General features: G+C 50.4%; 2 protein-coding genes and 3 pseudogenes across 2 annotated transcripts; 2 read left to right on the top strand and 3 right to left on the bottom strand.

The window, feature by feature from the left end:
- Positions 1 to 9,663: 9,663 nt before the first annotated feature.
- Positions 9,664 to 46,417, bottom strand: LOC144102186 (uncharacterized). Its single transcript, XM_077635502.1, has 5 exons — positions 46,307 to 46,417; positions 26,779 to 27,062; positions 22,928 to 23,290; positions 10,804 to 10,956; positions 9,664 to 10,227 (listed from the first exon to the last, which is right to left on the bottom strand). The coding sequence occupies exons 1-5, from the start codon at positions 46,371 to 46,373 to the stop codon at positions 9,886 to 9,888; spliced, it is 1,209 nt and encodes a 402-aa protein (XP_077491628.1). The 5' UTR covers positions 46,374 to 46,417; the 3' UTR covers positions 9,664 to 9,885.
- Positions 27,998 to 30,416, bottom strand: LOC144102175 (protein GVQW3-like; annotated as a pseudogene).
- Positions 46,418 to 74,462: 28,045 nt separating the features above from the next.
- Positions 74,463 to 76,908, top strand: LOC144116495 (protein GVQW3-like; annotated as a pseudogene).
- A 4,797-nt stretch (positions 76,909 to 81,705) lies between these two features.
- LOC144102164 (uncharacterized) lies at positions 81,706 to 95,740 on the top strand. The gene is made up of 4 exons (XM_077635482.1): positions 81,706 to 81,954; positions 92,787 to 92,939; positions 93,515 to 93,871; positions 95,118 to 95,740. The coding sequence occupies exons 1-3, from the start codon at positions 81,706 to 81,708 to the stop codon at positions 93,854 to 93,856; spliced, it is 744 nt and encodes a 247-aa protein (XP_077491608.1). The 3' UTR covers positions 93,857 to 93,871; positions 95,118 to 95,740.
- LOC144116494 (uncharacterized) lies at positions 83,786 to 88,381 on the bottom strand (annotated as a pseudogene).
- Positions 95,741 to 110,797: the final 15,057 nt, after the last annotated feature.

Below are 110,797 nucleotides of genomic sequence, written 5' to 3'. Positions count from 1 at the left end.
CCGTACCTCCATCCGTCACTGCCCTGCCTAGCTTTTCCGCAAGTACAACATCAAGGGGAAAAAAAAAATTGGTTTTTGGGGAAAGGAAATGGCGCAGTATTTGTTTCACTTATCTCGGCGGACACCTGAACCGCGCCCTAAGGGAAGGGATAAAGGAGGGACTGACAGAAGAAAGGAAGAAAGAGGTGCCATAGTGGAGGGCTCCAGAATAATTTCCACCACTCCTGGGGGTCTTTAACATACATTGACATCGCACAACACACGGGCACCTTTGCGTTTGACCTCCATTGAAACGCGGCTGCCACGGTCGGGTTCGAACCCGGGTACTCCGGATCAGTAGCCGAGCTCCCGGCCTAACCACTGAGCCACCGTGACCCCCAAGGCAATTGTTAAAGGTTTGGCTTCTTCTAGCGGCTGAAAAGCCTAGTGGCGAAGGACGCCTTAACTACCTTCTAACAGCTAGCATTTACAGATAGCTAACAAAGATAGCACGAGATGCATTTTGAAGTATTCTTTAATATTTACTGCAGAATAATGTCAGTGCAGGTTAAAGATCAACAGGTGGTCGAAATTATTATGGAGCCCTCCACTACGGCACCTCTTTCTTCCTTTCTTCTCTTAGTCCCTCCTTTATAATTTCTTCCCTTACGGCGCGGTTCAGGTGTCCACCGATATATGTGAGACAGATACTGGGTTATTTCCCTAAAACGAGTTGTAATAATAGTAATTTTTTTTTGGAAAGGAAATGGCGCAGTATCTGTCTCGTATATCGTTGGACACCTGAACTGCGCCGTAAGGGAAGGGATAAAGGAGGGACTGAAAGAAGAAAGGAAGTGGCGCCGTAGTGGAGGACTCCGGAATAATTTCGACCACCTGGGGATGTTTAACGTGCACTGACATCGCACAGCCGCCGCGGTCGGGTTCAAACCCGGGAACTCCGGATCAGTAGTCGAGCACACTAACCACTGAGCCACCGTGCCGGGCTTTCATTTTCGCCTTCGGCCAATGCGACTGCAGTTTTGAGGTCCTACGGCACGCATTACAACCTGCTCTTCTCGCCGTACGTATTTGTAGTGGCTGCGTTTCGGAGGCGGCGCAACGCAGAGAGTCAGTGCACGTTGAAACCCATGTTGTTTAAATTATTCCAAAACCTTCCACTGCGCCATTAACAGTGTCGCCCACATCCTGGGCAGCATCTCGAAATGTGCACGCACAAAACGTGCTTCAGTCCAGCTATGCAATGCAAACTGGGCTTGTGAAGCACATATTTCACAGGAATAATGATGCGAGTTGATGAAACACCATTTTATGATAAAGATCCATTCTTTGACACTAGCAGAAAACGCGCGATAATAATAATAATAATTGGTTTTTGGTGGAAAGGAAATGGCGCATTATCTGTCTCATATATAGTTGGACACCTGAACCGCGCCGTAAGAGAAGGGATAAAGGAGGGAGTGAAAGAAGAGAAGAGCAAATAGGTCCGTAGTGGAGGGCTCCGGAATAATTTCGACCACCTAGGGATCTTTAACGTGCACTGACATCGCACAGCACACGGGCGCCTTAGCGTTTTTCCTCCATAAAAACGCAGCCGCCGCGCGATAAGCGAAACGGGCTCATTTTCGCTTCAGTGGTTAAATATAGCCTACGCGATGCGCTCATTTCGGCTGCGCGCCTCTGCCGTCAGCGCCGCCACACGGCAATGGCGCGCTGCGGTTCCATGTTTCCCCGGCCGGTTTTCACACCTTTCCAATCTAGCCACCTTAGCTCCATGGTCTACAAGCAAACGGAATAGTGCGCTTGGGACCGCGGACCGAGTGAAAAAGCCGAGAACCTTTTTCAGTCCGTGGGCTTGCCGGCGGACCGGTATTGTTTTTGCTCTTTTTTTGCTTCTAGGTCAGTCAACGTTCGTTCGAGCGCTCGTCTGGCCAGCTATCCGTAAACTGTACCGTAATGATAGGGTCCCTAGAAATACTTGCTAGTCTGCCGTTCGCGCGGAGCTCTCTACGGAACCGGTTGGCCGCGCCTCGGATGAATGCGCAGGGGGCGCTGTGCAGATTCGGAACGTCGTGCCAGCAGGAGCGGTCGTGCCGTGGCTGCGGTAGTGGTGCGCGCTACTTCTTGGTCGCGAGCCCATAATAGTGGTATTTTTTTGCGAAATCCATGAACGCTGACTCGCGTGTGTGTTGGTGTGTGTGTTCTTATGTATGTGTGATCGCGTCATGCCTAGACAAGGTGACAAGCGCCACATCTTGCCAGCTCTATTCGCCATCTGACTTTCCTTCAGATTTCCACCACCTAGTTAAAAATGTGCGAAATGCATTTGCAGGCAAATGGTTTAACGCACCTAAGGCTCGGGTGCACGCTCAAACCGATCCGAGAAGCTTGGAAAATGGACAGCCAGAGTGTTTCGCTTAAAGCCATGCCGAAGATCACCAGCATGCACCTGAATCCCAATTCTTTTGCGAAAACGAGAGTTGCTCCAGCATTCCAGCTTTTTGGTGATCATATAATTAAAGGTCTTTTTATTTGTTGCACCCCGTTAGGACGCTCTTATGATTTCGTGGAAGGCACTGAATTTTTTGCAAAAGAATAAATAAGCTTATCAGGATAATGACTGCGCGTATGCCAAAAGCAGCGTTATACCCGCAGTCAACAAACTTTTTATTTTAAAGGAGTTCCTTGAACACCTCACAAAGTCGGAAATTCATGCAAAGGCCACAATCGGCGGGTTTTTGAGCAACAGCATAGCAGAGGGACTTCGTGTTTCAATTCAGAGCACACTTAGTCGCAGATGCAGATCTCAGCACACATCGTTTTAAGTATGTGATGACTGCAAACTTGAGCCAAGACAGACTTGAAAGCGTATTTAGCATCGTTCGGCAATCATCAGGATATTTGACCATCGGAATGCCGCTCAGTATTTGGTTACTGTTAATGTACTCACACTCTACAATCTTGCGAACCTACCGCCATCGGGAAACTGCTCCAGAAGTGGTCACTTCCTTAGTTTCGGTGGCGAAGAAACAGCCGTGCAGCGAGAATATGCTGCCTAGACTCGAAAGACTAATCGATAAAGGAGCGCTCATGATGTAAAAACTGCATTGGTTTCTTGTGCGCCACATACAAGTATTACATCTGACGACAGTGCCTGTGTGACAGGAAAAAGCCACGAGATGTTAATTTATGGTACCTCGGGCTAGAAAAGCACTGAAAAAAAGCCAGTGCATAGACTGTGCTTCAGCCTTGACGACTTAAAAGCAGTGGCTATACAGAAAATGATCGGGTTGCAGCTTTCACTGCAAAATTTGATAATGGTGGCTTACTGTATCCGTCTGGCCCCTTGAATAACTTAATTGTCACCGTCCTTGAAGACAACTTCACCACTTATTTTAGTCTGAACAAGTCGCACGAGAAGAGCATTGTTGACTTCGCAGATATTCTGACACATGTACATTTTCCGCCTCTGGGCTGTGTGAAACATGGACGTGAAATTGTTAACGCCATAATCAAGTTCTATATTCTGCTTCGCCTGCGCTTCTACATGAAGTCAATGTTGAGAGGGCTGCCAAAAAAGAGCAGCCGAAGCTGTTAAAGATGAGATGCCAGGAGGTGGTGCAAACAAAAATGTGGGCAGCCTGAGTGCAAAGTGATGGAAATAAATGTGTTTAACAATGATTTTTATTTTGTGCTATACATCACTGATCCTTGGGTATCTTTTCCCTGACAGGTCGTGTGACCTACATAGCATGGGCTAATAATGCTATTTTACCAAGCACGGGATTCTAAGAACTGCTTAGAATGCATGCTTGTGTTCATTACTTCTGTAACTTGGTTGCCTAAGCACTAAGGAATGCGTTCCTGCAGTTTGCCTAAAGCACATGATTTACAGGACTCAGGTTCTCATCTTACATGTTTTAATTGTGCGCGCATCTAGAACTTTCTAGTCTTCAGTCTTTTTTAGCTTCAGAGTCCGTAGAAGTTGAGATCGGATCAATGGCATGAATGAAAATGCCGCTGTCAATAGCGCTCTGTTGCGCGCACACACGGTCATGTGGTTTAGAATCGTGGGTAACGTTCTTGATGCAAGGATATTTTTATTTAAATTCCTCAGAAGACGGTATATAATACGGCATGGAAGCAGTATTCAGAAAGGGGAATAGGGTGTAAAAATAAGTGGGTTCGTTTCGCCTTCGACTCTGGAGTACGAGCACAAAATTTATAAATTTATTCGCAAAAAAAAAATCGTTTGCGTCGCTACGCCGATGAATGAACTGCGCATTGAAAAACCACGGCTAAGCTGAAATAAAAAAAAAATTGGTGCAATCGCATGCGCAAGTCACCTGAAAACACGCAGGGAATTCGTTTCGCAGGACGAAACACGCGCGCCTACCGCAGACGCCGTGACTGTCAAGGCACTCCGATTGCTCGCAGCGCCACTGCGGCCGTCATTCAGCAGCAGACCCCGCCGCAGCCGGCGCACGCCAGACTAGCAAGTATTTCTAGGGGCCCTAGTAATGAAGTCAGCTTTGCTTCATGCTGGCGCCTTTCTTTTTGGCGCGCTTTTTGCCGTAGCTTTGTTCGATTCAGAAGTGGTTCTCTGCACCGCCGGCACCGGTTCACGGTGCGCTGCACCAAAACCCTTAGGGTGCCTCGATGCCAGCGCTACGGCGGCGCTGGCATCGAGGCACCCTAAAGCCCTCGATTCACAGCGCCCCCTGCACCGCTATCCGCGATTGATTTGCGTGCAGCCATGGTGTCGTTGTGGTGCAAGGAACCTTGGCACCGTCCGCGAAGGAGGTGCAGGAAAGTTGTGCACATGCAGACAGCTTTATTCGATCCAGAACTGGTTCACGGCACCAGTACTGAAAAAGTGTCGCTGGTGCCAGCGCAGTGCAGAACCAGTTTTGTGGTGCAGGTGCAGCGCGTCAGCAGCGCCGCACCTTATGTGCGACAATTTTCAATCGAGCGCGTGCAGGCAGCTCTTGTCTGCTCGTCGTTCAGGTGTTCAGTGGTGCAGTTCTCGCGTGTGTTTTTTGTGTGCGGTCGCTTTCGTGCATAACGAGACTTGCGTCGTCCATGGAGTTGGCCATGGTCGACGACGGGGACATCACACAGTTCCTTTTTATGGAGTAGCTCTACTCTTGTGACAGTGAATACCTGGAAACCGAACCCGTGCTGTCCTTGCCGCAACTCACTTGCTTGGACCGATTGCAGCCGAATTCCGAAGTACTGTAAAAGCGTGGTTGCAATTGCTACTTGAATTTCGAATTCATGAGGCTCTTCAGACTATCTAGAGAGCCGTTCGAAGAACTTTCGGCGCGCTTCAAGGCCCTGCATATTTTCCGACGCCTGTTGGCGGGCGCCCACAAATTACCGTCGAGAGCCCGCCTCGCTCATTTAGCTCTTTATAAGCAGTTTAAAAGCAACCACGCTGCTTTGCGTGAGCCCCGGCATCCCCGTAGCCGCTGCAGAATTAATGTCCAGGCAGCGGCGAACCAGCAGCATCTGCCTGCATGCTATAGCGCAGCAGGTAGAGGTACCGGAGCCCGCAAAACACGCCCGCGATTTGCCCTGCGCATATTTTTCCAACAGCCCACACACCATTGTTGCGTCGTCTGAAAAAAAAAACCTTTTGTGTGAACTCGCACGCACACGGACGGCTTAGCTATCGGTTACAAGTAGCAGGTAGAACAACAAAAAACAGAAACTTATCTGCTGTCGCGTATATTTCAGCGTCATTTTCTCCCAAAATGACATCGGACCCGTCGACGACAGCGAAGGCCTCCCTCAATTCACCTTCAATACTTACGAGCATGTCAGCTTCGGGAGCCAACAGCCACCGAAACCAAGGTGCACAGGGGAATGTTAAATTTTTTTTATATGTAGTGCTGATCAGTGGGATAAAAGTACTTCGATTAATCTATCGCGTAAAGAAAATTACTTATAAAGCAGCAGAAAGTTTAGCTTACACCCAATAAACATAAATACCCACGAGAGCAGCAGATTGGACAGTCGTCGCCGTAGCTCAGTTGGTAGAGCACCGGACGCGATATACGGAGGTCGTGCGTTCGGATCCCACCGGCGGCATGGTTGTTTTTTCTACTGCTTTATATATTTTCTTTACGCGATAGATTAATCGAAGTATTATATCCCACTGATCAGCAGTACATATTGAAAAAAATTTAACATTAGCCCATGCACCTTGGTTTCGGTGACTGTTGGCTCCCTTCATAAGTTTGTCAAACGAGCCCCTCATTCCCCCCCTCTCTCTCTTTATATCTCTCTCTCTCTCTCTCTATATATATATATATATATATATATATATATATATATATATATATATATATATATATATACATACACACAATTGTACAGCATTCAGCATTTACCGCACGGGTACGTAACTCCGCCAGGAATGCGCCCATGACGACGACTGCATCTCGGCGCTACTTTTGTTTACGTATATGCATCTGTACGTATATATATATATATATATATATATATATATATATATATATATATATATATATATATATATATATATATATATATATATATATATATATATATATATATATATATATATATATATATATATATATATATATATATATATACGTACAGATGATATACGTACAGATGCATATACGTAAACAAAAGTAGCGCCGAGATGCAGTCGTCGTCACGGGCGCATTCCTGGCGGAGTTACGTACCCGTGCGGTAAATGCTGAATGCTGTACAATTGTCTGGAAGCATTCATTTAGCGAATACATAGGCTGTTTGCCAAACCAGCAGCAGATGTCGCTGTCAGCAGCCACGGGACCCTCAGCAGTCTCGCAGCGCGGCTGCGCGGGCGGCGCGAAGTGCAGACTGAGACGGGTGTTGGCCGGCAGCAAAAGTTAGACATCGTGTCACTGTAATGTGACCAGGGTCAGCTACGGGCCACCGACACAGACGTCCGCCGAGCATCGGCGTCGGCGTGGCAAAGCGAAATACAACCCTGAAGTCGCGTTGGCATACGCGGTATGGCGATTGAGATCGGCCGAAGCGAGCCGCTTGGTTTCAGGACTCAGTGTCGTTCTTCGCTCGCTTAACTGGCTTTTCTCAGCATATCGCAGTACCGACCAAGTTTGTCGGCACATCATTTCGAAAGACGCTGCTATGCACAGCATGTGTACGAGAGCAGACGACGCAGCAATACGTGCGTCACAACTTTTGGGGCCCACGGGACCAGGGTTGCTGCTCTTCCCTGAACTTGACATCGCAGCGCAACCCGCCGCTCAAAAACCGAAACCGAAATCACTCAGTATAAATAATGAAATAAAAATTATTTACCGCACATATATGAATTGCGCAGCGTGTATCACGCGTCCTGGGGCAATACGCAACGTCGGAAACAAAGAAAAGTTTGCTGCACAAGTCGATGGGAAGCTTTTGATGACGTCACAGCGTAACGTGACCAAGGTGGCCCACGTACTAGAAGCAGGCTTCGGACAGACAGACAACCACTTTTCGTTGGATTGGAAGCAAGAGGGCACTAAAATGGCAACCACAGGAATCGTTCACTCCAGACTTGGGGAGTTAGCGATTACTATTATTCAGCCCAAATGCTGCTTTTTTAGAGAGCCGTTTGATTTTCAAGTGGCCGCAATAATGTCTTATTTTAAGCGACCGCATAAGAGCCTCACTGCAGCGGAAAGCCGGCACCGCACCGGGGGAGACACTAAAGAAATAAATTTCAAAGCTGGGGGAGCGGGATCCGAACTCGCGCAGGCACTAAAAAATCAGTTCCGCTGGCCGCTACTTCAGACCACTACGCCGTCGCCACAACTTTTCTTTAAGTTTGACATTTATAAGATTGAAAATATATTATATTTACATTAGGTAAATTATTTAAAAATCTTTCAGGATACGCCACGAAACACATCGCAAAAAGACAGCAACAGAGCAGTAGACGCGAGGTAAGGCTGAGCGCATCACCAAGGAGGAGTGCCACACCGGTTTTAGGTCGGTCGGTTCATACACTTCCCCAATTTGAACAATCAGTTGGGAGAAATCCTAACATCCTGCCTGTACGAACTGCCAAGCACTCGTGCTGTGCTTGCAATGTCATTGTCTTCATCACGTAGCCGCGTTCACGAGAGTTGTTGTTGAAAGTGCCAGTCTCTCACGCTGTAGCTTGAAAGCGTTCTCTTTATCATCTTCAATCCGTGCGCGTGGAAGCATTATCAGACGAGCATGTAGCAAACCGCACGAAATGGCGGAAGATTAGAAGCAGTGAAATTGAAAAGACCCAGTGCAATCGCAGTGTCATCGGGTGATGGCAATTAGGCGACCTACAAAATTTCCTCGTTCTGAGTCCATTATGTGCTTAGCACTTATTGTAATTATCGTGGGAAATGCTACTGAATTGTTTTCTAACTACTATTGGCGCACATTAGACTTTGTACACATACACAACAACGCGCTGACTGATTTTAGCACAGTGTGCATGGCAGCAGCAAACGAGGCAGTATGCTAAGCAATCCTTTTTGCTTTTCCATCCAGGTTAATGATTCCAAATCTATACACATTGCTGCAGGAGTGGCGATCGCTTTCTAGTGCTGCTGCCCTGCCCACTGTGTGTTCACCGTTTCCTTTCTTGTGTGATCGCATTATAAAAAGATATGTTGTCCTGTGGCGGTGTTGAAACAATAACTGTACAAACGTTATGAGCACATATCCCTCAAATAAGCGCTCCCTGGACTGTCGCGTGCAACAGAGGCAAGTGGTCTGAACAGTCGAAAGAGAATGTTTTGACATCTGTATGTGCACGATAGAAAAGTCTGATGGTGATGAGTTTTTATGGCGCAAGGGCAGCTTCAAGGCCAGTGAGCGCCAAGACACAAGGTATTTTTTTTTCATTCTATACAAAGAGGGGTCACACCGAAGAGAAGCCGGGCAACAGGTCATGGGAAAGTTTGTACACCCATTGTATTGCCGGTGTGTACCCGGCGGCACAGTGGACTGGACGCCGGAGTTCCCGTATACGAGGCGGATCTTATACCACTATGTACAGCGGCTGACGTGTGTGGACACGTAAGCGTCAAATGAAACAAACGCGATAAATGAAACCGAAAATCAAAAATACAAAATATTGGTCGCCAGACAAGAATAGAGATGGCGTGCATTAAAACTTCCACGTAGGAGTTTAACTCAGGAGCGCTACCATAGGAGTTTAACTCAGGAGCGCTAGAGTTCATTTTCGATCAGCTAAGATCTTGCAATTTTGCTATTCCCTCTGCAATGGTCGCCTCTGCGTTTCATTTGACGCTAATAGTACCTAAGTTGAACTGTGAAGCACGCTGTATTCAGACTTTCTAAATGTAGAGTGCAATTTATAGATGTCCATACATTTTTCTGGAGAGCTAGAGCGGCGCGTCGCGTTTTTAGCACTAAACCAGAGACGACTACCGTGAGCGAAAAGTTCGTGACAGCTTTCTGAGCGCGTAGTGAACGCGCTGACTTTAATCGCTAACCATTAAGAGAAAGGCCAACACATTAAGTATGACTGACGACAGCTTACATCTGGTCTATGATAGTTCCTTAGTAACATTACCAACTTTACTCAGCGCCATAAACACCTACAGCGTGCATTTGGGAGCCGTAATGCTCCCTAAACATAAGTTCATCTCATGGTAACTGTCCAGTGCAGTGGCCTCTGAATTTCATCCACTCAACTGTCTGTCCTCATCACACGTTATATTGTCAAATATCAAATCAGGGGTTTTTCTATGAAAGAAAGGCAATGTAACGCCGCCTCCAAGAGCTTTCCGTAAGTCCTCAAACCATAGCTATGCTACCTCCTAACAAAATAGGATAGAGCACCTCTGGGCTGTGGCCCTATGGCGCTGCGGACGGGGTAGCGGCGGGCTCGCCCGCTTCGCCGCCGTCTACGATGTGCTCGTCGCCGTCAGCCGTCGGTGGCGCTGGGACGTCCTTGGGCGGCGCGCTGAGCCCCATGCGCTTGATATCAGATATCTTGGCGAACACCGCCTCCTCGTATAGGTCGCGGGGCACGCCCTTGTACTGGAGCCAGTTGGCGTCCTCGAGCACGGCCAGCGCGTACGCGGCCGCCACATGCAGGCCCAAGTGCTTGCGCAGCGTGGTCGCCGCCTCGGCCAGGTTGAGCAGCTTCATGTACGGCCCGTCCGCGCCCAGCCGCTGGTACGCACACAGGAACGCCTGCGCATAGCGGACAGTGCAGGGAGAGATGGAAGGGGTGCAATTAAAGGCGAGTCAATGATATCCCAGCTGAGATCCAGGGGTTGGAAAGACAACCGAAGGTCTGTTGCGGTAACAGATGGGATAGCAAGGGACGGGTACATAAAACCGTGGACAGCAAATATTCAAGCGTGCATAGACGAGGGCATTTGATGGGATAAGGTAGCCATAGCAGATGAGGGACAAAGCTCAGTGCTAGTGCCGAAAGGCCTTGCTTGCATCTGTTGCCAGTGATGGCGTGTACTGCACGGTTGGATAGCAGTGAGATCTCTCATCCTTGCGAGAGAAAAAAACAGTGGATACTGCCGTTAAATATACCTGTAGCAGATCTTGCAAGCTTGCATGCACAGGGGCCCAAAGGTTGATTGTAGCAACGTCTATTCCATTGAATCTGTTACTAAGAACTCTCAGGGAGGAACGGAGGTCACCAGGACAGATCAGTGCCCTGCCGCCCGTCACGTGCCATGCACCCAGCCAGAATTGCACACACCGCTTTTGAGCACCGCCGCCAATGGTACTGACAAAGCGGGCACGCACCTGCAGGCGACCGCGTCTGGCGCGCAGCTCGGGGATTACGTCGAGCACCCAGGAGTTGCGTCCTCCCAGGAACTCGAGGATGAGGTAAACGTGCTTCATGCCCGCGAAGCGCCAGCCCACAGACACGTACTCCTGCACCTGCTGCATCGGACCCTGCGACCGGGACCATACGCAGGAGGGACATATCACTCAACAGAACACACCAGTTCGCCTATAGTGGTAGATACATACAGGAACTATACTATAATTACTATAATAAATTAAAGTATGGATCCATCCATGGATCCATATAAGATCAATACATACAGATCTCTACACCTCTATGTGCACTTTGTAGCGCAGGCGTAACAGTACACTGCATCCGGCCGGAAAAGAAATAACAAAGAACGAATGAGAGAAAAAGCTCCCAGAAAAAGACGCCGACATGAGAAGCGCCTTTCTCGCCAGCGATGGCACGACTCGCGAGCGTCTCTTGGCTCATAGTCAATGACTGCATCATTATGGCGCACCTTTCGTCTCATGGAAATTGGCAAGCGTTCAAAAAGCCCTGCAAGTTCAGCATGTCTTGCTTCGGGACAGACGCCAAGTCAGTTCACTTCAGAGGTCGTCAGGACTTTATTTCTATCTAGCTTTCGATCAAGCACCAGCGCCGTTCATCGGTTCATCTACCCGAATACTCTTCCTTGAGAAGCGGGCTCGCCTCCGAGCAAAGATGACCTTGAAGGTATGCAGAAGCAGTTCACCATGGCTAAGTTTCTTACAGCTATAGATCAAATGAATGTGCTTAAAGCTCCTGGGCCGGATGGACTTACATATGAAGTTTTCAAAAATATGGAAGGTCCGGCATTGTATCCCTGAACACAATTCGGACATCTGCAGACATCCCAACATCGTGGAAATATGCTGAAGGGGTGCCGATCCGTGTGTTGTAACGTTGTGTTTGGTTTTATGGCACATAGGCAACTGAGGCCATCATGCACCAAGCACAAGGTATTGGAAAAGTTTTTTGTTGAATATTATAGAAATGTAAAAAATAATCCCTGGTGTAGAGGCCCTCAAACGTTAATACTACCTAGTGAACACATACACAAATTTTAGAAATGGCTACTAGTGAAAGCTTTAATGAGGGCTGGGTAACCTCAGTAGCTATCCTTGGCTGGGAAAAGATATCGAGGCTCCCAGCCAATCAAAATAAAAAAGTTGGCGGTGGTTAAACTCTTTTAAAGCTGGAATGACGCGATAGCTAAAGCTGGCCGGGTGGCACTTGCACAGTTGAATTGCAAAGTCAGTCTTTCGCCACTCCGTTTAACTGGGCGTTCCTTCTTTATCTTCGTCCCACTTGACATGGCGCATGCGCACAGCTGTTGCAGCTCGGTTTAGCCGGCGCGCCGCCAGCAGCAACTGCTCCGCACCAAGTGGCTGGTCACGTGAGTGCCGCCACGCTGAAGGCCCGAAATGCTACCGTAGCGTAGCTATCGCTAAAAAATCTCAGCCTTCTTCTGAGGCGTGAGAAAGTGGCTGAGGTGTATTAGAACTCTTACAGACCAGCGGGTAAAAAAATTAGAGCCTCTTGAGATACCCCATTTCTTTAAAAAAGATGAAAATACATGACACATCAAATATTGCATCACCTCCTAAAAGCAGTGTAGGATGAAAAGGAATGTATTCGTTATAAAATCGGGGTGCCGATATCTAAGCCCGGAAATAATCCTAGAAGGTTAAGCAACCTTCGCCCTATCGATAGTGATTACGTCCACTCTACGTAAGTTCCTAAAACGGATGATAGCTACGTGGCTCTAATGGTGGCTGGAACGGTATCAATAGTACCATCCGGCTCAGATTGGCTTTCGCCGCCACTAGGCCCCTGAGGACGGACTGCACCACCTATCAAGCATGGTGGTGCTCGAAGGCAGATCTCGCAAAATCCGCACGCTTCCTACCATGTACGTTCACAAGGCGTATGACAACGTCAGCCGCTCAAGGATCTTGGCCATTCTACGTTAGATTCATCTCCCTTTTACCCTCTTCGGGTACGCAACTTTGTGGCTTCGTTCTTGGAAGACCGTTCCATCGCTATACGCATCGGCAAGGAACGTGTTGGCCACTTCACCGTAAAAAGGGGTGTACCTCAAGGATCCGTGCTGGCCTCAGTATAATTTAAAATCGCCCTGCTTACTTTGGCATGGTAACTGGCTATTCCGGATATATTTAATTTGCTGTATGCGGATGATGTAACGGTTTGGTCAGTGCACACAGACCTTACCCACCAAGAAGTAGGCCTTCAGAACGCTCTGGACAAGACCTCTGAGTGGTGCCACAAGATTGGCCTGGCGCTGTCGGTTGAAAAGACAAAATGTATGGCTACCACCAACCGATGGGGTAGACGGCGCCTTTTGCTCACACCTATACAGCTGTCCTTGAACAGCCAACTCCTTACTACAGCGTCGTCGATGCGGGCGCTAGGTGTCGACCTGGGAAGCTCTATATCTGCAGCATCGTGGATTCAACTTGCCCGACAGAAGACCGCCAGTAGGCTGCACCTGTTTCGCCGAATTGCCCAAAAAACAGGTGGTGCATGTTTTAATATGCTTCTAACGTTAGCCCGCTGTGTGTTGCAGCCTCGGCGCCGATTAGAAACAGCCCACAGAGAGATCGTGCGAGTTATCACTGGCCTTCCTCGCTTCCCCCCTATTCACACACTACGAGCGGAAGCTCAGCTGAATACCATTGATGAGCTCGTGGAGCAGCGCCGTAATGCGCGCCACCAGAGAATATCAGCAATCGCTGCGCGGCATCTGCCCTAGCAAATTACTTTGATCCCACTCAGCTGCTTCTTCACGCAACACCTTTGGAACCTCCTCCTTGGCAGCATCCCCAGGTCACCGACAACCGACCACTACGTGTCATGCGCAACACTCACCGTTCAGTGAGAGAAACAAAGCCTCCTCTCTCAGCAGACTCCGTAGGTGCACTTCAAGCTTATGTGGACGCAAGCACCAAAGATAACATGCTCCACACCAGTCTTCTCTGTCCAGCTCAACCCACTGCACGCCAGGCATGTTCCTACATCACAGAGGCGCCGCTTCCCTCTGTGATAGCAGAGCCCATTGCCATTTGTTACTGCTTGTCCATTTTAAAGGACCTCCTCTGTACTCCACCAAATTATATTCTCCTATATAACGACTGAACACAAGCAGTAGGGGCTCTATGGCGCGTAGCCTGTCCCCTGGGTTTGTTGTCGATCAGTGCTCCATCGTGGAAACGTATCCATGCCCTGTCCGAGTTCTATGGGCTCGGCGCAGTACGCACTATCTTAGGGAAGCGGACAGTGCATCCCATCTACTGCAAGTCCCGTAGACGCTTCCTCTGCTGAAATTATCCGCTGGAGACGCTGTACTACCTGAAAAGGAATTTCTCCGCCGCTCCACGCGTGCTTTAATTCCACCGCGTGGATCCAACCTTCCCGGCGGTTTAACTCATCGTGAGGTGGTGGCGTTGTATAGGATCAGGGTGAATGCTGCGCTGACGCCTGCGGTCAAGGCCTCCTGGACATCAAAAACCCCGCTTTTGAACAGCCCCTTCTGCCCTGCTTCTGCTACAGAGGCAACGTTACATCACTTTCTGCTGACTTGCCCTGGAAAACGGGAGCCACGCAGGCGACACCACAACATTCAGGCTGACCACCCCAACCGACCACAGGACACTCGAATCTGGCCCATGGGTCCCAATACCGGGCCTTGTTGGCACTCATAGCCGACACCGGACTGCACAAGTGCATATAACCCTCTTATATAACCCTCTTATGCGCATATTTGAGCAACTAAATAAAACAACTTCGACATACAAAACCTTGGCTCCCTAATTACAATGTTCCCGTGCCCGATGCCCGCGATCTCTCACCGCATACTGTAAGAAAGAGCCATTTATTACACACATGTTTCTTCTTTCCGCAAGTGTCGTTCTGTGCAGTGAGCGTGCTTTTGTGCCCACACGTGTGCTTTCTATACGGGGAGCGTCTTTGGCGCCACCCACCGTTCTGCGAACGGACCGATGGTCGCCCGCTTCGTTACCAATTGGTGTGGTCGTTAGGGTCGCGGGCAATGCCCCCGCCACCCGAAGTACGAACTGGAGAGCCGCGCGGCGTCTGCTTTCAAGTGGGCCCGTGCACATGTGCGCGTGAGTGTGTGTGCGCTTCCGGTGCATTGTAAGTGTGCGGTAGCCTGCGGCGCTGGGAGGGGACACAGCGAAGAGATGGACGACAAGGAACGAGTGTGTCTCAGAGAGTGTGTGTGTGCGATGCTCGACGGTGCGGGTGCGCGAGCGGGTGCGAATTCGCGAGTAACTATTTTGGCATGTAAATAAGTTTTTGTAAATATATCCTTTTGCATTTCCTTCACATGAGTGCTTAATCGTCTCATTTCTTCAGCGCGTATTTGCTAACATTAATTTAATCTTAAGGGTCATCTCTAACATTAATCAGAAGTGGGATTGTAACTGCGCGAACCGGACTGGAGACTGCGAATTCCAGAGAGCGAACTGTAGTTAATCACGACCATGAGCGAGACACCTTCAGGAGCGACAGCGGGCACCACCGACGGTCAAGATGAAGGGAAAGTGAGTGACAGCATTTCAGTGAGCGACGTCCTGAGCGCGATGCGGGAAAAGACCGTCTGTTGGCCAGTCTGCTGGAAAGGCTCGCTCTATCTTGTCATCAGGAGCGCCAGGCGTGGCAGCAGCAACAACAACCTATCAGGCGATGCCTGACCTCAGCAAGAACATTTCTGACTTCGATGGCAGCGGCGATGCGGCGTCGGCGAAAGAGTGGCTGGGAAACCTGCAGACCACCGCTACACTGCACAGATGGCCTGAACCATTCAAGTTGGAGACTGCTAAGTGCCACCTTGTGGGACCTGCCAAGGACTGGCTGCGTTCTCGCAAAGAAGTGAATACGTCGTGGGAAAATTTTGACTACCACTTCCGCCGCACCTTCTGCGGCCAGACACAAGCGGCAGAACGATGGAGGAAGATGCCTGCAGGAGCGAGTACAGCAGCGCAACAAAAGCACAACAGCCTACTTCCATTCAAAGGTGCGTCTTTGTCGAGAGGCCAACCTCGATTTTTGTGACACCCGGGAGCAGGTGCTGACTGGTCTCCGCTCAAGGCAGCTCTGTACTATGCTACTTGGACGCACCCACGAGGACGACGACAATCTTCTCCACGATATTATGGAATTTGAGCGTATCGACCGAGAGCGGGAGCAAAGGTTTGGCGGCACGCGTGAGAAGAGGCAATTCACGGCGGCCACCGAAAGGGTTGCAGAAACACCACCTGCGCGGAAGACTACGTACGATCGATTTGGCAAGGACAGGAGACCACCCCTGACCAACGAAAGAGGCCAGTTCAAATGCTACAACTGTGGGCGATTCGGACACATCTCCCGCGATTGTCCAGAAGAAAGGCATGAGATGAAATGCTTACGCTGTGGGAAGAGCGGCCACACGCAGCGTCATTGTTCGATGAGCCAGCGCAACGAGACCAGCACAGTGACCGACACCGAACAGAAAATCTCACCTGGAGCGCTACTGAAGCAGGCCATGCTGAACGGGACGACGACCCTAGTCGGCATGATCGACAACGGCAGCTCTGGATGCCTCCTGCGTGCCTCTGCGGCTGCACGCTGCAGTGCGAGGCTGACGAAGGATGCCACGGCCCTCTACGGTTTCGGCAGCCGAGGCACTCCTTCAGCCAGGGCGATCGGCAAGTGCTACACAGACCTCGAGATCGACGGTGTCAAAGGCGAGAACGTTCCTTTTCTTGTAGTGCCAGACGATACTTTGACAGTTGACTTGCTTGTCGGGAGAACGTGCACAGAACTACCTTACGTGGCCTACGCCAGGCTGGGTGGTTGTTTGCGCTTCTGGCACAAAAGTGTATGTCCGTTCTCTCACCTGGAGCCGTTTAATGAGCCCAGACTGCGTGTGAAAGCGACTAGAGAGACCGTCATTCACTCTAACTCCATTAATTGGATAACCTTATCATCAGATTCCGATTTGTCAGGCCCTGTTTTGTTCAGTACACTTGGAAGCGAAATTCTTGTCGACATGAGAGAAGGGGAGATTAGTGTGCCGATTTTCACGAGCGGAGACAAAGACTTGCTTGTGAAAAGGGGACGGCGACTCGGGCGCGTCATGGAGGTTGACGTTGTGGAGATACCTGACAGCCAAAACCAACCTGCCCGCGTGAGCGAGAGCGATGCAACTGAGCCCAAGGTTTTCTGCGTTGCGACAGAGCGCAGACCAATCGAGGATCAGCCGCTTGAAGTAGGGCCCTCAGTAACGAAGCAGCAAGAGGCTGAACTTCTTGGCCTTCTAAATGAATATCGCGACTGCTTCGCCAACAACGTTAGCGAGCTGGGATGCACTCCTGTGCTTAAGATGGACATCACGGAGACACCTGGAAGTTCGCCTGTTGCGGTTAGGCCGTACCGAACAAATGCCGCGGAGAGAGAGACAATTCGTGAGATTGTTGGAGAGTGGAAAAGAGAGGGTATCGTAAGCGAGACCTCGTCGCCTTACGCGAGCCCAGTGATCCTAGTGCAAAAAAAGAACGGCGAGAAGCGTTTAGTCGTCAATTACCGCCGCCTGAACGCGCAGACATTGAAGGAAAAGTACCCGCTCCCTAGCATGGACGAACAGCTTGAGAAACTGTCTGGGGCGAAGCTGTACACTGTGCTGGACCTTGCTCACGGCTATCTGCAGGTGCCACTCAGCGACGAAGCAAAGAGCAAAACAGCTTTCATAACACCTGATGAGACAGGGCAGTTCGAAAGGATGACATTTGGGCTCACAAACGCTCCATCGGTGTTCCAGCGCCTGATGAATCGAGTCTTGGGGCCTTTGAGGGGCACGATTCCAATGTGCTATTTGGATGACGTGCTCATTCCGGCACGGAACTGGAACGAGTTACTCGTGCGGCTGCGCCAGGTTCTCGAGGCTTTCAAAAGGGCGAATCTAACCCTGAGACTTAGCAAGTGCGCCTTCGCTAAGGACAGCGTTGAATTTCTGGGTTTTCGCCTCAAGGAGGGAACGGTGCAGCCCGGAGAAGCTAAGGTGCAGGCAATAGAGCTTTTCCCTGTACCGAAAAACGCTCATGACGTCAGGCGGTTCTTGGGGCTGACGAGCTTCTTTCGGCGTTTCATCGCGAAATAGCTCTGATTGCCGAACCTCTCACCAGGCTCACCAAGAAAGAAGAAAAATTTGTATGGGGCTCTGAACAAGAGGAAAGTTCCCAGGAGCTCAAATCAGGGCTCATGTGTGAACCTGTGCTCCAGCTGTATGACCCGAAAGCGGAGACTGAGTTACATACCGATGCATGTGCGAAAGGCCTAGCAGCAATGCTGCTCCAAAAGAAGGGCGACAAATGGCATCTCGTCTATTGTGTTAGTAAAAAGACGACGGACGCGGAAAAGAATTACCACTCGTCTAAGCTCGAGTTAATGGCAATTGTTTGGGCAGTGGATCGCCTGAGACCGCTGCTGCTGGGAATACACGTTACAATTGTTACCGACTGCCAGGCTTTGGTTTACCTCAACGCGCAGCGAACCCAAAAGCCGCAAATCGCAAGGTGGTATGATTTGATCCAGGAGTTCGAGTTCACAATCAAGCACCGCCCGGGAACACGAATGCTCCACGTCGACTCTCTCAGCCGTGGTCCCGTTGAAGCTCCTCAAGACACGATGAACACCCTGCTAGAAGAAAGGTTCGAGGTGTGCGTGGCGTGTGACCTTGCCGAACAAGTAGTGGTTCTTCAGAGAGGCGATGAAGAGCTGCGAGAGCTTCTAACCATTCTAGAGAAACCGGAGAGCGATCGTACGAAGGAAGAGAAGGCAAGAGCGAAGGGTTACAACGTGAGGAAGGGAAGACTCGTGAGAGAGATAGAAGAGGAAGGAAACGTGAAGTTCAAATTCGTACTGCCAAAATGCATGCGAAAGGCAGTTGTGGTGCAATCGCATGATTTGATGGGACACTTCGCACTGGAAAAGACAGTTTCCAAAATCCAAGAGAGCTTTTGGTTCCCACGAATGAGGAACTACGTCCGGAAGCACATTTCGCAGTGTTTCGAATACATTTACAACAAAGTACCTGCTGGCAGACGAGAAGGTCTTTTACACCCAATTCCACCGGGCAAACGACCGTTCGAGGTGATACATATGGACCACATGGGGCCATTCGTCCTAAGCAAGAAGCGCAACCAGTACCTTCTTGTGTTCATCGACAACCTCATCAGATTTGTGAGACTGATCTCTACACGCGACACATCAACCAAGCATATGCTCCGTGCGCTAGAGGAGTTCGTTCTCGAAAGAGGTCTGCCAAGGACAGTTATTAGCGATAGAGGCAGTTGCTTCACGTCGCGCGCCTTTGCTGAATTCTGCACTGCGCGATGCATACGTCATGTGCTTAACTCGACGCGCCACCCGCAAGCAAACGGCCTTGTGGAGAGAGTAAACCGGACAGTTCTGCCCGTCATCGCAACTTCAATGAGCGACTTAAAGCAGCGCGTTTGGGACGAAAAACTTTCAAAGACAGAACGTGACATCAACAATGCCGTAAACAAGACATCAGGCAAGACACCCTTCGAAATGCTGTACGGGTACCAGCCGGAGTTCCACAGCACCGCCTTGAGAAGAATTGTCGGCAGCGACGAAGCCCAATGGGAAAACCCCGAGGAATTGCGAACACGAGTTCGACAGCGCATCATCGCCGAGCAAGAGAAAAGCAAGGCAGCGTATGATCGAAGACACTTTCCGGCACGTCTCTACGATGTCGACGACATCGTGTTCATGACTAAGGCTCCTGAGCAGACCGGAAAACCGACGAAGGCCCAGCGTAAGTACAGAGGACCGTTGGTAGTAACCCAGGCTCTACCCTCTGATACATATCGAGTGACAGAGCTCGATCAGTGCAAGAATACTCGTTTTGCGACTACAGCTCACGTGTCACAGCTTAAGGGGTGGACGTCAACGCACCCGCAAGACCGCTTAGAAGACGACGAGTCATCCACCGAAGAGGAAGACACTGCGAGAGAAGTGGAGAGTGTCCCGCAGCCACTCAGGCGTTCGGAACGCAAACGCGCAGTGCCGAGCTGAACTATTTTTCAGGCCACATCCAAGGATGCGTGCTACTAATTTTACCCACTTGTCTACTGCCCGCATCCGTTCTATTCTAGTTGTATTCATACGTCTGTATATGTTTCTTGACTGTTTGCGAAGTGTTTGTGTGTTGTACAGTTTTGTTCACTTCTATTAACGAGGCCGTTAAGTTTTGTCAGAATGCCCGAGCGTAAGAAAGAGCCATTTATTACACACATGTTTCTTCTTTCCGCAAGTGTCGTTCTGTGCAGCGAGCGTGCTTTTGTGCCCACACGTGTGCTTTCTGTACGGGGAGCGTCTTTGGCGCCACCCACCGTTCTGCGAACGGACCGATGGTCGCCCGCTTCGTTACCAATTGGTGTGGTCGTTAGGGTCGCGGGCAATGCCCCCGCCACCCGAAGTACGAACTGGAGAGACGCGCGGCGTCTGCTTTCAAGTGGGCCCATGCACATGTGCGCGTGAGTGTGTGCGTGTGTGTGCGCTTCCGGTGCATTGTAAGTGTGCGGTAGCCTGCGGCGCTGGGAGGGGACACAGCGAAGAGACGGATGACAAGGAACGAGTGTGTCTCAGAGAGTGTGTGTGCGATGCTCGACGGTGCGGGTGCGCGAGCGGGTGCGAATTCGCGAGTAACTATTTTGGCATGTAAATACGTTTTTGTAAATATATCCTTTTGCATTTCCTTCACATGAGTGCTTAATCGTCTCATTTCTTCAGCGCGTATTTGCTAACATTAATTTAATCTTAAGGGTCATCTCTAATAATACTGACAGCTCTTTCTGCCTGCTCTTAACCCAACCGCTGCGCCACACGCCGCACAGGGTGACTAAGTCCTGACATGCAACGAGAATTTAAAGATGAACGAAAGCATGGAAGTTGAACATTTCACTCCGAATGGTAACAGACGTGCTAGTAGTGCTATAAGAAAAATGAAAATTGGTTTTTCGGGAAAGGAAATGGCGCAGTATCTCATCTCGGCGGACACCTGAACCGCGTCGCAAGGGAAGGAATAAAGGAGGGACTGAGAGAAGAAAGGAAGAAAGAGGTGCTGTAGTGGAGGGCTCCGGAATAATTTAGACCACCTGCGTATCTTTAACGTGCATTGGCATCGAACAGCACACGGTCGCTTTTGCGTTTCGCCTCCATCGAAACGCGGCCTCCGCGGTTGGGTTCTAACCCGGGTACTCCGGATCAGTAGCCGGGCGCCTTAACCACTGAGCCACCGCGGCGGGTCCGTAAGAAAAAATACAAAACTCGTCCAGCTCTCCTAAGAAAGAGAAGTCCTCTTGCGAAGAAATGCTCATCCCTCAGTGAGCCTTTCTCATGTACTGTCCCGCCATTTTCCGGTGCGTAAGTGGAAGCATCAGCTAGGGCCAGAAAATCGATGGGCGAACTATCGAAGCCAACATATGGGCTCGTTGGTTGTACATCACATGACAGAGTGTAGAGCAGCACGGACAGGATCAAGAAAGGAGACAACAGAGGCACAGTGTTGTCTCGCTGTCCCCACTGCGCTGCTACACACAGTCATACCTAAACGGCAAGCCCAAATTGTCCCTACCTTGGTGAACAACACTTTTCGTACCTCGGGCGCAGCTATTTGTTCAAAATACCAGATAGGATACGCCATCTGCTTTACGCTCTGTCAGCTGTTGTGTACTCTGCAGGCATGTATCAACTAGGCTGCACATCACTATTTGTACCCCGGGCCCTCCTAGTTCACAGGTCACAGTGTGTTTTTGTTGTTTGGTATAAGGGCGCATAGCGTCTAAGGCTATCATGCGCCAAGCTCAACGTGCAGTAAAATCATTTCCTGCTGAATTTTACAAATGTGAAAAATAATCAGTGGTGTGAGGGCATAAAAATTTGATTCGTACTTGTTGGTAATGAAAACGGAAATTAACTTTGAGGCTTTCTCTAATAGCCATTTTTAAAAAAAGGACAGGTAACCTCAGCAACCATCCTTGCCCGGGGCAAGGATCTCGAGGCTCCCAACCCATAAAATAAAAAATAGCCTCAATCTGCTTCCCTTAAAAAGCTACAACCATCTGTAATACCAATAAAAGCATTACCTAAAATCATTGCTGGGTGAACCGGAATGTGTTCATTGTAGCATGGGGTAATAATAATAATTGGTTTTTGGGGAAAGGAAATGGCGCGGTATCTGTCTCATATATCGTTGGACACCTGAACCGCGCCGTAAGGAAAGGGAGAAGGGAGGGAGTGAAAGAAGGAAGAAGGAGGTGCCGTAGTGGAGGGCGCCGGAATAATTTCGACCACCTGGGGATCTTTAACGTGCACTGACATCGCACAGCACACGGGCGCCTTAGTGTTTTTCCTCCAGAAAAACGCAGCCGCCGCGGTCGGGTTCGAACCCAGGAACTCCGGATCAGTGGTCGAGCGCCCGAACCACTGAGCGGTATACCTTTTCCTCCGTGATTCAAGTTTTGTTCATGAGAATGAGATGTGGTGTACATCTCCGCATTTTTCACAAATAGGTTTGTCTTTCGGCATAAAATTTTTTCTATGAAACGTTCCGGTGACTACAGGCTTTCCATTCACTCAGTAAGGGCTAGAGGTTACAGTGCATCTGTTGTTACCTACTCAAGTCAAACTTTAATCGCACTCTGAAGGAAAGAGGGTGGGGGGGGGGGGTGAAAGCCGCTTGAGTACAGCCTGGAGAAGCCTGGCCCCCTTCATGCCCTGTTCGACAGTAGGAAGGTACACGTTCGAGAGACTACAAGACTGCATTTGAAGCAAAAAGTGCAGCGTAAAATCAAGAAAACGAACAACTTGCAGAACTATGTGCTTCAGTCTGAACCACTTATATAAATGGAAGGTGTTTCCTGCAAATAAAGGCACAGCATAATACAAAGTACAGAGGCGACAGAAAATCAGATGCACCATGTTGTAGCATCCAGCAGGTGTTCAGCAACTGACGACGAGCTGCGTCTGCGGCGCATATATATGCAATACCTGGAAGCGCGTCTTGAGCAGAGTGCTGCACAGCGCCGCCCTGGTGTGGGGCCACTGCTCGCAGAAGCGCGAGATGGCGTCCGCCTGCTCCTCGCTGTAGAGCGGCACGCGCGGCGGCTCCGAGACGTTCGGGAAGAACTCAAGCAGGTCGTTGACGCGGTTCTGGAACCAGTCGGTGCCCAGCTTGGAGCCCCGCCCCCGCGGCAGGTTGCAAAGCATCAGGCTCAGCAGCAGGTAGAAGTCGTCCATGGTGGCCTCGGGCGCGCCGTCTGCCCCCAGGGAGCGCAACTGGCGCCGCACGAAAGCCGAGCTCACGTGCACCTCGTCCAGCCACATGCCGTCCAAGCCGCTGGCGAGCAACACCTGGGCGTGGAAGCCAGGCTCCTCCATCATAAGCATGATTTGCCACTAGTCTCACATAACGCAATGCAATATGGCTGATCGTGCTATGCTAACAATCACAACGCAAATGCACTGTTTTTGTTTGATCCTTCATAAATAATTTTACAACTCGTTTCAGGACAAGCGCCACACCCATGCTGTTCATCCTGCAGCCCTCGCTAAAAGAGTTTTGTTCCCCATTTTAATGCGGTAGTTTAGGAGGATCACGAAGGCAGAAACTCTACGGCGGCGCGTCTGCGTCCGTATAAAGCCTCAACTCAATTTTCAAAATTTCGTGGATATGCCACCCTAATTTCAGGGGTGGGCCAAGCCCATTTTTGGAGATGGGCCAAATCCATTTCGAGACTAGGCCAGCTTGTCTGCCACCCGTGCACGTTTACATTTAGCGCCAGTCAAATTCTACCAAGGTCGAAGGTCAAATTTCGGGTGGTCAGTGGCATATTTGAGCATGGGCCACAATGGGGACGTGCCGTACTAGTTTTCAGGAACCCACTACTCAATTTTCGTCTATTTCGGCAAAGGTTACTTCAAGGTCAACTTTGGGGTGGTTCAATCTATATTTGGGCGTGGACCAAGTTGGGGATGCGCCATACTACCTCTCAGGAACCCACCATTCAATTTTCGTTGATTACGTTCGAGGTCACTTCAAGGTCAAATTTCGGGTGGTCCATGCCATATTTGGCCATAGACCCCGTCAGGGCACGTCATAATCACATGCCCAACCTTTTAGGCCATAGCCAAATCTTTTCATATCTGTTCTTTACAGCCGCTGCAAATTGAGTCACGTGACCCGCCAGGAGGCTTCATTCATCCAATGGCTTTCGCCGAGAACGCAGCTAGAAGTGCTCTGGCAATAAAAACAAGCTCGACGCTCTCACGCAAGTGTTTCCGTTATTAACGTAGCACGATTACTATCTCTTGCGTTCGCATTTTTAACAAAAGCCCAACGGGCCAAGGTCCTAGTTAGCGATCCGCCGTTACCGAACCAGTTCTGATCGAACGTCGCAGTACGTTTATCTTCGTGCTCGCGATATGCCCTCCATCGTCGTTCCTGTGGAAATGAATGCTTCTAGGTGTTTTCCATTGACGCAAAGAAAAGAACGCAGCGTACTCAAAATGAAAATGTTTCCCAAGGTAAGAAGAAGAGCAGCAAATATCGCACTCTCAGTGGACACACAAACCACCCATGAAGAATGGCATGAAAGGTGCAGGCGAAAATTGCAAATTGTGGGGCTAAACGTCCGGGTGCTTCATGTGGGCTAAAAAGGATCTCGCAGCAGATGGCTCCGAAATAATTTTTAGCAACCTATGGTTATTTAACGTGCGCTGATATTGCGCAGCACAAAGGCACTTTCCTCCTCCATCGAAATGTGGGCACCGCGGCTGCGATTTGATGTCGCTACCTCGAGCAGAGAGCACAGCGTAACCACAGACCGCTCGAGTTCATCATCAGCCTGACTACGCCTACAGCAGGACAAAATCCTCTCCCATATCTCTGCAATTAACCCTGTCCTGTGCCAGCTGCAGCCACCCTAACCCCGCAAACTTGTTAGCCTGGTTCGCCTAACGAGCACAATCACAGAAGAGAACCCGACCGCTGTGGCCGCGTTTAGATGAAGACGAAAAGCAAAAGGCGCCCTGTGCTGTGCGACGTCAGTAAAGATCCCCGGGTGGTCGAAATTATTCCGGCGGCCTCCACTACGGCACCTATTTCTCTATGTTTTCGCTTTCTTCTCATCCCGTCCCTCGCTGCGGCGGCCACCATCCCCGCCCTGCGACTGCACAGCCAGCAACACGCAACCTTCCTGGGCTCCTCCACCACGGCGGAGTTGATGGGGATCCGGCTCGGGCTGGACCTGCTGCTCACCCTCGGCCCTCCGCCGCCCAGGAGTGCTCTGCTGTGCGACTCCCGCGCCGCCCTCAGCCGCCTGCAATCTAACGGCCGCGGTACCCCACTAGTGCGGGAAATTCGCTCGCGCATCGAGCGCCTCGCGCAAAGAGGTTGTGCCGTGCGTGCACAGTGGGTGCCCGGTCATTGCGGCATCGCCGGCAACGAAGAAGCTGACGACCTCGCGACCGCTGCACACCAACTACCTGCCAGCGATCTGCCCCTTGCGCTGGAGGACGTGCGTGCGGCCATTCACGACCATCTCCGAAAGCAGCACCCCGACCCACGCATCGCGGGAGGTGAGCGCATCGACAGTGTCACCGGCTGTCGCGCACTTACACGGTCGCAACGTGCAATGATCCTCCGCGCGCGCATTGGCTGCGTGTGGCCCGGGGAACGACGGGTGCGTCACGGAATCGCGACGAGTGATGTGTGTGACGGATGCGGTGCAGTGGAAACACTAGAACATCTGCTCCTTCGCTGCTCCGCGTTCGCCGATGCTCGTCGCGATATGCTCGCGGCCTATAGGGCGCAGGGCATACTACCAGACTCCATCAAGACGCTATTGTGGCCGCAGGGCAGTGCGCGCACTCGTGAGCGAACTTTGGTGAGCCTCTGTGCATTCCTTGAACACACGGGCTTGACGTCCCGTCTGTTCTCCGTCAGGTAGTTACACGCAGTGACCGAACGCTCCGCGAGTTCTACCTTGAACGATTAATAACTGGACGCCCCACTCCAGTTGTAACCTACACAGTGCTGCGCGTGTGTGATTTAATTCCTCTTAAATGAGCTAATCACGCGCACAACCTGGACACATTACTTACTGTGTAAATAGTTTGTACATATTACTTCTCCCCCTGTCCTCTATTCCTGTCCCCTCAACTCTTTCATTTCATTTCTCCATTCTGCCTGCTGTCCTTTATTTCCGCTGCCCCAGCTCAGGTGCTTCAGTATCGATGGCAGATGCCGGGGTTAGCAAAAATCTTTTCCTTCCTTTTTACTATTATTTTTAATAAAACCACTACCACCACTACCACCACCCTCACGGCGTGGTTGAGGTGTCCACCGAGATGCGAGACAGTTACTGTGCTATTTGCTTTCCTGAAAAAACACTAATTTTCGGCGCATTTAACCCCATAATTTAAAATTTTTAGAAGGGAATACAGATGTGCTAGCGTGTGTATGGTATGGCATGGCATGGAATGACGTATATATCTTGCATATTGTGGTATGGTAAGGCATGACACGGTAAGGTAGGTGTGGTTTGGTGTGGTTAGGCATGGTATGGTAGGTTTGGAATAGTATGGTGTGGCATAGTGTAAGGTTTCACGCCTCAATGTTGCACTTAGGCTATGCGAGACACCGTAGTAGGAGCCCACGGATTAATCCGACCCCAGGCACTGACGTCGTGCAGTATACGGGCCTCTAGAATTTCGCCTCGATCGAAATTCGGCCGCCACGGCCGGGATCAAACCCGCGTCTTTCGGGCCAGCAGCCGAGCACCATAACCACTGAGCCATCGCGGCAGCTTGAAAAAACAGGATCGGCTTATAGTACATACATGTCGGTAGCCGGCCTCGCAGACCACCTTGAAGAATCCGAGCAGGCAGGCGATCGCCGTCGCCGGGTCCTGGTCCTGTGTGATTAGACGCACGCAGCGTGGGTCGAACTGGCCCAGCGTCGGGAACACGTACACCATCTGACGCGGCAGCGTGGTCGCCAGCACGTCGGCCGCCACCACGCCCATGGGACCCGGCATCATGGCGGCGTCCACTCCTTGTCTGCCGGCGAGGCGATCCTCCGGTACAAGATACCCGCACCACCCGGGGAAGCCGAGGACACGCCCTGCGACACGCAGCGCGCCTACGCTTCAGCGAGATCGTCGTCGTCCGGCTGGGACTTCACCCTCAATGTCTACGCCTTAGAGGTCACCGAGGAACAACCGCAAAGCGAGAAGCCTCAAAGAGCAGAGCGCTGCCGGCCCCGTCCGCTGACCAAGCCTCAAAGAAGCGTCGCAACTGGCGCTGTCGCGAGACAAGTCGCATTTCTAGCGTTCGTCCAGCCTTGCGCTCGTAACACGAGACGCCGAGAGCATCTTCAGTCATCGTAGGGCATGCGAGTGCTAAAAGTGAGATTTTTCGCGTTAAAATATACGAGGTCTGTTAGAAAAGTATCCGACCTTTGGCGGAAGAAAAAAAAAGTGGCGTAACTGGAGCGCTGGAAACCTAATCACCCTCAAAGTAGTCTCCTTGGGCCACACACTTCTTCCAGCGGTGCTGCCATTGTTGGAAGCATTCCGAGAAGGCCTCTTTCGGAATGGAGCTTAGCTCAGCTGTCGTTGCAGCCATAATTCCCTCTCTTGTCTGAAATCGCGCTTCTTTCAATGGCCTCTTGATTTTGCGAAACAACCGGAAGTCGCAGGGGGCCATATCAGGAGAGTATAAGGAGCCTGATTTTTCACCAAAAAAGTCAATCAAGTGCGAGGAATGTGCAGGAGCATTGTCGTGATGGATGCACCGATTTACTGTTGACCACAACTCCGGTCTCTTGCGCCGCACAGCATCACGTAGGCGACGGACGACATCGCTGTAGTACTCTTTGGTGACTGACCCTGTGGTGCGTGCTCATGGTGTACCCCACCGCGGAAGTCAAACAAAGCAGTCAGCCTCACTTTAACGTTGCTGTACACTTGGCGGGTGGCGGGCCTTCTTTGGTCTTGGTGACGTGGAATGCTTCCACTGTGACGACTGGGATTAGGATTCCGGGTCGCACCCGTACCCTCAAGACTCGTTACCAGTGATTATGGTGTTCATGAAATCGGGGTCACTATTTGTGGAATCCAGCATGTCCTGTGAGACCAACACGAAGTTGCTTTTGCTCCACCGTGAGCAGCTTCGGCATGAATTTCGCCGCAACTCTCTTTATGGCCAAAATCTTCGGTGATAATTGAATGTGCAAAAAAAGTTCCGATGCCCACCTCTTCCGCCATTTCTCGGATAGTCACACGACGGTCCCGCATCGCCACAGCGTTCACTTCGGCAATGACCTGGTCATTTCGGCATGTTGATGGCTGACCAGAGGGTGAGAGAGAGAGAAAAACTTTATTTGGCCCATTAAGTGTTTAACGTTCTGTCTTCGTCTGCATCGCTGCAGACTCTTGACCTTCAAAGCAGGGTTGGGCCCTAGTCCAGGGCTCCACTGAGTCGCGCTGCTTCGCTTGCGTGCTGCACCATTGCCCTTTGGGCGGCGAGCTCGCAGCTGGTGAGCCGGCTCTCCCATTGCTCCGCACTCGTGGTTTTGTGTTGGTGGAACGTGTAGTTTCGCTTATACTCCCAGGTTATATGGTAAAGCGTGGGGGTTGCCCCGCACCACGGGCATGTGTTCCTATACTGTGTAGGATACATCTTGCTAAGTATATGTAGGTTAAAGAATGTTCCCGTTTGCAGCCTCCGCCAACTAGCTGCTTCTTGTTGGGCTAGGCCCTTATGTGGCGGGGAGTATCCAATTCTCCTGCCTCTTTGATAGTTTAGGTATTTTGAAAATCTGATCTCCCCGGTGAAGTGCTGTCCCTGGGCGTATAGCCGCTCAGTTCGGTACGTGATATCTCAAGCCAAGCTGTCTGCCATTTCGTTTCCTTCTATCCCCGTGTGCCGGAATCCAGATTAATTTGTGGGTTGCTGTTTTTCTGAGGTGTACTGCTTCGCGGAGGATAGCTAAGGCAGCCCTGCAGATTCTATCTATCGTATAGTTTCTGCATGTCCCTTTTGAGTCCGTTAGGATGACCAATGATTCGTCTTTTCGATAGCCCTCAGCCGCTGCCAGCGCAACATCAACCTCCTCCGCTTCCACTATCCTGACGCTACGTGTAGTTGCGCAGGTGATTAGATTGCCTGCGTTATCAACTACCACCGAAGCTGTCTTGTAGTAGCTTTCGCGTCTATTCCATGGATACATGGTTGCATCCGTGAAGACTGTGTTTTCTAATTTGGCTAAGTACCTCTCCACATAATCTGCCCGCACCTGTCTCCTGGCCGCGTGGAGATTTGGGTCCATGTTTTTCGGAATGGGATTGACCTGCAGGGTTTTAAGGATCTCGTCGGGTGTATCGGCGATCCGATCGAGATGCCCCTTTGGGTCGTTACCCAACCTTGTCAAGAGCGCTCTTCCTGTAGCCGTGTTTCTGAGTCGTTGCAGCTGTGCTTCGTGCTGTGCTTCTGCAAGCTCCACAAAGGTGTCTGATTCCTAGCTGTAGCAGCTTCTCATTCGCTGTGTTTCTTGGTAGGTGCAGTGCCGTCTTGTATGCCTTCCTTAGTATTGTCTCTGCCTCTTCCGTTTCGCTTTCGATCATGGGGTGGTATGGCAGCGAGTAGATGACCCTACTGACTACGAGGCTTCGTGCTAGTTTTAGCGTGTCTTCTTTCATTCCATGTCTTCGGTTGGAGACTCTGGTTATCATTCTGCCTACGTGCGAGCAGCCGCAGGCGCTGCGAGCAGCCGAGGCGAGCGGACGTGCGTTGCATGAGGTCCGCAAATTTTCGACTTTTCGACCCTTCAAACCCTACTGGACCACCGAAATCTTGGTTGGAACCAACATTGGAACCGAAGAGGACCACGAGGATACCGCTTTCAAGCCGGTCAGTCCAATATTTTGGATTTTATCGGTATTTGAAGTTTCAACGTGGTCGGCCGCCCAGCTAAGCCTAACGCGAGTACGGGGTTCCGCGGCATCCCCGGCCTCGGACCGAGGAGTACGTAGCCCGGAACGATGTCCCGCCACACCAACCATATCGCAGACCAAGCCTTAGCTAGAGGACCAGCCAGGAATTCAGCAGAAATTCAAGAAACCATGGAAGAAGACTATTGACGCCGCCGAGCCGACCACGTGCAAGACCGAGGCAGGTTCGAGGCAGGCAACCAAGACCCGAGAGGCAGCACCCCGCATACGAGATTACAGACCGAAAAAGAAAGCCAGGACTGGGAAATCGCCATGTCTAGAAGGCAAAAAAGGTGACCAGAGGGTGGCTCGCTCTCCACCGATGTACGGCCGTCTTTAAACCGGTTTTACCACTGCTTAATCTGTGTGCTGCCCATAGCATCGTCACTGAAGGCAGTCTGAATCTTCCGAATGGTTTCCACTTGGCTGTCGCCCAGCTTCTGGCAAAATTTGATGCAGTAGCACTGCTCCAGTCGCTCCGCCATTATGCTTGCAATAAAAAATCGACGAGAGCACTGCGCACTATGCCTCACTCAAACGCTGCGTCCCTGCGACTGACGCTATCGGCAGACGGGAAAAAAATCGCGCATGCTCACGAAGGTTCAAAGTCGGCTGATGCAAACGCGCTTGTTTCATATCTATCAGGTGTTCGCAAAAAAAAAATAAGGTCGGATACTTTAATAACAGACCTCGTACAAAGAAGAAAGGCGACATATACATTCAGCGAGCGTTCAAAGCGGCAACGGTTTACGTTTCGCGTGAGTGTCAAGTCGTTAGCGCCCCAACCCGCCCAAAACAAACCACCCTGGGACACTGCAGCGGTGGATTCCACAGATGCCTGCCACATGTAAACCGCTGCCTCCACAGAAGCCAGCTTAATACACCGTTCCCCCTACAGCCAGCACTCGCAAAACTGGCCTGTACGACTACCCGCCTAACCGACTCGCCCTAAAATTCAACGGAGTCAATAAAGAATCACATGAGACTGTGCGTACGTTTCACTACAAAGCCCTCACCTCCACCACTCGGTAGTCCTTAAACATACCAACTGAAAAGAAAACATTTGACAGAACTCTATGTAGTTGGGAAATTTAGTTTAGTAAAAAGATGACTGACGCCAACCAAGTTAATTTTTGTGAAACACTACGTTTCGGGATCGGCTCGGTCCCTTCTTCATGGTGCAACTATACAGGCGAGGTGCAGCTTGGCTTTTTAAAGGGGCCCCAAAACACATTTTCAGTGCATTGTTTTGCCTGTTGGTTGCACAGACTGAGTTATGGTGATGCTATTAGCATCGGTCGTACCGCGTATACTGCGGTTTTTAATATCTTAATTAGCTCGCAAAAACAAATTCATGGTGCTGACGGTGTCACCATAGAGTGGCGATTTTTAGCAGCGGATATGACATCACTTAGTGGGAGCATGATGATTGGACAAAGAGCAAATATTCTGCAAATTGTGTTAATAACTAGAGATGTGTTTTGTCAAGTTTTGTGTTTTATATTACATTAACAAAACTAACTTATTTGCCCTAGATAAAAGCAAAGTAAAGCAATTAAAACAAAAATACACCACCAGAGGCTCTGGCTACTTTTTGCATCGAAGGACTTTGCGCCTTTCTGTAAACATCTTAAGACCCAGCATTCAACACTTTTGGCTACTCGCTATGTATCAGAGAGCGGCTTTGAGGAATCGATCCGATATAGCAGTTGCAATCTGTAAGCGTTCGTTTCGGTTCCAAAGAAGGATGCGTTCGTTTCACATTTAGCAGGCAGTGCGCATCGTCAGCTTGTGGAGGATCACCGGGCGGCGGCGCCAGATGACGCCACGTTCCTGTCAACAGCGCACGCTCCTTGCTCGCCGTGACCAACCAGAGCGCTAGGAGCGACGGGCGATGGTTGGCGGTAAGCAGTAGCTGTACGCGCTATGCTAATGGTGTCTTCGACTGGCCGCTCCCGCGATCCGGTCAGGATATGGCAGAGTGGGAGCCGCTCTCCCTCTGAGCGCATAGCGAGACTAGTCAAGCCGAATGGTCAGCGAGTTTTTAGAGCGGAAACGCAGGAGGCAGAAGTGGGACGTAACTTCCGGAACCACTACGCGGCACCGCTGCTGATGTCAACAGTAGCCGCACGCAAGGTCCCTTGATTACCTTTAGCTGCACGCGGCCGCACACAGTTTGCATCGCGGTCGCCGCTTAGCCTGTCGATCGCTACCCCGGCTTTCCGTCCCACGGGACGCTCATTTTTCGAAGATCGCCTTGTGGATAGCACTGTCGGTCCTCGTCTGAGCTGCTGCTGGAATCGCTGTTGTCATGCGGCAGCAACACAGACCGCGTTCCTAGCGCAGATATCCGGTGTTTCTTGGACATCTTGCCTCACACAGCGCGGCACCCACAAAACACAACACAGCAAGGACGCTACTACTGCGTCAAAAGCCTACACTTCCTTCTGCCTACGCGCAGGGGATGCCGAGGCCTCACACCGCTTTCGCGAAATGGCGGAAGTGGCTCTGTCACGTGGACTCATCTCGGAGCCGCTCCGCCTTTTTTCTCGGAGCGCGTCAGAGCGCTCTGAGCTGGAGGCGAGCGCTCAGAAAGAACCAGCCGAATGTAGTCAGAGCGGCCGGCTACGACCAGCCGAATGTGCGGTCGCCTCTCAGAGCGATCTAAAGCGACCAGTCGAAGACACCATAAATGTGTCTGATATCTTGCGCAGGATGTCAAACCGTCGCAGTATCTCGCGCTCGAGTTCGGATCCATAAGTAAGGTAACATCACTGATCAGTGTTTCCTTATACGCCGTCGACGTGATGATGAAGCATCGCTGGGTCAGCTGGGCGTTCACATGGTTTTTGTAACCATGCAAACGGCGCTGCCAGCCTTGGCATGAACGAGTTACAGAGAACAGGCAACCATGAAGTGCAAACTTCCGCCACGTGCTCAGTTATGCTGTTCTGATTCGTCGCACCAAGTGTCGTCAATGGAAGACTCAAATGAGAATGGGAAGGTGCGCGAAAATAGAGTTGAGGGCAGCATTTTGTTGTCTTGTATTTTGAAATTTCTTCATTGAATAACTTCCGTTTCTATGCATCGATTCTCGTAATTCTTTTTGAGTCAGCCTCTGTGTGACATAATCAATCTGAAGTGTAACCGGCATCCGTTCAAGCGGTGTTTCGCAGCCCTTTTAAGGCCTCGTGTTGAAGACTTCTGGGTCAGTGGACGCAAAACATGGATGTAAGAAGAGGGAAGTGCCCCCAGGGAGCGATTAGCATTCTTCTGTGTCTATTGGATGTGCCACGACTCGAGAAGCCTCCAGTACAGTAGTGCCGTCAAAGTAAATTCGGTGGTCCCATGCCTCGCAGTAATCGGCAACAGCGCTGCGCTGACGGTACATTTATCGGACGTCCGCTTTGTGTTGCCTCATTCTTTCCGCGAAGTTAGTTTCCCCTATGCATGAGGCCGGGCAAACAAATCAGGGGATTTTGTATACAACGCCTTGGGCCCTTTCTTCAGGGGGACTGTCTTTCGGGCGAGAAGGCGTCCGATGGTGGTAGTCGGTTTGTGCGTTGTTAGCACCCCTTCTTTGCCGAGAATGCGAGCCAGCGTCTCGCTCACGCCTTTCACGTATGGGATGCACACGCGTCCCCACTTCTGGCTTGTGCTTGGGGAAGGAATAGAGCTGTTTTTTGTTTTCTTATTTTTGATTTTGGCTGACGCGTCGGATGAACTGGGGCACCCATTTTTTGGAGATCGGAGACTACTCGGTTCTCTTCGTTTCTGTTTTCTTCATGTTAAGGACATATGGTGTCGGCTCTATTCAATAAAGATGCAATGACAGATGCCTTGTGGGGAGTGGGATGGTTCGAGTTATTAGCCCACACGCTGACGCGACGCCGAAGAAACGCTGCCTTGTGCTTCGGCCAATATGGAGAACGATGAGTCGGCTAGGCTGAAAGAAGCCAGACTTCGGCGTTGGAGCGAACCAAGGACAAGAGACCTTGCCGAAGAAGAGCGTGTCAAACGTCTCGATAAGCGTCGTAATGACGACGCGGCTAGACGAGCTCGCTTCGCCTCCGACAGTGAATCCGCGACGATTGAAGACTACGTGCCGAGTTTGGCGTCTCTGAAGAAGCCAGACTTCAGCCTTGGAACGAAACAAGCATACACAGAGATTAGCTAAGTAAATAATCAGTAGCATTACATCGCTTAACCACAGCGAAACTTAAACGTAGCCATGGCCTGTAGCTATCGCTACCTACCAGGTTTAACGAGAGCTAAACCACAGCCATTTTTTTTCTAACACGACACACTTTAAATTGGATTGTAAGGACCACTAATGTTTAAATATATACGAGAAACTGAAATAATGTCTTTAGTATTTGGCAATTTTAGCACAGTAGCAGCAAGCGCGATTCATATTCGTTTCAGCGTAACTCTGCTTTTCACCAATAGGTGGGGCTCAACAGCGCTCCGCGCTAGTGTTCCTGTATATGCTCCCGCAGGGAGCAGAGTTGCGCGACTGTTTTCCTCGCGCCGCTCTTGACGCCATTCGCTGAGCGGCTGTCACGTGATGCTGCTGACGACGTTTGTTCCATTTTGGAGTGGAGGAGCCGACTTTCCAGGCGCAACGCCGGTTCCTCGCCAGCCCCAGTACCCTCTCGATTGCCATCGTGATCGTACGCGTCCGGTGCGGTCGGCTGCGGTGTGATCCCGCCTTTTACGTGCGCTCCAGTTGTATACATTTTGATAGTGTGCAGTGACTGCAGCCTCCAACTATGACGGGGTGCAGTGCGCCAAACTGCAAGAACCGTACTGAAAGCGGCAAAGCTTTTTACGCAGTGAACAAGCTTTGTCTAGGCTATTTAACTATTTTATTTGTTAAGAATACCCTTAAGGTTCTACTGACAAGGATGTCAACACTGGAGGAGAGGGGAACAAAAATGGCATGAAATACATGAAAGCAAAACTGGATATTAAGATAATTATTTTTCCTGGAGTAAAAGCATGGAGCAGTCCAAAACAAAGATATTTCAGAATGCAGTGAAGGTACATATAATTCAAGTAGGTCAAGAGAAAACGCAATAGTGCTTAGGGAAAAACGAGCAAATAACAGCACCAGAAAGTGGTACACATCACTTTTCGAGATCATTGGAAACTCGTATGCCACAATTCAGCTACAGTGACTTAAGGCAGGCTTTTCTAATTTTTGGATATTAAAGAAGTACGGCACGTGATGAGTTTGGCTTGAAAAGATGACCATGGCATAGGAAAAATGCAATGGAGGGCTATAAGTCAGAGCAACAAATGATACGTATATTTTGTGAAAGATAAGCGCGCGAGTTTGCGATATCCGTGCCTTTGGTTGGTTAGATATACTTGCGTGCAAAATGAATCGCTTTAAACGGCCCGCATTCACATCGTATGCAGCGTGGTTTCACAAGCTTCGTGCAACATTGGCGGTTGCATCCCTATAGAATAATGTATTTCAATGTGGTCCTGCAGGGAGATGCAATACCGCACTTCTCTTCATCGCAAAACTCACGCGGGTTTTTCATTTCCAAGCATTTCTGCCCCATTATGTCCGTACTGCGAGCTATCGCTGTCATTCCGCGATCTTTCTGTCATGCATTTTCGGCAAATCAGATTATTTTCCGACATTTTTTTCAACGAAGTATGATGGGCTTAGCATCGATCTCTGAGCACTGATACAGTAAAGGGAAATAAGGATGCCCGCAATCAAGCGCAGTTTTTAAGCTTTTCAAAAAAAAAGCGAACGGCTCTACAACGCCAGCCCCGTCATGATCCCAGCGCCTGTGCGCTCGAGGAGCTGCTTTCCCGCACAGCTTGGAACAAAATGGCGGACCTTCGCGCAACTGTGCTCCCTGCGGGAGCATATACAGGAACACTACTCCGCGCTACTACGCTCATACGGGCGTTTTAGACGCTGCGCTAAAACTCTTCACTCGCGCTATGTTCAGCTGGTGCTCCGCTCGGGAACTACCAGCGGAGCGGTACGTAAATGCGCTCAGCTAAAAGAATGGCGTACGCGTAACGTTGCAACGTGAGCTCCCATTTTGCGCATCTGCCTGCGGGGTGAGCCTCTTTAATCACGAGTCCACGACAGCACCTGGTGATCTATCTGCACGGTGAAGACCGCTCCGTCTAGGTTGTGGGACCTGCCCTGCATTCCCCTGTGTTTGCTTTCCCGCGAGGCACTGTGCAGCAGCAGCCTCGCCTCGAGGAGGATCGCATTCCCTTGTTATTTACCTTAACTAACGAGACAGGGTGCCAGCGTCCCAGCGCGAGAGACTGCTCGAACGCGGGAGAGGGCATTAGAAGGAATGAGGCACTTCGGCTGGGATCGTCGGCGCGAGCGGACGGGTCGCTCGCGGGTCCGCGCTTCGCCAGCGGGGCGAGGATGCGACGGGGAGACCCGCTCCCGTATCTCGTCCCGTCCAGACTTTGGAGTATCCCTTGCCCTAGCGTGGGCGAACACTCGCTCGGAACCTTGCTGGTGAGTTGGACGACCTCGATTCATTAGCATACCTTGTTGCTAGCTGGCGTTACTGCTGTAGCAATAAATGCATGTTTGTGTCAGCCAATGTGTCGTTCCTTTGTTCCCTCAGAGCAAGGCCCGCCGTGGTTGGCGTGCGCTCGGTAGCCTACTCGATCACGGGGTGGGGCCTGGCGGATTTAACTGTGGCAGCCGCGGTTAAAATGCGGAGAATGTATTTATCTCCCCAAATAAACCACGCATCTGCCTCCCAACGTGGGACCTGCTCTTGGAACATTGGATGATTGTTTGTTCGGTTCAAAGAGCGCTCTTTGTCCAGACTTGACAACTGCTAAGCCTAGAGTGAATTTTGATCGCTAGGCCCTGCGGCATGCCTTCATGAGTGCGAGGTGTTTTGCGCTGCAGCATGTTTGAACTTTTCGACATGCTCAGCACATTTTTGATCATGTTTTCTTTGGAATTCTTTCACGAGAATCACTTGGTCCGCATCGAGGGAGCGCAAGGTCTATCGCCCGCTGAGTTGCCGAGCCTGAAGCGAGTGAGTACGGAAGCCGCGTGGGTGGTCCGAGTTTCTGTATATATTTTTCTCTACAGTCTCTTTTTCGACCCTGGGAGTCGCGGCTCCGGGAGCCGGGTGGCCTGGGGCCACGGGTGCCGCTACGAGCTCGCTGGTATTGCATCTCGGCACCGGGCGCTCCGACACCGTCCGATACGGTAGGCGCCGGCCGCTCAGAAGCTGCTACGGGAAGTGAGCGGGGTAGGACCACACCACAACCCTTGTCGGGTCTCTGTTGTGGTCGCGGTCGTTGTCAGCGGTTGTCAGGCCTAATGCTTTTCGGAACTACCTGCACCACGTCAGAAGAGGCACGACCACCGGACCGTGGTGTTGAGAGGGGGCGCACTTTGCTGTCCGCCCGTTTTTTTGTAACCTCGCACGAACTGAGCAGTCTCCTTGAACTCAAGAAAGGGCTTTGTTAACTCGAACTTTGCGTTTTGCACAGCCGCTCGACACGTTTTGCTAGCGAGTTAGGTATTGTGCCAGGGGGCCTTTGCGGATGCCGTTTACCCGTCCGTGACCTACGTTAAAGGCACGCGGAGAGCGTTTCGGCAATTGTGCAGATCCGGTGAAGCCACCATGCTTGCTGTCCGGTGCACATCTCGCTGCCACCTACTGCGACGGAGCAGCCTGTATCCTGTTCGCCGCATCCATCCGGGGCAGCTTTTGCGAGACCAGTCAGCAGTCACCTCCGGATGCTGCTGCCCTGGCGACTACTGCAGAATCCTGGCCTGCAGTTTTTCCACCGGCCTTCTATTTGCGGTCCTGCGGACACGGTAGCCCGCGAGCCATGCGAGTCGTCCCAGCGGAGACCTTCACGCCGCCTTCGGAACACCGCGGAAGTCTGCGTGGGTGCTGACGGCGTGACCTCCGCTGCAAGACCTGCCTCAAGTGCATGAAGAACAGGAGACTCCTTCATATCATGTGCTTTCAGGCGCGTGGGTCTATGTAAGGTTGGGGGGATGTGGGGACCTGCCCTGCAGTCCCCCGTGTTTGCTTTCCCGCGAGGAAACCGTGCAGCAGCAACCTCGCCTCGAGGAGGAACACAATCCCTTGTTAGTTACCTTAACTAACGAGAGAGGCTGCCAGCGTCGCAGCGCGAGAGACTGCTCGCACGCGGGAGAGGGCATGAGAAGGCATGAGGCGCTTCGGCTGGGATCGTCGGCGCGAGCGGACGGGTCGCTCGCGGGTCCGCTCTTCGCCAGCGGGGCGAGGAAGCGACAGGGAGACCCGCTCTCTTATTTTGTCCCGTCCAGCCTTCGCAGTATCCCTTGCCCTAGCGTGGGCGAACATTTGCTCGGAACCTTGCTGGTGAGTTGGACGAACTCGATTCATTAGCATATCTTGTTGCTAGCTGGCGTTATTGTTGTTGTAGCAATAAATGCATGTTTGTGTCAGTCAATGTGTCGTTCCGTTGTTCCCTCAGAGCAAGGCCCGCCGTGGTTGGCGTGCGCTCGGTAGCATACGCGATCGCGAGGTGGGGTCTGGCGGTTTTGAACTGTCAGCCGCGGTTTAAGTGCGGAGAACGTATATATCTTCCCAATTAAACCCACAATGTACAGAGTCGATCACACTTGTCTAGAGTGCTCGAGTGGTGTGCTGCGGAGTAAATTAAGTTAAATCTTATTGCAGCTGCTTTCCTGGGGGTAAGGTGCTGGTGCCTGTGCAGTTCACATGTATGTAGCATCTGTCTGCAAGACAAACTGCTTGTTCAGGTTGGCGAGGCGCAGACTAGCGGTATTGGCTATCGCGCGAGCCAAGGCCACAAATGCGTCAGTCTGTTCCTTGCCCCAGACACACTTCGAGCCTTTGCGCAACAGCAGATTCAGCGGCCTTGCATGCTCCGAGCAGCGCGGGATGAATTACCTGTAGAATGCAAACAGCCCCAAAACCTCTGCAGGCTTTTCACATCCATCGGGCAGGGGTAGTTCAGAATTGCCTGCAGTTTGTCGTCATTCGGTCTCAATGTGCCATCATCCACGACAAATCCGAAGAGGTTCACTCTTTTCGATGCCAACTGCACTTTGTTTGGATTGATGGTTAGACCAGCATTCCTCATGCTTTCGAGAACGGAATTCAGTGAATGAGATGCTCATTGAACGACTGTGAGAATATCACAACCTCGTCGAATTACGCCATGGCGTAGTTGAACCTTGCATCGTCCAGCACGGTGTCCATCAGTCGCATGAACGTGCTCGGGACGTTAGACAAACCAAACGGGAGCCGAGTAAATTCGAAGAGCCCGCGGTGGCAGGTGAATGCGGTTTTCTGAATGTCACCTCCGGCCACCTCAATCTTCAGGTACCCTCTGCTTGCATCTAGGACTGTGAAGAACCTCGCGTTCCTTAACGCGTACATCACAGCCTGGATCTACTGGAAAGGGTACGCAACCATAGGCGTCACCGAGTTGAGCTTTCGGTAATCAACACACAGCCTGCCTTATCCATCTTCATTCGGTGCTAGAGCCACTGGTGACGCCTAGGGACTTTGCGAGGGTCTCACCGCACCGGTAGCAATCGTCTCGTCAAGGGAACAGTAGAGAAGCTGTCTCTTAGGCTCACTTAACAGCCTCGGGTTGCACCTGAAAGGGAGCGCATCACCCGTTTCAATCTCGCGCTGAAGCAAGCCGGGTCTGCCCGGTTTCTCCGTGAAGCAATCCGAAAACGGGAGTAAAGTTACCGCAAGCCTTCAGCGCTGATTACTGTGTCGCCCAGAAAGACGCGATGATTGCTTCAAACGGGCCACCGCCTTTCCGCATCTCGAGGGAGCCCCCCTGCCTTTTTGTCGCACAGGCGTGAACACCCGCCTGTTGTGCATGGCAGTCGGGCAGGGGTCGCTTTCGAAGAGAATGAGGAGGGCGAGTGAGCTGCAACGACACAAGAGGATTCTGGTGCGGGATAGTTGGTTCATACTTTCTACGACACAGATTGACACTGCGTAGCGGAACGAAGACGAGAAGAAGAAAACACAAAAAACAGGACGGGCGCTGTGTCCAGTGTTTTCTTCTCGTCCTCGTTCCGTTGCGCTGTGTCAATCTGTGCTGTAATGATAGCCGCTCTCCCCCATGTCGAGCATAATGCCTTCGCTCCAGATTAAATTTGAGTGGTCGGCCCGCGAGCGGGCCCTACACAAGCCACCATCTAAAATATTCGTACAGATAAGGTTACCACACAACACTATACGGCATCTTTTTCTTCTTTCGCTCCTTTCCGTCACAGCGCCGTATAGCGGCGTCCATTAAGAAGCGTGACGGTTACGGAGCATTTCCTACGAAAAACAATTATGGCGTGCAGGCTTTAACGCCCTAAACCTGCTTATGGACTGACTCGCTGAGTTGCACACAACGCGTTTTAAGTAATTCATTACCTGAATTAATGGAATTAAACGCGATAGCGAGGCCCCGTTGAGCAGCAAATCCGGCGTCGGCGCTGTCAGAGCGGTGAGCGATAAATAGGGCGGAGTATAGGTGGCCTAGACAGCCATCTCGCAACCTACCCATTGGATTGTCAGAAAACTAATCAAACCGGCAGGTGGCAGTTAAATTAATGGTTGATTGCGAGAGCTTCTTCGGGAAGAGCAACTTGGGTCGCTGAGTGGAGTAGAGTGAGAAAACTTTATTTCGCCAAAAGCGCGTGTAGATGGTTCCGTACTAGATGGTCATCAGTCCTCAATTGACGGCGACCCGGGCGGCCCACTCCACGGCCCTGGACGGCCGGGTCTGAACTGCCCAACACGTACGGCCTCCCATTGCTCAAGAGAAGGATATTGGAGTAGAGCCACAGGGAGCTGCTATTTATTGCATTCCCACAGAATATGATCATATGTCGCCAGGTCCCTGCACCATTTACACTCCGGCTTCACCTCTTACGGACATATTTTGCTGAGTATACAAGAACTGAGGAAATATCTCGTTTGAAGTCTTCTCCTCCACGCAGACTCCTGCTCATTGACCAATGTCATCCTCCGGCGGGAAAACTCTCTTAATTGCTCAACTTGTAGTGATTTGTAACGTCATGGAAGGACACCAGCCCATCTCTTGTGAACCCCCACGAAACAGCCGACCCACCTGCTCGGTTTAAGAAATCTCGAGCTTTTGCGTGAGCCGCCTCGTTCCCTGGATTTCTGGAGTGCGCTGGTACCCATACCACCTCAGCCCTTTTAATACCTCCACGTTTGACTCGGCTCAAATGCCGAGCCGCCGCAGCACATATCTTTCACCTCGCAAAATTGCATATGGCTGTTTTCGAGTCACTGAAAATCAGATAAGCCTTAGTACTAGCTATTGCTAGAGCGATAGCCGTCTCGGAGGACCTGGTTCTGACCATCCCGGAAGCGGTCTAGCGTCCCCGCGCGTCCACTGCCGTTATCGCAAATGCTTAATTATATTAATAATTGGCTTCTGGGGAAAGAAAATGGCGCAGTATCTGTCTCATATATCGTTGGACACCTGAACCGCGCCGTAAGGGAAGGGATAAAGGAGGGAGTGAAAGGAGATAATAACTATAATTGGTTTTGGGGGAAAAGAAATGGCGCAGTATCTGTCTCATATCGTTGGACACCTGAACCGCGCCGTAAGGGAAGGTATAAAGGAGGGAGTGAAAGAAGAAAGGAAGAAAGAGGTGCCGTAGTGGAGGGCTCCGGAATAATTGCGACCACCTGGGGATTTTTAGTGTGCACCGACATCGCAAAGCACACGGGCGCCTTAGCGTTTTGCCCCCATAAAAACGCAGCCGCCGGGGTCGGATTCGAACCGGGGTACTCCGGATCAGTAGACGAGCGCCCTAACCACTGAGCCACCGCGGCGGGTGCAAATGCTTGCCTGTCTTCACAATCAGCATTCGAATTTCCCATACTTAATAATAATAATAATAATTGGTTTTTGGCGGAAAGGAAATGGCGCAGTATCTGTCTCATATATCGTTGGACACCTGAACCGCGCCGTAAGGGAAGGGATAAAGGAGGGAGTGAAAGAAGAAAGAGAGAAATAGGTGCCGTAGAGGAGGGCTCCGGAATAATTTCGACCACCTGGGGATCTTTAACGTGCACTGACATCGCACAGCACACGGGCGCCTTAGCGTTTTTCCTCCATAAAAACGCAGCCGCCGCGTTCGGGATCGAACCCGGGAACTCCGGATCAGTAGTCGAGCGCCCTAACCACTGAGCCACCACGGCGGGTTCCCATACTTTGCAGAGAGCGCTTTCGCCCTCGCCTTTTTTGTGTCTTGATAATGCACCGGAGGCATGTTTTTGAAGCGAAAAGCTACACTACGCTAGATAAAGCTGTCGTCGCGTAGGCCGCGGAATGACCTTGAACGACCTTCAGCCCAACCAGTTTTATTTCTTCCTTACGGCGCTGCTCGGGTGTCCACGGATATATGTGAGGCAGTTACTTCGCCATTCCCTTTCCTCAAAACCAATCTTCAAATTTCTTCGAAAGAAAAGGCATGGCGCATAACCTTCCCCTCTGGGACTGTGGACACCTGTCGCGCTTTAACCTATATGGCTGGCGGTAGTGACAGGTGTGCTCTGCATGCGTTGGCATTCACAAAGTTGTAGCAGAAACGCGGCACTGAAGCTATAGACCGTCGGCGTTCATTGTGTTCATTGGCGTTGGCATTGACATTGACAACGTTCTAGACTCCGATGATTTTGAGGAAAGGAAGGGCGCATAACTCGATCCCTAGGTTAGTGGACGCCTCAATCGTGCTTTGAGGTATACGTGGCGGTGGTGAGAGAGAGATTTGGGCTGCATGCATTAGCGCTGACAACGTTGTGGAAGACACGAGGCACTGCAGCAATAGGCCGCAGCGTTCATTGCGTGACCAACCTCTCGCGGTAAACCATTAATTTAACTGCCACCTGTCAGGGTGGCAGGGCGGGCGCACTGCGTATCCAGTGTGCGGAACGCACTCAACGTTACAGACACCAAGGAGCGTCTATTTGCCCGATACACAACAGCTTTCGCTCTCTAATCAGGTTCAGCAGTAGTTGAACCGCAGCTAATTTTCTGGAAATGGTTTGATGTACAACCCCTTGCGTACCGCCTTCATGAGCTGTATTTTCCTATCTCCCCCTGGTGGTTCCACCTCTATGTCAATCTTGTCTGGAATGTTTCGCCCAGCCCCTGTTTTCGAGAGCCTAGCCATCTGCATCTTATAGATGCGCCGCCTTTAACTCATCCAATGTGTTGTGCACCCCCGACCCATTAAACGTTCCGTCGATGCATTGTTCGGTAGGCCCACAGCAGCCTTGTACGCTTTCCTGATCGTAGCTTCAGCCTTATACCTCTCTCCGGGACATCCAGCTTATGAAAAAGAAGCGCATACACCACCCTGCTTACAATGAACGCCTGCATCAGCTTGCACTGGATCTTCGGGACTTCAGCGACCGGCATCCCCCCTCACTTCCAGTGGAGGCGGCGGGACGCAGCGCCTCGCGTGTATTCCTCTGGGTCTGTCCCGCACCACAAGCAACTCCGACTTGGGTTGCGAGCAAGATAGTCCAGCCTCCCAGCAAGCTCCTCTTTAACATTTACTGCCCGCTGCAGCGTCTCTTTCAGCTGGCCATCACTGCCCCCGGTAATCCATAACGCAATATCGTCCGCGTGCATAAAACATGTGTTTTGGCCACGGAATCTCCTCCAGCCTCGGCGGCAACGTATTTAAAGCAAGATTAAACAGGAACGGCGACAGCACAGAACCCTGCGGCGCCCCTCCCCCCCCCCCCCTCCAGAGGGAAGGAATCGGACCTAATTTCCCCCACCGAAATTTCCGCAGTTCTACCGTTAAGGAAATATTTAATATATCGGAAGGTCCAGCCTCCGGGTTTATGTCCTAAAGGTTGTTTAAAACCGGCTCGTGGGCCTCATTATCGAAAGCCTTATTCAGGTCGAGTCCCAAAATGGTTTTAGTTCCCGTATTGTACCCTGGGTCCACAATGTCCCTCTTAAGCTGTATCATAACGTCTCGCGCTGACAAGTTGGCCCTAAATGAAATCACTGTGGGTGGGAGCAGCTCACCATATTCTACATAGTCCCGAAGCCTGGTGACAACCACATGGTCCATCAGCTGCCAAACACAAGAGGTCTGCGATATGGGGCGCATATTCTCTATGCACGGCTTCTTACGGGGCTTGAGAATAAAAGTGATTCTAGCATGTTTCCACTCTGGCAGTATACCTCTCCTTCACACCAGCATGTATTCATGAAGTCTGTGAGTGCTTCTTTCACTCCCTCCTTTATCCCTTCCCTTACGGCGCGGTTCAGGTGTCCAACGATATATGAGACAGATACTGCGCCATTTCCTTTCCACCAAAAACCAATTATTATTATTCAACCGACTCGTAATCAAATTTTCTCAAAACCTTATTCGCCACTCCGTCTGGTCCGGCCCCTGACGTGGTGCGGAGCTGCCTCATGGCAAATTTTACTTCCGAAAGCGCAAAATCCGCTGCCATTTCAAGGCAGTGGTGCATCCCTTAACCGCTGAAAGGAATGGAATGAGAACTCCCAGGGACATAAGAATGTAAAGTTGAAGATGACCACTTGCCCACATACGGGCATTAACCCACTAACACTATCGCATCCATTCCTTAAGGAAGAGTTTAAGTGCCCCAACCAATTGTTCTTCGGATTTTGAAATGCACTGATTACATTTTGCAAGGGTAACGTTCTCGGTAATCCAATTATGATAATGGAGCACGAGGGCGTTTTTACATTTAGCCTCCATTGAAATGTGCCGTCCAGGCCAGTATTCAATCAGGCGTTCGTGCTCTCAGCAGCCGGGCGCACACAGTTTCACCAAATTACAGAAACGCTGCTACTCGTCGACGAACAGGACAGCTGTATGCGAGAACAGAGCATCATTGACTTCCCTCTGATGATGTAAGCAGTTTTCACACCACACGCACATGGCCAGAACCCATCGCAGCAGGGTACCGACTGCAAACACTGCGCCAAATCTAATGGGCTTTTTTAAAGCGAAACCTTTACTGGCGTAGTGAAACTAAGGTTATCGGCGCCGCAATTTGACCCTCAGGTATGGGAGTGGTGAAGGTGTGGCAGCCACGTGACATGCGACGTCACTCGCCACCGCCGAACGTTGGTGCCGATCGCTGCCTTGGCACCTGTGGCCCCGTGACTAACTACATGACTCGCCGTTTGCTGGAAAAATGAGCTGGCGGCGCTCTCGCGGCATTCGCAATAATAATAATAATTGGTTTTGGGGGAAAGGAAATGGCGCATTATCTTCCTCATATATCGTTGGGCACCTGAACCGCGTCGTAAGGGAAGGGATCAAGGAGGGAGTGAAAGAAGAAAGGAAGAGAAAGGTGCCGTAGTGGAGGGCTCCGGAATAATTTAGACCACCTGGGAATCTTTAACGGGCACTGATATCGCACAGCACTCAGGTGCCTTAGCGTTTTGCCTCCATAAAAACGCAGCCGCCGCGGTCGGGTTCAAACTCGGAAACTCCGGCTCAGTAGCCGAGCACCTAACCACTGAGCCACCGCAGCTAGGCTGCAGTTGGCACCGCGGCGCATTGCAGTTTGCAGTTCTCGCTACGGATGGAGCGAGTCGGCCGGAGCCGTCTACGTCGTCGGGACGATTTCGCTGAACAACGCTAAACAGCCGCACATGCAAATGAATCTTCGCACTGATCATGCCTGACCATGGATCTGAAATAGACTCGAGACGTGTTTATTTCAAGACCACTGAGGTGACTGAAGCCGCAAAGCAGTACGCCACACACAACCGCCAGACAAGGCTTCGCATGAACGTTTACAGCAAAAGCGGATCGAAGTTATCGCAACACCGATACAACTAATCGCATAACACCAGGAGTTTAGCGTAGACGCAACGTTGAGCAGGTTGTGCACTCCGCGTCAGTCGCCGCACTCCCAACATGCACGCACAACGTTGTAGTACATAGTCTCGCGTAAAAGCTCCCAACTAGTGAAAACTTGCCAGTGGGAACTTGTTACAGCACAGGCGGCTACAGGTAGAATTACCGAAAATCTACGATATTACGATATGTCCATTTTGTGTCGCTTTTTGCGGGAAACATGATGGGAAATCAAAAACGGTTTTACAGAACCGGAAACACCGTCCACATAAGTTGTCACCAGCTCTCATAGATAGCAGAAGATCATCTAACAACGCTAACTCTTCCAGCATTTCCAATTATGGTCTTTTATGGCTCACCGCGATGTTAAGAGCTCGAGCCTCGTAGAGCGCGGTGTCATTGCACGCCAAACCTAAATGTCAGGCGGCCTAAGCCAGCACTGCGGTCGAGCAAGCGTTCAATCCTTACCTTGTACGGACGCCGTGACGCTGTGCCTCGCCCGAGAACTTCTCCTGAACATTCGACGACGGAACATTGACTCAATAGCACAGTCGTGCCTAAGCCAACCACTGGCTCTTAATGAACGGGCCCTGTTCCTTGCGCGAGCTGCGTGCCGAGTGAGTGATGACGATGATGTCCTCACGCTTCATGGCAACAACAACATACCCACGGCGTGGGATATTGGCCTGGGTGCATTGCGGAAACAAACGCACTCGTGGACAAGGAGTAGAACATTTGGTCAATTTTGTGTGAAGACTAGAATTTGTACAAAAAAATGAAAAAAGAAACGGAAAAGAAAAAGCAGTGAATTTTCTGTCTAGCAGAGGAATCTAGTTGATGGAATCATGCAGTCGTGAATGCAATCGCGCACTGGTTTCAGGTCATATCTGGTGCTTGCCACGAAGGAGAGGAGAATAGGAATAGATAGTGGAAGCCCTAGTCGAGCGAGAGGGATCACCAAGTAAATTCTACGGAGAGAAGCAAACCGCCGGCAGAAGAGGAAAAAGAAATGTATGGACTCAATTTCGCCACAAGACTCGCAAAGGTTGGTCATAGATAGCTCCGATCGACGTAAATAAGGATTTAGTCGCGGTATTCTGCAGCGCAAGCGAGTAATGGACACCTCACATTCCCTTGAACAGCACATCCTCACATTCCAAGCAAATTTCAGGTGTTGAAAATCCGCTGCAACAAGGCTAATCGCTCAAGTAGTGGAGACGCTGGCATTGTTGACAGCGTGCTATCTGTAGTCAAGTTCACAATATTTAGGACGAACGTGACAATAGGTGCGCCAAGGGCGCACTTTGCTACAAAATCAGCCCTCTCATTAGAAGCGATGGCCATATTCGATTTTCCAGTCCCGGACTTCTTGCTGACATGTCTCGGCTTCCGCTGTGACAAAAAACTCCGTCTTGGTCACATGACCTACTTGGGAGGGACTGCTTGCGGGCTCGCCGCCGCAGCCTGGCTCCTTACCGTAGTCTGCTAGCAGATGACGCGACGCAGGGGCGAACGCAGTTCTTTCGCAGCGACGCCGCCCGTATGTTTGTCTCCTGACGTCCATGTGATATTTAATATTGGCACCAGAGGCGCGAATTATTCACTCCTACTTGCCAATGAAGCATGGGAATCCACTAGCTCCCTGTATATATTTTGAAAATAAAGTTTTTCAGTCAGTGGAATGCCTGAATGCCAAGCGTAGCGATAGCGTGAGGCGGACCACCCGCCGCCAGCATGGCCAAGTAGACGCCTGCGTTACACTGAACTAGAATATTCTAGTTCACTATACCTGCGTGGTCCCAGCCTACGGAGGCGTTGTCACAGCCCACGAGCAAATAGCCCTGGACTAGGTGCATTGTAAATAAAGGTTGTTTACCACCACCACCACAAGAACAGCTTCCCTACCCCGAAAAGACAATCTACAGATTGTTCCGCAATTAAACACGAGCCGTAGAATGCTCCTCTCAGCTAAGCCAGTAAATTGTTCGAGCTCTAACCTCGGAGATAAATGGCATTTGGCGGGCAGAATTGTTTTACACCGCATTTCTTTGGAGAGGAGAACGAGGAAAAAACTTTTATTGCTATATTAAGCAGAGGTGTTAGCGGCTTCCGGATGTCTTCATCCCTTGGGCTGAAGTCCCGGTTGATGCGGCGGTTGGTTCCCTTGTTCCAGGGCCCCACTGAGCCGTGCCACCTCGTGCTGCACTAGTCCTCTTTGGACCGACAGCTCGCTGCTGGTGAGCAGGCCCTCCCACTGTTCCGCATTGGGCTCTTTTAACTTATGGAAGGAGAAGTTGTTCTTCCATTCCTATGTGATGTGGTATAACGTGGGAGTTGCCCCGCACCACGTGCATGTGTCCGCGTATTGGTTCGGATACATTTTGTGGAGTGTGTGTAAGTTGTGGAAGGTTCCTGTCTGCAGTCCTCGCCAGGCGACTGCTTCGTGTTGTGTTAAGAGTGGGTGTGGCGGGGGATACGTTATTCTCCTGCCTCTGTGATAATTCAGTATCTCCGCGAACGTTGGCTCCACCGTCGTGGTGGGTTCCGATTCCGTTGATGTATCCGCTCGGTTATTAAGCTCGCGAGCTTGATCATCGGCCCTCTGGTTCCCCTTCACTCCGGCGTGTCCCGGTACCCAGGAAATCTTATGTTGTATTGGTGTGCTCGGGGGCCCTGCTTGGAGGATTATGCGCAGCGCCCCTTTGCTGACTCTACCTGCGGTGTAGTGTCTGCATGCCGTTTTTGAGTTTGTGAGAATTGTGAGCGACTCGTTCATACGGTACCCTTCCGCTACCGTTAGAGCTACGGCGGCTTCTTCCCCCTCGGATACCCTACAGCCTCTCAGTGTTGCGCAGGTGATCATGTCACCTTTGTGGCTCACCTCCACTGACGCAACTCTGTGTTCTTTAGAGTTTCTGTTCCACGGATGTAGGGCCGCATCCGTATATACTACGTTCTTGTCATTCGCGAAGTGCTTTTCTACATATTCTGCCCTTGCGGCTCGCCTTGCCGCGTGCAAGTTTGGGTCCATGTTCCCAGGTAGGGGCCACACCCTGATGGTTTGGCGAATGTAATCAGATGCTCGCTTCCCTATCCTCTGTTTCGTTACTGGTGTATCCCAACCTTAGGAGGAGCGCTCGGCCGGTGGTCGACTGCTGGAGCCTATACAGCTGTGCATCGCGCTGCGCTTCTTTCAGTTCTTCGGAGGTGTTGTGGATTCCCAGCTTTAGCAGTTTTTCGTTCGACGTATTCCTTGGCAGCTTCAACACCGTCTTGAATGCCTTTCCGATTAGTGTGTCTGCTTGTTCTTTTTCATGTTGTGGTAGGGAAGCGAGTATGTGGTGCGGCTGACCACTAGGCTCTTGACCGGCTTGATTGTGTCGCTTTCCTTCATGCCGTGCCTTCTCTGCGATACACTGGTAATCATTCTGCTGACTTGCTGCGTTCATTGTTGGAGGAGGCGTAGGGTGTGGCTGCACCTTTTGCCGCACTGGATACACATTCCTAGGACCCTTATCATGCTGCGTTCTGGGAGAACTTGCCCTTCTAGCCGTATTTCGATCTTCTCATTGGATGGCTTTTTGCCGACGCGCAGACCTCCGATTTTTCGGTACAGCATGCGAGTCCTCTCTCTCTCTCTGACATATCGTTCGACGCATGTCGCCGCTTGCTGGATTAGTTCTTTCTGGCCTAGCGATCCGTGGTTGATCCAAATCGTGATATCATCCGCATACATAGCATGCTGGATTCCCTCGATTCGGCTCAGCTCGCGGGCTAGTCCGATCATGGCTATGTTGAAAAGGACAGGTGAGATTACGGATCCCTGCGGGGTGCCTTTGGCGTTTCAAAGACATCGCTCCGCAGGTCTCCCAGTCCCACCATTGCCGTGCGGTTCGTCAGGAATGCCCTCACGTAGTCGTGTACTCTTTTGCCGCAGTGGGTGATGGTTAGTCCCTCCATGATGGCGCTGTGGCTGACGTTATCGAACGCGCCCTTGATGTCTAGCGCCATTATGGTGTTCTCTCCTGTCTTGGGGATGGTGTCGATTACCTCCTCCTTGATTTGCAGGAGGATATCCTGCGTCGACAGGTTCGCTCTGAAGCCGAACATGCTGTGCGGGTACAGATCTTTGTATTCGAGGTGCTGTTGTATTCTACTCGTGATTATCTTTTCGTAGAGCTTGCCCAGGAACGGCGTTAGTGAGATGGGCCGCAAGTTCTCTATTTGTAGCTTCTCGCCGGGTTTGGGTATCATTACCACCTCCGCGTGTTTCCGTGCTTTAGGCACCGGTCCCACTAGCCACTGCGCGTTGAGGTAGTCCGTGAGTCGGACTACCGCTTCGTCGCTGAGGTTGCGAATTAGGGAGTTTTTAATCTTGTCTCCTCCGGCTGCCGTGTTTTTAGTCACGACCCTGATCGCTGCGTATACCTCTTCCTTCGTTATTTTTCTGTCGAGGTGCGGGTTTTCCTTCCCTTTATACTCTTATTTATATCCCTGTGGCTTGTCAGTGCCGTAGCACTTCTTGACCGCCGCGAGGATCTCTTCGTCCGTTACATCGAATTTGTGAATTAATCTTTGTATGGCTTTGCCGCTTTCTGCTTTTGTCTTGGTTGGGTCCATGAGGGCCTTGAGCATCTGCCATGTTTTGGCAGTGCTGAGCGTGCCGTTCAGCGAGCTGCTGAATTGCTCCCACCCTTGCCTGGCCAGCTGTGTCGCGTACTCCTCCGCATTTTGTGTAATCTCCACGATCTTCTTTTGCAGCTTCCTGTTTAGTTTCTGCTGCTTCCACCTTTTCGTGAGTCTGCGTCTTGCCTCCCATAGCCTGAGTAGCTGTGGGTTCACTTCCGGTGTAGCTTCTGTTCTGTCACTTTCCTGCGTATGTTGCTACTGTATTTGTCTGAGTCTCCACTCCTCTATTGAGGTAGTTTCGCCCTGGAGCTGTCTGCTATTGCTTCTGAAGGCGTCCCAGTCCGTGATGTGGGCTGTTCCTATCTTCCACTTTATGTTTTCTGCCTCCAGCGTTACTTTTAGCACGTAGTGGTCGCTTCCTATGTTTTCCAGCAGGTTCTCCCACTCGGCCTGCCACGCTCCCCTAACAAAGGTTAGGTCTGGACAGGTGTCGCGGCTAACGCTGTTGCCTAGTCGCGTTGGCTGATTTTGGTCCGTTAGCAGGGTGCAGTTTGTATTTTCTGCTGCAACGCATATTAGTTGCCTCTTTTTCTCGTCTTTCTTGTGGCCCCAGCTAGGGTCCCTCGCATTGAAGCCCCCAGCAATGAGGAGTGTGTTTGACTTTGCTAGGTTGCCCGCTTCAGCGAAAAGGTTGCTAAAATTTCCACTTTTCTGCTTGGGTGGACTATATATGTTTACTAGGAAGGTGTTTTTCGCTTTGTGTTTCCTTTTGGGTATGATTTCCGTAATTACGCGCTCAATTCCCGTGTCTGCAATTTCATCATGTGCTATGGTAACTAGGTTTTTGTTAATTAGGGTCGCTGTGCGTCCACTTTCCTGACATTGATATCCTTCTTGATCTAGAAATGTTCTTTTGCGCAAATAAAACGACACACGAGAAAGGCGACACACACACACAAGCGCAAACTGTCAACTGGCTTTATTGGCGGAAGGCCACACCTTATAAAGGCCGAAGGGTGGGGTGATATTCCATGAAAAAAAAAGAAAGAAAGAATGAGATAACAAAACAAGGTGCGAGAAAGCCACTAAAGCAGAACGCATGCGCGGGCAGACATGCGTAAGACATGAAAAGAAACATTTGTGAAAAATTAACAGTAACTGTGAAGAATGTGTGGCCCGGTTTGAAGAGACGAAGGTTCTTGGCAAGAGTAGAGATAAGACGGCACGGATTAGCCTAGAAGCCTATCATATAAAGAAACTTGGTGGCGAGTGCATCAGCGAACCCTCTTTATCTCTGTTCGCGGCTGAGATCGCCTTTTTTAAAGCGGCTAACTGTTAATTTTTCACAAATGTTTCTTTTCATGTCTTACGCATGTCTGCCCGCGCATGCGTTCTGCTTTAGTGGCTTTTTCGCACCTTGTTTTGTTATCTCATTCTTTCTTTTTTTTTCATGGAATATCACCCCACCCTTCGGCCTTTATAAGGTGTGGCCTTCCGCCAATAAAGCCAGTTGACAGTTTGCGCTTGTGTGTGTGTGTCGCCTTTCTCGTGTGTCGTTTTATTTGCGCAAAAGAACATTTCTAGATCAAGAAGGATATCAATGTCAGGAAAGTGGACGCACAGCGACCCTAATTAACAAAAACCTAGTTACCATAGCACATGATGAAATTGCAGACACGGGAATTGAGCTCGTAATTACGGAAATCATACCCAAAAGGAAACACAAAGCGAAAAGCACCTTCCTAGTAAACATATATAGTCCACCCAAGCAGAAAAGTGGAAATTTTAGCAAACTTTTCGCTGAAGCGGGCAACCTAGCAAAGTCAAACACACTCCTCATTGCCGGGGGCTTCAATGCGAGGGACCCTAGCTGGGGCTACCAGAAAGACGAGAAAAAGAGGCAACTAATATGCGTTGCAGCAGAAAATACAAACTGCACCTTGCTAACGGACCAAAATCAGCCAACGCGACTAGGCAACAGCGTTAGCCGCGACACCTGTCCAGACCTAACCTTTGTTAGGGGAGCGTGGCAGGCCGAGTGGGAGAACCTGCTGGAAAACCTAGGAAGCGACCACTACGTGCTAAAAGTAACGCTGGAGGCAGAAAACATAAAGTGGAAGATAGGAACAGCCCACATCACGGACTGGGACGCCTTCAGAAGCAATAGCAGACAGCTCCAGGGCGAAACTACCTCAATAGAGGAGTGGAGACTCAGACAAATACAGTAGCAACATACGCAGGAAATTGACAGAACAGAAGCTACACCGGAAGTGAACCCACAGCTACTCAGGCTATGGGAGGCAAGACGCAGACTCACGAAAAGGTGGAAGCAGCAGAAACTAAACAGGAAGCTGCAAAAGAAGATCGTGGAGATTACACAAAAAGCGGAGGAGTACGCGACACAGCTGGCCAGGCAAGGGTGGGAGCAATTCAGCAGCTCGCTGAACGGCACGCTCAGCACTGCCAAAACATGGCAGATGCTCAAGGCCCTCATGGACCCAACCAAGACAAAAGCAGAAAGTGGCAAAGCCATACAAAGATTAATTCACAAATTCGATGGAACGGACGAAGAGATCCTCGCGGCGGTCAAGAAGTGCTACGGCACTGACAAGCCACAGGGATATAAATAAGAGTATAAAGGGAAGGAAAACCCGCACCTCGACAGAAAAATAACGAAGGAAGAGGTATACGCAGCGATCAGGGTCGTGACTAAAAACACGGCAGCCGGAGGAGACAAGATTAAAAACTCCCTAATTCGCAACCTCAGCGACGAAGCGGTAGTCCGACTCACGGACTACCTCAACGCGCAGTGGCTAGTGGGAACGGTGCCTAAAGCACGGAAACACGCGGAGGTGGTAATGATATCCAAACCCGGCGAGAAGCTACAAATAGAGAACTTGCGGCCCATCTCACTAACGCCGTTCCTGAAAAGCTCTACGAAAAGATAATCACGAGTAGAATACAACAGCACCTCGAATACGAAGATCTGTACCCGCACAGCATGTTCGGCTTCAGAGCGAACCTGTCGACGCAGGATATCCTCCTGCAAATCAAGGAGGAGGTAATCGACACCATCCCCAAGACAGGAGAGAACACCATAATGGCGCTAGACATCAAGGGCGCGTTCGATAACGTCAGCCACAGCGCCATCATGGAGGGACTAACCATCACCCACTGCGGCAAAAGAGTACACGACTACGTGAGGGAATTCCTGTCGAACCGCACGGCAATGGTGGGACTGGGAGACCTGCGGAGCGATGTCTTTGAAACGCCAAAGGCACCCCGCAGGGATCCGTAATCTCACCTGTCCTTTTCAACATAGCCATGATCGGACTAGCCCGCGAGCTGAGCCGAATCGAGGGAATCCAGCATGCTATGTATGCGGATGATATCACGATTTGGATCAACCACGGATCGCTAGGCCAGAAAGAACTAATCCAGCAAGCGGCGACATGCGTCGAATGATATGTCAGAGAGAGAGAGAGAGGACTCGCATGCTGTACCGAAAAATCGGAGGTCCTGCGCGTCGGCAAAAAGCCATCCAAAGAGAAGATCGAAATACGGCTAGAAGGGCAAGTTCTCCCAGAACGCAGCATGATAAGGGTCCTAGGAATGTGTATCCAGTGCGGCAGAAGGTGCTGCCACACCCTACGCCTCCTCCAACAATCAACGCAGCAAGTCAGCAGAATGATTACCAGTGTATCGCAGAGAAGGCACGGCATGAAGGAAAGCGACACAATCAAGCCGGTCAAGAGCCTAGTGGTCAGCCGCACCACATACTCGCTTCCCTACCACAACATGAAAAAGAACAAGCAGACACACTAATCGGAAAGGCATTCAAGACGGTGTTGAAGCTGCCAAGGAATACGTCGAACGAAAAACTGCTAAAGCTGGGAATCCACAACACCTCCGAAGAACTGAAAGAAGCGCAGCGCGATGCACAGCTGTATAGGCTCCAGCAGTCGACCACCGGCCGAGCGCTCCTCCTAAGGTTGGGATACACCAGTAACGAAACAGAGGATAGGGAAGCGAGCATCTGATTACATTCGCCAAACCATCAGGGTGTGGCCCCTACCTGGGAACATGGACCCAAACTTGCACGCGGCAAGGCGAGCCGCAAGGGCAGAATATGTAGAAAAGCACCTCGCGAATGACAAGAACGTAGTATATACGGATGCGGCCCTACATCAGTGGAACAGAAACTCTAAAGAACACAGAGTTGCGTCAGTGGAGGTGAGCCACAAAGGTGACATGATCACCTGCGCAACACTGAGAGGCTGTAGGGTATCCGAGGGGGAAGAAGCCGCCGTAGCTCTAACGGTAGCGGAAGGGTACCGTATGAACGAGTCGCTCACAATTCTCACAAACTCAAAAACGGCATGCAGACACTACACCGCAGGTAGAGTCAGCAAAGGGGCGCTGCGCATAATCCTCCAAGCAGGGCCCCCGAGCACACCAATACAACATAAGATTTCCTGGGTACCGGGACACGCCGGAGTGAAGGGGAACCAGAGGGACGATGATCTAGCTCGCGAGCTTACTAACCGAGCGGATACATCAACGGAATCGGAACCCACCACGACGGTGGAGCCAACGTTCGCGGAGATACTGAATTATCACAGAGGCAGGAGAATAACGTATCCCCCGCCACACCCACTCTTAACACAACACGAAGCAGTCGCCTGGCGAGGACTGCAGACAGGAACCTTCCACAACTTACACACACTCCACAAAATGTATCCGAAGCAATACGCGGACACATGCACGTGGTGCGGGGCAACTCCCACGTTATACCACATCACATAGGAATGGAAGAACAACTTCTCCTTCCATAAGTTAAAAGAGCCCAATGCGGAACAGTGGGAGGGCCTGCTCACCAGCAGCGAGCTGTCGGTCCAAAGAGGACTAGTGCAGCACGAGGTGGCACGGCTCAGTGGGGCCCTGGAACAAGGGAACCAACCGCCGCATCAACCGGGACTTCAGCCCAAGGGATGAAGACATCCGGAAGCCGCTAACACCTCTGCTTAATATAGCAATAAAAGTTTTTTCCTCGTTCTCCTCTCCAAAGAAATGCGGTGTAAAACAATTCTGCCCGCCAAATGCCATTTATCTCCGAGGTTAGAGCTCGAACAATTTACTGGCTTAGCTGAGAGGAGCATTCTACGGCTCGTGTTTAATTGCGGAACAATCTGTAGATTGTCTTTTCGGGGTAGGGAAGCTGTTCTTGTGGTGGTGGTGGTAAACAACCTTTATTTACAATGCACCTAGTCCAGGGCTATTTGCTCGTGGGCTGTGACAACGCCTCCGTAGGCTGGGACCACGCAGGTATAGTGAACTAGAATATTCTAGTTCAGTGTAACGCAGGCGTCTACTTGGCCATGCTGGCGGCGGGTGGTCCGCCTCACGCTATCGCTACGCTTGGCATTCAGGCATTCCACTGACTGAAAAACTTTATTTTCAAAATATATACAGGGAGCTAGTGGATTCCCATGCTTCATTGGCAAGTAGGAGTGAATAATTCGCGCCTCTGGTGCCAATATTAAATATCACATGGACGTCAGGAGACAAACATACGGGCGGCGTCGCTGCGAAAGAACTGCGTTCGCCCCTGCGTCGCGTCATCTGCTAGCAGACTACGGTAAGGAGCCAGGCTGCGGCGGCGAGCCCGCAAGCAGTCCCTCCCAAGTAGGTCATGTGACCAAGACGGAGTTTTTTGTCACAGCGGAAGCCGAGACATGTCAGCAAGAAGTCCGGGACTGGAAAATCGAATATGGCCATCGCTTCTAATGAGAGGGCTGATTTTGTAGCAAAGTGCGCCCTTGGCGCACCTATTGTCACGTTCGTCCTAAATATTGTGAACTTGACTACAGATAGCACGCTGTCAACAATGCCAGCGTCTCCACTACTTGAGCGATTAGCCTTGTTGCAGCGGATTTTCAACACCTGAAATTTGCTTGGAATGTGAGGATGTGCAGTTCATGGGAATGTGAGGTGTCCATGACTGGCTTGCGCTGCAGAATACCGCGACTAAATCTTTATTTACGTCGGTCGGAGCTATCTATGACCAACCTTTGCGAGTCTTGTGGCGAAATTGAGCCCATACATTTCTTTTTCCTCTTCTGCCGGCGGCTTGCTTCTCTCCGTAGAATTTACTTGGTGATCCCTCTCGCTCGACTAGGGCTTCCACTATCTATTCCTATTCTCCTCTCCTTCGTGGCAAGCACCAGATATGACCTGAAACCAGTGCGCGATTGCATTCACGACTGCATGATTCCATCAACTAGATTCCTCTGCTAGACAGAAAATTCACTGCTTTTTCTTTTCCGTTTCTTTCTTTCATTTTTTTTGTACAAATTCTAGTGTTCACACAAAATTGACCAAATGTTCTACTCCTTGTCCACGAGTGCGTTTGTTTCCGCAATGCACCCTGGCCAATATCCCACGCTGTGGGTATGTTGTTGTTGCCATGAAGCGTGAGGACATCATCGTCATCACTCACTCGGCACGCAGCTCGCGCAAGGAACAGGGCCCGTTCATTAAGAGCCAGTGGTTGGCTTAGACACGACTGTGCTGTTGAGTCAATGTTCCGTCGTCGAATGTTCAGGAGAAGTTCTCGGGCGAGGCACAGCGTCACGGCGTCCGTACAAGGTAAGGATTGAACGCTTGCTCGACCGCGGTGCTGGCTTAGGCCGCCTGACATTTAGGTTTGGCGTGCAATGACACCACGCTCTACGAGGCTCGACCTCTTAACATCGCGGTGAGCCATAAAAGACCATAATTGGAAATGCTGGAAGAGTTAGCGTTGTTAGATGATCTTCTGCTATCTATGAGAGCTGGTGACAACTTATGTGGACGGTGTTTCCGGTTCTGTAAAACCGTTTTTGATTTCCCATCATGTTTCCCGCAAAAAGCGACACAAAATCGACATATCGTAATATCGTAGATTTTCGGTAATTCTACCTGTAGCCGCCTGTGCTGTAACAAGTTCCCACTGGCAAGTTTTCACTAGTTGGGAGCTTTTACGCGAGACTATGTACTACAACGTTGTGCGTGCATGTTGGGAGGGCGGCGACTGACGCGGAGTGCACAACCTGCTCAACGTTGCGTCTACGCTAAACTCCTGGTGTTATGCGATTAGTTGTACCGGTGTTGCGATAACTTCGATCCGCTTTTGCTGTAAACGTTCAGGCGAAGCCTTGTCTGGCGGTTGTGTGTGGCGTACTGCTTTGCGGCTTCAGTCACCTCAGTGGTCCTGAAATAAACACGTCTCGAGTCTATTTCAGATCCATGGTCAGGCATGATCAGTGCGAAGATTCATTTGCATGTGCGGCTGTTTAGCGTTGTTCAGCGAAATCGTCCCGACGACGTAGACGGCTCCGGCCGACTCGCTCCATCCGTAGCGAGAACTGCAAACTGCAATGCGCCGCGGTGCAAACTGCAGCCCAGCTGCGGTGGCTCAGTGGTTAGGTGCTCGGCTACTGAGCCGGAGTTTCCGAGTTTGAACCCGACCGCGGCGGCTGCATTTTTATGGAGGCAAAACGCTAAGGCACCTGAGTGCTGTGCGATGTCAGTGCCCGTTAAAGATTCCCAGGTGGTCGAAATTATTCCGGAGCCCTCCACTACGGCACCTTTCTCTTCCTTTCTTCTTTCACTCCCTCCTTGATCCCTTCCCTTACGACGCGGTTCAGGTGCCCAACGATATATGAGGAAGATAATGCGGCATTTCCTTTCCCCCAAAACCAATTATTATTATTAATGCGAATGCCGCGAGAGCGCCGCCAGCTCATTTTTCCAGCAAACGGCGAGTCATGTAGTTAGTCACGGGGCCACAGGTGCCAAGGCAGCGATCGGCACCAACGTTCGGCGGTGGTGAGTGACGTCGCATGTCACGTGGCTGCCACACCTTCACCACTCCCATACCTGAGGGTCAAATTGCCGCGTCGATAACCTTAGTTTCACTACGCCAGTAAAGGTTTCGCTTTAAAAAAAGCCCATTAGATTTAGCGCAGTGTTTGCAGTCGGTACCCTGCTGCGATGGGTTCTGGCCATGTGCGTGTGGTGTGAAAACTGCTTACATCATCAGAGGGAAGTCAATGATGCTCTGTTCTCGCATACAGCTGTCCTGTTCGTCGACGAGTAGCGGCGTTTCTGTAATTTGGTGAAACTGTGTGCGCCCGGCTGCTGAGAGCACGAACGCCTGATTGAATACTGGCCTCGACGGCACATTTCAATGGAGGCTAAATGTAAAAACGCCCTTGTGCTCCATTATCATAATTGGATTACCGAGAAAGTTACCCTTGCAAAAAGTAATCAGTGCATTTCAAAATCCGAAGAACAATTGGTTGGGGCACTTAAACTCTTCCTTAAGGAATGGATGCGATAGTGTTAGTGGGTTAATGCCCGTATGTGGGCAAGTGGTCATCTTCAACTTTACATTCTTATGTCCCTGGGAGTTCTCATTCCATTCATTTCAGCGGTTAAGGGATGCACCACTGCCTTGAAATGGCAGCGGATTTTGCGCTTTCGGAAGTAAAATTTGCCATGAGGCAGCTCCGCACCACGTCAGGGGCCGGACCAGACGGAGTGGCGAATAAGGTTTTGAGGAAATTTGATTACGAGTCGGTTCGGGCACTCACAGACTTCATGAATACATGCTGGTGTGAAGGAGAGGTATACTGCCAGAGTGGAAACATGCTAGAATCACTTTTATTCTCAAGCCCCGTAAGAAGCCGTGCATAGAGAATATGCGCCCCATATCGCAGACCTCTTGTGTTTGGCAGCTGATGGACCATGTGGTTGTCACCAGGCTTCGGGACTATGTAGAATATGGTGAGCTGCTCCCACCCACAGTGATTTCATTTAGGGCCAACTTGTCAGCGCGAGACGTTATGATACAGCTTAAGAGGGACATTGTGGACCCAGGGTACAATACGGGAACTAAAACCATTTTGGGACTCGACCTGAATAAGGCTTTCGATAATGAGGCCCACGAGCCGGTTTTAAACAACCTTTAGGACATAAACCCGGAGGCTGGACCTTCCGATATATTAAATATTTCCTTAACGGTAGAACTGCGGAAATTTCGGTGGGGGAAATTAGGTCCGATTCCTTCCCCCTGGAGGGGGGGGGGGGGGGGGGAGGGGCGCCGCAGGGTTCTGTGCTGTCGCCGTTCCTGTTTAATCTTGCTTTAAATACGTTGCCGCCGAGGCTGGAGGAGATTCCGTGGCCAAAACACATGTTTTATGCACGCGGACGATATTGCGTTATGGATTACCGGGGGCAGTGATGGCCAGCTGAAAGAGACGCTGCAGCGGGCAGTAAATGTTAAAGAGGAGCTTGCTGGGAGGCTGGACTATCTTGCTCGCAACCCAAGTCGGAGTTGCTTGTGGTGCGGGACAGACCCAGAGGAATACACGCGAGGCGCTGCGTCCCGCCGCCTCCACTGGAAGTGAGGGGGGATGCCGGTCGCTGAAGTCCCGAAGATCCAGTGCAAGCTGATGCAGGCGTTCATTGTAAGCAGGGTGGTGTATGCGCTTCTTTTTCATAAGCTGGATGTCCCGGAGAGAGGTATAAGGCTGAAGCTACGATCAGGAAAGCGTACAAGGCTGCTTTGGGCCTACCGAACAATGCATCGACGGAACGTTTAATGGGTCGGGGGTGCACAACACATTGGATGAGTTAAAGGCGGCGCATCTATAAGATGCAGATGGCTAGGCTCTCGAAAACAGGGGCTGGGCGAAACATTCCAGACAAGATTGACATAGAGGTGGAACCACCAGGGGGAGATAGGAAAATACAGCTCATGAAGGCGGTACGCAAGGGGTTGTACATCAAACCATTTCCAGAAAATTAGCTGCGGTTCAACTACTGCTGAACCTGATTAGAGAGCGAAAGCTGTTGTGTATCGGGCAAATAGACGCTCCTTGGTGTCTGTAACGTTGAGTGCGTTCCGCACACTGGATACGCAGTGCGCCCGCCCTGCCACCCTGACAGGTGGCAGTTAAATTAATGGTTTACCGCGAGAGGTTGGTCACGCAATGAACGCTGCGGCCTATTGCTGCAGTGCCTCGTGTCTTCCACAACGTTGTCAGCGCTAATGCATGCAGCCCAAATCTCTCTCTCACCACCGCCACGTATACCTCAAAGCACGATTGAGGCGTCCACTAACCTAGGGATCGAGTTATGCGCCCTTCCTTTCCTCAAAATCATCGGAGTCTAGAACGTTGTCAATGTCAATGCCAACGCCAATGAACACAATGAACGCCGACGGTCTATAGCTTCAGTGCCGCGTTTCTGCTACAACTTTGTGAATGCCAACGCATGCAGAGCACACCTGTCACTACCGCCAGCCATATAGGTTAAAGCGCGACAGGTGTCCACAGTCCCAGAGGGGAAGGTTATGCGCCATGCCTTTTCTTTCGAAGAAATTTGAAGATTGGTTTTGAGGAAAGGGAATGGCGAAGTAACTGCCTCACATATATCCGTGGACACCCGAGCAGCGCCGTAAGGAAGAAATAAAACTGGTTGGGCTGAAGGTCGTTCAAGGTCATTCCGCGGCCTACGCGACGACAGCTTTATCTAGCGTAGTGTAGCTTTTCGCTTCAAAAACATGCCTCCGATGCATTATCAAGACACAAAAAAGGCGAGGGCGAAAGCGCTCTCTGCAAAGTATGGGAACCCGCCGTGGTGGCTCAGTGGTTAGGGCGCTCGACTACTGATCCGGAGTTCCCGGGTTCGATCCCGAACGCGGCGGCTGCGTTTTTATGGAGGAAAAACGCTAAGGCGCCCGTGTGCTGTGCGATGTCAGTGCACGTTAAAGATCCCCAGGTGGTCGAAATTATTCCGGAGCCCTCCTCTACGGCACCTATTTCTCTCTTTCTTCTTTCACTCCCTCCTTTATCCCTTCCCTTACGGCGCGGTTCAGGTGTCCAACGATATATGAGACAGATACTGCGCCATTTCCTTTCCGCCAAAAACCAATTATTATTATTATTATTAAGTATGGGAAATTCGAATGCTGATTGTGAAGACAGGCAAGCATTTGCACCCGCCGCGGTGGCTCAGTGGTTAGGGCGCTCGTCTACTGATCCGGAGTACCCCGGTTCGAATCCGACCCCGGCGGCTGCGTTTTTATGGGGGCAAAACGCTAAGGCGCCCGTGTGCTTTGCGATGTCGGTGCACACTAAAAATCCCCAGGTGGTCGCAATTATTCCGGAGCCCTCCACTACGGCACCTCTTTCTTCCTTTCTTCTTTCACTCCCTCCTTTATACCTTCCCTTACGGCGCGGTTCAGGTGTCCAACGATATGAGACAGATACTGCGCCATTTCTTTTCCCCCAAAACCAATTATAGTTATTATCTCCTTTCACTCCCTCCTTTATCCCTTCCCTTACGGCGCGGTTCAGGTGTCCAACGATATATGAGACAGATACTGCGCCATTTTCTTTCCCCAGAAGCCAATTATTAATATAATTAAGCATTTGCGATAACGGCAGTGGACGCGCGGGGACGCTAGACCGCTTCCGGGATGGTCAGAACCAGGTCCTCCGAGACGGCTATCGCTCTAGCAATAGCTAGTACTAAGGCTTATCTGATTTTCAGTGACTCGAAAACAGCCATATGCAATTTTGCGAGGTGAAAGATATGTGCTGCGGCGGCTCGGCATTTGAGCCGAGTCAAACGTGGAGGTATTAAAAGGGCTGAGGTGGTATGGGTACCAGCGCACTCCAGAAATCCAGGGAACGAGGCGGCTCACGAAAAAGCTCGAGATTTCTTAAACCGAGCAGGTGGGTCGGCTGTTTCGTGGGGGTTCACAAGAGATGGGCTGGTGTCCTTCCATGACGTTACAAATCACTACAAGTTGAGCAATTAAGAGAGTTTTCCCGCCGGAGGATGACATTGGTCAATGAGCAGGAGTCTGCGTGGAGGAGAAGACTTCAAACGAGATATTTCCTCAGTTCTTGTATACTCAGCAAAATATGTCCGTAAGAGGTGAAGCCGGAGTGTAAATGGTGCAGGGACCTGGCGACATATGATCATATTCTGTGGGAATGCAATAAATAGCAGCTCCCTGTGGCTCTACTCCAATATCCTTCTCTTGAGCAATGGGAGGCCGTACGTGTTGGGCAGTTCAGACCCGGCCGTCCAGGGCCGTGGAGTGGGCCGCCCGGGTCGCCGTCAATTGAGGACTGATGACCATCTAGTACGGAACCATCTACACGCGCTTTTGGCGAAATAAAGTTTTCTCACTCTACTCCACTCAGCGACCCAAGTTGCTCTTCCCGAAGAAGCTCTCGCAATCAACCATTAATTTAACTGCCACCTGCCGGTTTGATTAGTTTTCTGACAATCCAATGGGTAGGTTGCGAGATGGCTGTCTAGGCCACCTATACTCCGCCCTATTTATCGCTCACCGCTCTGACAGCGCCGACGCCGGATTTGCTGCTCAACGGGGCCTCGCTATCGCGTTTAATTCCATTAATTCAGGTAATGAATTACTTAAAACGCGTTGTGTGCAACTCAGCGAGTCAGTCCATAAGCAGGTTTAGGGCGTTAAAGCCTGCACGCCATAATTGTTTTTCGTAGGAAATGCTCCGTAACCGTCACGCTTCTTAATGGACGCCGCTATACGGCGCTGTGACGGAAAGGAGCGAAAGAAGAAAAAGATGCCGTATAGTGTTGTGTGGTAACCTTATCTGTACGAATATTTTAGATGGTGGCTTGTGTAGGGCCCGCTCGCGGGCCGACCACTCAAATTTAATCTGGAGCGAAGGCATTATGCTCGACATGGGGGAGAGCGGCTATCATTACAGCACAGATTGACACAGCGCAACGGAACGAGGACGAGAAGAAAACACTGGACACAGCGCCCGTCCTGTTTTTTGTGTTTTCTTCTTCTCGTCTTCGTTCCGCTACGCAGTGTCAATCTGTGTCGTAGAAAGTATGAACCAACTATCCCGCACCAGAATCCTCTTGTGTCGTTGCAGCTCACTCGCCCTCCTCATTCTCTTCGAAAGCGACCCCTGCCCGACTGCCATGCACAACAGGCGGGTGTTCACGCCTGTGCGACAAAAAGGCAGGGGGGCTCCCTCGAGATGCGGAAAGGCGGTGGCCCGTTTGAAGCAATCATCGCGTCTTTCTGGGCGACACAGTAATCAGCGCTGAAGGCTTGCGGTAACTTTACTCCCATTTTCGGATTGCTTCACGGAGAAACCGGGCAGACCCGGCTTGCTTCAGCGCGAGATTGAAACGGGTGATGCGCTCCCTTTCAGGTGCAACCCGAGGCTGTTAAGTGAGCCTAAGAGACAGCTTCTCTACTGTTCCCTTGACGAGACGATTGCTACCGGTGCGGTGAGACCCTCGCAAAGTCCCTAGGCGTCACCAGTGGCTCTAGCACCGAATGAAGATGGATAAGGCAGGCTGTGTGTTGATTACCGAAAGCTCAACTCGGTGACGCCTATGGTTGCGTACCCTTTCCAGTAGATCCAGGCTGTGATGTACGCGTTAAGGAACGCGAGGTTCTTCACAGTCCTAGATGCAAGCAGAGGGTACCTGAAGATTGAGGTGGCCGGAGGTGACATTCAGAAAACCGCATTCACCTGCCACCGCGGGCTCTTCGAATTTACTCGGCTCCCGTTTGGTTTGTCTAACGTCCCGAGCACGTTCATGCGACTGATGGACACCGTGCTGGACGATGCAAGGTTCAACTACGCCATGGCGTAATTCGACGAGGTTGTGATATTCTCACAGTCGTTCAATGAGCATCTCATTCACTGAATTCCGTTCTCGAAAGCATGAGGAATGCTGGTCTAACCATCAATCCAAACAAAGTGCAGTTGGCATCGAAAAGAGTGAACCTCTTCGGATTTGTCGTGGATGATGGCACATTGAGACCGAATGACGACAAACTGCAGGCAATTCTGAACTACCCCTGCCCGATGGATGTGAAAAGCCTGCAGAGGTTTTGGGGCTGTTTGCATTCTACAGGTAATTCATCCCGCGCTGCTCGGAGCATGCAAGGCCGCTGAATCTGCTGTTGCGCAAAGGCTCGAAGTGTGTCTGGGGCAAGGAACAGACTGACGCATTTGTGGCCTTGGCTCGCGCGATAGCCAATACCGCTAGTCTGCGCCTCGCCAACCTGAACAAGCAGTTTGTCTTGCAGACAGATGCTACATACATGTGAACTGCACAGGCACCAGCACCTTACCCCCAGGAAAGCAGCTGCAATAAGATTTAACTTAATTTACTCCGCAGCACACCACTCGAGCACTCTAGACAAGTGTGATCGACTCTGTACATTGTGGGTTTAATTGGGAAGGTATATACGTTCTCCGCACTTAAACCGCGGCTGACAGTTCAAAACCGCCAGACCCCACCTCGCGATCGCGTATGCTACCGAGCGCACGCCAACCACGGCGGGCCTTGCTCTGAGGGAACAACGGAACGACACATTGACTGACACAAACATGCATTTATTGCTACAACAACAATAACGCCAGCTAGCAACAAGATATGCTAATGAATCGAGTTCGTCCAACTCACCAGCAAGGTTCCGAGCAAATGTTCGCCCACGCTAGGGCAAGGGATACTGCGAAGGCTGGACGGGACAAAATAAGAGAGCGGGTCTCCCTGTCGCTTCCTCGCCCCGCTGGCGAAGAGCGGACCCGCGAGCGACCCGTCCGCTCGCGCCGACGATCCCAGCCGAAGCGCCTCATGCCTTCTCATGCCCTCTCCCGCGTGCGAGCAGTCTCTCGCGCTGCGACGCTGGCAGCCTCTCTCGTTAGTTAAGGTAACTAACAAGGGATTGTGTTCCTCCTCGAGGCGAGGTTGCTGCTGCACGGTTTCCTCGCGGGAAAGCAAACACGGGGGACTGCAGGGCAGGTCCCCACATCCCCCCAACCTTACATAGACCCACGCGCCTGAAAGCACATGATATGAAGGAGTCTCCTGTTCTTCATGCACTTGAGGCAGGTCTTGCAGCGGAGGTCACGCCGTCAGCACCCACGCAGACTTCCGCGGTGTTCCGAAGGCGGCGTGAAGGTCTCCGCTGGGACGACTCGCATGGCTCGCGGGCTACCGTGTCCGCAGGACCGCAAATAGAAGGCCGGTGGAAAAACTGCAGGCCAGGATTCTGCAGTAGTCGCCAGGGCAGCAGCATCCGGAGGTGACTGCTGACTGGTCTCGCAAAAGCTGCCCCGGATGGATGCGGCGAACAGGATACAGGCTGCTCCGTCGCAGTAGGTGGCAGCGAGATGTGCACCGGACAGCAAGCATGGTGGCTTCACCGGATCTGCACAATTGCCGAAACGCTCTCCGCGTGCCTTTAACGTAGGTCACGGACGGGTAAACGGCATCCGCAAAGGCCCCCTGGCACAATACCTAACTCGCTAGCAAAACGTGTCGAGCGGCTGTGCAAAACGCAAAGTTCGAGTTAACAAAGCCCTTTCTTGAGTTCAAGGAGACTGCTCAGTTCGTGCGAGGTTACAAAAAAACGGGCGGACAGCAAAGTGCGCCCCCTCTCAACACCACGGTCCGGTGGTCGTGCCTCTTCTGACGTGGTGCAGGTAGTTCCGAAAAGCATTAGGCCTGACAACCGCTGACAACGACCGCGACCACAACAGAGACCCGACAAGGGTTGTGGTGTGGTCCTACCCCGCTCACTTCCCGTAGCAGCTTCTGAGCGGCCGGCGCCTACCGTATCGGACGGTGTCGGAGCGCCCGGTGCCGAGATGCAATACCAGCGAGCTCGTAGCGGCACCCGTGGCCCCAGGCCACCCGGCTCCCGGAGCCGCGACTCCCAGGGTCGAAAAAGAGACTGTAGAGAAAAATATATACAGAAACTCGGACCACCCACGCGGCTTCCGTACTCACTCGCTTCAGGCTCGGCAACTCAGCGGGCGATAGACCTTGCGCTCCCTCGATGCGGACCAAGTGATTCTCGTGAAAGAATTCCAAAGAAAACATGATCAAAAATGTGCTGAGCATGTCGAAAAGTTCAAACATGCTGCAGCGCAAAACACCTCGCACTCATGAAGGCATGCCGCAGGGCCTAGCGATCAAAATTCACTCTAGGCTTAGCAGTTGTCAAGTCTGGACAAAGAGCGCTCTTTGAACCGAACAAACAATCATCCAATGTTCCAAGAGCAGGTCCCACGTTGGGAGGCAGATGCGTGGTTTATTTGGGGAGATAAATACATTCTCCGCATTTTAACCGCGGCTGCCACAGTTAAATCCGCCAGGCCCCACCCCGTGATCGAGTAGGCTACCGAGCGCACGCCAACCACGGCGGGCCTTGCTCTGAGGGAACAAAGGAACGACACATTGGCTGACACAAACATGCATTTATTGCTACAGCAGTAACGCCAGCTAGCAACAAGGTATGCTAATGAATCGAGGTCGTCCAACTCACCAGCAAGGTTCCGAGCGAGTGTTCGCCCACGCTAGGGCAAGGGATACTCCAAAGTCTGGACGGGACGAGATACGGGAGCGGGTCTCCCCGTCGCATCCTCGCCCCGCTGGCGAAGCGCGGACCCGCGAGCGACCCGTCCGCTCGCGCCGACGATCCCAGCCGAAGTGCCTCATTCCTTCTAATGCCCTCTCCCGCGTTCGAGCAGTCTCTCGCGCTGGGACGCTGGCACCCTGTCTCGTTAGTTAAGGTAAATAACAAGGGAATGCGATCCTCCTCGAGGCGAGGCTGCTGCTGCACAGTGCCTCGCGGGAAAGCAAACACAGGGGAATGCAGGGCAGGTCCCACAACCTAGACGGAGCGGTCTTCACCGTGCAGATAGATCACCAGGTGCTGTCGTGGACTCGTGATTAAAGAGGCTCACCCCGCAGGCAGATGCGCAAAATGGGAGCTCACGTTGCAACGTTACGCGTACGCCATTCTTTTAGCTGAGCGCATTTACGTACCGCTCCGCTGGTAGTTCCCGAGCGGAGCACCAGCTGAACATAGCGCGAGTGAAGAGTTTTAGCGCAGCGTCTAAAACGCCCGTATGAGCGTAGTAGCGCGGAGTAGTGTTCCTGTATATGCTCCCGCAGGGAGCACAGTTGCGCGAAGGTCCGCCATTTTGTTCCAAGCTGTGCGGGAAAGCAGCTCCTCGAGCGCACAGGCGCTGGGATCATGACGGGGCTGGCGTTGTAGAGCCGTTCGCTTTTTTTTTGAAAAGCTTAAAAACTGCGCTTGATTGCGGGCATCCTTATTTCCCTTTACTGTATCAGTGCTCAGAGATCGATGCTAAGCCCATCATACTTCGTTGAAAAAAATGTCGGAAAATAATCTGATTTGCCGAAAATGCATGACAGAAAGATCGCGGAATGACAGCGATAGCTCGCAGTACGGACATAATGGGGCAGAAATGCTTGGAAATGAAAAACCCGCGTGAGTTTTGCGATGAAGAGAAGTGCGGTATTGCATCTCCCTGCAGGACCACATTGAAATACATTATTCTATAGGGATGCAACCGCCAATGTTGCACGAAGCTTGTGAAACCACGCTGCATACGATGTGAATGCGGGCCGTTTAAAGCGATTCATTTTGCACGCAAGTATATCTAACCAACCAAAGGCACGGATATCGCAAACTCGCGCGCTTATCTTTCACAAAATATACGTATCATTTGTTGCTCTGACTTGTAGCCCTCCATTGCATTTTTCCTATGCCATGGTCATCTTTTCAAGCCAAACTCATCACGTGCCGTACTTCTTTAATATCCAAAAATTAGAAAAGCCTGCCTTAAGTCACTGTAGCTGAATTGTGGCATACGAGTTTCCAATGATCTCGAAAAGTGATGTGTACCACTTTCTGGTGCTGTTATTTGCTCGTTTTTCCCTAAGCACTATTGCGTTTTCTCTTGACCTACTTGAATTATATGTACCTTCACTGCATTCTGAAATATCTTTGTTTTGGACTGCTCCATGCTTTTACTCCAGGAAAAATAATTATCTTAATATCCAGTTTTGCTTTCATGTATTTCATGCCATTTTTGTTCCCCTCTCCTCCAGTGTTGACATCCTTGTCAGTAGAACCTTAAGGGTATTCTTAACAAATAAAATAGTTAAATAGCCTAGACAAAGCTTGTTCACTGCGTAAAAAGCTTTGCCGCTTTCAGTACGGTTCTTGCAGTTTGGCGCACTGCACCCCGTCATAGTTGGAGGCTGCAGTCACTGCACACTATCAAAATGTATACAACTGGAGCGCACGTAAAAGGCGGGATCACACCGCAGCCGACCGCACCGGACGCGTACGATCACGATGGCAATCGACAGGGTACTGGGGCTGGCGAGGAACCGGCGTTGCGCCTGGAAAGTCGGCTCCTCCACTCCAAAATGGAACAAACGTCGTCAGCAGCATCACGTGACAGCCGCTCAGCGAATGGCGTCAAGAGCGGCGCGAGGAAAACAGTCGCGCAACTCTGCTCCCTGCGGGAGCATATACAGGAACACTAGCGCGGAGCGCTGTTGAGCCCCACCTATTGGTGAAAAGCAGAGTTAAGCTGAAACGAATATGAATCGCGCTTGCTGCTACTGTGCTAAAATTGCCAAATACTAAAGACATTATTTCAGTTTCTCGTATATATTTAAACATTAGTGGTCCTTACAATCCAATTTAAAGTGTGTCGTGTTAGAAAAAAAATGGCTGTGGTTTAGCTCTCGTTAAACCTGGTAGGTAGCGATAGCTACAGGCCATGGCTACGTTTAAGTTTCGCTGTGGTTAAGCGATGTAATGCTACTGATTATTTACTTAGCTAATCTCTGTGTATGCTTGTTTCGTTCCAAGGCTGAAGTCTGGCTTCTTCAGAGACGCCAAACTCGGCACGTAGTCTTCAATCGTCGCGGATTCACTGTCGGAGGCGAAGCGAGCTCGTCTAGCCGCGTCGTCATTACGACGCTTATCGAGACGTTTGACACGCTCTTCTTCGGCAAGGTCTCTTGTCCTTGGTTCGCTCCAACGCCGAAGTCTGGCTTCTTTCAGCCTAGCCGACTCATCGTTCTCCATAATGGCCGAAGCACAAGGCAGCGTTTCTTCGGCGTCGCGTCAGCGTGTGGGCTAATAACTCGAACCATCCCACTCCCCACAAGGCATCTGTCATTGCATCTTTATTGAATAGAGCCGACACCATATGTCCTTAACATGAAGAAAACAGAAACGAAGAGAACCGAGTAGTCTCCGATCTCCAAAAAATGGGTGCCCCAGTTCATCCGACGCGTCAGCCAAAATCAAAAATAAGAAAACAAAAAACAGCTCTATTCCTTCCCCAAGCACAAGCCAGAAGTGGGGACGCGTGTGCATCCCATACGTGAAAGGCGTGAGCGAGACGCTGGCTCGCATTCTCGGCAAAGAAGGGGTGCTAACAACGCACAAACCGACTACCACCATCGGACGCCTTCTCGCCCGAAAGACAGTCCCCCTGAAGAAAGGGCCCAAGGCGTTGTATACAAAATCCCCTGATTTGTTTGCCCGGCCTCATGCATAGGGGAAACTAACTTCGCGGAAAGAATGAGGCAACACAAAGCGGACGTCCGATAAATGTACCGTCAGCGCAGCGCTGTTGCCGATTACTGCGAGGCATGGGACCACCGAATTTACTTTGACGGCACTACTGTACTGGAGGCTTCTCGAGTCGTGGCACATCCAATAGACACAGAAGAATGCTAATCGCTCCCTGGGGGCACTTCCCTCTTCTTACATCCATGTTTTGCGTCCACTGACCCAGAAGTCTTCAACACGAGGCCTTAAAAGGGCTGCGAAACACCGCTTGAACGGATGCCGGTTACACTTCAGATTGATTATGTCACACAGAGGCTGACTCAAAAAGAATTACGAGAATCGATGCATAGAAACGGAAGTTATTCAATGAAGAAATTTCAAAATACAAGACAACAAAATGCTGCCCTCAACTCTATTTTCGCGCACCTTCCCATTCTCATTTGAGTCTTCCATTGACGACACTTGGTGCGACGAATCAGAACAGCATAACTGAGCACGTGGCGGAAGTTTGCACTTCATGGTTGCCTGTTCTCTGTAACTCGTTCATGCCAAGGCTGGCAGCGCCGTTTGCATGGTTACAAAAACCATGTGAACGCCCAGCTGACCCAGCGATGCTTCATCATCACGTCGACGGCGTATAAGGAAGCACTGATCAGTGATGTTACCTTACTTATGGATCCGAACTCGAGCGCGAGATACTGCGACGGTTTGACATCCTGCGCAAGATATCAGACACATTTATGGTGTCTTCGACTGGTCGCTTTAGATCGCTCTGAGAGGCGACCGCACATTCGGCTGGTCGTAGCCGGCCGCTCTGACTACATTCGGCTGGTTCTTTCTGAGCGCTCGCCTCCAGCTCAGAGCGCTCTGACGCGCTCCGAGAAAAAAGGCGGAGCGGCTCCGAGATGAGTCCACGTGACAGAGCCACTTCCGCCATTTCGCGAAAGCGGTGTGAGGCCTCGGCATCCCCTGCGCGTAGGCAGAAGGAAGTGCAGGCTTTTGACGCAGTAGTAGCGTCCTTGCTGTGTTGTGTTTTGTGGGTGCCGCGCTGTGTGAGGCAAGATGTCGAAGAAACGCCGGATACCTGCGCTAGGAACGCGGTCTGTGTTGCTGCCGCATGACAACAGCGATTCCAGCAGCAGCTCAGACGAGGACCGACAGTGCTATCCACATCATCTTGTTGTAAGATGCTTGAACACGTCATAGCCAACTTCATCAGAGATTTTCTGGAGGATAACAATATACTTTCACCTGCGCAGCATGGTTTTCGTAAAGGATTTTCTACGGTGACACAATTAACAACGGTAATCCATTCCCTTGCTAGAATTTTAGACAAATCCGGCCAGGTGGACGTTATTTTTTTAGACTTCAGGAAAGCCTTTGACCTTGTTTCACACTCTAAGCTTATTGAAAAACTTAAAATGATTAACCTTCCTCCTTTCATTATTAACTGGGTTGCTGCGTATGTCACTGATCGTAGACAGTTTGTTAATATTGATACTTACTACTCCCATGAACTTCCAGTTACTTCCGGCGTCCCTCAGGGCAGCGTGCTAGGACCATTGTTGTTTTTAATATATATTAATGACATTGTGAGCGTTATTACTGAACCCGTCCAAATACGATTGTTTGCAGACGACTGCGTGCTGTTCAGGGAAGTGTCAAGCGAGGATGACCAGATAACTCTTAATAATAATCTACAAAATATTCTTTCCTGGTGTCATTGTTGGGATATGCAATTGAACGCTGACAAAACAGTGTATATGAAAATAACCAAGACACTTAATAACCTTTCTTTTCCCTATGCCCTCGGGACAGAACCACTAACCGAAGTCAGCGAGTATAAATATCTTGGCGTCACACTAACAAACAGCCTAAACTGGAACACTCACATAACTAACGTATGTGACACAGCTTTTCGGAAACTTTGCCTTCTCCGTCATAAATTGAAGCATGTCCCCGCCGAAACTAAACTTTTAGCTTATACATCATTAATAAGACCAAAACTTGAATATGCATGCGTAGTGTGGGACCCTTATACCAAAACTAACATTGACGCTCTCGAAAGAATACAGCGTAAGGCAGTCAGGTTTATTTTTTCGAAGTTCCGTACAACTGATTCCCCGACAGCACTAATGAAACAACATGGAATACCGACACTGGAACTGAGAAGAAAAATTCAGCGCTTAAAATTTATGTTCCTTCTTAAAAATAACCTTCTTGCTCTGACTCCTGATCCGTACATAACACTACTTACGGCACGCCGAACACGACATCGACACGATGACTCTCTAACGCCATACAGCACCAGAACTAATGTTTTTAAATATTCTTTTTGTCCTCGCACGATAACAGATTGGAACAACTTACCTCTGCCTCTTCTAACCAGCGTTGATTCAATTGAAACCTTGAATTGCTCTTGAATATTTTTCTTGTCTGCTTTTTGGTTGCCCAAACTGATCGTGTTTTTGCCTTGCTGCAAGTTTGACATTTCATTTTTGCATATTTCATTCATTGGCTTACTTCTGTTTGTTTCTGTTTGACTTTCCCAAATGAAGAGCTCGGTTTGCATTTCGTTTAGTCCTTGTTTTGCTCATGTTCTATTGCCCATAGAACAAGTGCTTTGAAATTATTATTTGCTATCTTCGTTCTATACGCTGATGCCAAGTGTATGCCCCTCCTGCTTGGGCCGTAAAGGCCTGCAGTATTGAATAAATAAATAAAAATAAATAAAGGCGATCTTCGAAAAATGAGCGTCCCGTGGGACGGAAAGCCGGGGTAGCGATCGACAGGCTAAGCGGCGACCGCGATGCAAACTGTGTGCGGCCGCGTGCAGCTAAAGGTAATCAAGGGACCTTACGTGCGGCTACTGTTGACATCAGCAGCGGTGCCGCGTAGTGGTTCCGGAAGTTACGTCCCACTTCTGCCTCCTGCGTTTCCGCTCTAAAAACTCGCTGACCATTCGGCTTGACTAGTCTCGCTATGCGCTCAGAGGGAGAGCGGCTCCCACTCTGCCATATCCTGACCGGATCGCGGGAGCGGCCAGTCGAAGACACCATTAGCATAGCGCGTACAGCTACTGCTTACCGCCAACCATCGCCCGTCGCTCCTAGCGCTCTGGTTGGTCACGGCGAGCAAGGAGCGTGCGCTGTTGACAGGAACGTGGCGTCATCTGGCGCCGCCGCCCGGTGATCCTCCACAAGCTGACGATGCGCACTGCCTGCTAAATGTGAAACGAACGCATCCTTCTTTGGAACCGAAACGAACGCTTACAGATTGCAAGTGCTATATCGGATCGATTCCTCAAAGCCGCTCTCTGATACATAGCGAGTAGCCAAAAGTGTTGAGTGCTGGGTCTTAAGATGTTTACAGAGAGGCGCAAAGTCCTTCGATGCAAAAAGTAGCCAGAGCCTCTGGTGGTGTATTTTTGTTTCAATTGCTTTACTTTGCTTTTATCTAGGGCAAATAAGTTGGTTTTGTTAATGTAATATAAAACACAAAACTTGACAAAACACATCTCTAGTTATTAACACAATTTGCAGAATATTTGCTCTTTGTCCAATCATCATGCTCCCACTAAGTTATGTCATATCAGCTGCTAAAAATCACCACTCTATGGTGACACCGTCAGCACCATGAATTTGTTTTTGCGAGCTAATTAAGGTATTAAAAACCGCAGTATACGCGGTACGACCGGTGCTAATAGCATCACCATAACTCAGTCTGTGCAACCAACAGGCAAAACAATGCACTGAAAATGTGTTTTGGGGCCCCTTTAAAAAGCCAAGCTGCACCTCGCCTGTATAGTTGCACCATGAAGAAGGGACCGAGCCGATCCCGAAACGTCGTGTTTCACAAAAATTAACTTGGTTGGCGTCAGTCATCTTTTTACTAAACTAAATTTCCCAACTAGACAGAGTTCTGTCAAATGTTTTCTTTTCAGTTGGTATGTTTAAGGACGACCGAGTGGTGGAGGTGAGGGCTTTGTAGTTTAACGTACGCACAGTCTCATGTGAGTCTTTATTGACTCCGTTGAATTTTAGGGCGAGTCGGTTGGGCGGGTAGTCGTACAGGCCAGTTTTGCGAGTGCTGGCTGTAGGGGGAACGGTGTATTAAGCTGGCTTCTGTGGAGGCAGCGGTTTACATGTGGCAGGCATCTGTGGAATCCACCGCTGCAGTGTCCCAGGGTGGTTTGTTTTGGGCGGGTTGGGGCGCTAACGACTTGACACTCACGCGAAACGTAAACCGTTGCCGCTTTGAACGCTCGCTGAATGTATATGTCGCCTTTCTTCTTTGTACGAGGTCTGTTATTAAAGTATCCGACCTTATTTTTTTTTTGCGAACACCTGATAGATATGAAACAAGCGCGTTTGCATCAGCCGACTTTGAACCTTCGTGAGCATGCGCGAATTTTTTCCCGTCTGCCGATAGCGTCAGTCGCAGGGACGCAGCGTTTGAGTGAGGCATAGTGCGCAGTGCTCTCGTCGATTTTTTATTGCAAGCATAATGGCGGAGCGACTGGAGCAGTGCTACTGCATCAAATTTTGCCAGAAGCTGGGCGACAGCCAAGTGGAAACCATTCGGAAGATTCAGACTGCCTTCAGTGACGATGCTATGGGCAGCACACAGATTAAGCAGTGGTAAAACCGGTTTAAAGACGGCCGTACATCGGTGGAGAGCGAGCCACCCTCTGGTCACCTTTTTTGCCTTCTAGACATGGCGATTTCCCAGTCCTGGCTTTCTTTTTCGGTCTGTAATCTCGTATGCGGGGTGCTGCCTCTTGGGTCTTGGTTGCCTGCCTCGAACCTGCCTCGGTCTTGCACGTGGTCGGCTCGGCGGCGTCAATAGTCTTCTTCCATGGTTTCTTGAATTTCTGCTGAATTCCTGGCTGGTCCTCTAGCTAAGGCTTGGTCTGCGATATGGTTGGTGTGGCGGGACATCGTTCCGGGCTACGTACTCCTCGGTCCGAGGCCAGGGATGCCGCGGAACCCCGTACTCGCGTTAGGCTTAGCTGGGCGGCCGACCACGTTGAAACTTCAAATACCGATAAAATCCAAAATATTGGACTGACCGGCTTGAAAGCGGTATCCTCGTGGTCCTCTTCGGTTCCAATGTTGGTTCCAACCAAGATTTCGGTGGTCCAGTAGGGTTTGAAGGGTCGAAAAGTCGAAAATTTGCGGACCTCATGCAACGCACGTCCGCTCGCCTCGGCTGCTCGCAGCGCCTGCGGCTGCTCGCACGTAGGCAGAATGATAACCAGAGTCTCCAACCGAAGACATGGAATGAAAGAAGACACGCTAAAACTAGCACGAAGCCTCGTAGTCAGTAGGGTCATCTACTCGCTGCCATACCACCCCATGATCAAAAGCGAAACGGAAGAGGCAGAGACAATACTAAGGAAGGCATACAAGACGGCACTGCACCTACCAAGAAACACAGCGAATGAGAAGCTGCTACAGCTAGGAATCAGACACCTTTGTGGAGCTTGCAGAAGCACAGCACGAAGCGCAGCTGCAACGACTCAGAAACACGGCTACAGGAAGAGCGCTCTTGACAAGGTTGGGTCACGACCCAAAGGGGCATCTCGATCGGATCGCCGATACACCCGACGAGACCCTTAAAACCCTGCAGGTCAATCCCATTCCGAAAAACATGGACCCAAATCTCCACGCGGCCAGGAGACAGGCGCGGGCAGATTATGTGGAGAGGTACTTAGCCAAATTAGAAAACACAGTCTTCACGGATGCAACCATGTATCCATGGAATAGACGCGAAAGCTACTACAAGACAGCTTCGGTGGTAGTTGATAACGCAGGCAATCTAATCACCTGCGCAACTACACGTAGCGTCAGGATAGTGGAAGCGGAGGAGGTTGATGTTGCGCTGGCAGCGGCTGAGGGCTATCGAAAAGACGAATCATTGGTCATCCTAACGGACTCAAAAGAGACATGCAGAAACTATACGATAGATAGAATCTGCAGGGCTGCCTTAGCTATCCTCCGCGAAGCAGTACACCTCAGAAAAACAGCAACCCACAAATTAATCTGGATTCCGGCACACGGGGATAGAAGGAAACGAAATGGCAGACAGCTTGGCTCGAGATATCACGTACCGAGCTGAGCGGCTATACGCCCAGGGACAGCACTTCACCGGGGAGATCAGATTTTCAAAATACCTAAACTATCAAAGAGGCAGGAGAATTGGATACTCCCCGCCACATAAGGGCCTAGCCCAACAAGAAGCAGCTAGTTGGCGGAGGCTGCAAACGGGAACATTCTTTAACCTACATATACTTAGCAAGATGTATCCTACACAGTATAGGAACACATGCCCGTGGTGCGGGGCAACCCCCACGCTTTACCATATAACCTGGGAGTATAAGCGAAACTACACGTTCCACCAACACAAAACCACGAGTGCGGAGCAATGGGAGAGCCGGCTCACCAGCTGCGAGCTCGCCGCCCAAAGGGCAATGGTGCAGCACGCAAGCGAAGCAGCGCGACTCAGTGGAGCCCTGGACTAGGGCCCAACCCTGCTTTGAAGGTCAAGAGTCTGCAGCGATGCAGACGAAGACAGAACGCTAAACACTTAATGGGCCAAATAAAGTTTTTCTCTCTCTCTCACCCTCTGGTCAGCCATCAACATGCCGAAATGACCAGGTCATTGCCGAAGTGAATGCTGTGGCGATGCGGGACCGTCGTGTGACTATCCGAGAAATGGCGGAAGAGGTGGGCATCGGAACTTTTTCTGCACATTCAATTATCACCGAAGATTTTGGCCATAAAGAGAGTTGCGGCGAAATTCATGCCGAAGCTGCTCACGGTGGAGCAAAAGCAACTTCGTGTTGGTCTCACAGGACATGCTGGATTCCACAAACAGTGACCCCGATTTCATGAACACCATAATCACTGGTAACGAGTCTTGGGGGTACGGGTGCGACCCGGAATCCTAATCCCAGTCGTCACAGTGGAAGCATTCCACGTCACCAAGACCAAAGAAGGCCCGCCATCCGCCAAGTGTACAGCAACGTTAAAGTGAGGCTGACTGCTTTGTTTGACTTCCGCGGTGGGGTACACCATGAGCACGCACCACAGGGTCAGTCACCAAAGAGTACTACAGCGATGTCGTCCGTCGCCTACGTGATGCTGTGCGGCGCAAGAGACCGGAGTTGTGGTCAACAGTAAATCGGTGCATCCATCACGACAATGCTCCTGCACATTCCTCGCACTTGATTGACTTTTTTGGTGAAAAATCAGGCTCCTTATACTCTCCTGATATGGCCCCCTGCGACTTCCGGTTGTTTCGCAAAATCAAGAGGCCATTGAAAGAAGCGCGATTTCAGACAAGAGAGGGAATTATGGCTGCAACGACAGCTGAGCTAAGCTCCATTCCGAAAGAGGCCTTCTCGGAATGCTTCCAACAATGGCAGCACCGCTGGAAGAAGTGTGTGGCCCAAGGAGACTACTTTGAGGGTGATTAGGTTTCCAGCGCTCCAGTTACGCCACTTTTTTTTTCTTCCGCCAAAGGTCGGATACTTTTCTAACAGACCTCGTATATTTTAACGCGAAAAATCTCACTTTTAGCACTCGCATGCCCTACGATGACTGAAGATGCTCTCGGCGTCTCGTGTTACGAGCGCAAGGCTGGACGAACGCTAGAAATGCGACTTGTCTCGCGACAGCGCCAGTTGCGACGCTTCTTTGAGGCTTGGTCAGCGGACGGGGCCGGCAGCGCTCTGCTCTTTGAGGCTTCTCGCTTTGCGGTTGTTCCTCGGTGACCTCTAAGGCGTAGACATTGAGGGTGAAGTCCCAGCCGGACGACGACGATCTCGCTGAAGCGTAGGCGCGCTGCGTGTCGCAGGGCGTGTCCTCGGCTTCCCCGGGTGGTGCGGGTATCTTGTACCGGAGGATCGCCTCGCCGGCAGACAAGGAGTGGACGCCGCCATGATGCCGGGTCCCATGGGCGTGGTGGCGGCCGACGTGCTGGCGACCACGCTGCCGCGTCAGATGGTGTACGTGTTCCCGACGCTGGGCCAGTTCGACCCACGCTGCGTGCGTCTAATCACACAGGACCAGGACCCGGCGACGGCGATCGCCTGCCTGCTCGGATTCTTCAAGGTGGTCTGCGAGGCCGGCTACCGACATGTATGTACTATAAGCCGATCCTGTTTTTTCAAGCTGCCGCGATGGCTCAGTGGTTATGGTGCTCGGCTGCTGGCCCGAAAGACGCGGGTTTGATCCCGGCCGTGGCGGCCGAATTTCGATCGAGGCGAAATTCTAGAGGCCCGTATACTGCACGACGTCAGTGCCTGGGGTCGGATTAATCCGTGGGCTCCTACTACGGCGTCTCGCATAGCCTAAGTGCAACATTGAGGCGTGAAACCTCACACTATGCCACACCATACTATTCCAAACCTACCATACCATGCCTAACCACACCAAACCACACCTACCTTACCGTGTCATGCCTTACCATACCACAATATGCAAGATATATACGTCATTCCATGCCATGCCATACCATACACACGCTAGCACATCTGTATTCTCTTCTAAAAATTTTAAATTATGGGGTTAAATGCGCCGAAAATTAGTGTTTTTTCAGGAAAGCAAATAGCACAGTAACTGTCTCGCATCTCGGTGGACACCTCAACCACGCCGTGAGGGTGGTGGTAGTGGTGGTAGTGGTTTTATTAAAAATAATAGTAAAAAGGAAGGAAAAGATTTTTGCTAGCCCCGGCATCTGCCATCGATACTGAAGCACCTGAGCTGGGGCAGCGGAAATAAAGGACAGCAGGCAGAATGGAGAAATGAAATGAAAGAGTTGAGGGGACAGGAATAGAAGACAGGGAGAGAAGTACTATGTACAAACTATTTACACAGTAAGTAATGTGTCCAGGTTGTGCGCGTGATTAGCTCATTTAAGAGGAATTAAATCACACACGCGCACAGCACTGTGTAGGTTACAACTGGAGTGGGGCGTCCAGTTATTAATCGTTCAAGGCAGAACTCGCGGAGCGTTCGGTCACTGCGTGTAACTACCTGACGGAGAACAGACGGGACGTCAAGCCCGTGTGTTCAAGGAATGCACAGAGGCTCACCAAAGTTCACTCACGAGTGCGCGCACTGCCCTGCGGCCACAATAGCGTCTTGATGGAGTCTGGTAGTATGCCCTGCGCCCTATAGGCCGCCAGCATATCGCGACGAGCATCGGCGAACGCGGAGCAGCGAAGGAGCAGATGTTCTAGTGTTTCCACTGCACCGCATCCGTCACACATATCACTCGTCGCGATTCCGTGACGCACCCGTCGTTCCCCGGGCCACACGCAGCCAATGCGCGCGCGGAGGATCATTGCACGTTGCGACCGTGTAAGTGCGCGACAGCCGGTGACACTGTCGATGCGCTCACCTCCCGCGATGCGTGGGTCGGGGTGCTGCTTTCGGAGATGGTCGTGAATGGCCGCACGCACGTCCTCCAGCGCAAGGGGCAGATCGCTGGCAGGTAGTTGGTGTGCAGCGGTCGCGAGGTCGTCAGCTTCTTCGTTGCCGGCGATGCCGCAATGACCGGGCACCCACTGTGCACGCACGGCACAACCTCTTTGCGCGAGGCGCTCGATGCGCGAGCGAATTTCCCGCACTAGTGGGGTACCGCGGCCGTTAGATTGCAGGCGGCTGAGGGCGGCGCGGGAGTCGCACAGCAGAGCACTCCTGGGCGGCGGAGGGCCGAGGGTGAGCAGCAGGTCCAGCCCGAGCCGGATCCCCATCAACTCCGCCGTGGTGGAGGAGCCCAGGAAGGTTGCGTGTTGCTGGCTGTGCAGTCGCAGGGCGGGGATGGTGGCCGCCGCAGCGAGGGACGGGATGCGAAGAAAGCGAAAGCATAGAGAAATAGGTGCCGTAGTGGAGGCCGCCGGAATAATTTCGACCACCCGGGGATCTTTACTGACGTCGCACAGCACAGGGCGCCTTTTGCTTTTCGTCTTCATCTAAACGCGGCCACAGCGGTCGGGTTCTCTTCTGTGATTGTGCTCGTTAGGCGAACCAGGCTAACAAGTTTGCGGGGTTAGGGTGGCTGCAGCTGGCACAGGACAGGGTTAATTGCAGAGATATGGGAGAGGATTTTGTCCTGCTGTAGGCGTAGTCAGGCTGATGATGAACTCGAGCGGTCTGTGGTTACGCTGTGCTCTCTGCTCGAGGTAGCGACATCAAATCGCAGCCGCGGTGCCCACATTTCGATGGAGGAGGAAAGTGCCTTTGTGCTGCGCAATATCAGCGCACGTTAAATAACCATAGGTTGCTAAAAATTATTCCGGAGCCATCTGCTGCGAGATCCTTTTTAGCCCACATGAAGCACCCGGACGTTTAGCCCCACAATTTGCAATTTTCGCCTGCACCTTTCATTCCATTCTTCATAGGTGGTTTGTGTGTCCACTGAGAGTGCGATATTTGCTGCTCTTCTTCTTACCTTGGGAAACATTTTCATTTTGAGTACGCTGCGTTCTTTTCTTTGCGTCAATGGAAAACACCTGGAAGCATTCATTTGCACAGGAACGACGGATGGAGGGCATATCGCGAGCACGAAGATAAACGTACTGCGACGTTCGATCAGAACTGGTTCGGTAACGGCGGATCGCTAACTAGGACCTTGGCCCGTTGGGCTTTTGTTAAAAATGCGAACGCAAGAGATAGTAATCGTGCTACGTTAATAACGGAAACACTTGCGTGAGAGCGTCGAGCTTGTTTTTATTGCTAGAGCACTTCTAGCTGCGTTCTCGGCGAAAGCCATTGGATGAATGAAGCCTCCTGGCGGGTCACGTGACTCAATTTGCAGCGGCTGTAAAGAACAGCTATGAAAAGATTTGGCTATGGCCTAGAAGGTTGGGCATGTGATTATGACGTGCCCTGACGGGGTCTATGGCCAAATATGGCATGGACCACCCGAAATTTGACCTTGAAGTGACCTCGAACGTAATCAACGAAAATTGAATGGTGGGTTCCTGAGAGGTAGTATGGCGCATCCCCAACTTGGTCCACGCCCAAATATAGATTGAACCACCCCAAAGTTGACCTTGAAGTAACCTTTGCCGAAATAGACGAAAATTGAGTAGTGGGTTCCTGAAAACTAGTACGGCACGTCCCCATTGTGGCCCATGCTCAAACATGCCGCTGACCACCCGAAATTTGACCTTCGACCTTGGTAGAATTTGACTGGCGCTAAATGTAAACGTGCACGGGTGGCAGACAAGCTGGCCTAGTCTCGAAATGGATTTGGCCCATCTCCAAAAATGGGCTTGGCCCACCCCTGAAATTAGGGTGGCATATCCACGAAATTTTGAAAATTGAGTTGAGGCTTTATACGGACGCAGACGCGCCGCCGTAGAGTTTCTGCCTTCGTGATCCTCCTAAACTACCGCATTAAAATGGGGAACAAAACTCTTTTAGCGAGGGCTGCAGGATAAACAGCATGGGTGTGGCGCTTGTCCTAAAACGAATTGTAAAATTATTTATGAAGGATCAAACAAAAACAGTGCATTTGCGTTGTGATTGTTAGCATAGCACGATCAGCCATATTGCATTGCGTTATGTGAGACTAGTGGCAAATCATGCTTATGATGGAGGAGCCTGGCTTCCACGCCCAGGTGTTGCTCGCCAGCGGCTTGGACGGCATGTGGCTGGACGAGGTGCACGTGAGCTCGGCTTTCGTGCGGCGCCAGTTGCGCTCCCTGGGGGCAGACGGCGCGCCCGAGGCCACCATGGACGACTTCTACCTGTTGCTGAGCCTGATGCTTTGCAACCTGCCGCGGGGGCGGGGCTCCAAGCTGGGCACCGACTGGTTCCAGAACCGCGTCAACGACCTGCTTGAGTTCTTCCCGAACGTCTCGGAGCCGCCGCGCGTGCCGCTCTACAGCGTGGAGCAGGCGGACGCCATCTCGCGCTTCGGCGAGCAGTGGCCCCACACCAGGGCGGCGCTGTGCAGCACTCTGCTCAAGACGCGCTTCCAGGTATGTGCATATATATGCGCCGCAGACGCAGCTCGTCGTCAGTTGCTGAACACCTGCTGGATGCTACAACATGGTGCATCTGATTTTCTGTCGCCTCTGTACTTTGTATTATGCTGTGCCTTTATTTGCAGGAAACACCTTCCATTTATATAAGTGGTTCAGACTGAAGCACATAGTTCTGCAAGTTGTTCGTTTTCTTGATTTTACGCTGCACTTTTTGCTTCAAATGCAGTCTTGTAGTCTCTCGAACGTGTACCTTCCTACTGTCGAACAGGGCATGAAGGGGGCCAGGCTTCTCCAGGCTGTACTCAAGCGGCTTTCACCCCCCCCCCCACCCTCTTTCCTTCAGAGTGCGATTAAAGTTTGACTTGAGTAGGTAACAACAGATGCACTGTAACCTCTAGCCCTTACTGAGTGAATGGAAAGCCTGTAGTCACCGGAACGTTTCATAGAAAAAGTTTATGCCGTCTCCGTATTGGACATACACGCCTTACCCACAACTTCTTACTAACGAAAGACAAACCTATTTGTGAAAAATGCGGAGATGTACACCACATCTTATTCTCATGAACAAAACTTGAATCACGGAGGAAAAGGTATACCGCTCAGTGGTTCGGGCGCTCGACTACTGATCCGGAGTTCCCGGGTTCGAACCCGACCGAGGCGGCTGCGTTTTTCTGGAGGAAAAACACTAAGGCGCCCGTGTGCTGTGCGATGTCAGTGCACGTTAAAGATCCCCAGGTGGTCGAAATTATCCCGGCGCCCTCCACTACGGCACCTCCTTCTTCCTTTCTTCTTTCACTCCCTCCCTTCTCCCTTTCCTTACGGCGCGGTTCAGGTGTCCAACGATATATGAGACAGATACTGCGCCATTTCCTTTCCCCAAAAACCAGTTTTCATTTTTCTTATAGCACTACTAGCACGTCTGTTACCATTCGGAGTGAAATGTTCAACTTCCATGCTTTCGTTCATCTTTAAATTCTTGTTGCATGTCAGGACTTAGTCACCCTGTGCGGGGTGTGGCGCAGCGGTTGGGTTAAGAGCAGGCAGAAAGAGCTGTCAGTATTGTTAGAGATGACCCTTAAGATTAAATTAATGTTAGCAAATACGCGCTGAAGAAATGAGACGATTAAGTACTTATGTGAAGGAAATGCAAAAGGATATATTTACAAAAACGTATTTACATGCCAAAATAGTTACTCGCGAATTCGCACCCGCTCGCGCACCCGCATCGTCGAGCATCGCACACACACACTCTCTGAGACACACTCGTTCCTTGTCGTCCGTCTCTTCGCTGTGTCCCCTCCCAGCGCCGCAGGCTACCGCGCACTTACAATGCACCGGAAGCGCACACACACGCACACACTCACGCGCACATGTGCATGGGCCCACTTGAAAGCAGACGCCGCGCGGCTCTCCAGTTCGTACTTCGGGTGGCGGGGGCATTGCCCGCGACCCTAACGACCACACCAATTGGTAACGAAGCGGGCGACCATCGGTCCGTTCGCAGAACGGTGGGTGGCGCCAAAGACGCTCCCCGTACAGAAAGCACACGTGTGGGCACAAAAGCACGCTCGCTGCACAGAACGACACTTGCGGAAAGAAGAAACATGTGTGTAATAAATGGCTCTTTCTTACACTCGGGCATTCTGACAAAACTTGACGGCCTCGTTAATAGAAGTGAACAAAACTGTACAACACACAAACACTTCGCAAACAGTCAAGAAACATATACAGACGTATGAATACAACTAGAATAGAACGGATGCGGGCAGTAGACAAGTGGGTAAAATTAGTAGCACGCATCCTTGGATGTGGCCTGAAAAATAGTTCAGCTCGGCACTGCGCGTTTGCGTTCCGAACGCCTGAGTGGCTGCGGGACACTCTCCACTTCTCTCGCAGTGTCTTCCTCTTCGGTGGATGACTCGTCGTCTTCTAAGCGGTCTTGCGGGTGCGTTGACGTCCACCCCTTAAGCTGTGACACGTGAGCTGTAGTCGCAAAACGAGTATTCTTGCACTGATCGAGCTCTGTCACTCGATATGTATCAGAGGGTAGAGCCTGGGTTACTACCAACGGTCCTCTGTACTTAAGCTGGGCCTTCGTTGGTTTTCCGGTCTGCTCAGGAGCCTTAGTCATGAACACGATGTCGTCGACATCGTAGAGACGTGCCGGAAAGTGTCTTCGATCATACGCTGCCTTGCTTTTCTCTTGCTCGGCGATGATGCGCTGTCGAACTCGTGTTCGCAATTCCTCGGGGTTTTCCCATTGGGCTTCGTCGCTGCCGACAATTCTTCTCAAGGCGGTGCTGTGGAACTCCGGCTGGTACCCGTACAGCATTTCGAAGGGTGTCTTGCCTGATGTCTTGTTTACGGCATTGTTGATGTCACGTTCTGTGTTTGAAAGTTTTTCGTCCCAAACGCGCTGCTTTAAGTCGCTCATTGAAGTTGCGATGACGGGCAGAACTGTCCGGTTTACTCTCTCCACAAGGCCGTTTGCTTGCGGGTGGCGCGTCGAGTTAAGCACATGACGTATGCATCGCGCAGTGCAGAATTCAGCAAAGGCGCGCGACGTGAAGCAACTGCCTCTATCGCTAATAACTGTCCTTGGCAGACCTCTTTCGAGAACGAACTCCTCTAGCGCACGGAGCATATGCTTGGTTGGTGTGTCGCGTGTAGAGATCAGTCTCACAAATCTGATGAGGTTGTCGATGAACACAAGAAGGTACTGGTTGCGCTTCTTGCTTAGGACGAATGGCCCCATGTGGTCCATATGTATCACCTCGAACGGTCGTTTGCCCGGTGGAATTGGGTGTAAAAGACCTTCTCGTCTGCCAGCAGGTACTTTGTTGTAAATGTATTCGAAACACTGCGAAATGTGCTTCCGGACGTAGTTCCTCATTTGTGGGAACCAAAAGCTCTCTTGGATTTTGGAAACTGTCTTTTCCAGTGCGAAGTGTCCCATCAAATCATGCGATTGCACCACAACTGCCTTTCGCATGCATTTTGGCAGTACGAATTTGAACTTGACGTTTCCTTCCTCTTCTATCTCTCTCACGAGTCTTCCCTCCCTCACGTTGTAACCCTTCGCTCTTGCCTTCTCTTCCTTCGTACTATCGCTCTCCGGTTTCTCTAGAATGGTTAGAAGCTCTCGCAGCTCTTCATCGCCTCTCTGAAGAACCACTACTTGTTCGGCAAGGTCACACGCCACGCACACCTCGAACCTTTCTTCTAGCAGGGTGTTCATCGTGTCTTGAGGAGCTTCAACGGGACCACGGCTGAGAGAGTCGACGTGGAGCATTCGTGTTCCCGGGCGGTGCTTGATTGTGAACTCGAACTCCTGGATCAAATCATACCACCTTGCAATTTGCGGCTTTTGGGTTCGCTGCGCGTTGAGGTAAACCAAAGCCTGGCAGTCGGTAACAATTGTAACGTGTATTCCCAGCAGCAGCGGTCTCAGGCGATCCACTGCCCAAACAATTGCCATTAACTCGAGCTTAGACGAGTGGTAATTCTTTTCCGCGTCCGTCGTCTTTTTACTAATACAATAGACGAGATGCCATTTGTCGCCCTTCTTTTGGAGCAGCATTGCTGCTAGGCCTTTCGCACATGCATCGGTATGTAACTCAGTCTCCGCTTTCGGGTCATACAGCTGGAGCACAGGTTCACACATGAGCCCTGATTTGAGCGCCTGGGAACTTTCCTCTTGTTCAGAGCCCCATACAAATTTTTCTTCTTTCTTGGTGAGCCTGGTGAGAGGTTCGGCAATCAGAGCATATTTCGCGATGAAACGGCGAAATAAGCTCGTCAGCCCCAAGAACCGCCTGACGTCATGAGCGTTTTTCGGTACAGGGAAAAGCTCTATTGCCTGCACCTTAGCTTCTCCGGGCTGCACCGTTCCCTCCTTGAGGCGAAAACCCAGAAATTCAACGCTGTCCTTAGCGAAGGCGCACTTGCTAAGTCTCAGGGTTAGATTCGCCCTTTTGAAAGCCTCGAGAACCTGGCGCAGCCGCACGAGTAACTCGTTCCAGTTCCGTGCCGGAATGAGCACGTCATCCAAATAGCACATTGGAATCGTGCCCCTCAAAGGCCCCAAGACTCGATTCATCAGGCGCTGGAACACCGATGGAGCGTTTGTGAGCCCAAATGTCATCCTTTCGAACTGCCCTGTCTCATCAGGTGTTATGAAAGCTGTTTTGCTCTTTGCTTCGTCGCTGAGTGGCACCTGCAGATAGCCGTGAGCAAGGTCCAGCACAGTGTACAGCTTCGCCCCAGACAGTTTCTCAAGCTGTTCGTCCATGCTAGGGAGCGGGTACTTTTCCTTCAATGTCTGCGCGTTCAGGCGGCGGTAATCGACGACTAAACGCTTCTCGCCGTTCTTTTTTTGCACTAGGATCACTGGGCTCGCGTAAGGCGACGAGGTCTCGCTTACGATACCCTCTCTTTTCCACTTTCCAACAATCTCACGAATTGTCTCTCTCTCCGCGGCATTTGTTCGGTACGGCCTAACCGCAACAGGCGAACTTCCAGGTGTCTCCGTGATGTCCATCTTAAGCACAGGAGTGCATCCCAGCTCGCTAACGTTGTTGGCGAAGCAGTCGCGATATTCATTTAGAAGGCCAAGAAGTTCAGCCTTTTGCTGCTTCGTTACTGAGGGCCCTACTTCAAGCGGCTGATCCTCGATTGGTCTGCGCTCTGTCGCAACGCAGAAAACCTTGGGCTCAGTTGCATCGCTCTCGCTCACGCGGGCAGGTTGGTTTTGGCTGTCAGGTATCTCCACAACGTCAACCTCCATGACGCGCCCGAGTCGCCGTCCCCTTTTCACAAGCAAGTCTTTGTCTCCGCTCATGAAAATCGGCACACTAATCTCCCCTTCTCTCATGTCGACAAGAATTTCGCTTCCAAGTGTACTGAACAAAACAGGGCCTGACAAATCGGAATCTGATGATAAGGTTATCCAATTAATGGAGTTAGAGTGAATGACGGTCTCTCTAGTCGCTTTCACACGCAGTCTGGGCTCATTAAACGGCTCCAGGTGAGAGAACGGACATACACTTTTGTACCAGAAGCGCAAACAACCACCCAGCCTGGCGTAGGCCACGTAAGGTAGTTCTGTGCACGTTCTCCCGACAAGCAAGTCAACTGTCAAAGTATCGTCTGGCACTACAAGAAAAGGAACGTTCTCGCCTTTGACACCGTCGATCTCGAGGTCTGTGTAGCACTTGCCGATCGCCCTGGCTGAAGGAGTGCCTTGGCTGCCGAAACCGTAGAGGGCCGTGGCATCCTTCGTCAGCCTCGCACTGCAGCGTGCAGCCGCAGAGGCACGCAGGAGGCATCCAGAGCTGCCGTTGTCGATCATGCCGACTAGGGTCGTCGTCCCGTTCAGCATGGCCTGCTTCAGTAGCGCTCCAGGTGAGATTTTCTGTTCGGTGTCGGTCACTGTGTTGGTCTCGTTGCGCTGGCTCATCGAACAATGACGCTGCGTGTGGCCGCTCTTCCCACAGCGTAAGCATTTCATCTCATGCCTTTCTTCTGGACAATCGCGGGAGATGTGTCCGAATCGCCCACAGTTGTAGCATTTGAACTGGCCTCTTTCGTTGGTCAGGGGTGGTCTCCTGTCCTTGCCAAATCGATCGTACGTAGTCTTCCGCGCAGGTGGTGTTTCTGCAACCCTTTCGGTGGCCGCCGTGAATTGCCTCTTCTCACGCGTGCCGCCAAACCTTTGCTCCCGCTCTCGGTCGATACGCTCAAATTCCATAATATCGTGGAGAAGATTGTCGTCGTCCTCGTGGGTGCGTCCAAGTAGCATAGTACAGAGCTGCCTTGAGCGGAGACCAGTCAGCACCTGCTCCCGGGTGTCACAAAAATCGAGGTTGGCCTCTCGACAAAGACGCACCTTTGAATGGAAGTAGGCTGTTGTGCTTTTGTTGCGCTGCTGTACTCGCTCCTGCAGGCATCTTCCTCCATCGTTCTGCCGCTTGTGTCTGGCCGCAGAAGGTGCGGCGGAAGTGGTAGTCAAAATTTTCCCACGACGTATTCACTTCTTTGCGAGAACGCAGCCAGTCCTTGGCAGGTCCCACAAGGTGGCACTTAGCAGTCTCCAACTTGAATGGTTCAGGCCATCTGTGCAGTGTAGCGGTGGTCTGCAAGTTTCCCAGCCACTCTTTCGCCGACGCCGCATCGCCGCTGCCATCGAAGTCAGAAATGTTCTTGCTGAGGTCAGGCATCGCCTGATAGGTTGTTGTTGCTGCTGCCACGCCTGGCGCTCCTGATGACGCTGATAGAGCGAGCCTTTCCAGCAGACTGGCCAACAGACGGTCTTTTCCCGCATCGCGCTCAGGAAGTCGCTCACTGAAATGCTGTCACTCACTTTCCCTTCATCTTGACCGTCGGTGGTGCCCGCTGTCGCTCCTGAAGGTGCCTCGCTCATGGTCGTGATTAACTACAGTTCGCTCTCTGGAATTCGCAGTCTCCAGTCCGGTTCGCGCAGTTACAATCCCACTTCTGATTAATGTTAGAGATGACCCTTAAGATTAAATTAATGTTAGCAAATACGCGCTGAAGAAATGAGACGATTAAGCACTCATGTGAAGGAAATGCAAAAGGATATATTTACAAAAACTTATTTACATGCCAAAATAGTTACTCGCGAATTCGCACCCGCTCGCGCACCCGCACCGTCGAGCATCGCACACACACACTCTCTGAGACACACTCGTTCCTTGTCGTCCGTCTCTTCGCTGTGTCCCCTCCCAGCGCCGCAGGCTACCGCGGACTTACAATGCACCGGAAGCGCACACACACGCACACACTCACGCGCACATGTGCACGGGCCCACTTGAAAGCAGACGCCGCGCGGCTCTCCAGTTCGTACTTCGGGTGGCGGGGGCATTGCCCGCGACCCTAACGACCACACCAATTGGGAACGAAGCGGGCGACCATCGGTCCGTTCGCAGAACGGTGGGTGGCGCCAAAGACGCTCCCCGTATAGAAAGCACACGTGTGGGCACAAAAGCACGCTCACTGCACAGAACGACACTTGCGGAAAGAAGAAACATGTGTGTAATAAATGGCTCTTTCTTACAGTATGCGGTGAGAGATCGCGGGCATCGGGCACGGGAACATTGTAATTAGGGAGCCAAGGTTTTGTATGTCGAAGTTGTTTTATTTAGTTGCTCAAATATGCGCCCTTCGGCATAAGAGGGTTATATGCACTTGTGCAGTCCGGTGTCGGCTATGAGTGCCAACAAGGCCCGGTATTGGGACCCATGGGCCAGATTCGAGTGTCCTGTGGTCGGCTGGGGTGGTCAGCCTGAATGTTGTGGTGTCGCCGGCGTGGCTCCCGTTTTCCAGGGCAAGTCAGCAGAAAGTGATGTAACGTTGCCTCTGTAGCAGAAGCAGGGCAGAAGGGGCTGTTCAAAAGCGGGGTTTTTGATGTCCAGGAGGCCTTGACCGCAGGCGTCTGCGCAGCATTCACCCTGATCCTATACAACGCCACCACCTCACGGTGAGTTAAACCGCCGGGAAGGTTGGATCCACGCGGTGGAATTAAAGCACGCGTGGAGCGGCGGAGAAATTCCTTTTCAGGTAGTACAGCGTCTCCAGCGGATAATTTCAGCAGAGGAAGCGTCTACGGGACTTGCAGTAGATGGGATGCACTGTCCGCTTCCCTAAGATAGTGCGTACTGCGCCGAGCCCATAGAATTCGGACAGGGCATGGATACTTTTCCACGATGGAGCACTCATCGACAACAATCCCAGGGGACAGGCTACGCGCCATAGAGCCCCTACTGCTTGTGTTCAGTCGTTATATAGGAGAATATAATTTGGTGGAGTACAGAGGAGGTCCTTTAAAATGGACAAGCAGTAACAAATGGCAATGGGCTCTGCTATCACAGAGGGAAGCGGCGCCTCTGTGATGTAGGAACATGCCTGGCGTGCAGTGGGTTGAGCTGGACAGAGAAGACTGGTGTGGAGCATGTTATCTTTGGTGCTTGCGTCCACATAAGCTTGAAGTGCACCTACGGAGTCTGCTGAGAGAGGAGGCTTTGTTTCTCTCACTGAACGGTGAGTGTTGCGCATGACACGTAGTGGTCGGTTGTCGGTGACCTGGGGATGCTGCCAAGGAGGAGGTTCCAAAGGTGTTGCGTGAAGAAGCGGCTGAGTGGGATCAAAGTAATTTGCTAGGGCAGATGCCGCGCAGCGATTGCTGATATTCTCTGGTGGCGCGCATTACGGCGCTGCTCCACGAGCTCATCAATGGTATTCAGCTGAGCTTCCGCTCGTAGTGTGTGAATAGGGGGGAAGCGAGGAAGGCCAGTGATAACTCGCACGATCTCTCTGTGGGCTGTTTCTAATCGGCGCCGAGGCTGCAACACACAGCGGGCTAACGTTCGAAGCATATTAAAACATGCACCACCTGTTTTTTGGGCAATTCGGCGAAACAGGTGCAGCCTACTGGCGGTCTTCTGTCGGGCAGGTCAAATCCACGATGCTGCAGATATAGAGCTTCCCAGGTCGACACCTAGCGCCCGCATCGACGACGCTGTAGTAAGGAGTTGGCTGTTCAAGGACAGCTGTATAGGTGTGAGCAAAAGGCGCCGTCTACCCCATCGGTTGGTGGTAGCCATACATTTTGTCTTTTCAACCGACAGCGCCAGGCCAATCTTGTGGCACCACTCAGAGGTCTTGTCCAGAGCGTTCTGAAGGCCTACTTTTTGGTGGGTAAGGTGTGTGTGCACTGACCAAACCGTTACATCATCCGCATACAGCAAATTAAATATATCCGGAATAGCCAGTTACCACGCCAAAGTAAGCAGGGCCATTTTAAATTATACTGAGGCCAGCACGGATCCTTGAGGTACACCCCTTTTTACGGTGAAGTGGCCAACACGTTCCTTGCCGATGCGTATAGCGATGGAACGGTCTTCCAAGAACGAAGCCACAAAGTTGCGTACCCGAAGAGGGTAAAAGGGAGATGAAACTAACGTAGAATGGCCAAGATCCTTGAGCGGCTGACGTTGTCATACGCCTTGTGAACGTACATGGTAGGAAGCGTGCGGATTTTGCGAGATCTGCCTTCGAGCACCACCATGCTTGATAGGTGGTGCAGTCCGTCCTCAGGGGCCTAGTGGCGGCGAAAGCCAATCTGAGCCGGATGGTACTATTGATACCGTTCCAGCCACCATTAGAGCCACGTAGCTATCATCCGTTTTAGGAACTTACGTAGAGTGGACGTAATCACTATCGATAGGGCGAAGGTTGCTTAACCTTCTAGGATTATTTCCGGGCTTAGATATCGGCACCCCGATTTTATAACGAATACATTCCTTTTCATCCTACACTGCTTTTAGGAGGTGATGCATTATTTGATGTGTCATGTATTTTCATCTTTTTTAAAGAAATGGGGTATCTCAAGAGGCTCTAATTTTTTTACCCGCTGGTCTGTAAGAGTTCTAATACACCTCAGCCACTTTCTCACGCCTCAGAAGAAGGCTGAGATTTTTTAGCGATAGCTACGCTACGGTAGCATTTCGGGCCTTCAGCGTGGCGGCACTCACGTGACCAGCCACTTGGTGCGGAGCAGTTGCTGCTGGCGGCGCGCCGGCTAAACCGAGCTGCAACAGCTGTGCGCATGCGCCATGTCAAGTGGGACGAAGATAAAGAAGGAACGCCCAGTGAAACGGAGTGGCGAAAGACTGACTTTGCAATTCAACTGTGCAAGTGCCACCCGGCCAGCTTTAGCTATCGCGTCATTCCAGCTTTAAACAGAGTTTAACCACCGCCAACTTTTTTATTTTGATTGGCTGGGAGCCTCGATATCTTTTCCCAGCCAAGGATAGCTACTGAGGTTACCCAGCCCTCATTAAAGCTTTCACTAGTAGCCATTTCTAAAATTTGTGTATGTGTTCACTTGGTAGTATTAACGTTTGAGGGCCTCTACACCAGGGATTATTTTTTACATTTCTATAATATTCAACAAAAAACTTTTCTAATACCTTGTGCTTGGTGCATGATGGCCTCAGTTGCCTATTTGCCATAAAACCAAACACAACGTTACAACACACGGATCGGCACCCCTTCAGCATATTTCCACGATGTTGGGACGTCTGCAGATGTCCAAATTGTGTTCAGGGATACAATGCCGGACCTTCCATATTTTTGAAAACTTCATATGTAAGTCCATCCGGCCCAGGAGCTTTAAGCACATTCATTTGATCTATAGCTGTAAGAAACTTAGCCATGGTGAACTGCTTCTGCATACCTTCAAGGTCATCTTTGCTCGGAGGCGAGCCCGCTTCTCAAGGAAGAGTATTCGGGTAGATGAACCGATGAACGGCGCTGGTGCTTGATCGAAAGCTAGATAGAAATAAAGTCCTGACGACCTCTGAAGTGAACTGACTTGGCGTCTGTCCCGAAGCAAGACATGCTGAACTTGCAGGGCTTTTTGAACGCTTGCCAATTTCCATGAGACGAAAGGTGCGCCATAATGATGCAGTCATTGACTATGAGCCAAGAGACGCTCGCGAGTCGTGCCATCGCTGGCGAGAAAGGCGCTTCTCATGTCGGCGTCTTTTTCTGGGAGCTTTTTCTCTCATTCGTTCTTTGTTATTTCTTTTCCGGCCGGATGCAGTGTACTGTTACGCCTGCGCTACAAAGTGCACATAGAGGTGTAGAGATCTGTATGTCTTGATCTTATATGGATCCATGGATGGATCCATACTTTAATTTATTATAGTAATTATAGTATAGTTCCTGTATGGATCTACCACTATAGGCGAACTGGTGTGTTCTGTTGAGTGATATGTCCCTCCTGCGTATGGTCCCGGTCGCAGGGTCCGATGCAGCAGGTGCAGGAGTACGTGTCTGTGGGCTGGCGCTTCGCGGGCATGAAGCACGTTTACCTCATCCTCGAGTTCCTGGGAGGACGCAACTCCTGGGTGCTCGACGTAATCCCCGAGCTGCGCGCCAGACGCGGTCGCCTGCAGGTGCGTGCCCGCTTTGTCAGTACCATTGGCGGCGGTGCTCAAAAGCGGTGTGTGCAATTCTGGCTGGGTGCATGGCACGTGACGGGCGGCAGGGCACTGATCTGTCCTGGTGACCTCCGTTCCTCCCTGAGAGTTCTTAGTAACAGATTCAATGGAATAGACGTTGCTACAATCAACCTTTGCGCCCCTGTGCATGCAAGCTTGCAAGATCTGGTACAGGTATATTTAACGGCAGTATCCACTGTTTTTTTCTCTCGCAAGGATGAGAGATCTCACTGCTTTATCCAACCGTGCAGTACACGCCATCACTGGCAACAGATGCAAGCAAGGCCTTTCGGCACTAGCACTGAGCTTTGTCCCTCATCTGCTATGGCTACCTTATCCCATCAAATGCCCTCGTCTATGCACGCTTGAATATTTGCTGTCCACGGTTTTATGTACCCGTCCCTTGCTATCCCATCGGTTACCGCAACAGACCGGTTGTCTTTCCAACCCCTGGATCTCAGCTGGGATATCATTGACTCGCCTTTAATTGCACCCCTTTCCTCTCTCCCTGCACTGTCCGCTATGCGCAGGCGTTCCTGTGTGCGTACCAGCGGCTGGGCGCGGACGGGCCGTACATGAAGCTGCTCAACCTGGCCGAGGCGGCGACCACGCTGCGCAAGCACTTGGGCCTGCATGTGGCGGCCGCGTACGCGCTGGCCGTGCTCGAGGACGCCAACTGGCTCCAGTACAAGGGCGTGCCCCGCGACCTATACGAGGAGGCGGTGTTCGCCAAGATATCTGATATCAAGCGCATGGGGCTCAGCGCGCCGCCCAAGGACGTCCCAGCGCCACCGACGGCTGACGGCGACGAGCACATCGTGGACGGCGGCGAAGCGGGCGAGCCCGCCGCTACCCCGTCCGCAGCGCCATAGGGCCACAGCCCAGAGGTGCTCTATCCTATTTTGTTAGGAGGTAGCATAGCTATGGTTTGAGGACTTACGGAAAGCTCTTGGAGGCGGCGTTACGTTGCCTTTCTTTCATGGAAAAACCCCTGATTTGATATTTGACAATATAACGTGTGATGAGGACAGACAGTTGAGTGGATGAAATTCAGAGGCCACTGCACTGGACAGTTACCATGAGATGAACTTATGTTTAGAGAGCATTACGGCTCCCAAATGCACGCTGTAGGTGTTTATGGCGCTGAGTAAAGTTGGTAATGTTACTAAGGAACTATCATAGACCAGATGTAAGCTGTCGTCAGTCATACTTAATGGGTTGGCCTTTCTCTTAATGGTTAGCGATTAAAGTCAGCGCGTTCACTACGCGCTCAGAAAGCTGTCACGAACTTTTCGCTCACGGTAGTCGTCTCTGATTTAGTGCTAAAAACGCGACGCGCCGCTCTAGCTCTCCAGAAAAATGTATGGACATCTATAAATTGCACTCTACATTTAGAAAGTCTGAATACAGCGTGCTTCACAGTTCAACTTAGGTACTATTAGCGTCAAATGAAACGCAGAGGCGACCATTGCAGAGGGAATAGCAAAATTGCAAGATCTTAGCTGATCTAAAATGAACTCTAGCGCTCCTGAGTTAAACTCCTATGGTGTGAATACCGCTACGTGGAAGTTTTAATGCACGCCATCTCTATTCTTGTCTGGCGACCAATATTTTGTATTTTTGATTTTCTGTTTCATTTATCGCGTTTGTTTCATTTGACGCTTACGTGTGTCCACACACGTCAGCCGCTGTACATAGTGGTATAAGATTCGCCTCGTATACGGGAACTCCGGCGTCCAGTCCACTGTGCCGCCGGGTACACACCGGCAATACAATGGGTGTACAAACTTTCCCATGACCTGTTGCCCGGCTTCTCTTCGGTGTGACCCCACTTTGTATAGAATGAAAAAAAAATACCTTGTGTCTTGGCGCTCACTGGCCTTGAAGCTGCCCTTGCGCCATAAAAACTCATCACCATCAGACTTTTCTATCGTGCACATACAGATGTCAAAACACTCTCTTTCGACTGTTCAGACCACTTGCCTCTGGTGCACGCGACAGTCCAGGGAGCGCTTATTTGAGGGATATGTGCTCATAACGTTTGTACAGTTACGAGGACCAGACTACACCTTCACCGGTTCCTTGTCTTGTTGCGCAATCTGGTGACACCATTTTGTCTTGCCTTCTGCGCAGACGAGCTGGCACAGCGACGGACGACGGCGACGGCGACGCTTGCCACGTCATCACCACCGCAGGGGTCGCAGAGAGGAGGAGGGCGAGAATGGGATGGCAGTGCTCGAAACCCGCACACTGCCATCGAGAGACCTCAAAATATGCCGCCTATCTCTCCTCGCGTGGCCCACTATCGCCAGCTTTCCCAGGCACCACGACCCCTGTCCTTCCGTCGTCCTGTCTCACGTCCTTTCGCTAGCCAGCTGTCTGCCTCCACTGGCGCGCCCGGAGTAGCCGGGTCTAGGCCGGGGGCACTTAAATTTCCTGTGCGCCAAGACCTTCGGGGTCGGAACCTGGCAACCCTGCGGCGCCGGGTGTGCCGTGATGACGTCGCTATCTCGCTGAAGCATGGCAGCGGCGAGCAGGGCGGCGCGTTATAGATAGATAAATAAGTTTTCGTCCATGCGTGGCTTCCTGACGAGCTTGCGTCCTTAGCGCTTTCTGCGGTGGCCGCGGGCAGCAAAGCAGAGCCGCAGGGAAGAGACGGGAAAAAGGGCACCTGTCAACGCCGACGGTGAGCCCCGAGTTGGCGCTTCTGTCGGGGGACTGCGGCCGCCACATTTTTTGCGACCGTGAAACAATAAAAGGGCTTCCAGACGGTCATTCCACAGAGTAGCGTACTCACTGCGCAGTTTGTTGCTCCGTTCGACAAATGAGGGCGGCCAACTGTCGGCGAAGCCATGTGATGTTCTTGCATGGATGGATGGATGAATGATATGGGCTTTACCCTATGTATCGGACATCTAGCCTTTATTACCCCGCCCCCTTCCCATAAACGATGAAATATTGCCTGAAATATAAAAGGTGGCGCCGAGTAGCGAGCTACGCTGCAGGAATGGTTAAGACTGATGAATTTGCGCCCATTTTGATGCTTACCTCTTTATCGGGGGACTTATGCCTTGTAGAAAAGAACACATGTCAGAGCTCGAACCCAGAGTCTCGGCCGGAGTTTTAAATAAAGAAGGTTATTACGATGAACATTAACGCAGCTACCTAAACTGCTCGCGGGTGTTCATATACGCTTGTCGTGCAGCAACATTGCGAATTGTCAGCCCTGTGTTATTAAAAAAAGTTTGTTTGCGCATGTGATCATGATATAATATGCCTTGTGAGCTACCTCTTTCGAATTTTAGCTATTCGTGTTAGTTTGAAAGAGCGTAGAGGCATTCAAACAGTCGTCATCAAAAAGTATTCGCCGATATGTCTTAGTTTATTCTTTTAATGCTTATGGTGACTGGAGTTGGCACATAGGGTTATAACCTGGGTTCAGAACATTTTGTTTTTATGTACTGAATTTAATAAATGTGGTCGTTTCAAAACCTACAAAATATAATAATATGAATTAACAATTTCACTCATGATCACTATTCGTACTTTTACTACAACAGCTATTGGCGACTTCTTTTCGGTGTTCTTTCATTCAGACTTCTGTAATATGCGTGTATGATGTATTGCCAGGATCGTATTGTGAGAAACAACTGCAGAAATTAGGCTTCGCTTTTGAGGCGCGAAACTTCCCATTTAGATATACTACAAGCTACCAACTTTTTCCCTTTTATATGCCTCCTACGGGAGCATATACAGGAACACTAGAGCGCCTGCGTGCCCAGCGCCGCTCTGCGACAGGCCTCGAAAAAGGGGTATGCACCTCCATTCTCCTGGTGCTGGCTCATTTCCCCTCTCGAGCCGACAAAAAGATTTTTCAAGGCGTGAAGAAAAGGGGTTTGGTAGGCGCTGAAAGGACAACTTAAACCGCGAAGAAAGTTGGGGGGAACCTGGAAGAGCTCCAAGCACGGGGTAGGAATAACATACTGAGGTGTTGACACCACGTGAACGAATGAAAGAATCTTTCACCGTGGTGGTGAAAGAATGTTATTCTTACACCTTGGTTGACAGTCTGGGAGTTAACATGAGCCCGACAAAAGTCGGGTTAAGTCGGCTGTCGGGCAGAAAACCGGTTGTCGGGCTCATGTATACGCTAGGGGGTCGAGATAAGTGGTCGTCGAGTCGAGCTGGGCCAGCCCGGCTGCAGGGGGTGGGTTGACTCGTCCCGATGTTGGCCCGACCCGGTTGGAAGGACCATGTATACGCTGCCGCATCGGCTTAGGGCCTCCTCTCCTGCCTCCTCTCTGGTATGGCGGCGCTGCGCAAGCCTGGGCGCTCCTCCTCTTCTTCTAGCATCCGCGCGTGGTTTGCTTGCTCGACGCTAGCGGTAGCGGCGATCTCTGCCCGACAGAAAATGGGTTCATATAAACGCTGTCGCGTCGGGTGGTCAGCTCGACATCTGGCGCGGCCCTACTCGACCCGCCGCTGTCGGGAAGAGAAAGGGTTGCCATGGAAACCGGTCGTTAACATAGAGGGCGCTGCGAAAGGCGGGACTTCACAGTTGACATCCGTGCGGTGCGGGCGCTTGTTTCGGTGCTCTTCTGATGACGCGTGGTGACCGGGACAGGGTGGACGGACAACTGCGAGACCGCCATCACAACGACATAAATATGAGTTCTTTCCTTTAATATTTCGAGAGCTTAGATTTAGGCTAGTTTTATATCTAGGCAAGTTAGGTGAAGGGCTCGCGAAAGAGCAGGTCAGTGACCTAACGACCGGACCCTTTCCGGCCGGCAGCTATAGATTTGCAGGGCTCATTTGTGAGTTAACTGGTTTAGACAGGTAGTTAGTATTGCTTTCTAGGTGATTGGCTTTTGCGGTAGGCAGAATATCATTTGAGCACGTGGTTGCAAGAAGATTTTTTTCTTTTCTAGCATTTTGTGGTAGTAATAATAAAGTGCTGCTAAATGGTCAAGCAACTGAAGCTTAAATGCAAGGAGTGTGAGGCGTCGGTGAATTCGAAAGAAACGTGGTTTGAATCTGTAGACGAGGCCGAAGGCGCGGATTTTATGTGCAAATGCTGCGTAATAAGTGCACGCCTGGACAGGGCTGACGAAGCGAACACCAGCCTAGCGCTACTTATGGATGCCCTAGAAAAAGAGCTGCAGGTAGAGAGGGCAGAGAAGCGGAAACTTCAAGAGCAGCTTAGTCAAGTGTTGGAGGCAAAAACGGCTGACAACGCCACGCGAAGCCACATTGGCGGACATTCCAGCGCCAGCCAGTGGATGGGGCCTGCGCTGGCATGGGCAGCGATAAGGAATTAGGTCAGGCAGGCTCAGACAGGAAGAGCTACGCGCACGTGGCAGCTAGGAAGTCTGGAGGAGATGGAGAGAAGGGGAACAAGCTAACTTCCAGGAATGAGGGTGCAGTCACAGATAAGAGGCGGCATAATAATCCGGAAGTTAGGATGGAGGAAGGGAATAGGCTAGTGCTTATCAGTGGTGACTCAAATACGAGTAGGTGCAAAAGAACTATAATGGAGCGTGTAAAGGGTGATAAGCGGGTAGCAGTAGGGGCATTATCAGGCAGGAAAATGAACGCAGTATGTTGCATAGCGGAATTAGGTAGTTGCAGCGGCGGGGCTAAATGATGTCTTGAATGGTGAAGCCGCAAATGTAGTGGAAAGATTAGCGGAGGGAGTTGACGATTTAAGGGTGATAGCACAGCAAGTCCAGATCGTGGTGTGCACAGTGCCGGAAGTGCAAGGACGGAACAGAGAAGTGCGAAGGACATTGTGGCTGTTAATCGGGAGATAAGGAAATTAATCCAGGATAGGCTTTGAAGTGGCAGACATAAACAGGGAAGTGCATAGAGCAGGCTTTGGCGAAGGCTTTACACGAGATGGCATCCACTTTAATGGAAGGCTAGGAGCCGAGATAGGGTGGCGCCCTGGCAGGCCGGGCAGTAGCTTATTTAGAAGGTCCACTGCGGCTCAGGGCATAAGGATAGGTAGAAGCAAAGTAGAAATGGAGGCTTACGCCAATAAAATGGCCACTAGGAGGTCCAGGAAGGAAACTACAAAAAGGAAATTTAACACCAGGATCAGGTACATAAACATGCAAAGCGGTAGAAAGAGAGCGAAGTGGTTAGAGATAGAACAGCAGTTGAAGGACGAAGAAGTAGGTGTATACGCGCTATGCGAGACACATCTCAGGGATCTAGAAGACCCACCGTTTATTGACGGCTACGTCTGGGACGGGAGCAACAGAACAAAAACGGAGAGGAAGGGAAGAGGAGTAGGTATGCTGATACATCCAGGAACAAATTGTCAAAGAATAAAGTCAACTTGCAAAGAACATGTCTGGGTATCGGGTACAATTGCTGGTAAAAGGACATGGCTAGGAGTAGTTTATTTAGGATACAGGGTACAAATGCAGGCAAGATAACACGGATCTAGTTAAGTGTCTCAATGACGATATATATCAGTTTGGAGAGGCGCCGATATCATTCTGTTGGCGGACATGATTGGCCACATCGAGGATCCGGATGGATACACAGATTGTAATAAGAAGTTGATGCTAGACTTCTGTGAGCGACACAACCTATTTATTGTAAATAGAGAAACTAAGTGTGAGGGACAAATCACGCGGGAATCCCGTAACAGGCAAACGACCATTGACTACTGCTTAATCTCGCAGGGGATGTATAGCAAGCTCACAATAATGGAAATAGATGAAGAGGGGAAGTACAGCCTCGGTAGTGATCATAAGCGTATTTGTCTACAGTTAGGAGCCCTGCTGGAATGTGAAATGGAGGGGAGTCAAAAAGAGTACGCAAAATTAAATGACGAACAAATAGCAGCCTGCATAGAGGAAGCAATAGAGACACATCCTTTAGAAAAGTGAGGTTATAATAAGTTAGAACTACTCATTAGTACAAAAATAAAACGAGTAAAAGGAGTAAACCACTGGAGAGGAAAGAGGAAGCCACGAAGTTGGTGGAATATAGAAATTAGGGAGGCCATCGAACAACGACGGTTGGCATCACGGGAACATAGAGAAGCAAAGAGGGCGCAGTTATCTGAAGAGGAAATATGGCGAAAATGGATATCTTATCGACAAAAGAAACAGAAAGTGCAGGTCCTCGTTCAGGCTAAAATAAAGCAGTCCTCTGATGTCTGGCTGGCTGAAATTCGCGATGCAATTAAAGGGGGCCAAGAAAATTCTGGAACCATATAAGCTGGCTGGGCAAAAGAATCACAGAAAGCAGGAACAGATTCATGATGCCGAGGGAAAATGTTTAGAGGGAGATGACGCTGTGAACTACATTTCATCAGTTATAGCTGGGTCAATTAAGAAAGACGATTGAGTAATCCCCACAAATGAGGGAGCAACACAGGAAAGCACAATAGATAACAGCGTGGAACTGAAGAATCTTATCTGGAAAAAAGCGAAAGCAAACATTACAAGTTGTACGTCCGCAGGGATCGACGAAAGTCCAATCAAGCTAATTAATGAACTCGGCCCAAGAGGCAAGGAAACGCTCATAAAAGTATTGGAGGATGTTATAACAAATCAGCAAATTCCGCACAGCTTAAAACAAAGTAAAATGATTTTGATTTATCAAGGGAAATGCAGTAAGATGAACATAAAATCCTTCCGACCGATTACGATAACATCAGTTACATGCAGGCGGTGAAAATAAAAATGCAGTCATGGGTAGAAAGTAATAGAATACTCGGAGAACTTCAGAACGGGTTCAGAAGTGGTAGGCTCTTAGATGGTAGCCTGTTCGTGCTTACCCTTTGCATAGAAATAGCTAAGGCGGAAAACAGACCTCTGTATTAAGCCTTCCTGGACATAAGCGGTGCATACGACAACGTGAACAGGGAACTCCAGTGCAACATATTAAAACGTGAAGGCGTCGGTCATGAAGTAATTGATTTTTTGCAGGAAATATATCGAGAAAATGAAGTTGAAATAGCACGGGAAGGAATTAAGAGTACAACTGTCCAGGTACACAAAGGATTAAGGCAAGGTTGTCCTCCATCACCGCTGCTGTTCATGCTTTATATGATAAATATAGAAAGAAGGCTACAAGGAAGTAATCTAGGTTATGATCTGTCCTACAGATTAGGCGGAAAGGCTGCTGAGCAAAGACTACTGGGTTTAATGTATAGGGACGTTATTGTTCTGTATGCAGATAGCCAGGAAGATTTTCAATCTTTGGCGAATTGCTGTGGAGACGAAGGAGACAGCTTAGGTTTCAGTTTTAGCGCAACTAATCAGTTGTTATGGTTTTCAACGATACAGCTGATCAGGAGCTTACAATACAAGTCCATGAAATACCCCGAGTGGCCAAATACAAATATCTCGGGGTATGGGTAAACAAAGGGCATATGTACGCGGAAAAGCACGAAGAGTCTCTCATAGCAAAATGGCGAAGAGATGCCGGGATAATGAAATACAGGGCATTGTGGGGGTCCTCAGAGTCCTCAGAGGTATCTGGAAAGGAATAATGGTGCCGGTGCTTACTTTCGGGAATGCGGTTCTATGCTTAAGGGCTGAAGTTCAGTCGCGATTAGAAGTAAATAAGGGAACAGTTGGAAGATTTGCACTAGGTGCCCACGGGAAAACCACAAACGAGTTAGTACAGGGGGATATGGGCTGGACAACGTTCGAAGCACGGGAAACTCAGAGTAAAGTACTATACGAAGAACGCCTGAGGAAATTGGACGATAGCAGGTGGGCAGCTAAGGTATTTTAATGCCTGTACAGAAAGAGCGTTGACACACTGTGGCGGAAACGAACTAGAAAGCTGGCCAGTAAGTTTGCCAGAGACGAAGAAGGAGAAAGAAAGAGCATTAAACGACAGGTTAAAAACGTCGAAGGTAAAAATTAGATAGATTCCATGAAAAAGAAGCATAATGTAGAACTATATCGATGCTGAAAAAGGCAGATCAGGAAGGAAACGTTTTATGATAACTCAAGAGGCAGTGCCCTCCTCTCTGAAGCTAGGTCAGCGTGTCTTAGAACGCGCAGCTACAAAAAGAAATTTAACGAAGAAGATGACACTTTTGCTGTGTGTGGTAAATCTGTAGAAACAATAGAACATCTCATTCTAAAATTTGATGGTATCCATCCCGATGTCGATGCAGGCATAGTCACTCTTCCTGAGGCCATAGGGTTTAGAGATTACAATAGTCATGTAAATTGCGGTGGAAATTAGCAAAAAGCGATTGGAGGATTGGTCGCTCAAAAGCAGAGAGGTGACATAAGCTTTAAATTGTAGGAAGGCGTATTTTAAAGAAAATGGTGAATTTTATTAACAACTTACAGCTGAGTTAAACAAAAATAAAGGAAAAAACAGCATGGTGACAACTACCACTGCCCCGTTTGAAAGGGGACGCTCCTACCTTCCATCGATCCATCCATCCATCCATCCACGCTGGGTGCTCAGTCCGGCGTGGCGCGGCACTGCGCACGATTTGGCACATTTCGGTGTGTGCGGCTGCGCTGCTGTGCTGCTTTTAACAAGTTCTTTTATTTTGCACCAAGACCTTGTTTTTGGCTATCGTCAGCAGAGTAGCCCATAGCAGGTGAGTACTGAGCTGGGTGCTGTGCAATGGGAAGAAAGCGTTTCGTGCCGAACTGCAATTCGGGCTACCGGACATGTGCGGAGCGTGTGCCATTATCCAAAGCTCCGTCCGACAATGTTTGTTTGGACAAGTGGCGCCGTACGGTTCCTATGGCAGACGGGACGTTAATGCCCACTGACGATGTCTGCGCCAAGCATTTCGCAGAGGACGCGATATCCCGGGCATATAACGCGGAGCTCGATTTAAGAGTGCTACTTTACGCGGAAAAGAGGCCCGTGCTTTCCAGAGATGCAGTTCCTACATTATTTCCAAACTATCCCAAGTATCTCACGCGGCCAGAGCGACTTAGAAAGCCACCCCGGAAGAGGAAACCTCCTGCGCAAGCATCCAAGCTACGTCGGCCGAAGGTCGCCGACAACGGTGCGATGCAGCCTCTCCAAGCTTCCTTGCCTGCTGTGATGTCTGCACATCCGGAAACAGCCTTGGAGCCAGCGGTTAAGCGACAGCATCTCGACTCTGACTCTGCCACTCTGATGCCATGTCTGGCTGGCACTTGATGGTGCTTCAACAAATACACCGCATCGCCATTGAGCCTCCAGTGGAAAGGAGCTTATTGAAAATTATGCCCGTTCTATGATAATTTGCATCGGAATAAAAATGCCGTTTTCTCAAGCTTTCGTGTTAGGTTATGGTCCATGATCCGACGCGCCCTTTCATCCCGTCTGATACATTTACGACGTGAGAAAGTGTTTACCTAAAACATGAGTCATAAATAGCCTCGCTATGCTAGTGTTCTGCATCTTGAAAATTAGCCCACTCAACGAAACAATGTTTGAATGGTCTTCATATAGAGCGAAGAACCAACGATTAGCGTGAAGCAAAATCTTTCCGGTGCAATAATTTTCGGCCCTTGTGAGCGTAAAAGGGCACGAGGACCCCCACTTTTGTTTATTATGCTTAGATCAATGATTAGATCGAATGAAACATGAATTAAGCGAGGAAGCGAAACGTGAAGGAGCTTCGAGTGTTGCTCGACGGAGTCCATATCGTTAACTGCTTTACACAAGATAATTTCATGTAAACAAAATTTTGAGACTGCCACACTACTGATTTTAATTTCAAGCCACGAATTTCGTTTGCGTTTTGAACTAAATTCACGCCACCAAAGCGAAAATCGAGCTTGGGCAGCGGAATCTCAAGGCGCCAGAAACGCTCAACTGGATGAATGGATGGATGGATGGATGGATGGATGGATGGATGGATGGATGGATGGATGGATGGATGGATGGATGGATGGATGGATGGATGGATGGATGGATGGATGGATGGATGGGATGGGTGGTGGGTGGATGGATGGATGGATGAATGGATCGGTGGAGGGATGGATGGATGGATGGATAGGTGGGTGGGTGGGTGGATGGATGGATGGGTAGGTGGATGGATGGATGGATGGATGGGTGGGTGGGTGGATGGATGTATGGATGGATTGGTGGGTGGGTGGATGAATGGGCGTGTGGGTGGGTGGATGGATACGGCTGAGCCCTTTAAATCGGGCGGTGGCTCAAGCCACCTAGCCATGACTTATGAATTTTACTCTTGTCTTGATTTTAGCCACCAATCAGAAAACCTTCGCTTGGTTACTTCTACCTCCTTAAAATCTACTTTCCCTTCATTGTCCTTAAACCCCAATGCCTTGGATAAATCAGCCCCGATGCTTTCCACTGTAGGGTGAGGCCCTTTACAGAAGAAAAATATCAAGTGTTCAGCCGTTTCCTCCTCCTCTCCGCACGCAACGCACAACGTGTCGATCTCGTCGTTTCTGACTATATATGTCTTATACCCTTGTTACACGGGCAGTGTTAACCGCGGTTAAGCGGAACCATGGTTAGCCGCGGTTACACAGCGAAGGAAACTGCGGTTATGCCGCTAACCGCAATTGGCAACCTCGGTTATCATCATTAACCGAGAAGATGGCGGCACCCACAGAGACAACATGCAGGCCGGCCTCCGATGCGAGGAGTGCGAATCGTCCTCCGCCAACAACGGAGAGCCTGATACGCATCTGCCCCATCTTCATGGGAACGTGAGGAACGCCACAATTTATGCCTCCATCACAGCCGATTTGAACGCGGGACTACCTGCCGACGAGGGACCCTATAGCACAAAGCAAGTTCGGATGTAAATTGACAACCTGAACAAAAAAGTGCCGGTAAGCGCAAATGCTATATTCTGTCGCCCGTATATCATATTATGCGATTCGCTGTTGCACTATCGTGTCGGGACGGCTGCGCTCAGTGTATTCGAGTCACTAGTTGTTCCTGCAAAAGTTATTTACATATAACAACGTGTCAGTTTTGCGTTCGGCTGGCATGAAATGGTACTCCCAACAATGCTATCAGTGGTGACGAATTTTCCTGTATGCACTAATTGCTTTTATTGAATAAGAACTGCAGATGCATTTTTTTGCGACTCTGTTGATAGACTCGCGGTGGGTTAATTAGCACGCGTCCTCTGTGCATTGTCTGACTGCTTTGTTTTCGGTGAACCACCTTTCTAAAAAAGTTTTATTATGATTGAATTATGCATCGTTTTTGTATATACATAACAGTGCAGTGAAAATACATTTTCAGTTTGGTGTTTTTGTTACAGTTCCTTAGCATTATTCTGTGCTGCTGCTAGGAACTATTATGTCCTATAATTATGAAGCGTAATTTCACATCAGCACTGTCAGACATTTTATGCATTGCTTAATAGATTGCTTGGAAATATAAATAGTGCTCTCTTTGTTTAGGAAACTGAGGTGTGATGGCACAACGACCGACTCACAAGGAATTGGATGGGAGTATTACCCAATGCTCCACAAATTTTTGGGAACCCTGGCAACTAATCATGATACCTTGGTTGAAGAAAGTATTGAGGTAGTATTTATTTTTGAAGTTCCAAAGTGTTCACGTCTGAAACTGAAGTTCAATGACATAAATACGTGTAAAAAAAATATTCATGAAATGATTTTATAAGATGCGTTGGCTATGTTATTAAAAGCAGCTATGAAGGAATAAGCTACACAAAAGGAGTGTGGACTAAAAGGAAAAGTTGTGACAACCAAACATTGTGTGCTGCACCACTGCACTCGTAGGATTTTCATTGCAAACACTAGGCTTAAAGCTCAGTACAGTTCATGTGAAAGTGGTAAGACGAGCTAGTTGGTCTTGGTACGCAGAATGCATATATCTTTTAGCCGAAATACACAGGACGAAAAAGTTAGACGTAGGACGAACGCTGACTTCAACGGATGCACTTTTGCTGATTAATGTTTTGTATGCCCGACCAATTTTAGAATTTGGATCTGTGCTGTTTTCTGATACAACTGCTTACAAAATTCGCCCGCTCCTTTTTTTTGAGCTGGAAGCGCTTCGGTTGTGCCATGGCCTCCCCAAATTTGTGGCCAATAACGTGGTTTATCTTGAAGCCCGTATTCCTCCTTTATTATCTAGATTTCGGACGGGCCTAAAGATATATGAATCAGATTTACACCGCTCCCTGCCTGTTTTTCGTTGCCAGCCGACTTCCTTTTTGGAGTCCACTGGCTCCACTGGTTCATACCCCGCAGGTAGTTCTGGTACAAACTTTGCTTGATCCTTTAAATGTACGTTTGTATAGCATCCTTCCGACAAAAAACAGTGGGTCCTCTGTAGAAATTGTCGATGATGACGTTTTCCCGAAAAATGCTAAGCATTTACCACCCCGCATTTTAAATGGATTATTAGAAGACCATTTACAAAACCTACCTATTACCTTAACGATAGCTACTGACAAACAGCGGTGACAAATTCTGCTACGGCTTCGGTCATCCAATGTAAGAAGCGTTTGGCTGCCTATGCATGAGATGTGTTACGGTTATGGACATGTCCCTCTTGAGTTCGTTACAAATTTGAATTATTGCAATGTAAACAGGGTTTAGTTTGATGCTTTACAGGTGTCATAGGTGGCAGCTCTGGTTGAAGGATCTGAGGTGTTGGTTACTTGGGAGGATGCAGGTGAAATTGAAGCCATCTCGAATAATGTCATTGAGCAGCACGAAGATAGGCTCTACAGCATGCCGGCTCACACAAGTACCAACAACGCCGCAGTTAACCGACGCTTCAGAGATGTGGACAACGCTGCCGCAGCAGATGTCACAACTACCCCCAGCAGCGGAAGGAAACGGGCTGGCAACTCCACAATACAACAGCTGCTGGAGCTGCAGAAGGAGGAAGCTGCCACCGCTGCCAAGCTTGCCAAGAAGTCTTACAAGCTTCAAAAGAAAGGGCTGAAACTTCAAAAAAAATCTAATGATATGCAAGCCTCCACAATTCAAATGATGCAGCAGTATTTTGAAAAGCAAAACAAACAAACAGCTAATCACAATTCTAGTATTGTATTAGGCTTTATGGCACATAAGCAACTAAGCCTATCATGCGCCAAACACACGGTATAATTTCAAACATTGGGTGCCCTCAGAGACAGTCCTTGTCCGGACAAGGACTCCAAGGAGCCCCAAAAATCAGAAAAAAGACCTCAGCCTTCTTCTCAGGCCTGAGAAAATAGATGAGGTGCATCACAGAATGCGTCAAGGCACAGGGTAAGAATATTTAGACTCAGTATTTTTGTGATAATATATTTTGTTTAAGGTCGCCGCTTCTTTCAGAAACCCCAAAACAGATGAAGTACCTACAGGTGGTTTATCTCCTAAAAGTAAATTGGAGTGGAAGAGATTGCGTTCATTGTAAAATACTGTAAATTAATTTTTCCTTCGCCGTTCGAGTTCTGTGCACTAGAATAAGATGTGATTTACTGGGGGCTCATCTCCATATTTCTCACGTAAAGGTTTGTCTTGTTTTGTCATTTGAAAGTTATGAGTTAGGTGTGTGCGTCCGATGCGCAGGCGGCATAAAATTACCTTTTTAAATCGCTCCTGATGCCTGCATGTTCTCCATTCTCCCAGAGTAGGTTGTACTAAATGTAGCTTATTTTCTCCACTAGTCCATGTAGACTGCCATTTTTCTTTAAGTTTATTTATTGCTAACTTTACGCATTCTGCATAGGGTATGTTTACAGTCCTGACTTCCTTATGGGGAGCTTGAGCAGCGCACACGTCAACTCTCTCGTTTCCTCTTTTTCCAAGATCTCCTGTTATCCAACGGAGCTTAATTACATGCCCTTGTGTTCCAGCAGTTATGTTATGTAGTATATCTCCTATTAAAGGTTCTCTCACATTTCTGGCGTTCAGTGCTATGATTACACTCAGCGAGTCCGTGTTGATAATGCTGTTTGGAATGTTCTTTTTGATTATTTTTGATACAGCCACCGAAATGGCATAACATCTCGAGGTTGTATCATACGCTTTCTCGAAATCTAAAAAAAAACAGCAAGACAGCGTTGTTTGTGCACAAAAACTTCACAGGCGGTATTTTCAAGACGAGCCGGGTGGTCTGTTGTGGGGCATGCATTTTTGAAACCGCACTGATGGACATAGAGAAGCTCACAGGCTTCTAGCACGAAGGTTAGTCTAGTGTTCATGATACTTTCAAAGAGTTCCGCAAGGCAGCTGATGAGGCCTATAGGCCTTTAACTACTGGGAAAGGTTGCTGGTTTTCCAGGTTTTAAAAATGAAAGCATGATAGCCTTCTTCCAGGCTTCGGGTAGTATACTCGATACCCAAACCTTATTAAAAAAACTTAAAAGTGCCTCTACGGCAGGTTCAAAGGAGTGGGACAGCATTTGATAGTGCATTCCGTCAGGGCTGTGTGCAGTGTGTTTACCAGCGGACAAGACTGCGTTCATTTCTTGAACTGCAAAAAAATTATAATATGGTTCATTTGTTTATCCACTTGAGGGAGTCTTTGCTTCTCTGCTGTGTAATCTAGTGTTTGTAGATTTATATTCACAGCAAACTTACGCAATCTCAGTATTTCTGTACACCCTAGTTACGGTGTGATAAATATAAGTAAAGATAGAAAATCCACTGCGTATGCCTGTACCGTAGTCAGCACAATGAACCTTGGCGTATGCAATGCAATGCAAACTTTATTTTGGGTTATATCAGCAAAAAATAATTCCAATAGATAACTGAACGAGCTATTCTTTTGTCAGTATATATTGAAATAGATTAAAACCAAGCATTTAATAGTTGCACCTAAAGTAATGCATTTCGTACAATGTGTTTTGAAATAGCAAGATGAGATGCGATATTTTGCTTTTAACATCGCAGCGCCGTAATTTCATGGCATGTAAATTGCAAGCATGAAATAACAGCATTTATATCACAGCATCATACAAGCTTCAATAAGAAAGGATTGAAGCTGCAAAAAGAACTAAAAGGTACACAAGACTGCGTTTAAAATGATGCAGGAATACTTTCATCCGAAAAAAAAGGAGCAGGAGGTTAACTATAGTGCATTTGGAATTACACTACAGGACATTGCAATTAACTACCGCATGAGAGGCTCGCGACCACAATATTAGTTCTCAGTCAAGTTATTGTGCGATAAATATAAATAAAGGAAATGCCGTTTCATCTGCAGTTGCAGCAAAGTTAGGTTGCATATAACCCAAAGCAAAGTTTTGGCTGGTACATTCTGCTGACACAGTGGCTCACATAGTTACGGCGCTCGGATGCTGAACCGAAAAACACGGATTCAATCTCGGCTGCGGTGGTCGAATCTCGATGGAGGCGAAATTCTAGAGGCCCGTGCAATGTGCGATGTCAGTGCACATTAAAGAACCCCAGGAGATCGAAATTTCGTAGCCCCTCACTCCAGCGTCTATCACAGCCTGAGTTGCTTTGGGGCGTTGAACCGTCATAAACCAAACATTACACATTGTCAACAAAACAATTCAACAAAGAGACGGCCTGATAAGATAACCTATGTCCGAAATACACCCACAAAGGCACTAAAATTAAGCACGGAATAGCTGCAACTATATGAGTTTCATATGGGTTTCAACAAAGCAGGACAAGATGTAATGTTCTGCTTTGAACATCACAGCGCCGTAATCAGAATAAATGGCGAATATAAAGCGAGAAAGAAGAACAGAGTTTCACAACAAAGCTGTACTCACAATCATATTAGTAATTCAAAACAACTTATGTAACAAACTCGTTAGGAACTTCAGTTCAAAATGAAATAGACTATGAAAAACAAGGCATAGTCCTCGGCACACAGCCCACTGAAGCGACTTCATGGACAAGATCTAGGTGGTGCATTGCTCACTTGCCAGCAAGAGAATTTGCTAAAACATTTCGAACCTCTCCACCACCTGGTGTAGACCGGCTAGTTGTGCATGCTGGCTGAGGCCTGTTGACCTCAGCAGAGTACATGCATTCAATCCAGCTTGAATCGCTCCGATCCCCGAGCTGTTCACACATGTCATGCAGCACGCAGCACGCACGAATGATAAGTCTCACGTCGGCAAGTTTGTTCTCCGTGCCTTTGAATAAAACCTGAAGTGTGCCTTCAGACGGCCAAATGCGTTTTCAACAACCCGTCTCGCACTGGACAGGTGGTAGTTGAAAACTTGTGACGGAGAACCAGCTGGCCCTTTCTGCGAAAATGGCTTCATCACATGGGCTTTTAGTGCGAGAGCCTGAACTGCAATTATTACAGGGCCAACTGACACTCCGTTGAATGTTCGTTTTTCCAGCTGGAACAGGTCACTGGACAGCACCTTTGGAACACGTGACTTAAGGAACACATCAGAGTCATGGTTCCTTCCGGGCGTGCCAACATTTGTATACATAAACTTATAGGAATGGTCCACCACTGCAAGAAGAATCACAGAGTACCAACCCTTGTAATTATAGTAATCCGCAGCTTGTTCTTTGGGTGGGCACACCTCAATGTGGCAACCATCAAGGCTCCCACACCTTGGAGAAATCCTGTCACTGCTGCAAATTGCCCAACGTGATCCTCCAACTCGTGCCATCGTGGGTAGCGCACAAATCGCGTCTCGAGGACACGAACTACAACGCCGCAAAGCCTACGAAAGATGATGTCAACTGAAGCACGGCTAATTCCGAATACATTGGCCACAGTTCTGTCCTCGGCAGAAGACGCTAACCGGTAGAACCTGATGGCTACCCGTTCCTCCAAAGGGATCGCATCGCGCACGTTTATGTCAGCACGCCTAATGCACTTACAAACGCTCACCGCATAATTGAATGTGTGTCTGTTCATTC

The sequence above is a fragment of the Amblyomma americanum genome, chromosome 1 (assembly GCF_052857255.1).
Source record: "Amblyomma americanum isolate KBUSLIRL-KWMA chromosome 1, ASM5285725v1, whole genome shotgun sequence".
Taxonomy (NCBI): domain Eukaryota; kingdom Metazoa; phylum Arthropoda; class Arachnida; order Ixodida; family Ixodidae; genus Amblyomma; species Amblyomma americanum.
This window is presented reverse-complemented; position numbering and strand designations above follow the sequence as displayed.

Excerpts from the sequence above, each read along its gene's own strand:
- LOC144102186 (XM_077635502.1), bottom strand. The coding sequence starts at position 46,373 with ATGTTCCGTCGTCGAATGTTCAGGAGAAGTTCTCGGGCGAGGCACAGC. Across the intron at positions 27,063-46,306 it reads CGTCACGGCGTCCGTACAAG|GGCGTGTCCTCGGCTTCCCC; the intron begins GTAAGGATTGAA and ends TGCGTGTCGCAG. Across the intron at positions 23,291-26,778 it reads GCGAGGCCGGCTACCGACAT|GTGTTGCTCGCCAGCGGCTT; the intron begins GTATGTACTATA and ends TTCCACGCCCAG.
- LOC144102164 (XM_077635482.1), top strand. The coding sequence starts at position 81,706 with ATGGACGACTTCTACCTGTTGCTGAGCCTGATGCTTTGCAACCTGCCG. Across the intron at positions 81,955-92,786 it reads TGCTCAAGACGCGCTTCCAG|GGTCCGATGCAGCAGGTGCA; the intron begins GTATGTGCATAT and ends TCCCGGTCGCAG. Across the intron at positions 92,940-93,514 it reads CCAGACGCGGTCGCCTGCAG|GCGTTCCTGTGTGCGTACCA; the intron begins GTGCGTGCCCGC and ends CGCTATGCGCAG.